Here is a 144,179-nt window from a genome sequence, read left to right on the forward strand (position 1 = left end):
CCTCCTCACCCTACCCGTGAGTGGTGGGGGACAAGGCCTACTCCCAGGCTCCCAACTTTGTCTCCTTCCAATTCCTGCCTGTGTTCTCCAACATGTCCGCCCCACGGGTGCCTGCAGGCGACACGCTGTGCTTCGGCCTGCTGGGGAGTCGTGGTCACTACGCTCGGGCAGGGAGACGGATACTCTGCTCCGGTGAGCCCCATGCAGTGCCCTCTACTCTGGAGGCAGAGGTGGATATGAGAGATTCTAGAGTGAAGAAGAGCGAGAAGGGAGAATGAGGGGGACAGTGGGAGAGAAGATGAGAGAGCACTGTCTGGTGTGGTGGAGAGATTTGAACTACTGCGAGAGCATTGTGGGTAATGGTGAGGGGGAGGCCTCTGTGTAGATGGCTATGCTGTGTTACACAGGAAGTCCGGAACTAGCCATACTGTTGTTTTTTCTCCCTGGTCTGTCAATACAGGGATCATAATGTAAATCTTTTAAAATGTTATATTAGGCTTTAGGCTGCTCTCATTATCACCTTGGCGAATTTGAGGTATTTTTATGAATGAACCGGAGGCTGTGTGCTTAATACAATGTTTCTTTGGGCTATGGAATTAGTAGCTTTAGTGTTACAGGCAGAGCACCACCTCAGGTGTAATGCATACTATAAATGAGAGGTCATTAGTATTGAGTTTCCATACTTAAGTGATATTTGTCTATATTTGTTTTGTATGCGTTTGTTTTTTGTAAGGCATGTGTGATATGAGGTCCTCTTCAAACTATATGTTTTGTAACTTGTTTTTGCAATTTCTAAATGTTTATCATTTTGCTTAATTGGATATTCTCTGAAGTTGTAGGAATACGTTCATATAATAAAAATCTATCCATTTAACAATTAGTCCCTGTAAAGCTTCACTGTGCATGAAAAAACACTAATATCGTTGGCCAGGGCGACTTGGCTGAGACACTCGTCCCACTCACCAGGCTATTGGAGCTGTGTCTTAGCCAGCTGATTGCGGAGTGTTCAATTAAATCGTTCCACCATTCCATCACACTGCAAATGATAGGAGCTGGTCCTGGTCTTCTTAACACCCAGCAACGGTCTCCAGACACTATCTAAAGATCATTCAAATGACAATATTATCAAAACGTAAATCGTTTTCTAAATGTAGTCTATCCAGTGCACCTGGTCCTTACAGGGAGAGTACACTACCTATCCATCTGCCCATGTATGCACTGGAAGGCAGACAAACAGGATCTATCAATCCAGCCATCCATCTGACAATGACCTGTACACACACACTCCAAAATGTCACAGGTCAGTTCTTCAGATGGTCATGAGGCTTATCTGCCTGATGAATAGAACATTTAAATTTTTCTAAAAAATAAGGGTCTTATGCAAGGTTTGCCAAATTCAGTCCCCAGGACCCCAAAGGGGTGCACGTTTTGGTTTTTGCCCTAGCACGACACAGCTGATTCAAATAATCAACTGATTATCAAGCTTTGATGATTTGTATCAGCTGTGTACCGTTAGGGCAAAAACCAAAACGTGCACGCCCTGGGGTCCCAAGGACCGAGCTGGGGAAACGCTGAACTAGCGGTTAGTGTAGGGCCAGTAAGTTTGCTGGTTCAAATCCCAGAGCAGACTAGGTGGGAGAAGAAAAATAGTCAATGTGCCCTTGAGCAAAGCACTTTGCCATAATTGCCCCTGTAAGTCAGTCTGGATAAGAGCATCTGCTAAAAGAATAAATCAAATAGAAATATAAGACTTACTGGGTCCGGTTGAGCACATGAAAGGTTGAACCCCATGCAAACAGCACGGCAGTGTGTTCCCTACAGATAGGTAATTCACTACTCGTGGCCCGAGAGGACCTCTGGCATGAGTACTCATCCTGAACGTAAGTTAAACTACCGTGGATGGCAGTGCCTAGCACAGCCTGGCATCGTCGCCAACCAGGCTACCCTAAAAAGGCGTGGCAACGAAGTGAATTTAGAGGTATGGCAACATGAGTATGTACAGCAAGGCACACAGAGTAGGATGTCATGCAGATTGTGGAGCTGGAGAGAAAAAGTTGACTGAAGTTGCAATCACTGGGTATGCTTCAGAATGTACTAAAATCAACAAGACCCTGCAAATTTATGTCTATGTGTCAATACAGGCTACTTGTGTCCCTAGACTAGATTAACTTTGTGCAGAGGGCTGGAATGAACATGAGACCCTCCTGGCTTGGACCCTAAACTGAGGGGGTAGGTGAGTAAGTGTAGATAATCAAAAAGCTGTCCCAAGTGGGTTTTGAGGCTTTGCCTGGCGCTACAACCTCCATCCTCCCAGTGTCCCAACACCTCTCTCAATAGACATTATGCTGGTACTGGTCACTCTATTCACAGTGGACAACAGTATAAAAACCTGCAGTCTTTATTAACAAATTGTCCAACTTCATCTGTACAGAACAAAAACCTAAACCAGGGAAATACGTTATTCGGTTACATCTCAAGTACATGGCATAATCAGAGATGAAAGCAAAGGACCTCCGTAAATTTAAACACATATTACAAAACATTTTTATCATCATCTTAAATCATGTTATAGTCATTGTTAAAGTTATCATTTCATTTTGACTTGATGAAAGCTTTTGACAGACAGAAATAACAGTAAGCAACAGTAGAACGACTCAACAGTATTTAATGCAGTCTGGATAGCACAAGAGAGGAGTGCTTGTAAAAAAAAAAAAAAAAGCCATGAGATCTCTTCTAGGCGTCTGTCCCAAGTTGGGGTATAACCGCTTTGAGGGGTGCATTTACATTTACATTTAGGTCATTTAGCAGACGCTCTTATCCAGAGCGACTTACAAATTGGTGCTTTCAAGGGTGCACATACACACCTTTGCTCAGTTTGAAGGGGTGTTAGGAGTGGGCCAGGGGCCTGTGGTATATTTATACACACACACTATGTACATACATGAAGGATCCCTATCTTACACACACACACACACACACACACTTTATGTACATACATGAAGGAACACTATCTGGGATTGTCAGAGTAGGCACGCATTGACCAATCTACCTTTTGGAGCATGACAGCAGAGTCCATTTTACAAGTCAAATGATCAACTGTTTTTACAAGCAAGGAAGGAAGGAAGGAAGGACTCACACCAATTCAAGAACAAGGCAATGACATAGTAGCAATAGGAGAAAAACTACTAAAATCCCATTTACATGGCATGACAGTTTGTTTTGCGAAAACGATTGTTGAATCATCATGAAAATGCCTTTGAACTCTTCTCGTTGAGAGGACTTTCCTCTGACTGGATTGGTTAAAGTTTAAGTCCCATCTGAATAAGTACTTTTGAGTAATAACTGAAACAAAAATGGCAGCAGACAGAATTAATTCCCGCACTGAGGAAAGAAGCTCCTGGAGTGACAACACCAAGCCCCCTCCACCACCACCCTCAGCTCCCAGGCTTCACTCAAAGGTGAAAGCCTTTGGCTATACAGGCAATAGAGTACCACAGTATGTGTCATAATACCCATAAAACCTAGTGCTCAAACGGGGAAATGGTTCCAATCGTTTCCCAACCATTCATTTTTTCTATTCAATTTTAGAAACACTGAACATAAGGGCTGTGTTTCATGTAGGCTTACCTTGGCATGACGTTTTGATAACCATGTAAATCGGTCTCCGACAAGGTGGCTTTTAATCAACAGAGTCGGCTCCATTTACTCCGATTAGAAAATGCTCATTAGCATAAAAGTAAACAACATGCAGAACTGCCAAAATGAGGGAAAGGTAAAAAGCTCTGGATTAACTATCCAATGTTAACTAAATGTAGTAATGAACAAATTGGCTACTTTGCTTTAAATGGATCATTCTGTATATTGTCTTGTGCAAGTTTTAAATTGACACAATATCTGTTAGCAAAGGTGTCAGCAGGGATTTGTAGTTTTGCATCATGTCTACTTTTATGCTAATTAGCATTTTCGAATCAGAGTAAATAGAGCCGAATATATTGATAAACGTCACCTTGTCGAATTGAGATTTATATGGTTATCCAAACGTCATGCCAGGGTAAGCCTACATGAAACACAGCCCTTATTTAAGTGTTTCTAAAATCCCCTGTGAAAAACTCATTGAAACCATTTCCCTGTTTGACCACTAGGTTTTATGAGTATTTTGACACCACTGTGGGGCTCTGGAGAAAAGGCAACAAGAGAACATTCAAATCAAAAAAGGACTCAAACTTTGACCATTAGTAAACAAATAAATAAGGCTAGGACCAAACAATATACAGTCCCAGTCAAATGTTTGGACACACCTCATTCAAGGATTTTTATTTATTTTTTACTATTTTCTACATTGTAGAATAATAGTGAAGACATCAAATATGAAATAACACATATGGAATCATGTCGTAACCAAACAGTGTTAAATCAAAATATATTTTATATTTGAGATTCTTCAAAGTAGCCACCATTTGCATTGACTGCTTTGTACACTTGGCATTCTCTCAACCAGCTTCATGAGGTAGTCACCTGGAATGCATTTCAATTAATAGGTGTGCTTTGCGGTCAAATTCCTGCAAAGAAACTACTACTAAAGGACACCAATAAGAAGAGGCTTCCTTGGGCCAAGAAACACGAGTAATGGACATTAGACCAGTGGAAATGTGTCCTTTGGCCTGTACAAATGTGAGATTTTTGGTGCCAAGCACGGTGTCTTTGTGAGATGCAGAGTAGGGGAACGGGTGTGCGGTTCCCACCGTGAAGCATGGAGGAAGTGTGATGGTGCTTCTCTGGTGACACTGTCAGTGATTTATTTAGAATTCAAGGCACACTTAACCAGCATGGCTACCACAGCATTATGCAGTGATACACCATCCATTCTGGTTTGCACTTAGTGGGACTATCATTTGTTTTTCAACAGGACAATTACCAAACACCACCAGGATGTGTAAGGGCTATTTGACCAAGGAAAGTGATGGGAGTGCTGTATCAGATGACCTAGCCTCCACAATCACTCGACCTCAACCCAATTGAGATCATTTGGGATGAGTTGGACCAGAGTGAAGGAAAAGCACCCAACAAGTGCTCAGCATATGTGGGAACTCCTTCAAGACTGTTTGAAAAGCATTTCAGGTGAAGCTGGTTGAGAAAATGCCAAGTGTGTGCAACGCTGTCAAAGCAAAGGGTAGCTATTTGAAGAATCTCAAATATATAATTTGATTTGTTTAACACTTTTTTTTGGTTACTACACTTATTTCATAGTTGATGTCTTAACTATTATTCTACAACGTAGAAAATAGTCAAAATAAAGACAAATCTTTGAATGAGTATGTTTCCAAACGTTTGACTGGTACTGTGCATATATAACTAAAATAACATACAAATGTGCAATGGTTCCAGTATAATTTCAAACAAAAACTTCTCTATAAGCACTTGTCTTTATTTTTGTTTGCATTGTTCTTGACCCCTTCTACCACCATCCTAATGCCGCTAGATACCCTTGGCTTAAATCTGCTACATGGGAAGCTATGGAAATGTTAGTGTTCAAAATTAGACATATCTTCCTGCATCGTCTGTCACCAGTGTTGTGTCCAATCAGACCACCTAGACCCAACTCTCCAACTTTGAAATGCCCATTGTTAACTCTGAGTACCTTGAGAGAAATGTGTGAGACTACTCGCCTGGATGTCCAGCCATCTGGTCAATGCTAACCATTTCTCTACCATACCACCCATTCGGTTAGCATTGGCACTGGAGCCATCTATGATACACTGCCAGGTCTGTCAGTATAATCACAAATTGAGGAATCAATATTATTTATCATCAGTTATAATAAGTGTACAACTGATCTAATATACTGTAGGCTGTGTGACTCCTCTCCTATGCGGCTCAGTCGGTGGAGGACAGTTCACACCTGGCAGTCTCATGGCAAATCAGTGAATGTAATAAACATGGGCAACCTGAAGTCGGGCAACCTGAAGTCGGGCAACCTGAAGTCCAACCCCCCCTCAGGAGAAGAACAACAATGTAATAGAAAAACAGTTAACACTCCCATTTCACACACACTTTCATTCTCACAACCACTCACACTAAAAGCAATGTATCAGTACTGAAATCATTGAAAGCCTCTCGGGAAGAACATAAGTATGGAGACATTTTTTCTGTCTCTCTCACATAACTCTTACTGTTTATTGTGAAGCCACCTCCCCTTCTACCCCACTGACCCCCCCACAGAAAACATCTGTAAAGAAATATTACCTCTAAATGAGATAAAGCAAAAAAAGAAAACCACTGCAAGAGAAACCAAAAGCAGAATCCAGAATATTTGCTCATGCCCCATCGGGCATGCCTAACTGGGCCGCCCGACGGTACAGGTCTGTTAGCGTTAGCTGGTTAGCAGTGGAGCGATGGAGGACAAACAGGTGGCGGCAGCGTCCTTCTAGAAGTCTCCTGTATAACTTCAGAACATCAGTCAGACACTGGAGTGGAGATGGTGGAGGGGTTATGAGTCGGTCTCACAGTCGGGGCATGTCCACTCTCACACCAGTGAAACCAACTATTATAGGGTAGACTGGGTAATGTAATCTAGGCCCGCACCCTACGTGGCCCTCTGACAGCATAGCAATGATGACAGAAGCTCGAATGGCTGGCTCCCCCTAGAAGCCGGTCTCGGGGAGGGATGTGGAGGAGGCAGAAGAGGAGGATAAAAAGGAGATGTTTGTACATAGAGCCAGGCTAAGGTCAGGGCAGCTGGGGCTATGTTGAGGGAGGGCCCTGTCCTGGTTCTGTGGCCCCTCTCTCTACCTGTCCTTCTGCTCCTGCATTAATCGCTTGGTCATGCGGCCACACAGCAGGCCAAACAGGAAGAGAATGCACACGCTCAGGCCAATCATAGCCAGGATGTAGGTCTTGGAGGGTGAGGTCATCACCTGCATGGCCAGGTCCGAGAAGCCTTCGGCCGGGGCCACCTAGGAGGGACATAGGGGGAGGGGAGCAGGTGTGGGTGTCAAAGTATGAAAAAGTAGAGATTGTTCAATGTGATATTGTGCGAGTTGAATCCTAGGCAATAAGAGGGTAGCAGCCACTGATAGCTCAATTCATGACAAAAAACATACACGCATTAAAAAGTGTGGTGGTAATGTTTGGTAGGGTCGCACTTGTTTTGAAGGGACTCAGGTGTGAGTGTTAAGGCAAGCTAGTGACATCTTGTTGGTATGTTTGTGCGTGCGTCTTGTTAACCTTGGCAGCGTAGCTCCACATGTCGATGCGGTCCTGCAGTCTCTTCTTACACTCTGGCTGCAGACGCACCCTCTTGTCCTGCAGAGCCTCCATCAGACAGGACATCTCTGACGAGAAACACAAGCAAAAAGGTAAGGCCATTCAGCACAGAGGAAAAGGCCTTACAGGGGACAGGGATGCATGTACAAATGTGCAGGTGGTGTGTGTGTGTACTACTCACGGCGCCCTCGTCCTGGTGGAATGGCAGCACACTGGTGCTTGATGTCCAGAGCGCAGGCCGTGTGGAGGACAGGGTCCACAAAGATGTCTGCTTTACTCTCCTTCAGAATGTTCAGAACCTCCTGCAGAGAGGTGGGGTGATAAGAGAAATAAAAAGGATGTTTCTCAGACTCTTGGCTCTTACGACGGCTGAACATTGTCAGTTTCTGTTTACGAAGAGGAGAGGGAAGAGAACAGAACCACCCACCTTCTTGCAGCCCTCCACTTTGATCTTGAGGAGGTTGACTTTAAGACACTCCTCTACTTGACCGGTCTGCTCCTGGGCCGCAGCCTCCTCTGGACACAGCCGAGAGATCTGACACGCAGAAGGGTAATGTATAACCACCATTTCTTAACTGTTACAAACATGTGTGTTTGTAATAGTCCTGGGGTGTATTCATTGTGACGATTCTGTAGCGAAATATTTCAACTGTTTCCTCCACACGGAAAACAATTTGCAACAAAACAGTTTTTATTTGGCAAATTTAGGAAGGTCACTCCCTATTTCATTCCGTTTGGTTCTTAAAAACTGTATATGGTTTCCATTGCAAGACAATGAATGCACCCCTGTTTAGACCCAATCACCTCATCAGTGCAGTGAATCTGCAGCTGCGGGTCCAGTCTGTAGTCCAGAGCTGACTCCTGTAGGATCACTCTGATCTGGTCCTCACAGTCTGGAGACAGACGCTGTGGACACACACACGTAAGACAATGGTCTAAGTACACCCACACAGACAAAAACACACACACAAACAGTACGTGTAACCTACCTACCAATCACTCAAACATGGTCGACTATACTGAACAAACATATAAACATGTCAAATGTGGGTCCCATGAGCTGAAATAAAAGATCCCAGAAATGTTCAATACCCACCAAAAGCGTATTGCTCTCAAAAGTTATGCACAAATTGGTTTACATCCCTGTTAGTGAGCAGTTCTCCTTTGCTAAGATAATCTATCCACCTGACAGGTGTGGTATATCAAGAAGACGATTAAACAGCTACACCCTGTGCTGGGGACAAAAGGCCACTAAAATGTGATGTTTCGTCACACAACACAATGACACAGATGTCTGAAGTTGAGGGAGCGTGCAATTGGCATGCTGACTGCAGGAATGTCCACCAGAGCTGTAGATTGACAATTTAATGTTAATTTCTCTACCATAACCTGCCTCTCCAATGTCGTTTTAGAGATATAGGCAGTACATTCACCCGGCCTCACAGCCGCAGACCACATGTAACCACGCCAGCCCAGGACCTCCACATCCTGCTTCTTCACCTGCAGGGTCATCTGAGACCAGCCAGCCAGACAGCAGATGAAACTGAAGAGTATTTCTGTCTGTAATAAAGCCCTTTTGTGGGGGAAAAAACTAATTCTGATTGGCTGAGCTTGGCTCCCCAGTGGGTGGGCCTTGCTCCTAAGTGGTTGGGCCACCAATGGCTGCACCACTGCCCAGTCGGGTGAATTACATATATTAGGGCCTAATGAATTCATTTCAATTGACTGATTTCCTTATATGAACTGTAACGCAATAAAAATAGTTTAAATTGTTGAATTAATATTTCTGGTCTGTATAAGGAGACCCAGTAAACATGTGTAGTCTGACCTGGTCTGCATATTTGAGTTTGAGGCAGGAGACAACCTGTCCCTCCAGCTCACTGTCTCCTGTAGCCTTGTTCAGGATGCTTTGGCAGAATTTAGGGATGTCAGCCTTACACGACTTCCTCAGCACTGGGTTCAACCTGTAGTCTGGACAGAACACAGAAGACGACAGGGTGAACCATAGGGGTTAGTTTTTGGAGACAGGGTGAGAACCATAGGGGTAGGGTAATACAGTAAACACCTCTGTAGTATGTTTGATGGAAGCCATAATCTCTACTCATATTGTGAGCTATAGTGTGTGTGTATATTTAGTATCCACCTGTATTCTGTGTGATCTGTCTCTTTGTGATCATCTGTTTACACTTGGGGTCCATCAGCTCGCTGTTCTTGTTCTGCTTCAGGCACTGCAGCATGTTCTTGGCATCAGCCTCAGTACAGAACCGCTGGCAGAGACAGACAACACTAGGACACTCAGAAACACAGATGAAGGCAGCGTAGCTGGTGAAACGTTGCTCTTCATAATCGATGGAATGTATTGCATCTATGCAGATTAAATACACAGACTGGGAGAGACCAACAGACAACAAGCCAGTCATCATGTCTGTCTGGGACAGTCTTAGTAGCAGCCAGGGACCTCTCCTTCAGAAAATTATAATTACTCTGAAGAGCAACTTCATACGGACACAACGTAATCAGCAATCATGGTTTGACTGAAGCACCTTTGAGCATAGCTACATTGTTGAAAAGTTCCTTACATTCCTTGCTTTGGGTCCTTGTGTTATGCATTCAGTGCTAAAATGACTGAAAAGTACATACCCGAATCATCTGCTTGCAGACCCTCATGAGTTGGAAGTCCAGCTCTGGGTCCATCATCTCTACCTCCTGCAGCTTGAACACCCTGTGGTGACAGCGCTGGGTCAGCTGCCTCTTGTTCTCCTTCAGACATTCTATCACCTAATACAAACGTCACAGTCATCAATAGTTGCCATCATCGTAATAAATAGTTATGAAAAATACTGTGTTTACTAAATGCTTTTTCAAGGCACACAAACAGCTGTCAGTGGGCCTTACCTGGGCATTCCCGAAGGCCACGTTCTGGCACAGCCTCCCGATGTCCTGCTTACAGGAGTCGTAGAGCTCAGGTTCCAGACGGACATCTTCAGACATCTCCAGCTCCTCCACCCTCAGCTGCTTACGACACTTGACAGACACGCGCTGCTCCTTGACGTCCTGAAGAGTGTCGTTCCTCACCGTGGTGCTTAGACAGAGCACTACATCCACCCTAGAGAGACAGCAAGAGAGAACGTTTGGGTCCGTTTAAAGTTTGATTATAGTTTGGTCAACTATGCCCAGGTTCTCTCTCAGGCGAGACTCACTTCTTCTTGATGTTGGGGCAGAGTTTGAGCACATCCTCTTTGCAGGCCATCTTAAACTTGTAGGAGAAACGGAAGTCCTTAATCTGGACCTGAGAGGGAGAAGGGAAACGCAGAGAAATGGGAGTGAAGCAACTGTCAAAGTCGTGGGTTCAAATCTCACATACTATCAAACTGGATGAACTCACTGCACTGTAAGTTGCTTTGGATGAAAGCATTGGTTTAGAGGCATATTGTATGTTTCTCACTTCCATCTATACAATCATTTCAGATCGACACCAGTGTTGAGTTTATTTGGAATTGGGCGACAGACACTCACCAGTTGGAAATGTGTGACTCCCACAGCACACTTGTCGTTCATCTCCTTCTGGTGTTTGTTTTGCACCAGACACTCCATCAGATCCCCCGTGTCGATCTGGTTATCTGCCACCTCCTGGGAGAGAGAAGGGGAGAAATGGTCAGTTAAATCAGCTGATGGATCATTTTACATTCTTGACAGGAGAGATATCCCAGTCATTGTTAGTAGAGTTAAAATGGGGGTGGGTGGTATGAGAAACCCTGAGAGGGCGCTCGGGGCTGTGGTAGAGGTAGGACTCACGTGACAGTGCGACTGGATGACTGGCTCACAGGCTCTCATCAGCAGGGTCTCAATCTGAATGTCCTGGTGGGAAAAGAGAAGAACGCCCTTTTACCATGTGACCAACCATAGTTTACCACAGCCAGTTCTTCTTACAGAGCAGTCAGCAAGTCAGTCAGTCAACCAGTTAGTCAGCGTGTCCCTGGTACTCCCGTCTCTCTCACCTCAGACGCCAGTTCAGTCAGGTTGCCCACCACATCCCTGCACTCTGACACCAGCTCCTCTAGGTGGTCCTGTAGACACTCCAGTTCCTGGAACACCAAAAAAAGTCCATGTCAAACTTTTTACACCCTGGTTGTGCAATTACTGTCCCCCTGATCTAGCCCCAATATGTATAGCCATATTCTATAGTAAAGGACTGTCTGCATCCAGCATTTTAAAGCAAAACCATCACGTCAGCAGTTACAGGCTACAATTCAATTAATGGATGAGATGGCAGACAGCAAGCGGTCTCCTCCAGTACCTGTCCAGACTCAGTCTTCTCACTGCACCACTTCCCCAGGTCAGTCATACAGCGTCTCTGCAGCTCGGGGTCCAGCTTCACATCCAGCGCCCTCTGGTGGAGGATACGCTGCACCTCCACTTTACAGTCCCGGGACAGCTAAAGAATATCAAAAGAACAGAACTCAACACTATTAAAAAAAAACTCAGGATCTGGATCAATCCCATTTCAATCCAGTCAATTGGACATTCAGGAACTTCCTACATTTACTGATTTGAAATGGAATTGAGGCCAACCCTGTTTAGGATGCAGGACAAGAAAACTAGACAGTAGGGGAGATAGGAGCCCCCAAGACAGACCGGTGTCAACACTTATGGAAGGTCCCATCAGAATTATGTGTTTGCTTGTAGTGTACCTTCAGTATATTGAATGGGCAATAACAATAAATAATCTCACTGTTAACTTCACCAATCAACCATTCCAGTCAAATATAAAAAATGTCCCAATGCAGATGTTATTATATCAATATCAAATCATTTCTGGTAAAGACGATTTACTCAGAGAATTTAGCATGATTAGAGATTAGAATGTGATTACAGCCATGGTCAAAAAGTGGTCACTGCTCAATAGAACTCGGACAATGCTCCGTGAGCAGAACTGCGCCAAAGTCCAGTGTCATCTGACAAGCTAACTAGTGCCTGCAGGTTCATGTGGGATAACATGGGCTTTTTATAAATGAAATCCACAGAATAATAAAATGCTAAAAAATTGCGCAGACACAATTCATTTACAAAGCTAACAAACAGAATCAGTATGTACCCTCCCCCATTTTTGTTTAGTTTATTTATGAGTTTTCCCTTTAAAATCACCATAGAAACAGGCCCTCTCAAAGTTGATTGACCAGGGTTTGAGAAATAGAATGCCATGGATCTCGAGAAGAAAATGACAAAGGGTACCAAGTTGATTTTGATTGGTCCAAAGCGTGGAAACGCCTCCAAATGTTACCACCTCACAACGTCGAAATATGGAAGCGATACAACCAAGACCAGTGCAGTCTAAACTAGCAACGTTCACAACAAACAATCTTATTTAAATCAACACTGTACAAGCATATTAATGTTATAATATTGTAGAGAACAATTTAATGATTCACTGTGTGATTCATACTGACATAGGCAAAAACAAAACTAGGTTTAGACACTAATTTAGTAGCACCCTCTTGAATTGGCCCGTATTTCACATCATTCTAGAGCAAGAATTTTGCTAGGACTGTCTGGGAGTGGTTATTGGTAGACCGGTTTGGAACTCTGTTATTGATCTATTAACCAATTTACCGCCTGGTGATGTCACCAGGCAAGCCAAAACTCACGCCAATCAGGCTGATGAGGTCTTGCATAGATTGCATTTTCAACCAGCAACTACCAGGAAATAACACAGATTCCATTTTTTAACACTTTTACAGTGTTCGTTTCTGCAGGAAAACAGAACTTTGCACTGGGCCTTTAAGGTAGTCATTCTCAAGACCATTTCCTGAGTATAGTGATCGTTACATCACATAATCCCACTACTGATACCAATGACACATTCAACATGAAGAGGTGCATGCACTCATACTTTAAGTCGTTGGCTAAATTATTTCATCATCAAAAAAGTAATAGAATTGAAATTCTCCAACAAGTCAAATCTATAATATGCCCTCATTTTGACCAGAATCAACTTCGGGAATCAGAACCTAATCATGATAATCATCACTAACAAAACACTGAACTTACAACGAAAACACGTCTTCCTGTTTCATCCACTGCATTTCCCTTTTAAAAAGGACAACACCATCAGAATGTACCGAGGACAGATGCATTTCTAAAAAAGGTCCTCACTTCAGACAATATTTTGGTTTTCTGTGATAATTTGACATTTAGCTACATCTATATTCATGTTCCTCTACATTAGCCACTGATAGCTACGTTTTGTGCAGCGCACTGCGGTGAAATCAGTCCTACCCGCCGTCCCTGCTCCTCTGTGCGGTAGGCGTGGCGGTACAGACAGGAGAAGATGGCACCAGGTGGCATCATCTCACTTGTCTCGTTCCAGCCGTGGGCGTGGCACAGGCGGGAGGCATCGCCCTGGCACTTCTTATAGAGGATGGGGTCCAGTCTGGCAGACAGTAAGAGGAGTGTGTGTGAGGATTAAGCAAATACATTTATAACATCCTTTTACATCAGAAATTGTCACAAAGTGATTTTACAGTAATCTGGCCTAGACCCAAAAGAACAAGCAAAAGCACAATGTGGGAAACCATACCAGGGCACACTGACCAGGCATACTAAAAACCCTTAATATGGAGTCTGATCAGGCCCCTAATAGGCTTTGAATGTGTGAAGCATGTGGGAGAAAAATTACAAGGCTGTTTAATACTGTTTATGCATCGAAAAGCTATGAGGAGTACTCTCTCATCTGTGTCTGTGGGGCTGAGTTGGGCCTCTGGAGCTTGAGCTGACAATCGAGTTGCAGCCTGACATTCCATAGACAACATGTGGTCGGTGTAACTGAGATAGCCTGGAGGAGTAGAAGAAAACCCCTCATTGTTTCTAATCATCCTGGAATCTGGGAAACTAAACCGGGGTTGGGTTAAAACGGCACCAGGTGCAGATAATCATAAGATGAACCCAAGATGGCCGATCTGCCTGGGGGGGTGGAACCAGCCATGACTAAGCATTCTTAGTGTCAGCTATATGAGAAACAGGATTCCTCTGTAATGGTTAAGCTCTCGGCAACACACTTTAAAGTGTGCGGTCGACCAGCCTCATTATTGCAATAATGAATCAATATTGAATAAAGATGATTGTTTGAAGAAATGACAGTCTCTCACTTGATTAGAATATTCCATGACAAGCATCACCATAAACTAGTAGCATTGCTACTTACTTCCAGTCCCGTGCTATGAAGTACTGCAGTTCCAGCAGCCTGTGTTCACAGTCCTCCACCATCTTCTCAGTGTACAGGTGCTCCATCAGACAAGACAGGATCCTACACAAAAGCACATTGGAGCTTAACAACTCCACAGATATACAAAGTACTACATGCAATTTGACATACAAATGTTCTGCTAGCTTTGTGTAAATCAAGCAGGAGAGAGGAACAATTTGGTGACTCACATGGGGTCTCCGTTGCGGATGTGTTTGCAGGCGGTCTGGATGACAGACTCACAAGCCTCGTTCAGGGCCCGGTCAATACGGTAGTCTGCCCCAGGATCAGCCTCCTGGATCAGGGTCTGGAGCTAAGAGAAAGAACGAGAGACCCAAACCTTCAACAACCACTGTCTGGTAATGGGAGGGTTACACAGCTAGATGACTAGGCAAACTGCACGTGTAGTAAAACTTGACAGTGGTTCTCTTTTCTGTTTGACCTCGGTGGTGGGATGTCCTAAATATAACTCATTTTAAGATTTATATATATATTTTTTTTATTTAAAAAGATTTTTTACAGGCATTTTTTTAAAACTACAATAACATTGAATAAATTAAACAACAAAAAAAAACTGAACACCACCCCCTTCCACCTTACACAGCAGCACCACTCCTGGGGAGAACCCTGTGAACTCACAGCTTTCTGGCAGAGGTTGTCGATGGTGCCCATGTCTCCTCGGCCCACCCTCATGAGGCAGTGCAGGGTGCGTCCCTTGCGGTGGAGGCCGGAGCAGTGGGCCTCGATCTCCCCACGGCAGTGCAGCACGATCTCAGGGCTCAGAGAGAAGTCCTCCATCAACATCCTCCTGTAGTCTAACATCTCCCCCTGACACTCACCGCTCACCGTACGACCTGGAACACACATACGTCAGGAAAAGTCACATAGGAACTACAAGTGGGGCACTAGAAAGGCATTTCATTTCATTAAGTGGAGAGAAAAACCCTCAAAGTAACAGCAGTGTGACACCGTATGAGAGAAAGACTAATACAGATTGACAAAACAGGTTGACAGGGAGAGACACAGATATAGATTAGGAAGAAGAGAGCCAGCCTAACCTCTGTGTACGGCAGACTCCAGACAGAGCAGCAGGTAGGAGAGGCGTGCCTCGCGGGCGCGGGGCATGTTGGTGTCCACGCTGCAGCGGTACTTCCTCAGGTCTGTCTTGCAGGCCTTGGCCAGGGAGTAGCTCACCTTGTAGTCCTGGGTAATCAGCTTCTGACGCGTGGTCAGGGCCTCTCTGCACTGTGGTGGCCAATAAAAACACAGCTCTGGTCACAATCTCCATCTGACTCACTGACTAATAGAATGGAATTACCAGAACAGATATTCCCATTTACATTTAAGTCATTTAGCAGACGCTCTTATCCAGAGCGACTTACAAATTGGTGCGTTCGCCTTAAGACATCCAGTGGAACAGCCACTTTACAATAGTGCATCTAAATCTTTTAAGGGGGGTGAGAAGGATTACTTTATCCTATCCTAGGTATTCCTGAAAGAGGTGGGGTTTCAGGTGTCTCCGGAAGGTGGTGATTGACTCCGCTGTCCTGGCGTCGTGAGGGAGTTTGTTCCACCATTGGGGGCCAGAGCAGCGAACAGTTTTGACTGGGCTGCGCGGGAACTGTACTTCCTCAGTGGTAGGGAGGCGAGCAGGCCAGAGGTGGATGAACGCAGTGCCCTTGTTTGGGTGTAGGGCCTGATCAGAGCCTGGAGGTACTGAGGTGCCGTTCCCCTCACAGCTCCGTAGGCAAGCACCATGGTCTTGTAGCGGATGCGAGCTTCAACTGGAAGCCAGTGGAGAGAGCGGAGGAGCGGGGTGACGTGAGAGAACTTGGGAAGGTTGAACACCAGACGGGCTGCGGCGTTCTGGATGAGTTGTAGGGGTTTAATGGCACAGGCAGGGAGCCCAGCCAACAGCGAGTTGCAGTAATCCAGACGGGAGATGACAAGTGCCTGGATTAGGACCTGCGCCGCTTCCTGTGTGAGGCAGGGTCGTACTCTGCGGATGTTGTAGAGCATGAACCTACAAGAACGGGCCACCGCCTTGATGTTAGTTGAGAACGACAGGGTGTTGTCCAGGATCACGCCAAGGTTCTTAGCGCTCTGGGAGGAGGACACAATGGAGTTGTCAACCGTGATGGCGAGATCATGGAACGGGCAGTCCTTCCCCGGGAGGAAGAGCAGCTCCGTCTTGCCGAGGTTCAGCTTGAGGTGGTGATCCGTCATCCACACTGATATGTCTGCCAGACATGTCACCCATTCAAGGGTGTTCTCTACATTTTAGACAACCATGCTGACAAAATGCCTTGCAATAACAGCATTATTCATATGGACAAATGACAAGTAGCAGAAAATTGATATTATTATTTTGTCGATGACTCCGTTCCAACCAGGCTGAAGAGCAGAACACGTACCTTTTCAGACATGGCCTCCTCAAACTTGTGGTTGAAGAGACACTTGTAGACTCTGCCCTCTCCGGCTGGAGTCTAGATATCAAAGAAAATAGAATTGTGATTCAATGATGAATTCATTTTCACATTCCCAAAGTTAGTGACAAAAACACCTTTGCAAGGAGCTTGGATTCAACTCGAATAAAAGTCTGAATGCATCTGACCCCGAATCTCAAAATGTTGCCTCTAATGAAATGAAAGAGACAAGAAGTGAACAGGAAGAAGGTACTCACATTTTCACAGAAGCGCTCCCGGTCCTCCCGGCAGGAAAAGTAGAGGTATCTATCCAGGTGGAAGTCGTCTGAGGAGAGTTCGGCCACACGCATGATGGCCTTCTTACAGTCAGGCCTGATGGCATGGGCCCCGGGCTGCTCCTCTGCCTCCCTGACCAGACCCTTCTCCAGGCATGCTATCACCTCACCTTGGGAGTGCACGTCCTGAGGGACAGACAGGGTGGCATGGGGACAGTGAGATGGATACGTTCAAGTTGGCTACAGCACTGACGCGTCTCTGTGCGAGGCCAGGAGAAGTGTTAGCGCCCAGAGTTGCATTTTGGATGAAATGTTTTTATCAAATATTTTATTTCAAAGGATTTATTTTAGCAATTTAATAGAACACACAACCACAAAAACAGTCATAGGGGAGGAAATACACTAGTAAATACAGAGAAGTTAAATATTTTAACTTTTTTTGACTGTGAATTATTTTTTATTAATTCAGCATCAGGAGTTATTGCCGTTGTGATGCCCTGACAGCTGGCTTCTGTTTCCTGAAGGCATGGTCATTAATCATCCTGTAGAAAGGAATAATTCAGAGGATGCCAGGATGAAAATATAAATGGTTTAACACTGGGAGTTTCGGGAGCGTGGAAGCTAAATTTGTCATAAATCATGACTGAAGTAGCTAAGTTACTGACTGCAGTGAGCAGTAACTCAGGAGGACTCGTAGCCAGGAAAACCACACTGGAGCTCAGAGCAGCACAGAGGCAGTAACTCAAGCCTGACTACATTATGCCCAAAGCAGGAAACCTCATGTAGTCATAAGCCATGGTGGAACACAAAGTGTCAAATAAAAAGGAAAACCAAACAAATTAGAAACCTGCACAAACAAAATGGGCATATCCTGCGCCTGTCCATGTTTTTTGTTACCTCTAGAGACAGAGACCAATTCATACAAATCTAATTCTATATAAAGCCCTCATGACAAAATACTGATTTAAAAAGTGAGCAAGTGTTCCATCTTTACAGACGTGTAGGCTACTGAGTCGCCAGTGAAATGAGTTGAGAGTAGACAGTAAGAAGAGACAGGTGTGTATGACAGACAAGGTTAGATCTATGCCTATAGATGTGGTCCTCTATAAACTCAGCTGTTAAAGCATGGCCAGGATAGTGGGTTCCATTCCTGGGACCAAATGTATGTAAAGCGTCTGCTAAATAGCATGTACTCTGATATAACACAGAGCAATAACAGACAGGTGAGTGAAGGCCACGAGAGCAGTCACCTTCTCGCCGGTGGATATGCTGCCACAGTGCAGGCTGTTGATGTCCTCGCGACAATTGTCCATGAAGCCACAGATGAGGCGGTAGTCGCTGAACACGATGCTGGTCATCTTGGTGATGTACTGGTTGCACTGGTACTCCGTGATGTTGCCGCGGTGATCCACCAGGCAGGAAACCAGGTAGCCCTTTCCTCTCTCCTCCGCCGCACATTCTTTTATCTGAATGGAAGGAGAGGAAAATGATGGTTAGCATATGTCACAATATATCTTTCTTACACACTTAGTTTGCATGGGCATCAAAGGCCTGTGCACATAGGGGTTAAGCCAAAACCAATCCATGATTAAAGAAATGGAAGAAACTACTATAGGCAGGCCACTTTTTCTGTAATTGAAGCTTTTCCAGTTAAGTGCATGGGTGTGTTAGGCCTACTTCCAAACGGTGTGTTGGTACTAGGTGTTGCTAGGTGCCAGGGACAGTGACAGTAGTAGCATGAGGACAGGACCTAGTAGCGGTAGGTAGCCTGATGGTTAGAGCATTGGGCCAGAAACCAAAAGGTCGCTAGTTCAAATCCCCGAGTCGACAAGATGAACAATCTGTCAATGTGCCCTTGAGCAAGGCACTTAACCCTGGAGCAATTAGGGTTGCCGTTGATAATGGCTGACCCTGGCCGCTCGCCGAGGGTGTCTCAGGGGGAGTTGGGATATGCAAAAAGCTCATTTCATGCATGTGTATAACAAACTTGTAGTGGTTAGAGCGTTGGACTAGTAACCGGAAGGTTGCGAGTTCAAACCCCCGAGCTGACAAGGTACAAATCTGTCGTTCTGCCCCTGAACAGGCAGTTAACCCACTGTTCCCAGGCCGTCATTGAAAATGAGAATTTGTTCTTAACTGACTTGCCTGGTTAAATAAAGGTAAAATTAAAAAATTAAATATGTGAAACAGGACAAATAAGCAGATCTAATCATTATTATTACCTATAGTCAGAGCCATAAAGCTCTGCCAGCTAGCTAGCCAACTTACGTCGGAGATGGTGGTCTTGCACACCTCCACAGCCACAGACTCAAACTTGGGGTCAGTCGTCAGGTTCAGCTTGTAGTTCCACAGGAGCTGGAGAAAGAAGGCATTAAACAAGTCTATTGATAGCTTAGAGAAAAACAGTACAGGTCCACTGTGAGTGACAGCAGGTCAGACCACAAGTGGGGCTAACAACGCTGTATTAAATCGTTATACACATTCAGTTACACAAACTGAAAGGACAGTTTAATGGATGTGAGGGAGGAAGTTCAAAACACTTACATGGTTGCAGTCAGCAGCGATCTCGGTTTCCTGGAGAGAAAAAAAAGGGTCAAACTATGATCCGAACCGTAAAGAGAAGCAGAAACATGCTGGGCAGTGAGCAATTAACAGCACAAGGCCAAACAAACAAACACAGTGATGCAGCACTTCGGTTGTCAGTTGGCGTAGAGAAGAGCTGAACACAACACTTAGCCACCAGTAAAATGACTCAACAACTTGTAGGGCTGTAGAAACATACGAGTGTCACCGGTCAATATCAGTCCCATATGACTTTATACCGTTAGTGGGCCTGTGCTTAATATAGCTACTGTCTTGACTGAGCCCACCTCCTAAATTATCACAAGGCCATTGAGGAGGAGAGGAATGTCTGCATGCCTCTCCTTAGCACCTCTCAGGCCAGGCTGACTGATGTTTGGCCTCTCTATGGGAGCTGAGCCGCAGGAGGCTGACTGTAAGCAATGTAGGCCTGTCCAACAAAGCACCAATCAGCGCATTAGCGATAAAATAACATCTCTACAAAATGGCCTACTACAATCTACAGGAGGGCAGGGCCACATGGCAGCCAAATCTTATGTTAGCATTGGAAATAATATCACCATTTGAATATCATGCATTTTTTTCCAGTCAAAATAAAAAAATACTTTGATTAAACTTTGGAACTGATTTGTAGTGCAAATTGGGAGAGAGGTGCCACTGCTTGCTGCAGTTCGGGGGATGGGCAGAGGTCAGAGTGTGTTTGACGAGCGAGCATACGGACTCTTGCTAACTAAACAAACTTGTAGACGCCATAAATCATCATCATATCTGGTAGTGCCCGTCTAATGCATCAAATCGATGCAAAGAAACTAGCTAAGATAGCCAGCTAGCCAGGCTAATTGAGGCTACTGTATTTTGCTATGCTTCCCGTCCTTATCTACAGCAAATCCATTCAGATTCCACAGCCTACCTGGTGGTTGCTCGTTGTAGTGGACTCCTCATTTAGCTAACTTAATTCCGTAACGTTAATTCCATTTAGCTTTGATTAGAGATCTCCCACTTCACTTGCTACACGTGGAGCCACTTTCTAGTGTCACCTTGATTGGCCGACAATAACACGCGTGAAACCCCTGTAGGCTACCGTAGGTATTTACGGGGCGCAAGTCATGAAAACTACATTCAAATGTTTGTTTTATTGAATTAAGAATGTTGTGAAATATCATTCTGTTTAGCAAAGTCAGTAATATTGATAAAGCCTTTTCCATTGATAAAATAGGCCAGGTTTTTTTTCTTACTCTTTGAAGTATTCGAATGCTAACGTCCGTTTGGATATTCGAATATCCGTGCCCCTCCCTAGTGAGTGAGTACACACACGCCAAGGTCGGGAAACTTACCCGTACATTTCTAGAAATTTGCCACGGGAAGTTAAGCCCGGGAATGTTGCTTAAATTCATTTAAAAACGGTTAGCTTATTAACAGTGAACCTTTTTCTGTGGGATACACAAGGCAATTCTAGGTCTTGTGGCATATTTTGGTTAAACAATCCCCAATTCAATGGAATTGCAACCCTCTGCATGCACAGTGCTTTCTTCCATCACATGTACAGCTGATTCTCAAGATCTTGCACCCTAATGAGATGCTATTGAGCTAAGGACTACATGCTTTCTGATAAGATTTGATCACAATAATGGGTGGGGTGAATATAATTTTACATTTTTTTGTTTAGTAAATAGTAGCCTACAGCAAAGTGTGTTTAAATCATTTCTAACCATTTCTGCTAGTTCGTTTTTGCTACCATGTGGGTTTTAGCTTGCTTAAGCCTGCTAACTGAGTGTTAATTCACTTGTTTCCATACACAAATTATTTAAAAAAAAAAAAAATCATTGATTTATCTTACAAAGGAGTTGTTTAATCTAACTGCTTAATTATTTATCTGTACTTGGAATTGTATTTGTAATTTTTTTGCTAATCTTTACAGGAAAATGCCACGGGCACTATCTGATTGTGTAGAGACATTTCACAACAGAAGGAAAATGTAGTTGGAAAAGCTGTGTACATTTGCAAATACTGTGCCAAATCATATGTGAATAACGCAACAAAGATGCAGAATCATCTGCTCTAAAGTTCCCTCAGAGCTCACAAGCTACCTCTGACAAAAGTGCCTCTACTTCTATTCGAGGTGAAAATTATGATGAATCAGACACCTTATCGATAGCAACAGCTCATGGTCCTCCTGGAATCAAGTTGACTCAATGGAGGAACGTAGTCACAAATGCTGATCAATGTCTTGCTCGTGGGTGCTGCTATGGTGACCAGTGAGCGGAGACAAGGCGGGGCTTTAACTAGCAGAGACTTGTAGATGACCTGGAGCCAGTGGGTTTGGCAACAAGTATGAAGCGAGGGCCAGCCAACGAGAGCGTACAGGTCGCAGTGGTGGGTAGTATATGGGGCTTTGGTGACAAAACGGATGGCACTGTGATAGACTGCATTCAGTTTGTTGAGTAGAGTGTTGGAGGCTATTTTGTAAATGACATCGCCGAAATCGAGGATCGGTGGATGGTCAGTTTTACGAGGGTATGTTTGGCAGCATGAGTGAAGGATGCTTTGTAGCAATATAGGAAGCCAATTCTAGATTTAGTTTTGGATTGGAGATGCTTAATGTGAGTCTGGAAGGAGAGTTTACAGTCTAACCAGACACCTAGGTATTTGTAGTTGTCCACATATTCTAAGTCAGAATGGTCCAGAGTAGGGATGCTGGACGGGCGGGCAGCGATCGGTTGAAGAGCATGCATTTAGTTCTACTTGCATATAAGAGCAGTTGGAGGCCACGGAAGGAGAGTTGTATGGCATTGAAGCACGTCTGGAGGTTAGTTAACACAGTGTCCAAAGCCAGAAGTATACAGAATGGTGTCGTCTGCGTAGAGGTGGATCAGAGAATCACCAGCAGCAAGAGCGACATCATTGATGTATACAGAGAAGAGAGTCGGCCCGAGAATTGAACCCTGTGACACCTCCATAGAGACTGCCAGAGGTCTGGACAACAGGCCCTCCGATTTGACACACTGAACTCTATCAGAGAAGTAGTTGGTGAACCAGGTGAGGCAGTCATTTGAGAAACCAAGGCTGTTGAGTCTGCCGATAAGAATGTGGTGATTGACAGAGTCGAAAGCCTTGGCCAGGTCAATGAATACGGCTGCACAGTGATGGCGGTTATGATATCATTTAGGACCTTGAGCATGGCTGAGGTGCACCCATGACCAGCTCTGAAACCAGATTGCATAGTGCTCGGTTTGTTAACTTAAGGCCTTAGAAAGGCAGGGTAGGATAGACATAGGTCTGTAGCAGTTTGGGTCTAGAGTGTCTCCCCCTTTGAAGAGGGGGGTGACAGCGGAAGCTTTCCAATCTTTGGGAATCTCAGACGATATGAAAGAGAGGTTGAACAAGCTATTAATAGGGGTTGTAATATTTTCAACAGATAATTTTAGAAAGAGAGGGTCCAGATTGTCTTGCCCGGCTGATTTATAGGGGTCCAGATTTTGCAGCTTTTTCAGAACATCAGCTATCTGGATTTGAGTGAAAGAGAAATGGGGGAGGCTTGGGTGAGTTGCTGTGGGGGTTGCAGGGCTGTTGACCGGTGTAGGGGCTATTTGATGCTAATGCAGTACGCCACAGGATGTTTTTGTGTTGGTCAAGGGCAGTCATGCCTGGAGTGAACCAGGGGCTATATCTGTTTCTGGTTCTACTTTTTGAACAGGGCATGCTTATTTAAGATGGTGAGGAAAGCAGTTTTAAAGAATAACCAGGCATCCTCTATTGACGGGATGAGTTCAATATCCTTCCAGGATACCCGGGCAAGGTCGATTAGAAAGGCCTGCTCGCTGAAGTGTGTTTTAGGGAGCTTTTGACAGTGATGAGGGGTGGTCGTTTGACCACAGAGCCATTACAGATGCAGACAATGAGGCAGTGATCGCTGAGATCTTGGTTGAAGACAGCAGAGGTGTATTTGGAGGGCAAGTTGGTTAGGATGATATCTAGGAGGGTGCCCGTGTTTATGGATTTGGGGTTGTACCTGGTAGGGTCAATGCTAATTTGTGTTAGATTGAGGGCATTAAGCATAGATTGTAGGATGGCTGGGGAGTTAAGTATGTCCCAGTTTAGGTCACCTAGCAGCACGAGCTCTGAAGATATGGGGGGGGGGGGGGGCAATCAATTCACATATGGTGTCACAGCTGGCGGCATATGGTGGTTTACAGCAAGTGGCAACGGTGAGAGACTTGTTTCTGGAGAGGTGGATTTAAAAGAAGTTCAAATTGTTTGGGTACAGACCTTGATAGTAAGACAGCCTGCAGGGTTCTATCTCTGCAGTAGATTGCAACTCCGCCCCTTTCGCAGTTCTATCTTGTCGGAAAATGTTATAGTTAGGGATGGAAATGTCAGTTTTTTTGGTGGTCTTCCTATGCTAGGATTCAGACACGGCTAGGACATCCGGGTTGGCAGTGTGCTAAAGCAGTGAATAAAACAAACTTAGGGAGGAGCTAATGTTCTTCTAATGTTAACATGCATGAAACCAAGGCTTTTACGATTACAGAAGTCAACAAATGAGGGCACCTGGGAAATAGGAGTGGAGCTAGGCATTGCAGGGCCTAGATTTACCTCTACATTACCAGAGGAACAGAGGAGGAGTAGGATAAGGGTACGGCTGAAGGCTATAAGAACTGGTCGTCTAGTACGTTTAGAACAGAGAGTGAAAGGAGCAGGTTTCTGGGCAAGATAGAATAGATTCAAGGCATAATGTACAGACAAAGGTAAGGTAGGATGTGAATACAGTGGAGATAAACCTAGGCATTGAGTGACGATGAGAGAAATATTGTCTCTAGAAATATAATTTAAACCAGGTGATGTCACCGCATGTGTGGAAGTTGGAACTAAAGGGTTAGCTAAGGCATACTGAGCAGGGCGAGAGGCTCTACAGTGAAATAAGACAATCATTAACCAGAACAGCAATGGACAAGGCATATTGACATTAGGGAGAGGCATGCGTAGCCGAGTGATCATAGGGGTCCAGTGAGTAGTTAGGCTGGCTAGAGACACAGCTAGCGGGACGGGGCTAGCAAGCTTGCAGAAGGGCCTTAGAGGGACGTCGCGATGGAAGAAGTCTTTTAGCCTCCTCGTGTGGTTACGTCGGCAGACCAGTCATGATAGATTAGTGTTCTGTGTAGTAAAGGGGGTCCAGTCCAATTGGTAGAATGTGTATAGTGGCCCAAGAAATTGGCCGATGGATCTCCTCAGCTAACAGTCCAATATGCTCTAGACAGCTAGCGGGCTGCGGCTAGCAGGCAGGCATTCAGGGGATGTCGCAACGTTGTAGCCAGGTTGAAGCACCCCCTCGGGTAGACTACGTCGCTAGTCCAGTCGTGAAGGATCATTGAGGCTCCGAACCGACAGTAAAAGGGGTCCAGGCCAATATGCAAAATAGGTATTGTAGCCCAGCAGTGGCTGATGGACCTCTTCAGCTAGCCGGGAGATGGGCCTAGCATGGGCTAGCTCCAGGCTAATTGGTGCTTGCTTCGGGACAGAGACGTTAGCCAGGAGTAGCCATTCGGATAGCAGCTAGCTAGCTGCGATGATCCAGGTGAAAATGGTGCAGAGCTTGCGGTAGGAATCCGGGGATATGGAGAGAAAATAAGTCCGGTATGCTCTGGTTTGAATCGCGTCGTGTAAACTGGTGAGAGTTTTCCGAGCTAAAGGTTAGCTGATGACCGCTAGCAGTGGTTAGCTGACTACTAGCTAGTTAGCTGGCTAGCTTCTGTTGGGGTTCCGGTTCAAAAGTAAAGAACAATACTTTAGAAAAAAGCAGATCCACACCACATTGGGTGAGGTGGGTTGCAGGAGAGTATTCTGAAGTTCAGGTTTAGAAAAATAAATAAAAAAGATAGGCAGGGAAAAAAAGATATACATAAGACACGACGAGGACAGAGACATCTGACTGCGATGCCATCTTGGATAGAGTTCTATCCGTTGGGGTGGTGTCGTCATCATGTTTGACTGTCTCCTGGAGGGGAAGGAGTCTCTCCAAGAAATGGTCATAATCACAGTATGCCGATCTGGACAGCCCCATCAAGAGGATCCTCCTGGATTATGTATTTTGGGAGAGAGTGGTAAGCAGCCTGAAACCTATAGCAGTAGCCATTGCACAAATTGAGGGAGACAATGCCATCCTGTCTGATGTTCAGACTCTGCTTGCAGATGTAAGAGAAGAAATCCGTACTGCCCTGCTCACTTTACTGTTGCTCCAAGCAGAGGAAACTGCAGTTCTGAAATACATCAAAAAGTGTGAAGACTTCTGCCTGAAGCCCATACACGCCACAGCGTACATGTTGGACCCCATGTGTGCTGGCAAGAGCATCCTGTCTGGTGCAGAGATCAACAAGGCTTATGGTGTAATCACTACAATGTCTCACCACCTTGGCCTGGATGAGGGCCATGATGCCCAAACCTAAAGTTATAAGCAGCCAGCTAGCTTCATCTGGCTAGTGAGGCTCGACCAGATCGGGTTATGTGTTGTGAAGCAAGCCATAATAAGGATTAGGCACAATAGTGGAATTTGCAGCTTTACTTCTGACCCACTGGGAATGTGATGAAAGAAATAAAAGCTGAAATAAATAATTCTCTCTACTATTATTCTGACATTTCACATTCTTAAAATCAAGTCGTGATCCTAACTGACCTAAGACAGGGTATTTTTACTAGGAATAAATGTCAGGAATCGTGAACAATTGAGGCGTATTTAAACTTCCGACTTCAACTGTATATAAATATGCTACACATTGTGTTGTTAAATAACTCTAAAATTAATCAACTTTATTGATCTTAAAAATGTCCGTTACATGCGTATAGATTTTTACTTTAGAAATGTGTCTGATGGAAGACGTTTTATGATGTCATCTTTAAAAAGTTATCCTAAGCCCACTTCAGATACATGAGACAAGACGATTTTACTACATTTACATTTCAGTTATTTAACACACGCTCTTATAGACATAGAGGAGCAATTAGGGTGAAGTGCCTTGCTCAAGGGCACATAGATGATTCACATAGTGGCCTCAGGTATTCGAACCAGCGACCTTTTGGTTACTGGCCCAATGCTCTTAACCGCTAGGTATACTGCAGCGCAGTTTGCTTGATCTGAGTTTTTTGAACATCTCATGTCAGCTGCTGGAATTCCCAAAATGCAATCTTTAGCTAAAGTCTTGCAACAAGAGAGGTCCATTTAGCTAGTTAGAGAACACTGCGCTAACACTCGTTCAGTCAAGCAGCTAGCTAACCTAGCTTGCTTATATTTCTCTGACAAGTCAAAGTGTGCCCTGTCTCTGGTGCATACATATTTCATGATACAATACCCTGATACAAGTGGCAACTTTGTTTCATTAGGTCATTGTAAAGAGGCACTGTTACTGTGGCAACGGTCTGATCTGAATGCCAGGTCTTCAGTCAGTTGATCTCCATCAAAACATTCTAAAATTGGATAGTTTTGTCTTGTTGAGTCTTATGTCGCCTGTTGTATCTGAAATGGACATTAGTCCTATCCTTGATCTCAGAAACCATGAAAGTAGTGCACGCCTGCACAGGTTTTGAGCTTATGTGAATTTGAGAACTGAGCAGTTTAATAAAATTAGCCTACATCAAGCAGAGGGGAAAACTGCTGTGTTGTACAGATTTCCTTGCAGTGTGCAATGAAATATCAATATTTCCCCACGGGTGACGACAATGTTTAGGCCTATTTGCTGTAAACAAAACAGCAGTTGGCAGGATAAATGAAAATCTAGTGTTAGTGGGACAATAGCCTTTTGCAATAAAAACAACACTTGTTATTACCAAATCTAAGACCTTATAATGCATTTTAGCTCTATTGAGACTATGAATAGCCCCCCCCCAAAAAAAAAAAAACTTCAATCCGAGAGAAATTTTCAAAATGCCTCAAATTTACCCTGAGGGGTTTTCTATGACGCAAGCTAGATCTACTTCGGGATTTCAAATCAAATCTTATTGGTCAGATACATATATTTAGCAATGTTATTGTGGATGTATTGTGTGTTCCTAGTTCCAACAGTGCAGTAGTATCTAACAATTCGCAACAATACACACATCTAAAAGTTAAATGGAATTTAGCAATATATAAATATTAGGACGAGCAATGTCAGAGTAGCATTGACTAAAACACAGTAGAAGAGAATACAGTATATACACATGTGAAATGAGTAAAGCAGTATGTAAACATTATTAAAGTGACTAGTGTTCCATTATTAAAGTGACTTGTGATTCCATGTCTGTCTATATAGGGCAGCAGCCGCTAAGGTGCAGGGTTGAGTAACCGGGTGGTAGCCAGCCCTTCCAAAGTTAGCTAGCTTCACATTCTAGTTCAGGCTTTATCCGTACTACGACAGTGGATATCGCTCATCCGCCTGCAGCCAACTCTAGCAGGCTTGTAACTGTGCGTGCATGTCGCACATGGCTAGTCGAATGCCAAACTCTTCTTAGATCCATGGCCAAGTTAGTGCCACATTTTCATTTGTGCCGAAATCAAAAATGAAAAGTTGTTGAAAATTAGGCCTAGGCTTTTAGAAATGTCTCCGTTTCATTGCTTATCTTTAATGCGGTCTTATCACTCCCATCTGTGAAACAGGTTGTTGTCATAGACATAATCCATAGTAGGGTTTTGTAACCTCTAACCCTGGCAATTTGACGATTAAACCCATTGCGTGCAATGGCAGCCAGTCTTAACTTGAATGGGAACTGCCATATGGATTTTACAGTATGTCTATGGTTGATTGCAGCTGTCTGTTTGCCATTCACAAATTTCTGAATCCAATAGTGCAAAAGCAAATGCTGTTATTTCTAAAAATGTGTTGTGATAAGAAATTAGGTATTTTAACATTACATGTTTTATTAATCAAGTGTTTTAATCTGTTGTCTTACTCAAATGAAGGGGATGATCTTTGCAAGGTTAGGCCCATTGATTTCATTGGTCCTCAACTCATGGCTTAGATACTTCATTCAGGGTTAATGGAGTCCTAAATTCGCCTGCTCCAGAGCAGGTTAGTTTTGAAGGATGCATTGCTATAGAAATGTTCCTGGCTGAAAGGTGAGCCACTTTCATGGTACCGGTTACCCTGAGTTGAACTCAGAGTTGACCAAAGTTACCTCGCCAACACCTCAAACTGCGTTCGTGTTATAGGGCTTTGAAGCTGAAGACGTGTTTCAAAATTCCAAACCAGAACTTTCAGAACTAAACGAGTCAATCCACAAAGCCTGAAAGTAAAGCCACACTGCCATGGCCTCCTCCCTACTCTGTGAATGGACCACGTCAACAAAACCTCAACTACCAGGGAGGCTGACAGTGAGAGGAGTAGCCTGGACAGGCAAAATGCTGTGTGCCTCAAAAACAACCCACAGCCAAGAGAGCATGACTCTCCAGCCTCCTCGAACAGGCCACTGAAATAGGCCTCAACATCTGGTGAAAATAAATTAAATAATACATTTCACAATGAAGAGGACTGAGATGAGAGAAACTACCGGTCATTAATATTTGACAAGCTCCTTGAGGCTCAGGTGCTTATACAAATCTACCTTCTGCAAACACCGGATTTGGACTGAACCAATACATGGGATTGAGGAGACGATGAACATGACCTCCTCTGATGTCCAGGATCCGTCAATTCAAATCCCAGCTCTGCAAATGTTGTGAAAATAAGTTCAGTACTCACCAAAATATGGAGTTTTGCAGAGCAACTATCGCCATTACAGTCGTTACGCAAGGCTGTAATACCGTTAAGTTTGCAGAGCTGGCTAATGGGATCCTGGGTGTCAGAGGAGATCTCGTCATATTAATTGTCTCCTCAAAACCAGGTTGTACTGGTTCAGATTAGGATAGAGTCTCACCTCTATCTTTCTGGCCCTAGGCAGGGGTGGTCCCTCAGCACAGATTACTGTAGATATTGCCTTTTCCCAAGCCTATCCATAACCATTGGCTGGAAGCTTAAAAACCGTCACTGAATCTCCTCCTACATCCGCCTATTCTTCCTCTGAACAGGACATTGCTGTAAATGTTGGCTCTGATAGACAGTAAATGCGTTAGACATTATTCCCAACATATCATTAGAGGATCAAGCTAGCCATTGCTAATTTAGCAATGCCAATGGTCGTAGCTTGGCACACCTGTAGATATTAGCAAGGTGACTAGGTAATTAACGTTAAGTGATGAAGACTTCACTTTACTAGTTAACACCGTCCTAAATGGCTGGTAAAAAAAAAAACATGCAGTATTTTCAGTAGTTCTCAACTGATGAAGTTCTCGAAGCATATGGAATAATAAATGACCATACTTTCTTTACATCTTTCTGCACCCAAGTAGCTAGCAGGCTAAAAGTTAGCATCGGATAGCTAACGATAACGTTATAGCTTGAGTAAAGCCCACACCCAAGCTCTGGATACAATATCGCTCACTCCACCATACCTCTTTCCTATCCTGGAGGCACTCAAGCACAGCCAGGTTATTGTTCCAGGAATGTTTTGGACAAAGCCTGGTCAAGTCCTCCCGACAAGCCCCCTCTTCGGCCAGCTTCCAGCCGCTGGTGCGTCTACGAGGTGGCGAGGCCGCGACGACTGGAGAACCTCCATTTACAGCAGCCGGAACTGCGGCTTGATTTTGAGCCTGGATATTAACCCTAACTGCAGTATTGGCGATTACACTGTTCGCAGATTTCTGTCCTCGAATGGGATGCATATACAAAAAGACAGACATCAAAAGCAGAAGAGGAACACGTCTACAAGCCGCCATCTTCGGATAACTAGCTAGCTTGGATTGCTAGCTGCAAATTATGACTACAGTGGGATGGGACGTTTTCGTGCATACGTCGGCGTGTGCGTTGTTGGCAACCTCAAGTCATAGAGCTACATTTTCTAGACTGAACATCTAATTTGGGAACATTGATATGGTCCGACTCGTTAGTTTCTCTGTATCACAATCACCCCTTTAACTTGCAATAAACACAAGTAGATATAGATTTGGACTCTAGACGGCTGCGTTTACACTGGAAACCAAATTCTGATATTGTTCCCACTAATTTATATTTTGACCACAGATCTTTCACGTAAGCTATTTTTCAGCTGATCTGATTGGCCAACAAACCAATTAGTGGAAACAGATCAGAATTGAACTGCCTGTGTAAATTCGCTATCGCAATGGGGAAATCTAGCACTTTTGTTTCTATAATCTGACTTCCGTCTGCTTTCATTTGTTCCTGACATAACCCATGATACTGATATTTAATCTACGAAAATACAAAATCATTGATTACTGATCTTTAAAAGAGCACTATAGACAATGCTCATTGTTGCAGACAATGTTTATTATTTAAAAAATGATTTATGAAAATAGCGAGCTAGCTAACCGTTTGCAGTTAGCAATCTGCAGTATGAATCACACACCAGGATAGGATTGGGCAGTACACTGTATATACACAGTACAACAGGGAAAAAGCCACATGAGGTTTTTTTAATACCATCAAAACAGTTACATGTTTTAATAAATGTGAATATTTTTAAGTACATACCTGCAGTCAATTTGTGCAATGTTAGGAGATTAAGAACATTGCATTCTTCATCTCACCAGTCACATTACTATGAAGTTCACAGTACCCAGTCACGTGTTTGTTTACAAGCACACAATGAGACCAGAGCCTTGAGTGTCACTCACTGTTGTGCAGCATGATGATGTACTTACATATGGAACTCACAACTAAATATCTTATGACTATTAAGTCAGTCTGTTTTGTGTGTGTAGCATTTTTAGTTACTTGTATAGTTTAGGTCAGAAACTGTACAAAATGTTCACAATACGGTTGTTAGTATTTTCTATGGTATTTTACGTGTACTTGTTAGCATTGCTAACCTTTGTATTACAGCGCATCAGTGGGGTTTGAAAATAGCGCCCCTTGTGTTCAGTGTCAGTATTACAAACTATCCTGGAATGGCACATGGTCAGTATAAAGTTAAGACAATCTGGATATCACCCCAACCAACATCAGAATGAACAATAACCAATTATTTATATTTTATTACATTTGAAATAGTATAAACATTTGGTATAAAACATACATGTATATATAATTTCCTCTGGATCTAAAATAAGCAAATCAGTTTTAGTACATTAAGATTTTTGAAAAAGCCTGCTGATCAGGCTTGAATCAGAATACAGGAAATGTATGGATCCATCTCAAAGGTTGCGTTTGGACAGGCAGCCCATTTCTGATATTTTCTTCACTAAATGTGTCTTTTGACCAACCAGATCAGCTCTGAAAAAGATATGAAAAGATCTGAAGTGATTGGACTTTTGACCAATTAGTGGAACAAAGATTAGGACCATGTTCAGTTGCCAAACGTTCTTGAACGTTGCAGATAGAAAATGTAATGAAGAGCCGATTGCATTCCTTATTCTACATATCAGAGAGACATGTTTTATCTACATTGCTTTCCTATCTAAATGTTCCAAAACATTCAATCCTGTTGAACGTGCCCCACAATTGGGCTGCCTGTGTGAACACAGCCTAAGACCAGGAGCACATTCAGCAGGATTAAACATTTTGGAACATTCAGATAGAAATAGGCAATGTAGCTCAAACATGCCTCTGATATGTACAGTAAGGACTCACATCGGTTCTATTCATGGAATTTCTATCTGCAACGTTCAAGAACGTTTGGCAACTGAACATGGCCCAGTGAAGAAACACATTGCGAAATTAAAACAAACATCAGCAGCATGGCTGACAAAAACAGATTCATCTTCACATCCAGAGGAAAAGCTACAGAGCAAAACACTGGGTAGTGGTGAGTGGGTAGGAAACCCTAGTCTTGCTGTACTATATCTGTTGTGTCATTTTGGTTCATTTTGATGGGACGTTTTCAATTATCCTCAAATGTAAACATTTAGGACAGTGGTGTATCTGTACTGCCACTCCAGCTATCAGTTTGTTGATAACATTGCAGCAGTGTGATATCTCTCCAGTCCCTCCACTGCAAAGCAAACCCAACAAAGGCTCCTCTGTAGTCTAAGAAAAAGCTGTTTTAAATGGATGCCATTTATACAGTGCAGCAGCTGCGCTACTCATACATGCTCTATGCTGGTGGTGTGTGTTTTCCATAATCTCTCCTTATTCCCACTTGTAGATTTTGAGCATCTTCTCAGTGAGCGAGGCCAGGTAACTGCCCTGATTCACCTCAAACGGGCAGATGTCCAACACTGGGAGGTCAGCAGGCAACTTCTGAATCAGGGATCCACTCCCTGCATCCCACACCTGGAACAAAATTACATGATTAGAATCAACAGATCAATGTGAAGCTCTTGATCAGAGACTCACGTTCTTTGCTTCGCGGAAACATGGCTCACTCGAGAGACGCTAACGGAGTCGGTGCAGCCAGCTGGTTTCTTCACGCTTCGTGCCGACAGACACAAGCATCTTTCTGGTAAGAAGAGGGGCGGGGCGTATGCCTTATGATTTACGAGACGTGGTGTGATCATAACAACATACAGGAACTCAAGTCCTTCACAATCAAATGTCGACCGCATTATCTACCAAGGGAATTCTCTTCAATTATATTCACAGCCGTATATATACATAGTTTGACATTTTTCATCGACCTGTAATATAACCTTTTGAAGTTTCTGTCCGATGTAACGCTGACCAGAATGAGTGTTTGGATATGTATACCAAACGCGCTAACAAAAGAAGGTATTTGGACATAAAGGACATTTTCAAACAAAATAAACATTGATTGTGGACTTGGGATTCCTGGAGTGCTTTCTGATGTAGATCAAAGGTAAGGGAATATTTATCATGTAATTTCTTGTTTATGTTGACGTCAACATGGCGGCTATTGTGACAAATGTTTCTGAGCGCTATCTCAGATTATTGCATGGCTGGCTTATTCCGTAAAGTTTTTTTGAAATTAGACACAGCGGTTGCATTAAGGAGAGGTATATCTATAATTCCATGTGTATAACTTGTATTATCATCTACATTTATGATGAGTATATCTGTTGAATGATGTGGCTATGCAAAATCACTGGATGTTTTTGGAACTAGTGAATGTAACGCGCCAATGTAAACTCATATTTTGATAAATATGAACCGTATCAAACAAAACATACATGTATTGTATAACAAGAAGTCCTATTAGTGTCATCTGATGAAGATCATGAAAGGTTAGTGATTAATTTTGATCTCTTCTGCTTTTTGAAACTCCTCTCTTTGGCTGGGGGAAAAAAATGGCTGTGTTTTTCTGTGGCTATATGTGGTGACCTAACAATCGTTTGTGGTGCTTCTGCTGTAAAGCATATTTGAGATCGGACACTGGTGGGATTAACAACAAGAATAGCTTTACAATGATATGAAATTCATGTATGTTTGAGGAATGTTTTGAGATTTTGATGTTTTGAAAATGGCGCCCTACACTTTGACTGGCTGTTGTCATATCGCTCCCGTTAACGGGATTGCAGTCATAAGAAGTTAACCCTCGCAGACGGCATCCCCAGCGCATGCCCAGACCAGCTGGCTGGTGTGTTTTCGGACATATTCAATCTCTCCTTATCCCAGTCTGCTGTTCCCACATGCTTCAAGAGGGCCACCATTGTTCCTGTTCCCAAGAAAGCTAAGGTAACTGAGCTAAACGACTACCACCCTGTAGCACTCACTTCCGTCATCATGAAGTGCTTTGAGAGACTAGTCAAGGACCATATCACCTCCACCCTACCTGACACCCTAGACCCACTCCAATTTGCTTACCGCCCCAATAGGTCCACAGACGACGCAATCACACTGCACAAGGCCCTAACCCATCTGGACAAGAGGAATACCTATGTGAGAATGCTGTTCATCGACTACAGCTCAGCATTTAACGCCATAGTACCCTCCAAACTCATCATCAAGCTCGAGACCCTGGGTGTCGACCCCGCCCTGTGCAACTGGGTACTGGATGTCCAGATGGGCCGCCCCCAGGTGGCGAGGGTAGGTAACGACACCTCCACCCCGCTGATCCTCAACACTGGGGCCCCACAAGGGTGCGTTCAGAGCCCTCTCCTGTACTCCCTGTTCACCCACGACTGCATGGCCATGCACGCCTCCAACTCAATCATCAAGTTTGCGGACGACACTACAGTGGTAGGCTTGATTACCAACAACGACGAGACGGCCTACAGGGAGGAGGTAACGGCACTCGGAGTGTGGTGTCAGGAAAATAACCTCACACTCAACGTCAACAAAACAAAGGAGATGATTGTGGACTTCAGGAAACAGCAGAGGGAGCACCCCCCTATCCACATCGACGGTACAGTGGTGGAGAAGGTGGAAAGTTATGTTCCTCGGCGTACACATCACGGACAAACTGAATTGGTCCACCCACACAGACAGTGTTGTGAAGAAGGCGCAGTAGCGCCTCTTCAACCTCAATAGGCTGAAGAAATTCGGCTTGTTACCAAAAGCACTCACAAACTTCTACAGATGCACAATCGAGAGAATCCTGTCGGGCTGTATCACCATCTGGTATGGCAACTGCTCCGCCCACAACCGCGAGGCTCTCCAGAGGGTAGTGAGGTCTGCACAACGCATCACCGGGGGCAAACTACCTGCCCTCCAGGACACCTACACCACCCGATGTCACAGGAAGGCCATAAAGACCATCAAGGACAACAACCATCCGAGCCACTGCCTGTTCACCCCGCTATCATCCAGAAGGCGGGGTCAGTACAGGTGCATCAAAGCAGGGACCGAGAGACTGAAAAACAGCTTCTATCTCAAGGCCATCAGACTGTTAAACAGCCACCACTAACATTGAGTGGCTGCTGCCAACATACTGACTCAACTCCAGCCACTTTAATAAGTGAATTGATGGAAATTGATGTAAAAATGTATCACTAGCCACTTTAAACAATGCCACTTAATAAAATGTTTAAATACCCTACATTACTCATCTCATATGTATATACCGTACTCATTTAAACTGCTGCATCTACTGCATCTTGCCATCTTTATGTAATACATGTATCACTAGCCACTTTAAACTATGCCACTTTGTTTACATACTCATCTCATATGTATATACTGTACTCTATACCATTTACTGCATCTTGCCTATGCCGTTCTGTACCATCACTCATTCATATATCTTTATATACATATTCTTTATCCCTTTACACTTGTGTGTATATAAGGTAGTAGTTGTGGAATTGTTAGGTTACTCGTTGGTTATTACTGCACTGTCGGAACTAGAAGCACAAGCATTTTGCTATACTCGCATTAACATCTGCTAACCATGTGTATGTGACCAATAACATCTGCTAACCATGTGTATGTGACCAATAACATCTGCTAACCATGTGTATGTGACCATTAACATCTGCTAACCATGTGTATGTGACCATTAACATCTGTGTATGTGACCATTAACATCAACCATGTGTATGTGACCATTAACATCTGCTAACCATGTGTATGTGACCATTAACATCTGCTAACCATGTGTATGTGACCATTAACATCTGCTAACCATGTGTATGTGACCATTAACATCTGCTAACTATGTGTATGTGACCATTAACATCTGCTAACCATGTGTATGTGACCAATTACATTTGATTTGATGCCGTTTCGTATTTTTCAAACTATCTCCAAACTGCCTCAAATCAGAGTCATATGCCTCTCAGTATTATTGAGTTCTTTCAACTACAAAACAGTTGAACCATTGATTCTTCCCTAATCGCAGCAGTGGGTGAAAGTTTAGGGCTCTATCTGTAATGACTGACACAATGTGCTCCCTGTCTCCACAGCGGACCATGATTTCCTTGACCCTGTTTTCAGTGCTGCATACAGATGTTCACAAAACAATTATTATTGCCAATGCCCACGATTCTGTACACAAGTGATACACAGAATTTAAATCATTGCCAGTCAATGCTCACCATTGTATACGTGTACACACACACACACACACACACACACACCATGGTGGAGTTAGTGGACTCGTCCCCGGCACAGACCAAAGTGGAGCCCTCCCCGGCTGGGCTTCTGAACACAGCGTTCTTGGTGAGCACTTTGCATGAGGAGCCGGCGCTGAAGGTCTGGACAGGGTAGCAGGAACACAAGGGCTCCTGGGCCGCATCCTGCTGTAGAGTCCTGTTCAGCTCCATCAGAACACAACGCAGAGACGGGTTGGAGCGCCCTGGGGTCACATGGGGTCAAACACAGAGACTGTCAGTCAAAATACTGGTGCTAGTGGTCAACACCGACCCCGGTCCTAGAGAGCTACTGGGGAATTCAGGCTTTAGTTCATGCCGAGCTTAGAGATATTAGAATCAATCCTGCAGCCAGAACTACAATGAGAGTGGGCAGATTTCGTGTATCCAACAAAGACTCTGGCAGCAGTATCAAGCAGAATTGTAATCAGACAAAATATTTTATTTTTAACACACATTTTTATCCACAGTTAAGTAAAGTCACTGTGTGTATATATATATATATATATATATATATATATATATATATATATATATATATATATATACTTTTTTAAAAATCACATCAGCTGTGATGGAAACAGGAAGTTTCAGTACAATTTTATAAATGCCAACATATAATTTGTTCATTCGACATGGTGGGATCTTTTTGTGCCGGTAAAATTAATTGTGAGAAATGGCTGTGAAAACACTTATGCGACATATTGATATAATAACCATCATATCAGAGTAAACTTGGAGTAACGCGATGATATGGTGTGTGGTCCTCCCACTACAACTCAGGAAACCATGCAATTTTAGGTTACAGATAATATAAGTTACGATGAACATAACAGGGTGGTGAAAGTGCACGGTGATGAGCTTGATGCTGCTTCCCAATAAATATCCAGGGTCTTATTCTGGTGACATGATGATGATGGCTGCCGTTTGACAAATAAAAATAATCTTGCTCTTTTGTCTATAATAATCTCATCATGTAGTAGGCTATACTCGCAGTGTATCCGCACGCTGTTGGCTAGAGCACGTGCCAAGACCAGAGTGGGCACATTCGCTATATAACGCAAACATTTTTGAAAATGCAATGAAAAATAGTATTTCCTATTTGGAACATGGGAATTAAACTGCAAAAGTTGTACACTACTTCATCACACACAACCTTTTATAACCAACAAAAAAAAATCTCTGGTGCCCATATTGTTTTTATGCATATTTTTGAATATTCACATGTACATCTGTTGCCAATTGGATGGAAACCTAACCACACACAGATTCTGCTAGCACTTCGTGTTCGATTAGCTCCGAGTAGAGAAGAGCTGAACACAGTAAAACGTTATGATGACACACTTTAGCTCCTTCTCTTTACTACAGACAGTGCTTCATTGTCTCTCACCTGGTCTGTAGGTGACCAGACAGTGTCTGCTCTCTGGCTCCACCTGGATGTCTGTGCAGCCTCCTGTCTCCAGGGGCAAAATGTGGGGTCTGTAAGTGGTGCCGTCCACCTGCTCCCAGAAGCAGGCCCCCTCCAGAGAACCTGCGATGAGGCCGCCGCACGGGAACGAGCTGGAGGAGGCGCGAGGCACGTAGGACAGTGAGGCCACGGGACACCTGGGAGGAGCCAGAGGTCATGGTTTGGCCTTGTGTTACACCATGTGAATAACATTTCACACACCATGTACATATAACATTTAACCATCTTTGAGAATGAGTAGCAAAACCCAACAGCTGAAAATAAAATACCAATCTAACTTTTTCTGGTCAGATCCTGTGGTCCTGAGGAAAACCTCTGGGCCCTAGCTACAGTGACTTCAGAAAGTACTCATACCCACTGACTTAATCCACATTCTGTTGTGTTGCAGCCTAAAATATTTTAAATCCATTTTGAATTTTCCCTCACCCATCTACACACAATACCCCATTATGACAAAGTGAAAACATGTTTTTAGATTCTCTCAAATGTATTGAAAATGAAATCCAGAAATCTCATTTACATAAGTATTCACACCCCTGAGTCAACACTGTAGAAGCCCCTTTGGCAGCGATTACAGCTTTCTGAGTCTTTCTGAGTAAGTATCTTGGAGCTTTGCACACCTGGATTGTTGATCATTCCTCGACAACCATTTTCAAGTCGACAGATTTTAAAATCAATTAACTCGACCACTCAGGAACATTCACTGTCTTTTTGATAAGCAACTCCAGTGCGTGTATTTGGCCCTTGTGTTGTAGGTTATTGTCCTGCTGAAACATAAATTCTGGTGGAAAGCAGACATCCAGGTTTTCCTGTAGGACTTTGCCTGTGCTTAGCTCCATTATGTTTCTTTTTTATCCTGAAAAACTCCCCAGTCTTTAACGATTTCAAACATACCCGTAACATGATGCAGCCACCAACATGCTTGAAAATATGGAGAGTGGTACTCGGTAATGTATTGGATTTGCCCCAAAAATAACAATTACAGAATTACTTTAGTGACTTGTTGCAAACATAAGTAATATTTTGGAAAAATGTTATTCTGTACAGGCTTCTTCCTTTTCGCTCTGTCAATTAGGTTAGTGTTGTGGAGTAACTACCACGTTGTTGATCCATCCTCCTTTTCTCCCATCACAGCCATTAAACTCTAATGGTTTTAAAGTCACCATTGGCCTCATGGTGAAATTGCTAAGCAGTTTCCTTCCTCCCTGGCAACAGTTAGGAAGGATACCTGTATCTTTGTATTGAGTTGGTGTATTGATACACCACCCAAAGTGTCATTAATACCATCACCATGCTCATAGGGATAATCGATGTCTGCTATTCCTTTTAACCCATCTACCAAGAGGTTCCCTTCTTAGCAAAGGCATTGGAAAACCTCCGGTCTTTTGAATGTGTAGGGTGCAGAGACGAAGTAGTCAATCAAACACTATTATTGAGTCCACGCAACTTGTGAAGCAAATTTTTACTCCTGAACATATTTAGTCTTGCAATAAAAAAAGGGGTTGAATACTTATTGACTCTAGACATTTCAACTTTTCATTCATTTGTAAAAAATTATTCAAAAACATAATTCCACTTTCACATTATGGGGTGTTGCATGTAGGCTAGTGGCAAAATCTAAATGTAATCCATTTTAAATACAGGCAATACCACAACACAATGTGAAAAAGTCCAAGGGAAGAACACTTTTTGAAGGCACTGTAGGATATATAGATTAGAGGTCGACTGATTAATCGGAATGGCTGAATGGCTGATTAATTAGGGCCGATTTCAAGTTTTCACAACAATCGGAAATCGTTATTTTTGGACGACGATTGTTTTTTACACCTTTATTTAACTATGTAAGTCCGTTAAGAACACATTCTTATTTTCAATGACAACCTAAGAACTGTGGGTTAACTGCCTTGTTCAGGGGCAGAACGACAGATTTTTACCTTGTCAGCTCGGGGGATTCAATCTTGCAACCTTACGGTTAACTAATCCAATGCTCTAACCACCTGCCTCACGAGGAGCCTGCCTGTTACGCGAATGCAGTAAGAAGCCAAGGTAAGTTGCTTGCTAGCATTAAACTTATCTTATAAAAAACAATCAATCATAATCACTAGTTTACTACACATGGTTGATGATATTAGTAGTTTATCTAGCGTGTCCTGTTGCATATAATCGATGCGGGGCGCATTCGCGAAAAAGGACTGTCGTTGCGCCAACGTGTACCTAACCATAAACATCAATGCCTTCCTTAAAATCAATACACAGACGTATGTATTTTTAAACCTGCATATTTAGCGAAAAGAAATCCAGGTTAGCAGGCAATATTAACCAGGTGAAATTGTGTCACTTCTCTTGCTTTCATTGCACGCAGAGTCGGTGTACATGCAACAGTTTGGGCTGCCTAATTTGCCAGAATTTTACGTAATTATGGCATAACATTGAAGGTTGTGAAATGTAACAGGAATGTTGAGACTTATGGATGCCACCCATTAGATAAAATTCGGAAAGGTTCTGTATTTCACTGAAAGAATAAACATCTTGTTTTCAAGATGATAGTTTCCGGATTCAACCATATTAATGACATATGCCGGTATTTCTGTGTGTTATGTTATAATTAAATCTATGATTTGATAGTGCAGTCTGACTGAGCGATGGTAGGCACCAGCAGGCTCGTAAGCATTCATTAGTTAGCTAGTTAGCGGGGTGCGCGCTAATTCTGTTTCAAATGTCACTCGCTCTGAGACGGAGTAGTTGTTCCCCTTGCTCTGCAAGGGCCGTGGATTTTTTGGAGCGATGGGTAACGCTGCTTCGAGGGTGGCTGTTGTCGATGTGTTCCTGATTCGAGCCCAGGTAGGGGCGAGGAGAGGGACGGAAGCTATACTGTTACACTGGCAATACTAAAGTGCCTATAAGAACATCCAATAGTCAAAGGTATATGAAATACAAATCGTATAGAGAGAAATAGTCCTATAATTCCTATAACAACTACAACCTAAATGTTCTTACCTGGGAATATTGAAGACTCATGTTAAAAAGGAACCACCAGCTTTCATATGTTCTGAGCAAGGAACTTAAACGTTAGCTTTCTTACATGGCACGTATCGCACTTTTACTTTCTTCTCCAACACTTTGTTTTTGCATTATTTAAACTAAATTGAACATGTTTCATTATTTATTTGAGGCTTAATATATTTTATTGATGTATTATATTAAGTTAAAGTAAGTGTTCATTCAGTATAGTTGTAATTGTCATTATTACAAATATATATATATAATTTTTAAATTTAAAAAATATTATTATTATTAAATATTTTTAAAAATCGGCCGATTAATCGGTATCGGCTTTTTTTTTGGTTCTCCAATAATCGGTATCGGCGTTGAAAATTCATCGGTCGACCCCTAATATAGATACAGTTGAAGTCAGAAGTTTACATACAACCTTAGCCAAATACATTTAAACTCAGTTTTCCACAATTCCTGACATTTAATCCTAATAAAAAATCCCAGTCTTAGGTCAGTTAGGATCACCACTTGATTTTAAGAATGTGAAATGTTAGAATAATAGTAGAGAATGGTTTATTTCAGCTTTTATTTCTATCATCACATTCCCAGTGGGTCAGAAGTTTACATACACTCATTAAGTATTTGGTAGCATTGCCTTTAAATTGTTTAACTTGGGTCAAACGTTTCAGGTAGCCTTCCACAAGTTGGGTGAATTTTGGCCCATTCCTCCTGACAGAGCTGGTGTAACTAAGTCAGGTTTGTAGGCCTCCTTGCTTGCACACACTTTTTCAGTTCAGCCCACAAATTTTCTATAGGATTGAGGTCAGGGCTTTGTGATGGCCACTCCAATACCTTGACTTTGTTGTCCGCTCGCTCCAACACTTCCGGGTTGGAGCGAGCGGTCGCATCCGCACTTCGGTCCGCAGGTAGTATTTCATTACATTTCATTATAGTACAACGGTTTGATTTGTCTAATCTTAGCAATTTCTTCTTAGCTAGCTACATAGCCGTCATTGTATCAAAGATAATTGCGTAATTATCGTATTTCGTCGTCCTAACGTAGTCTACACTGCTATCTGCCCAGCAGCTAGCCAGCTAGCAAACGTCCACCGTCTACCGAATAGCAGCACTGTAGAAACTATTACACTCAACTGAACGACTTGATTAGTGTAGTGTTAGCTAGCTACATAGTTGTCTTTGCTGTCTTCGTATCCAAGATAATTGTGTAGTTTAGAGTGTGTAGTTTTAGAGTGATTATCTTAATTTACCGAGGTTAGCTAGCCAGCTATTAGTCGTCCTTAACGTAGGAGACACTGCTAGCTAGCCAACAGCTAGCCAACGTCTACCAAATAGAACTTCCGCACTCAACAACCCGGTCGCATTCCGCTTCGCTCCACAGGTAGTATCACATTTTCATTTCATTTCATTACAGTACAACGGTTTGATTTGTTTGATCGTAGCAAGCTACATAGCTAGCTACATAGCCGTCTTTGTATCAAAGATAATTGTGTAGTCTAGAGTGATTTTCTAGGTTAGCTAGCCAGCTATTGTCGTTCTTTTAACGCAACGTAACGTAATCAACACTGCTAGCTAGCCAGCTAGCCCCGAATAGCAGCACTGTAGAAACTATTACACTCAACGGAACGACTTGATTAGTGTAGTGTCAACAACGCAGCCACTGCCAGCTAGCCTACAAAGTCAACAACGCAGCCACTGCCAGCTAGCCTACTTCAGCAGTACTGTATCATTTTAATCATTTTAGTCAATAAGATTCTTGCTACGTAAGCTTAACTTTCTGAACATTCGAGACGTGTAGTCCACTTGTCATTCCAATCTCCTTTGCATTAGCGTAGCCTCTTCTGTAGCCTGTCAACTATGTGTCTGTCTATCCCTGTTCTCTCCTCTCTGCACAGACCATACAAACGCTCCACACCGCGTGGCCGCGGCCACCCTAATCTGGTGGTCCCAGCGCGCACGACCCACGTGGAGTTCCAGGTCTCCGGTAGCCTCTGGAACTGCCGATCTGCGGCCAACAAGGCAGAGTTCATCTCAGCCTATGCCTCCCTCCAGTCCCTCGACTTCTTGGCACTGACGGAAACATGGATTACCACAGATAACACTGCTACTCCTACTGCTCTCTCTTCGTCCGCCCACGTGTTCTCGCACACCCCGAGAGCTTCTGGTCAGCGGGGTGGTGGCACCGGGATCCTCATCTCTCCCAAGTGGTCATTCTCTCTTTCTCCCCTTACCCATCTGTCTATCGCCTCCTTTGAATTCCATGCTGTCACAGTTACCAGCCCTTTCAAGCTTAACATCCTTATCATTTATCGCCCTGCAGGTTCCCTCGGAGAGTTCATCAATGAGCTTGATGCCTTGATAAGCTCCTTTCCTGAGGACGGCTCACCTCTCACAGTTCTGGGCAACTTTAACCTCCCCACGTCTACCTTTGACTCATTCCTCTCTGCCTCCTTCTTTCCACTCCTCTCCTCTTTTGACCTCACCCTCTCACCTTCCCCCCTACTCACAAGGCAGGCAATACGCCGACCTCATCTTTACTAGATGCTGTTCTTCCACTAACCTCATTGCAACTCCCCTCCAAGTCTCCGACCACTACCTTGTATCCTTTTCCCTCTCGCTCTCATCCAACACTTCCCACACTGCCCCTACTGGATGGTATCGCGCCGTCCCAACCTTCGCTCTCTCTCCCCCGCTACTCTCTCCTCTTCCATCCTATCATCTCTTCCCTCTGCTCAAACCTTCTCCAACCTATCTCCTGATTCTGCCTCCTCAACCCTCCTCTCCTCCCTTTCTGCATCCTTTGACTCTCTATGTCCCCTATCCTCCAGGCCGGCTCGGTCCTCCCCTCCCGCTCCGTGGCTCGACGACTCATTGCGAGCTCACAGAACAGGGCTCCGGGCAGCCGAGCGGAAATGGAGGAAAACTCGCCTCCCTGCGGACCTGGCATCCTTTCACTCCCTCCTCTCTACATTTTTCTCTTCTGTCTCTGCTGCTAAAGCCACTTTCTACCACTCTAAATTCCAAGCATCTGCCTCTAACCCTAGGAAGCTCTTTGCCACCTTCTCCTCCCTCCTGAATCCTCCTCCCTCCTGAATCCTCCTCCCTCCTGAATCCTCCTCCCTCCTGAATCCTCCTCCCTCCTGAATCCTCCTCCCTCCTGAATCCTCCTCCCCCTCCCCCCCTCCCTCTCTGCAGATGACTTCGTCAACCATTTTGAAAAGAAGGTCGACGACATCCGATCCTCGTTTGCTAAGTCAAACGACACCGCTGGTTCTGCTCACACTGCCCTACCCTGTGCTCTGACCTCTTTCTCCCCTCTCTCCCAGATGACATCTCGCGTCTTGTGACGGCCGGCCGCCCAACAACCTGCCCGCTTGACCCTATCCCCTCCTCTCTTCTCCAGACCATTTCCGGAGACCTTCTCCCTTACCTCACCTCGCTCATCAACTCATCCCTGACCGCTGGCTACGTCCCTTCCGTCTTCAAGAGTGCGAGAGTTGCACCCCTTCTGAAAAAACCTACACTCGATCCCTCCGATGTCAACAACTACAGACCAGTATCCCTTCTTTCTTTTCTCTCCAAAACTCTTGAACGTGCCGTCCTTGGCCAGCTCTCCCGCTATCTCTCTCAGAATGACCTTCTTGATCCATATCAGTCAGGTTTCAAGACTAGTCATTCAACTGAGACTGCTCTTCTCTGTATCACGGAGGCGCTCCGCACTGCTAAAGCTAACTCTCTCTCCTCTGCTCTCATCCTTCTAGACCTATCGGCTGCCTTCGATACTGTGAACCATCAGATCCTCCTCTCCACCCTCTCCGAGTTGGGCATCTCCGGCGTGGCCCACGCTTGATTGCGTCCTACCTGACAGGTCGCTCCTACCAGGTGGCGTGGCGAGAATCCGTCTCCTCACCACGTGCTCTCACCACTGGTGTCCCCCAGGGCTCTGTTCTAGGCCCTCTCCTATTCTCGCTATACACCAAGTCACTTGGCTCTGTCATAACCTCACATGGTCTCTCCTATCATTGCGATGCAGACGACACACAATTAATCTTCTCCTTTCCCCTTCTGATGACCAGGTGGCGAATCGCATCTCTGCATGTCTGGCAGACATATCAGTGTGGATGACGGATCACCACCTCAAGCTGAACCTCGGCAAGACGGAGCTGCTCTTCCTCCCGGGAAGGACTGCCCGTTCCATGATCTCGCCATCACGGTTGACAACTCCATTGTGTCCTCCTCCCAGAGCGCCAAGAACCTTGGCGTGATCCTGACAACACCCTGTCGTTCTCAAATAACATCAAGGCGGTGGCCCGTTCCTGTAGGTTCATGCTCTACAACATCCGCAGAGTACGACCCTGCCTCACACAGGAAGCGGCGCAGGTCCTAATCCAGGCACTTGTCATCTCCCGTCTGGATTACTGCAACTCGCTGTTGGCTGGGCTCCCTGCCTGTGCCATTAAACCCCTACAACTCATCCAGAACGCCGCAGCCCGTCTGGTGTTCAACCTTCCCAAGTTCTCTCACGTCACCCCGCTCCTCCGCTCTCCACTGGCTTCCAGTTGAAGCTCGCATCCGCTACAAGACCATGGTGCTTGCCTACGGAGCTGTGAGGGGAACGGCACCTCAGTACCTCCAGGCTCTGATCAGGCCCTACACCCAAACAAGGGCACTGCGTTCATCCACCTCTGGCCTGCTCGCCTCCCTACCACTGAGGAAGTACAGTTCCCGCTCAGCCCAGTCAAAACTGTTCGCTGCTCTGGCCCCCCAATGGTGGAACAAACTCCCTCACGACGCCAGGACAGCGGAGTCAATCACCACCTTCCGGAGACACCTGAAACCCCACCTCTTTAAGGAATACCTAGGATAGGATAAAGTAATCCTTCTCACCCCCCTTAAAAGATTTAGATGCACTATTGTAAAGTGGCTGTTCCACTGGATGTCATAAGGTGAATGCACCAATTTGTAAGTCGCTCTGGATAAGAGCGTCTGCTAAATGACTTAAATGTAAATGTAATAAAAGCCATTTTGCCACAACTTTGGAAGTATTCTTGGAGTCATTGTCCATTTGGAAAATCCATTGGCCACCAAGCTTTAACTTTATGACTGATGTTTTGAGATGATGCTTCAATATATCCACATAATGCCATCTATTTTCTGAAGTGCACCAGTCCCTCCTGCAGCAAAGCACCCCCACAACATGAGCGCTGCCACCCCCCTGCTTCACGGTCAGGATGGTGTTCTTCGGCTTGCAAGCATCCCCCTTTTTCCTCCAAACATAATGATGGTCATTATGGCCAAACAGTTCTATTTTTGTTTCATCAGACCAGAGGACATTTCTCCAAAAAGTACGATCTTTGTCCCCATGTGCAGTTGCAAACCGTAGTCTGGCTTTTTTATGGCGGTTTTGGAGCAGTGGCTTCTTCCTTGCTGAGCGGCCTTTCAGGTTATGTCGATATAGGACTTGTTTTACTGTGGATATAGATACTTTTGTACCCGTTTCCTCCAGCATCTTCACAAGGTCCTTTGCTGTTGTTCTGGGATTGATTTGCACTTTCATTACCAAAGTACATTCATCTCTAGGAGACAAAACGCATCTCCTTCCTGAGCGGTATGACGGCTGCGTGGTCCCATGGTGTTTATACTTGCGTACTATTGTTTGTACAGATGAACATGGCACCTTCAGGCGTTTGGAAATTGCTCCTAAAGATTTCCAAGCTGTTTAAAGGCACAGTCAACTTAGTGTATGTAAACTTCTGACCCAAAGAAATTGTGATACAGCGAATTATAAGTGAAATAATCTGTCTGTAAACAATTGTTGGAAAAATTACTTGCATCATGCACAAAGTAGATGTCCTAACCGACTTGCCAAAACTATAGATTGTTAACAAGAAATTTGCGAGCGGTTAAAAAACGAGTTTTAATGTCTCCAACCTAAGTGTATGTAATCTTCTGACTTCAACTGTAGGTGTAGTGGGACAAACTGTGGTTGAGATTAGACTAGCTGACCTATGACCCCTGGTCTGGGTATCAGACTTACCTAGAGCGTAGTGGCTGCAGCTCCTGGACATGTGTGCTGGTGTCTCTGGTATCATACAGCAGCACAGAGCCGTTACTGAGACCAGCGTACACGTAGTTGTTGTTGTCCAGGCACCAGCAACAGCTCCACACTGGCTTACCCGTGTTGTATGTCTGCACCACTGTGTTGGTCATTAGACTGCAGGAGAGAAATAAATAAATACAGTCCTTTAAACCATCAGCGTTTTGTTTTCAATCTAGGTCTGACTGATTCTTGTAATCAAAGAATGTTCTACCTTAACAAGTGCAATGTTCTTCTCCATCAGAGCCAACACCATTCTGAAATAAACTGTCCTGATAAATCTCTCTGCTTGGACACTGACTGACTGTCTCTTGTGGTTACCTGGTGAGTTTGATGGTGTTGTCCAGGGCAGCAGAGAGCAGGAGGCTGTCAGCTTGTCTGTTGAATGCCAGGCCTCTGATCTGTTTAACATGGATGGGAACATACTGGCATGCCTTCAGATTCACCGTACTCACCTTCTTCACACCATAGCCTGGCAGGTAGACACAGAGAGAGGAAGAGAGAGACAGAGAGGGAGGGAGAGAAATGATTCCAAGAAATGTCTTTCATGTCTTACAAAACTCAGAAATGCTTCTTGGGAGGTGGAAAATATTTCAGACAGTTGAAAATATGCCCTCTGATATTTTCTAATCTATGCAAAAATTCACAGTTATTCCGTACTGAAAGCATATCAAAGCTGAGCAAAGGTCTTACCGGGCACCAGTGTGGTGTGTGGGGAGGGATGGGAGGCCAGCAGGCAGCTGAGGGGTTCACAGTAGGACAGCACCCTGCAGCCCCCCGCCTGGGACACTAGCACGGCCTTGGAGAAGACGTAGTGGCCCCCCTGGGTGCTGTCCTGTCTCTGTGAGAGCCCAGAGAGAGAGGCCCCTGAGTTCTTAGAAGGCCTACAGCCAGGCTGAGCCATCAGCGTCTTCAACTCCTGGGAGAGAAGGTAGAGAGTGATCCAACTGTTCAATGGAAGTCTGTGTTCAAGCATACCAGATGTGATCAACAAAACCTTGAAAAATCAAGATATGATTAATATCAAATGATTACAGCATGTTGTTCTAATCTACCTGATAAACGGATGGGGGAGAGAAAGGGGGAGGGGGAATTACAGATAAATCAATGACAACATCAAAAGGAACAAAGTACCTGTATCTGCTTGCGTAGTTTCCCACATTCGTCTGTCATCACCTGCAGTTGTAGCCGGCACTGGGCTGACTCTAGTTCAGCATTCCTACGCATTGACTGCTCCTGCTCCAATGACCTGCACATATAACAAAGCAAAACATTCAGACTCACTGGCTGTGTCCGAATACCCATACCAGTGTACTACATCCTTAAACGGCATAATATGCACTCATCGTGGTATACTCATCGTCGTATAGTAAAAAGTATGTAGTACGCCAAGGTCACAATGCAGTAGCGGCTCCTGACTGGTTGAGATGGTGGGGCGGGGCTGAGTGCGGGTGGATTTCTCCCAATTCAACAGACACGCATCGCATTAACCAGGCTGACAATAGCTCATTTGCAACATGATTAATTCTCTAAGCTCTGAATAAAAAAGGAATGGAGTTACAGGCCTACTCAGGCTGGTTATAGGCAAACTATCACATTAGACCCACAGTGCACTTGGGAAGTATTCACACCCCTTAACGTAACAAAATGTGGGAAAAGTTACAACCTTAATCTAAAATGTATTGAATTATTTGTTTTCCTCATCAATCTACACACAATATCCCATAAAGCAAAAATAATTAAAGTACCTTTACATAAGAATTTAGAACCTTTGCTATGAGACTCGAAATTGAGCTCAGGTCCATCATGTTTCCATTGATCATCCTTGAGATGTTTCTACAACTTTGCAAAATTCAATTGATTGGACATGATTTGGAAAGTCACACCTGTCTAAGATCCCACAGTTGACAGTGCATGTCAGAGCAAAAACCAAGCAATGAAATTGTCCGTAGAGCGCGGAGACAGGAGTGTGTCGAGGCACAGATCCGGGGAACAGCACCAAAAAAATGTCTGCAGCATTGAAGGTCCCGAAGGACACAATGGCCTCCATCATTCTTAAATGGAAGAAGTTTGGAACCACCGAGACTCTTCCCAGAGCTGTCCGCCCGGCCAAACTGTGCAATCGGTGGAGAAGGGCCTTTGTCATGGAGGTGACCAAGTACCCGATGGTCACTGAAAGAGCTCCAGAGGGGGAGAACCTTCCAGAAGGACAACTATCTCTGCAGCACTCCACCACAGTCAGGCCTTTATGGTAGAGTTGCCAGACAGAAGTTACTCCTCAGTAAAAAGCACGACAGCCCGCTTGGAGTTGGCCAAAATGCACCTAAAGACTCAGACCACAAGAAACAAGATTATCTGGTCTGATGAAACAAAGATTGAACTCTTTGGCCTGAATGCCAAGCATCACATCTGGAGGAAACTGGGCACCATCCCTAAAGTGAAGCATGGTGGTGGCAGCATCATGCTGTGGGGATGAACGGAGAAAAGAAAGATGAACGGAGAAAAGTACAGAGAGATCCTTGATGAAAACCTGCTCCAGAGCACTCTGGACCTCAGACTGGGGCGAAGGTTCAACTTCCAACAGGATAACAACCCTAAGCACACAGCCAAGACAACGCAGGAGTGTCTTCAGGACAAGTCTCCGAATGTCCTTGAGTGGCCCGGCCAGAGCATGGACTTGAACCCGGTCAAACATTTCTGCAGAAAATAGCTGTGTAGCGACGACAATTTGGTTCCATTTCAACATATTTATTACTGAAACAAAAGTGCTGCAACATACAGTACCAGTCAAACGTTGACATCTACTCATTACAGGGTTTTTCTTTATTTGTACTATTTCCTACATTTTAGAATAACAACGAAGACATCAAAACTATGAAATAACACATGGAATCATGTAGTAACCAAAAAAAAAAAAAAAGTGTTAAACAAATCAAAATACACTTTATATTTGTGATTCTTCAAGTTAGCCACCCTTTGCTTTGATGACAGCTTTGCACACTTGGCATTCTCTCAACCAGCTTCACCTGTAATGCTTTTCCAATAGTCTTGAAAGACTCCATCACTCTCCTTCTTGGTCAAATAGCCTGGAGGTGTGTTGGGTCATTGACCGGTTGGGGAAAAAACTGATAGTGGGAGTAAGCGCAAACCAGATGGGATGGAGTATCGATGCTGAATGCTGTGGTAGCCATGCTGGTTAAGCGTGCCTTGAATTCTAAATAAAATCCACAGACAGTGTCACCAGCAAAGCACCCCCACACCATCACACCTCATCCTCCATGCTTATCGGTGGGAGCCACACATGCGGAGATCAAACGTTCACCTACTGTGTGTCTCACAAAGACACGGTGGTTGGAACCAAGAATCTCAAATTTGGACTAATCAGACCAAAGGACAGATTTCCACCGGTCTAATGTCCATTGCTCGTGTTTCTTGGCCCAAGCAAGTCTCTTCTTATTGGTGTCCTTTAGAAGTGGTTTCTTTGCAGCAATTTGACCATGAAGGCCTGATTCACAGTCTCCTGTGAACAGTTGATGTTAAGATGTGTCTGTTGCTTGAACTCCGTGATGCATTTATTTGGGCTGTAACTAATGAACGTATCCTCTGCAGCAGAGATTACTCTGGGTCTTCCTTTCCTGTGGTGGTCCTCGTGAGAGCCAGTTTCCTCATAGCACTTGAAGAAACTTTCAAAGTTGTTGAAATTTTCCAGATTGACTGACCTTCATGTCTTAAAAGTAATGGACTGTTGTTTCTCTTTGCTTATTTGAGCTGTTCTTGACATAGCCCTATTTGGTAAAATACCAAATCCAGATTATCTTCTGTATAGCACCCCTACCTTGTCACAACTGATTAGCTGAAACGCATTAAGAAGTTAAGAAATTCTACAAATGTAATTTTAACATGGCACACCTGTTAATTAAAATGCATTCCAGGTGACTACCTCATGAAGCTGGTTGAGAGAATGCCAAGCATGTGCAAAGCTGTCATCAAGGCAAAGGGTGGCTACTTGAAGAATCACAAATATAAAATATATTTTGATTAGTTTAACAATTTTTTGTTTACTACATGATTCCATGTGTTATTTCATACGGTGTCTTCACTATTATTCTACAATGTTGAAAATAATAAAAAATAAAGCAAAACCCTGGAATGAGTAGGTGTCCAAACTTTTGAATGATACTGTATATATATATATATTAAAACAAATAACCTAAATGTTCAAATCAAAAGGCTATTGCATAGAAAACATGGACAGTCGGGTGAATCTCAAATTCAGAACCGCTGGACAGGAACATAAACTAAAGCACTGATCATTGGCAGTGAGATCAGAATGACTGCTATGGTTTGATCCATAAATTAAATAGGTAGCCTACGAAACTAAAACAATCCATACGTTCAAATCAAAAGGCCTGACTAACATGACATCAGTAACGTCAGTAATATCCTGAGTTCCTAGTGCCAACACATTCACAAATCAAAAGATGTTTAGTATTTAGTTTAAAAGCTCTGACGAATGCCAAGAGAACAAGAAACACGTCAATGCAAAAACACAAATCCCGCCCACCTCTCCCATGCATTGTGGAAAAGTGTGCATCACTCTCTCAACCGCTCCCTACACACAGCAGTGAATAAGGTCAAATCAAGAGGAGCTCAGCTACCTTACCTCTTCATATTCTCCTGCTCTGTGTTGTCCAAAGCCCTCAGCTTGCGTGCATACAGGAGGACGATATCAGAGCGCTTGGCCTTCTTGTTGCACTGCAGACATGCACAGAGCAGTAAAGGTCATTATAGGGACTAGACATAATCTGAGGGAATGTTTTCTTATCAATAAATTACATCATTGTCTGTATGGTAAGTCAATGGAACTGTATTTTAGCTGTTTGTGGCAGTATTTTCTCAGATTGAAGTAATTCAGAGGGCATTTATTGGGTTTCAAATTATTGCTTGACTGCTTGAGGAAATTCCATCTCCAGCACAGAGTCAATTTGGTACCAGTCATTACAGTGGAACAAGGAGCTTTTTGTCACCTAGGAGGGACTGCAAATACTGAGTACAGGACCTTCCTGAGCAACTCCACTCCTCTTCCCCCAGACATGCCGAGGCTGACAGACAGACATGCACACTGACCTGGGGACACTTGGCTCCCTGGCCCTGGCCCTTCACCCAGCGGCTAATGCAGGTGTAGCCGAAGAGATGTCCGCAGCGCAGGGTGGCCAGTCGGTGCTCCCCTGACGTGGTCCAGGGCTCAAAGCAGATAGAGCAGGTCTCCCCCTCCCCCTCATCCCCTTGGGACGACCGAAGAGCCGCACCACTGGTGGCCACTGGGGCTGTTACACTCTTGAAAGGGGACCGAGAGAGCATGCCGATGGTACTACAGAAACTGCACTAGCTAGCTAATCATGGAAATATTATTCCCCTCCAAGATTCTAGGCCTATCACTGGCAATGAATGTGGTCTTACCTCAGGATTCACTTGATTTCCAGTCTCTGTCCTCACAGCCTCTGTGGTTGCATTAGAATCTATACACAGGATAGACATGGTTAGATTTAACTCCTCATAGGTGACAGTCTAAAATGGCAATGCGTGGAACAGACTTGAGCTCGAGGTTGGTTTACCTGAAGGATTTGGGCCTTGCAGTGGCGTGGCTGCCACAGGAGGGTTCATTCCAGGGCTGGAGGGAACAGCAGGTTCGTCAGGGTTGTGAGGGTCTACTGGCCCTGTGGGGTCTGCCTCATCCTCCGACTCGCTCGACTCTGTGGTATTGCCAGAGTCAGGGTTGGCTGCAGGGACTCGCAGCAGGAAATCTAGGAAGCGGCTAGCAGAGAGAGAGGTCTGGGTGGGGTAGAGCGCCCTGACGCCTGGCCTTTTATCATACACAGACAATACAGGAACAATAAATGAGTTGGTGAAATAGGTACTCAATGAAGTACACAATGTCTCCGGTACAGTTTAGAGGGAGTGACTCCAGTCCAACCATAACTACCTGGCTCTCCGCTGCCTCCGGACTGCTGCTGTAGTGACCCTGTGCAAAATATGACCCTCCATTCTGATCCTGGGCCCAACTTGACCCTCCACTCTGATTCGGTTCTGACTGAACGCCCAGGTGGTCGGGAGCCGTGGTGGGTCTAGGGGAGCCGCGTCTACCTCGTCCTCAACCTCAGTTTCGCTGCCAGAGTCAGGGATGACGATAGGGGGCTCTACATTGCCTGCCATAGCATCTGGTTCTGGTTCCCTCCTGGGGACCCCCAGCTGCAAGTCCACCTCCATCGCCTCCATTTGAAAAGCACTACGTAAAATATATTGTTATTATTATCCTGAATTTATCAAATAGAAACTTGTTTTTGTTGTAAAAGGTTTTCCATTGGGAATAAACGGTTTCTGTTGCAGAAAAAAATACAAATAAACGGTTTGTAACAGAATCTGCGTAATGAGTACAATACACCCATGTAGGGCACGCAATGCTGCCTGGAGCCACATAGCTAGGGTGACAACAAAAATCAGGTTATGTACAATGCCTTCAGAAAATATTCACCCCTTTGACTTTTCCCACATTTTGTTGAGTTACAGCCTCAATTTAAAACGTAGTTAATTGTGATTGTGTCACTTATCTACACACAACACATAATATGGCAAAGTGGAAATGTGTTTTTTGAAACCTAAAAATTGAAAAGCTGAAATGTCAAGTCACTAAATATTCAACCCTTATGTTATGGCAAGCCTAAATAGGTTCAGGGGTAAAAATGTGCTTAACAAGTCGCATAATAAATTGCATGGACTCTGCTCCATGCGTTCTCCGAAACACGACCCTGCCAAGCAGCACTGCTTATTGACACACTGCTCGCTCAACCCGGAAGCCAGCCATACCAATGTGTCAGAGGAAACTCTGTACAGCTAGTGACCGAAGTCAGCAGGCATGCACCTGGCCCGCCACAAGGATTACTCCACAATAGTAACCTAATTGACAGTGAAAAGAAGGGAGCCTGTACAGAACACAAATATTCCAAAACATGCATACTGTTTGCAATACAGGACTAAAGTAATAATGCAAAAAATGTGGCAAAGAAATTGTACTTTTTGCACCAAATACAAAGCATTATGTTTGGGAAATTTCAACACAAAAACATCACCGAGTATCACTCTTCATATTTTCAAGCATGGTGGTAGCTGCATCATGTTATGGGTAAGCTAGTCATGGCAAAGGCATAACAATAAACTGAATAGAGTTAAGTCTACAAAATTCATAGAGGAAAACTTGGTTCAGTTTGCATTCCACCAGAAACTGTGAGACAAATTCACCTTTCAGCAGGACAATAACCTAAAACACAAGGCCAAATATTCACTGGAGTGGAGTTGCTTACCAAGAAAACATTGAATGTTCCTGAGTGGCCTAGTTACAGTTTTGACTTAAGTCGGCTTGAAAATCTATGGCAAGACTTAAAAATGGCTGTTTTTAGCAATAATCAACAACCAATTTAACAGAGCTTTAAGGATCGTTTAAATAAATGGGCAAATATTGTACAATCCAGGTGTACAAAGTTCTTAGAGACTGAGCCAGAAAGAATCACAACTGTAATCGCTGCAAAAGGTGATTCCAATGTGTATTGACTCAGGGGGTTGAACATTAATCTAATCAATATAGTGTTTATTTCAATTTGTATATATTTTTATATTTTTTCCTACCACGTTGAATAAGAATTGTGTGTAGATCGTTAAACATTTTTTTTTGTTTACAAAATCCATTTGAACAAAAGGGCTGTGAATACTTTCTGAAAGCACTGTAACTTGCATGCAACGCTAACTAGTTAACTAAATTGCCACGCAACGTTACTTGAAAAATGGTTAACACAAGCTAAATTGGATGGACAATCTAACGTTACGTTCGTGATAAGACCAGTTATGTAAACGATAATATATTAGGTAGCTATGTAAGGTAAATGTTAGGTGACCATTGGTACAGTTAATAGGTAGCCAGTTAGCAAGATAACAATGATAGCTAGTTATCTAGCCAGCTGCTAGGAAGTGCAAAACATGAAGCGGGATTTTGGAACTAGCAGTCACCGTAACGTTACATTGAGACGGAAACCGAAGGCCGCTCTGCTAAGTAGCTAACTACTGTAATTACTTGAAACCGTAAACATCACCATTAGCTAGCTAGTTACATTACCGATGTGGATATTTCGTGAGTCTCGAATGTGATCAATGAAAAAGTACGGAGTTTTCATATATAGCTAGTGGCTACCCTTTGGAAATAACCTCCTTGCTAATAAACTAGCTATAGCTAGCTCCACTCAGACCAGTCTGCTGCTTGCCGGGCAGTGTAAATTAGCAGCTCGCCTCTTCCTACCTTGGAAATTCGCGTTTTACCAAAACGATCCTTGACAGTGTCAAACTTCGTGAGTTACCATGACAAGCTAAATTGTTAAACTACATTACTCTTAAAGCATGATATTTGATGTAACTATAATCCGTTGCTATCTCCGTCGTCATTTGGAAGGCTCGAATATCCCCGCCAGTCTTCAATGGCCCGCCCCATAATGTTTCAACGCCACCATTGGTGCGGCGCCAGACTACTAAATATTATGCTAATGAATACTGTCCTGAATACTGTAAATTGTCACTCACAAACAAATCGCTTCATTATTAAATATTTTATTTTCAAAGCTTTGAACCATAGTAGCAAACATTTGATGGTGTTTCTTTAATAGTTTGTCAAATCAATTGCATATCATTTCACAGTTTCAATCAAAGTTATTCCTGACTAATGATGTAAGAATGCACTAGGCTTAAATGACATCACAGGCACTTGATCAACCGTCTGTTGGTGTGGTGTTGTTCATCCCATGATGAATTTGGGGCGGTCAGTTGATGTCTTTAAACTGGAGCTGAAACTGGAACTGTTCTTGTTAATCCTCTTCTCCAGCCTAGTTTCTGCGAACTCTGGAGAGGAAACTCTGTTAGTCCTCCTCTAACTGCTCCACCACTTTGCGGAGCCTGTCCACCAACACTGTGAAACAGACAGACTTGATTACACAATCTGTCCTGGGTATTATAACACCTCTTAATGATGATGATCAGAATGGAAATAAGAAACAATGATAACAGGACAAATAGGAATCAATATGGAACAGGTGAAATAATTGTTTGTAGGCCTACAGTAGGTCATAATGTCTAGGCCTATTAGTTGTGTGTGTTGAAGGTATTACCTCCTGCCGTTGGCCTGTGGAAGCTGTCATAGGAGCGACAGGCGTTGATCAGCTCTCCCAACTGTTTTGGGGAGTCTTCAGGAAGAGGTTCAGTATATTTGTCTTTACTCACCCTCTTTAACACCTCTTCTGGTAAGCAGTCTGATCAGAAGACGAGAGAAAACAAATGGAATGACAGATGTCTAAATATGACAGAGTAACCATATGCTTATAGAGAGAGAGAAAACCAAACCATGTTATTTTCAGATGTATCATTGGCATTGCTGTTAGTAGAAAGGCTGTGTTTAATAAACACTAACAGAGTTGACACACACCTCTGAAGGGAATCTCGCGGGTTGCAATCTCCCACAGGACAATGCCAAAACTGCAATGGACACAATTCAAACAGAGTGAACTTGCAGTAGACCGAGGGCCTACATTAGACTAAAAAGTACCATTTCAACATAAAAAATGTAATGGGTTTGTGATTTTACATTAATTTACAATATCTGAGTGTGTGATGGAAAGCTGACCTGTACATCTCACAGGCTTTGTTGTAGGGGTTGTTGATATTCTCAAGCTGCTCCGGGGAGCTGTAGCATAAGGAGCTGCAGCATAAGGAGCAGCTCTTCCGGTCCTTAGACTTCTTCAACGAAGTCTCTGTTTTCACCAGCTCCAAACCTCCTAGCTGACCACACAACAATTACATTGAGGTGGAGTACTTCGCCTATCACTTTGTAGTGCCAAACACACATGGATGTGTAGTGGAATGCATTAAACCTCATACCTTCACTCTGTACCCGGTATCTACTAGGAACTTTCTGCTGTTGATGCATCCGTGCACTTGAAACTTCTTCTCAGACTGGTGTAATCTACAGTGAAAGAGGGATTAGCTTGTCATGCCAGGGTAGCTCAGTGTGATTAGGATACGCTTTCTTGTTCTGTGAACTTTGGTGAGCGAGCAAGGCACAGGGCACAGATACAGAGTACCCATTATTTTAGTGAAGGGGAAACACCAGACCATACTGTATATTATTGGTGGGTAGAAGTTAATAGGTGGATCATAAGATGCATGAATAGCATCCAACATTCCTCTTTTGAATTTAGCCAAATTGTACCCAGTGACATTTGGCTGTGGCAGGGGTGCGACCATCAGAGGTGTGACTTTATTAGCCAGCTTTTGGTGTCGCTTTCCGCAGCGCTGGAGGAACCCTTTCATGTCCGCCAACATTTCATGTTGAAGGTGTCTGTACTGGTTGCGACAGAGCCTTATTCAACATAAAAGTATGATAGGCCAATTCCTTAGTTCAAATTGTATAAATATAACACATTTATGGCAACGATATGGCAGAGATGGTGCTTCATGTGCAATAGGTGTACTGTCTGGTCTACGTGTGTAAGGCACAGGGTAAAGAGTGGTTTACTGTACCTGTAAAGGCCTTGTGCTGCATCCAGACTCATGCGGGCCTTTCTGTCCCAGGGCAGCTTACTTTGGGAATCCAGCACCTCTCTTAGACTGCCCTTCTCACAAAACTCCATCACAATAAGGTAGTTTGGATTGGGACCTGCAGGACAACAAGGGTAGAGAAAAGGATGATTAAATGCAACAAGGGCACATCATCATCACATTTTGATATCATATCCTGCAATCACATGGTGATTATATCCCATCTCCTATTTGTTCAGCAACTATTTCACATACTGTAAAACAAATAAGAGTAGCCCACTCACCGCCCTCTTGCTGGACACAGATCCCAAACATTCGCAGGATGTTTGGCGACTCAAAGCGCTTCATAGTCTCCACCTCCTTTTTGAAGATGCTTCTCAGCTGACTGGGTGGGACAAACATTACCGATTAGACAAATAGATGTTTAGAACTGAAGTTTACACTAAAATAATTCTGAGATGTCTTGTATGCTACGCTACATACCTTGGGCTTGTGCTCCTTGGGTAGGTGTATCTTTTGATGGCTACTGTGAATTTGTTATACTCTCCTTTGTACAAAACTGAGTTGTCATTTTTTAATATGGGCTCTTTGGGCATGTCATAGGTCAGCTCCTCTGGTTTGATCTCTCTGATGTCTTGAATTAAAATGCTGGGCTTCTGTACTGTCAATGGATAACACACAACAAAGCCAATAAGATAAAGTCACACAGGCACTTAGGAACATAACAGATCAATTACACAGATAACTCAAGGTATCACAGAACAACACACAGTGTTGTAAAATACAGTGTGGATGGAGGGTGCTTGCCTGGTGCAGGATGCAAAACTGTGCTGTGTTTTGGGATCTGATTTGAATGACACATTGTTTACCATCCCATGCACATCATTTTAATCTGTGCAGAGTGCCGTCAATATAGTTTGTGTGAGTGGAACAATAGTGCTTGTAGTATCAAACAAAAACGTAGAAAGGTGTAAACCACACAGGAACAAATGAGCAAACAGACTCTCAGCTCCTTTTTATCACCTGGTGCTAGTTGGGAAATGTGAGATTAATGAACACAGAAGTTGCTCAGAATCCAAATGAAATAGTAGTTACCAAATGCAGTATGATGTTTGAATGTGATCAATTGGCCACAACTAAGGACAAAACATTTTTTAGTTACATTAAATTAGACATTTATCTATATAGGCTTACTCACAGGTTTCCAACATTGCTTTGATGTCTTTCACATCCTTTTTGGTGGAGTCCATTTTCTCATGCATTGTGTCCAATCTTTCCTTGTTGCCCTCCGCCAGAGACTGTAGCACTGTGGGTTATATTGGCACCGATATGACATTTGTCTGATACTGATATTAGATATTTTCCTTGCCAAAAACAACTGATACCGATAACCAATATTATAAATTTTAGCTGCCTTTTAAGCATTCTAGTACAGTTAAATAGTTAACACACACACACACACAGCAGTCTAAGGCACTGCATCTCAGTGCAAGAGGCGTCACTACGGTCCCTGGTTCAAATCCAGGCTGTATCACATCCGGACGTGATTGGGAGTTCGATAGGGCAGCGCACAATTGGCCCCGTGTTGTCCGGGCCATAAAGGTTACACACACACTGACCAAATAGATATTTTGTTGGCATTTATGTATGTCCCCATTACCAGTAAATCATAATATAAACCGATTTCTTTCACTAACTTGCTGTGCTGTTTCGTTGTTAATTTATTCAGTCGTTTCATTCTCAATCAGGATTTCTATGGAACGCCGTTTAGGTCTTTGGGTGTCAAATAAGATACACGTCAAATAACACAACATAATCTGTTTCAGTAGCTATAGTTTGCTAGCTAACTATATAGTTATGTGTCATCATCTAAAATAACTCTAATTTATAAAAACGTTCTTATTTGATTAATGGTGTTCGGACCCATCTGTGGTTCGCCTTCAAAATAAAAGTGTGGTATAATTCTACTATTTGTATTCATTTGCATCACTGTGAATTACATACTTTTATGTAATGAAGCTAGCTGGCTGCTTATAACGTTAGGTTTAGGCAACAGGGTTTAATAGCTGGCTAGCTATTTATTTGCATGAACTTAAATTCAATAGCTAATACTTACTCACAAGGATTCCTAAATCATTGCTTAGAATAATGAAAATGACTGCAGTTTCTACAGGTAATTGTTTTCAGGCTGTTTGTATTGGTGCTAGCTAGGTAACGTTAGCATGCTAAAGCTAGCTACCCCAGCAGTTGCGGTCGAACAAATGATGCTTTATTACCAAAGCGGTATTGTAAACACATCGTTCGTGGCCGGTGTTTACTTGTTTGCTGACTTTTGTACAGCTTTGACATTGCTACTGTATCTTTTTTTGACAGGCAAAGACTCAAACGGCGTTCCATCAGAAAAAATTGCGCACTTAGTAGTGTTAACCAGTGCTCGCCCAGTCGGCGAAAGCCAACATCACCCACCACAGAGAACGGTTGATTGTCAAGGGCAATGAATTCCATTCCATTTGAGTTGTCTCGCTGAAATGTTGTTTTGTTGACTGCTCAATCCACACAGCAGACATGGTGGGCTAGTTTAGGAATGCTGTGTTGCACGTATAGCGCAACATTTTATGTGGCGTCATTACGTCATGTACCTTCGTTAAATAGGCATGTGCGCCATCGGGTTTGCACATCTGGCGTTAAACTAGACGTCGGCTAATACCGATGTTGGCATTTCTAGCTTTTTAAAAATATTTTTTTTTATCGTCCGATAACGATATGTTCACCGATATATCGTGCATCTCTAATTGGCACAATGTCACCTGCCTGAAATTGCCCCACCCCACACACGGTGTACTCGGGTGTCTCACATTTTTGCAGCTCCAGACAATCAATCTCTCTGTCTTCCTCATCCTCTCTCCATCGTGTCGCCTCTTGAAACACCTGCTGTAGCTTCTGTCTCTGGTCCACCTGCAGGGCAAGCGAGAGCACCTGAGCTGCATCGTTCAAGCGCTCATTCAAACTTTCAAAATCATCTCCCTGGTCGTAGGCCTTCAGGATGCGCTTCAGGTAGCTGGCACTGGCATATTTCTTAACCACATCCTGGGCAGATTCTAAGGTGAATTTGAGCTCACTCAGGCCGTTCTCCACATGGGCAGGGTATTCCCCCAGCCCCTTCATCTTTACCGCCCTCACCAGCTCTTCCAAGGCTTTTACGCGCATACCCAAACGCTGACATCGCTTCTTGTTGGCTTTCACTTCACCACATAGAGAGTAGAGCTTCTCCGCTATGCCCAAGATGGGATCTATGATGTCCATGGCTGGAGAAAGAAGAAATAGTTTTAAGAAATGCATTCGACAAGGTTTTCCAAAAACATAGCTCTGAGAAAGTCTATCTACCAAAGCTTATATACAGTACAGTATACTAACTTGTTGACAGAGCACAAACCTTGTTCAACAATTTATGTTGAACCCATCCCATAGCAGCCTTACAAGTTCTGGCGACATCTCTCCCACTACAAATCAGTTAGACATTTTATGTGCAGATTGTATGTATGTAGGCATTGTTACCACCTGAGGGCATTGATGATATCAGCTGAAACAGTACATCAGGTCCTTAGGGGTGTATTCATTCCGTAAACCGTTTCCCATATAAAAAACAAACGGAACAAACTGGGAGTGACCTACCTGAAATTGTTCAATAGAAACTCATTTGCGTTTTCTGTTTGTAGTAAACAGTTTGTTGCAAAACATTTAGCAACAGATTAAATGTTTGGCAACAGAATCAGCGTAAGAATACAGCACAGGTCTTTTCTTGACCATAACCACTTATTTCCCAGAAGCTATTTTGGCACTGAGTAATGTCAGATAATGTCTTTTGAAAGCTAGTCAGGAAGAGGAACGGAAACTTACTTAACCCTGATACACATCTGATGTGAGGTACTAATGAGCTGTTTGAGTTCTTGTGATAGCTGAGGGAAGTTTATTTTGCCTTAATTTCAAAAAGAAATGATCACCAGTCATGACAAACAATAAGGGCTGGTTTCCCAGACCCTGTTTAAGCTCTGGAATAAAATGTACTTTAAAGTGAGAAAATTGCTGTTGATGGCATGGATATGATGTGGCTACCTCTTGGGGAAAAAAAGTGTTTTAGATGCATGCCAGCAAACCCACTACACAACACTAAACAATACATTCATTTCACGATAACGCTGACAAACGGTGTCCACAAACTGTTAGGGCCTACATAAAGCTGTCCCAACACCTTATCACTGCTACACCTGGCTATCAGCGGAGCCTTGTCTGACAGCGAAACAGTTCATTCAGCCTCATTTACTGCCTTTTAAAAAACATGGCTGACTTGCTTAAACAAATGTGGTTTCTAGTGACAATTGAGATGTACAAACTATGGAATAAGTGGATGAATAGTGGATAAGAGACAATCTGTAATTTCAACGAAGACAATGAGCGAGCTAGGACGGACGTAGTCAATATAACTATTTGTTCAGCACTTTTAAAATGTACAGCGACAGAATTCAAAACGTGGGCATTTCTTACATTATTCTGCCTGTCCACCAAGTCAGAACCGTAGGATAAATATAGGGGGCATATAAGTAGACAACGAAAGCTCTTACAATATTTGACAATTACATTTCTCTAAAACTCACCTTGTGAGTCCAAAATCAGCAGTCCCATCAAAGCTGCTGTAGATATAACGTGATTTGACGAAATGTTATCTGTGACCAATGACCTCTGGCATTCTCTGGATATATGGTGATTTCAAGACAACTGGGAACTCTTGAAAAAAATAAGGCTGAATCATGAAGACGTCAGGTCAAGGCTCTCGAAAGAGGCCCGAGTTCCCGAGTTGGATGACCGTTCAAACATATTTTCCCAGTCGGAGCTCATTTTTTCCCCCCAGAGTTCCCAGTTGTCTCGAACTCACTGAAATCAGATTTCCCAGTTCTGAGTTTCAAGTTGTTTTGAGCGCGGAAAAAGTCATATTGGATTGACACCATGGCCCAGTCACGGACCAGGATGTCTTGCTCCCAGGCAGACTAAATAACTTTTTTGCCCGCTTTGAGGACAATACAGTGCCACTGACACGGCCTGCAACGAAAACATGCGGTCTCTCCTTCACTGCAGCCGAGGTGAGTAAGACATTTAAACGTGTTAACCCTCGCAAGGCTGCAGGCCCAGACGGCATCCCCAGCCGCGCCCTCAGAGCATGCGCAGACCAGCTGGCCGGTGTGTTTACGGACATATTCAATCAATCCCTATACCAGTCTGCTGTTCCCACATGCTTCAAGAGGGCCACCATTGTTCCTGTTCCCAAGAAAGCTAAGGTAACTGAGCTAAACGACTACCGCCCCGTAGCACTCACTTCCGTCATCATGAAGTGCTTTGAGAGACTAGTCAAGGACCATATCACCTCCACCCTACCTGACACCCTAGACCCACTCCAATTTGCTTACCGCCCAAATAGGTCCACAGATGATGCAATCTCAACCACACTGCACACTGCCCTAACCCACCTGGACAAGAGGAATACCTATGTGAGAATGCTGTTCATCAACTACAGCTCGGCATTCAACACCATAGTACCCTCCAAGCTCGTCATCAAGCTCGAGACCCTGGGTCTCGACCCGCCCTGTGCAACTGGGTACTGGACTTCCTGACGGGCCGCCCCCAGGTGGTGAGGGTAGGCAATAACATCTCCTCCCCGCTGATCCTCAACACGGGGCCCCACAAGGGTGCGTTCTGAGCCCTCTCCTGTACTCCCTGTTCACCCACGACTGCGTGGCCACGCACGCCTCCAACTCAATCATCAAGTTTGCGGACGACACAACAGTGGTAGGCTTGATTACCAACAACGACGAGACGGCCTACAGGGAGGAGGTGAGGGCCCTCGGAGTGTGGTGTCAGGAAAATAACCTCACACTCAACGTCAACAAAACTAAGGAGATGATTGTGGACTTCAGGAAACAGCAGAGGGAACACCCCTATCCACATCGATGGAACAGTAGTGGAGAGGGTAGCAAGTTTTAAGTTCCTCGGCATACACATCACAGACAAACTGAATTGGTCCACTCACACTGACAGCGTCGTGAAGAAGGCGCAGCAGCGCCTCTTCAACCTCAGGAGGCTGAAGAAATTCGGCTTGTCACCAAAAGCACTCACAAACTTCTACAGATGCACAATCGAGAGCATCCTGGCGGGCTGTATCAATGCCTGGTACGGCAACTGCTCCGCCCTCAACCGTAAGGCTCTCCAGAGGGTAGTGAGGTCTGCACAACGCATCACCGGGGGCAAACTACCTGCCCTCCAGGACACCTACACCACCCGATGTTACAGGAAGGCCATAAAGATCATCAAGGACATCAACCACCCGAACCACTGCCTGTTCACCCCGCTATCATCCAGAAGGCGAGGTCAGTACAGGTGCATCAAAGCTGGGACCGAGAGACTGAAAAACAGCTTCTATCTCAAGGCCATCAGACTGTTAAACAGCCACCACTAACATTGAGTGGCTGTTGCCAACACACTGTCATTGACACTGACCCAACTCCAGCCACTTTAATAATGGGAATTGATGGGAAATGATGTAAATATATCACTAGCCACTTTAAACAATGCTACCTTATATAATGCTACTTACCCTACATTATTCATCTCATATGCATACGTATATACTGTACTCTACATCATCGACTGCATCCTTATGTAATACATGTATCACTAGCCACTTTAACTATGCCACCTTGTTTACTTTGTCTACATACTCATCTCATATGTATATACTGTACTCGATACCATCTACTGTATGCTGCTCTGTACCATCACTCATTCATATATCCTTATGTACATATTCTTTATCCCCTTACACTGTGTATAAGACAGTAGTTTTGGAATTGTTAGTTAGATTACTTGTTGGTTATCACTGCATTGTCGGAACTAGAAGCACAAGCATTTCGCTACACTCGCATTAACATCTGCTAACCATGTGTATGTGACAAATAAAATTTGATTTGATTTGATGTTGAATGTTTATCCTTTTAAGATTGGAAAAGAGACCCTTGAACCCAGACTCGGGACCACACACCCACTCCACTGAATTTGAGTTCTACCCTTAGGTTTGGTGGTGACAGTGTCCCCATGAGTGACAGAACACTGAGCCAATCACAACACAACTAGAGAACATTACTAACGCTCTGTATTTTCCGTTGGCTGCCCTACCATCACAGAAAACACTGAGCTTGGCTGGAATACCTGCCTTTTAGAGCTGCCTTACTCAAGAAGGCAAAAAATAGACCAAGTTTTTATGCTAATTTTTCACACAAAAATACTGTTTACAAACTTAAATCTGGCACCTATTAATGCAAAAGTAACATGCAAAACAGGCACCCCCACAAAAAAAACGGTGGGTCGCCACGGAGTTAAACTGCAGTATAACAGCAGATATTCTGCAATTACTGCATCCAAAATACCAGTTACTGCAGTTTCAAAACTGCAATCTTTTTTTTGTAAGGGCTGTGATATAGTCGTTTCAACATATCAGATGGTAGCCTACAATGCCATAGAAAGTAATAGGCTACTTGATAGCTAACAGATGCAAACGTATCATTCTCCACATTTAATGTCAGTTTCATTGAGGACTTTTCCCCATTACAGAAGCACGTGAGGGAGTTCCATAACTTCCATTTAAAATGTCCACTCGCGCAGCCCCCAAGAACTGAGCATGCGTAAAACACTAAGATATTGTGAAGCATCAGCTCTAGTGTAAATGTTTAATTGGAAAACGGTTGGAAAAAAACTACTGTCGGCATAATGACAATCTAAATAACCTACATATAACTGTTAAAAAGATGTCTCCTCTCACTCACGTGACTAAGCCAATAGTGGACTCGTTTTTCGCAAAATAGTATGCAGGATCATCTGGATACGTATGCAACAAGAGTTCGTTTTCAAAGTAGCCCAATTAGCAGAAAACTGCAGACATGGCAACCCTGCTTTGACTAGCCCTTTAGTCAGGGAATCAGGGCGTCACCATGGAAACAAGATTGTATGGCAGAAAGACTTGCTTCAAGCTAATGTAACACCTCTTAAGTATGCCCTTACCTTTTATTTTATCTATTATTTAACTAGGCAAGTCAGTTAAGAAAAAATCTTATTTACAATGACATTCTACCCAGGCCAAACCCTAACAACACTGGGCCACCCTATGGGACTCCCAATCACATCCGGTTGTGGAATCGAACCAGGGTCTGTAGTGACACCTCAAGCACTGAGATGCAGTGCTGTAGACCGCTGTGCCACTCTATGCAACGCCTTTAAAGAATTCACCTAGGTAAAGAGAAATTATTCCATACCAGACTCCATTAGATCAAAAATTCTGAACCAACTATATTAATTTGGGAACATGTCGAAAATAATTAAACATTCGTGGCAATTTATCTAGCTTGCTGTTGTTAACTCATTTGTCCTGGGATATAAACATTGGGTTGTTATTTTACCTGAAAGGCACAAGGTCCTCTACTCCAACAATTAATCCACAGATAAAAGGGTGGATTTCTAGTAATCTAGTAATCTCTCCTCCTTCAGGCTTCTTCTTCTTTGAACTTTATATGGTGGTTGGCAACCAACTTTAAGGTGCATTACCACTACAGACTGGAGTGTGGACCTCAGTTTATCTTTCAATCGCCCATGTGGGTATATGCTCCAAAAAACCACTGAGGAGATGGGAGAGGCGGGACTTGCAGCTCGTCACGCGCCTGGCTATGCACGCACTCGTTGCAAGCAGTGTGGTGCAATGATTGAATAACAAGTATGTGCACATTTATTTTGCAACACTCGCGTGTGGTCAGCATGTTACCATATTTTCAACTTCTACTCTTACTTCACTAAATTCCTAAAGAAAAAAAAACAGTAAAAAGTACCCTAAAGTACTGACACTCAAAAGTACTTCTTATATTTTTACAGGAAAATGGTCCAATTCTCGCACTTATCAAGAGAACATCCCTTGCCATCCCTACTGCCTCTGATCTGGCCTAATCACTAAACACAAAAGCTTTGTTTTTAAATTATGTTGGAGTGTGCCCCTGGCTATCTAAATATGAATTTGAGATTATTTATACTTTTACCTGTACTTTTGATACTTAAGTATATTTGAGCAATTCCATTTACATTTGATACTTAAGTATATTTAAAACAAAATACCTCTACACTTTTACTTAAGTATGACAATTGAGTACTTTTTCCACCACTGAACAGATCCCCCATATCACTAGTAGTGATATTGTCACATCTGTTGATTGGTTGCATTATCAATTGTTCCACACTTGGAACATCAACTGTTCAATGACAATCAGCAGTTTTTGCATTAGACAGGAAACAGACACACTCTAGTAAGAATTTATGAAGAATGGTTTGAGCAAAAAGTATTGTTCTCAACAGCAGGATGTAGGCTGTAAGACAAATCTCACGCATCACCAGCACTTGTTATTGTTCTCTGTTCAACTTCAAACCTATTGTAAGTTTGAAATGAAACATACCCTGAAAGGCTGTTGTTGTCAATGCTGAGACTTCACTGACATCTGAAACTCAATGTGATCTCCTTTCAGTTTCAGATGTCAGTGAAGTCTCAGTACCAACAAAACAACAGTCTCTCAAGGTTTCATTTGAAACGTACAATGTATGGAAGCCCATTCCCACCACCAAAAAAAACATTACAATGTCAATACTATCTCAACATTGCAAGATACTAACTTGAAATTGTGAGATACTAACTTGAAATTTCTAGAGAGTAGAACATATATATATGCTTCTTCATTTGTAGCATTATGTGGCAATTTCCATCTATCCACGTTGCAGTGATCAGCACAGCACAAACTACTGGCCAGATGGCATTTGCCCCAACACTTTTGATTCAATTGAATAAAAAATATTGACACTGTAGCATTGAAAATAGGGACAAAGTACTGTTGTTTAGACTGATTTGCCTCATGATTTGTTAACTCATGCACAATTAACAGGGTGTGTTAGTCTGATCTGCTGTAGCCTACTGATAACAACCACAGCTGCAGGTAGCCTAGAGAAGCCTATGCACTCTTGATTTCCTCTAGCCAGGGGAAACAAAGCGGTAATGTTATGTATTTGTAGTCTAAAATATGCCTATTTATACATGTATGTGTTAAGAGAAAATATGAATGTGATCAAATTCAGGTTTATATTTAAACTTTGGCTGGCTAGGCTACCTAGACTTTATCAATTCCAAATTATTGGTTTGAATTAATTAAATATGTGAAATTGAATTAAACAATAATGTATGTTTATGCTAATTTTATGTACAATATTCAATTATGTTTGCATATGATAACAATAGCCTAATATATTTCATATGCCATAAACTATTGTTTTTTAACAGTTTCACTCAATTCATTCTAATTAACTTAATCATTATGACACACCCCTCACTATTGTTATTGGTTGCACTAATTGCACTGTTTGTCTACTTAATCTTGTTCAAGTATTCATGGTGTTATCCTGAAGAAGGCACAGTGATGCCGAAACGTTGGTGATGTACCCAATAAATTACTGGGAGTTTATATATGGAGTGTGCAAATCGTTTTATTTTTGATAGTTTATTGAATTAATCAATCAACACAAAGGTGATGACATACTGTGTGATTAACCTTTACATTACAGATGCAAAGTCCTACACAATGCAACCCTGCACAAAGCAAGTTCAGTTCTATTATCCAATCGCAGTTGTCTAGTTTTTTTTAAACAATATGACCTGCTTCGAAAACATCTAGTCCCATCATAGCCCATATAAAACTGTTTAACAGCTGATTTATTTCTATGTCATACCCTACAACTAGGGTCTGAAGTTTTACCTGTTTAGGTAGCCTACCAGATCTGGAACCACCAGTCTGGGACCTGTGGTGCACCCCTGAAATCACCACACACTGTTACAAATGTAGAAACATTTCCTATAAGTATGGTCTACTATCTCAAAATTTCGATTTAGTAACTACTTTTTTTTTTAGATAGTATCGTGACATTTCTTTGATAGTATCTACATTTTTTCCCATGGAGGGATTGGGCTTCCATACCCTTTGTGTACACCTACACCACTACTACGCACAGTAGAGCTGTGCACTTCCCGTGATTATTTCCGTTCAGGTCTACTTATCTCATTTCTTTCTTAGCAATAGTAATAGCATGTTATATGTTCTTAAATGCATGCCTATGCCTATGCCTTCTTACTCAATCAAGAGACACCAAATTACCCAATTGTTGAATAAATAAATACATTTGCCCAATCAAAAGTTATGAAATCTGCCTAAAATGGCGCTGAGTGTGCAGTGGAAAGATGATGCTGCCTTTGCAACATCCACGAGAAGCTTGGCATTAATTTGATCCAATTGAGATCGGCTGAAAAAAATGTACAGAGCGGAACTAAAAGTACTATTCGCTATAATGCAGTGGCATCATACACGCGTTGTACATTTATTTGGTCCTGTCATGTTTTGCTTCCGTGTGGGAACAACGCTCTTGTGCCTTCATTGGTTAGGATTTACATGTTGACATTTCTGTGTGAAATGGGGAAAAATACTGAACCGTCGGTAGCTATATAGTTGGTAAAATAAAAATTACAATTAAAAAACTTGCAGCTAGCTAGCTACACTAGAACATGTCTATGTACGTTTGCGTTTGATGGCATGCTTTTTTTGATTTAGTAAGTAGCTAGGTAGCTAGCTAGCTAACAAAATGTTAACCAGGCTTGGAGTTTTTGGTTATATGAACATTGTCAAAACACTTTGCACTAGTACAAATAGGTACCTTCAAGGCTTCGCCTCAGATAATGATATAAAGAAATTTATTATAGAAAACACTGAGATAGTAAGAAAGCATAATTTGACCCCAGAAATCCATTTGAGACTGTTCACCCCAAATTGTCGGTTTTGGCATGCAAGACCAGAACTGTGGCCTTTCTCTGACCCATTCTGGGCAATATACTGGCCAGGGGGACAAGCACTCGCCAGGTATGTTATTGTTTTAAATACACTATTGTAAATTAATTACCACTAATAAGCCCATAATATAACCCAACACCTCTCTAGGTATCTATTGAGTAACCCTGGAGTGTCACAGGGCAAGAGAGTGTTAGATCTGGGGTGCGGCTGTGGAGCCTCTGCTATAGCTGCCAAGTTCTGCGGTGCTTCTCATGTAGTAGCCAATGACATCGACCCTGGTAAGACAACACTTTTGTACATTTCACTGATTGATTCTATCCTTGGGGTATGAAGACCTCTGTCCTGATTCTCCCTCGTTCCAGTTGCAGCCATCGCGACCCAGCTGAACTGTGAGCTGAATGGCCTGAACCCCCTCCCTTGTGATACGGAGAATGTGATTAGTTCAGAGCCCGAGGAATATGACCTCATCCTCCTGGGAGACATGTTCTATGAGGAGGCATTGGCGGACAGCCTTCACAGCTGGTTAAACTGCTGCATCCAGACCCACGGGACACAGGTCCTGATAGGAGACCCGGGGAGGGCCCAGTTTGAAGGACACGGCATCAGGAGGCTCCTGCGTCAGGAGGCTCAGTTTGAACTGCCTAAAGCTGTCAGAGAGGAGAACTATGGACTGACCTGCAGCACTGTATGGCGCTACCTGCCTGAACTCTGACAGACATCTTTCACAAACCCATATTTGTATGTGCTTTAGAGCACTCCTTCAACTGTTGTTGTTTGTGACACTTGACATATGATTGTGGAATTGCTATCAGCAAGTGCCTGGCATTGACTCAATTAAAACGTGTCAATCTTCTTTGCCATGAAGTCAAATGTACTGTTGTTAAACAAACACCTCTTTTGACATCTCAAACCTAAGCATATCTCTTTTATTCAAAACCCAGCAATAATGCCCCAGTAGTATGGGGTGTTGTCTCAACAACAAAGTTGTACACAGATCTATGATTTGAAAATGACAAGTAACAAATGTAAAACAGTACATATTTCAAATGCAATCAATCACATCTGTGTTAACAATAAAGCATGTAAACTTACACTGCAGTCAGACTGCAATCCAATGACCTAACAGTAGGGGGCATCCACACTCCTATCATTCATGACATGTCCTGATTTAGCCACTACCTCCTGACCCTGAGTTGGCTCTATAAAAATTATACTCCATATTTATTCATCTGGCAGATAAACACGCCCTTTTTAAATAATTCATAGTCAAATATAGATTAAACCCTTGGTTTTGTTTGGAATTATTTGAGCTCATTCAGAGGAGAAATCAGGCTTGGGCCAAAGCAAGGAAACTGACTCTGTAGTGGACTGGCAATCCTTCAGACAATTGAGGAACAGATGTACTATCTCGTTTAAGAAAGCTAAATCAAGCTACTTTTTAAGCTCTTATTTTGGAAAACAGAAAATGCACTGAAGCGTACAAATTCCTCTTCCTCCCTGCCTTATCAAGTTCTGCCTGACTGGCATCATAACTGAGAAGAATATGATAAGTGATGCTTTTAATCATAATTTTATCTCGGCATGCTTTTTATTTGAGAGAAACGGTGGTATAGTTGACCCTGGTCAGTCAATCATCTGCTCTTCCCTCTGCCAGACTCTAGCTGACTCGACAGTTAATCTGTCAACTTCTAGGGAATCTTTGTTTTAATTTCAACAATTTACTATCTGTTATGTGCTAGATGCCTTGCTTAAGATTGATGTAAAATAAATCCTCTGGCGCTGATATGCTTGATCCATTTTTGCTGCAGCTCTCTGCCTCTGATTGCTGAATCATTAACCTGGTACTATCCCAAGGGTTTGTAAGGTGGTCCATGTACGCCCCTTCACAAAGGTTATGACCCATATGACCTAGATAATTATCGGCCTTCTTGCCTAGCTAAAATATTAGAATCTTTGATTAATTCTCAGCTACCATCTTTCTTATCTTTGAAATGTATTCTAAATGTACAGTGAATTTGGAAGGTATTCAGATCCCTTCCCCTTTTCCACATTTGGTTGCGTTACAGCCTTATTCTAAAATGTATTAAATAAATGTTCTCACATCAATCTACACACAATACCCCATAATGAAAAAGTGAAACAGATTTTATTTTTTGGGGCAAAATTTTAAAAAAGTACTTTAATTACATAAGTATTCAGACCCTTTGCGATGAGACTTGAAATTGAGCTCAGGGGCATCATGTTTCCATCAGCATACCTTCTGTAATGAAGGTCATGTATGCATTGGTACATCTTATCTTCTTTGTTTTACATAAGAAGTACAAAGGCAAAGAAGACCATACCTTCCTGAGAAGAGCCTTTACCTAACATACATGCAATGAACCTACTACTATGTGAAGGGCCCAAACAGATAGAGAGAGAAGCATGTTTTTTCCATGTTACACATATAGTTAAACAGGCAGTTCGCATCCCAGTGTACCTGAACAGACTTGGCTCCAACATATTATTTATTTCCAAATGTAAGATTGTATCACTACTTTCGTGCTTACATATTTACAACAGGAGAAGAGAGTAACAATTTCTAAATCAAGGACAGGGTGCTGCGTGCATACAACCAGGTTACAGCAAGGACATCTCAAATGAAGTACAGTAAAAAGAATGTCCGTGCATTTACAACAAAAAAAATCGTTAGAGAATAAATAAATATGAAATGTTTTTCTGGTATAAATTGCAAACATTGACAGAGAATAGAACACTGAGTAGCACATCCAACTAACTATAGAGGTTTGATCTTGAACCACTGTTATTGATGATAATCACACTACAAAGCTAAGATTTACTGAGACCGGTGTTTTTTTCTTTAGCGGACTGTAAAAAACAACCATAAGCTTAGTTCAGTCACTTCGGTCCCAGAAGCTTTTAAGGAGTTTGTGTGTGTTCTTTCCATCCCTCCTCCTGCCATCCTCTTCAGTGCTCCCTTGGAGTAAGTACAAGTTGCTCCTAATGCCTTGATCCAGGGTCAGATAATCTAATGGGTAGGTTTCCCTCAGTACACTGTCCATGATACCTGTTGGAACTTATCTGGGCCTAAAAGGTTATGCAGGGCCTCTTGATCTGAAAGACAAAGGAGGTTAAGGTTTTAGCTGTTGTTGGGTTTTGAGAATGTGAAATATACTTATTCATTTCACTGATGGACTGCTAAGATTTAGAGGGTCTACACCAGACGTTAAGGGTTATAAGAGGAAGGTACATAGTGTGTGCAAGTAAGCTTGGAATGTGTTGAGTGCAGGGAAGCAATTACATGTGGCAGGCATTGATAAGAGGAGATGGGTGGAGATTTTAGAAACTAACAATGTCAATGTGGGAGAGAGTGTAATGCATAACGTTTACATTATGTCAGGATATGTTATTGTTAGCCATCAGAGATCCTCTGGCAGGAGAAGAGAGACAGATTGGTATCAATAACCATGACAGCCTTGAGTTAGGGAGGAGTGAGCACTTTGGGGTAGAGGTCAGGTCAGATGAAGTGAGGAAGAACAGATATCACTAAGGTTCTGTCTAGCAACAGAGATGCATTGCCTGTTCATTTGTGGAGGAGGAGACTCAGCCTCGGAGAAAGGGTTAAATATCAGTGCTTGTGTGAAATGTCGGTTGTCTGAATTACAGCTGTATCGACCCTTTGGGAAGAATTAAACTTGGTTAAGCTTCTCTGGTGTCTGCGAGGTTCTAATTTTCAGAGTAAATAACTAATACTATACAGTTGAAAATTTACCACACTTGTCTTTTGAATACCAATTTATAAAACACACATACAGGTCTGGACTGGGCTAGTGAAACAGATGGTGCTGCTAACAGTATATTTTCCTCCACTGTCCCAGTCCCCATACCAGGCTCTCTGCTCGCAGACACACGTGACCGCCCTCAACCTACCAACTGTTTGAGCTATCAAAAGATCTAATTGGATAACTCCATCGGCAACATTTCTAATCAGCTGTGGAGTGAGCTTACGGTACATTCTTAATGCTGTTATAGTAGACGACTTATACTTTGAGCTAAAGGCTCACCAGTGATGAGAGGACATCCATCGAAGGTAAAGATCCGGACGTTGGGGCAGTTTGTAAGGACAGCCTTCACGGCCTTGCCTGTCAGGTTACGACATCGGGCCAACTGGAGTTCCTACAACACATCCAATCACATAGTTTATAGATCCCTGTCTGCCTAGACATAATACTCTGCCTCCAAAATAACATGGGAAAATGTCACACTTGGAAGTCTTTGTATAAAAACAAAGAAGACTTGAATCAAGGTTGGATGTTATCTTTCCAAGTGTGCTTAGATACTAAGTTGCTGCCATAGCCATCACCTTGAAGAACTTGTGCCCATAGCTACTTTTTTGCACACTTATACTATACTAGGGGTATTAATTTATCATTTTAAGTTTGAAACAAACAAGATCTACACAACAACAAAAGCATAAAGGGACAGAGTTTATTGTCCTCTATGAGGAAATGATTTTCATATGCACATTTGTTGGTCTTCTTACCTTCAAACTATTAGAGCACGGTGCAGTAGCCAGCCCAATGACACCCTCATCTGTAACCTAAAACAAAGCACATATGATCTTATTTTTGCTGAGGTGATTGACAACTAAATACTTACAAGCAATAAGCAGTGTACATTAGCTACATCAGAAGTTTGGTACTTCTAATGTGCGTTGTGGTGGAAAAACCTCTCAGTTAGATCTCAATATACAAAAGCTTTATTACGAGCATCCATGCAAGGGAAAAAACTATTACAATCGCTCTTTGTTCATGCAGACATTTATAGAAAAAATGGGGAGTGGTGTGTGTGTGGGGGGTCATATGTCACTTGGATGAGTCAGTTACTTCTACTTATCACTAGATAACAGTCCCAGAGGTAGCAGACAAATCATACCAAGGACACACAACCTCAGTTAACAGAAACCACAAAAGATTGTTTCACAAAAAGTTATAACATGGCAGTTTAGAAACAGTTATAAAACAGACTGATTAAGTCAAAAGAGCTACTTGAAACCATGCAATTGAGCAATCTTACAGATACTAAGAGGAACAGGATGACCTGTTCCATATTCAGACCATATAAGATGACAAATTAAATGTTCCTCTTCCAAAGCGTCAAAGTACCAATCTGGTAATGCTGCGTTCCAGAGGGATAAACCATAAATTCCTGTTATACTAAGATAATCTAAATCTTAGGAATAGGAGGAACGCAGCCTTCAAAGTATTCAGTCCTAAACTCAGGGTTTAAGTTTATTTAGAGAGATATGTCATCCAAGCTGTGCGTGAATACGTAATAAGCATCTCACTCACTTAATTGAATTACCTGGGTTCCCGAGAGATTGAGGCTATGGAGAAGCCTGCAGTTTCCTGCCAGTGCCAGCAGGGCGGCGTCTCCCACAGCAGAGCAGCCCCAGAGGGAGAGGACCTCCAGCGAACTGCAGCCGTGGGCCAGCGCCAGGACCCCTTCATCGGTCACTGCAGCACACTCGGTCAGATCCACGACCTGCAGGCCTGGGCAGGAGGCCGCCAGGGTCCTCACACCTACAGAGAACCGACCAATCAACATGTTAGTTGCGTAGAGCAATGTAATTGTATTAGATCACATCATATGTCATATTGTGTTGTAATAATATTTACTTTGTGGGTGCTTATATTTGACCAGTTTCACACATGTACAAGTCTGTATTATATGCATGTGTGAATTGGAAATGTGTTTTTTGCATATCCCAACTCCCCCTGAGACAACCTCAGGAACCCCACTGTTCCTAGGCTGTCATTGAAAATAAGAATTTGTTCTTAACTGACTTGCCTGGTTAAATAAAGGTTAAATTTAAAAAAATTAAATAAAAAGAGTGGGGTCACAGCAAGGGTCAGCCATTATCAAAGGCAATGTATTGTATTATGATGTTCATTACATTGTAAAGTACTGTATTGTAAACAAAGAGATGGCCCAGATGGGTTTTTCTTTAACACCGAAAATGTTCCATTTGGTAGGCAGGTACCATCTGAGGTGATGCTGGGTTGGCCTCGCAGAAGGATCGTCCGGAGCTGCGGACAGCGGATCTGTTGCAGGGCGGAGTCAGACACTCTGCAGTTCACCATGTCCAGCTTGTGTGTCCCAAGATGCATCAGCTGAGGACAAACACAGTAGGAAGTGTGCAGGAGTTGGTTCTATCCCAGTAGTAACACAGAATGAATAACATGACCTTGATTAGAATCATGTGTGTTAGTGCTGGCCAAACCAGAGAGGAAGAGAGAGGCCCAACTCAGGGGAAAATCTGTCTCCTTCCAACAGGTAGTCTTTTTTTTGTTTCGCCCACCAAGCAAGAAGATTTTGTATGGAGGTCAATAAGAGTGTGTTGAATTTGGTCATCAATTTTTGGGGGGGTTTATTTGCAACGTGAGGTGGATTTTATCAAATAGAAGTTTTGTAATGCTTAAGTTGTTACAAATGTACTGATAAGTAGGACACGTGACATCCCGGCAACTCTGAGAAAAAAATAATAATATTGGAGTTGTCTCAGGGTATCTATGCATATTCATGGTATGAGGCTAGTAGCATAGCGCATCTCTCCATTGAATTACAAGCAGTTCACCTCAATGACCCTCATTGAATATTCAAAATAGGATTACTATATTGAATTGTATCCACCAAGCCAAAAATAATAATAGGTGGGAGCTAGACAGCTTGTGTCGTGGAAATATTTGCTCAATCATATTTCTCAGATACCGGAACTTGTGAATACAAATAGACTTTATTACAAAGTAACAAGCCAAGCTGGTCCACGATCAACCAACTTTCCAGCCTCGGCACACACTTTCTATACAGTTTTCATCCTTACGTCACACACATAGTAACTCCTCTTTATGTTAATGACTCATCCCCTCTGGCATTTAGCCACCATTATCTTTTTGCCTTGCACTCACTTCAGCTTGGTTTCCATTTTCTTATTAGCAGACATTAGGGCATAGATTCTGTTGGTGGCGCAACCATAGTAAAGATACAAAAATAAACAGACATGCACACTCCTAATGCATGTGCATGTCTAATGGTGCTTAAGTAATGCAAACCTATGCTCATAATGCATGTCTAATGAACCTCATTGGACTAGGTAATGGCTCCCATTAGCCTAATGACCTAGACACACATATAGAATGCAATGATTCTGCTTACTACTCTAAGATGTATAATGTGCACACATGTACTGGAAAATTCTCAATACCTGCTGTGCCGCTTTGTGGCTGACTCCCATTGTTAGGGTTGAGAGATGTATCTTGTCAGTATATCCATAATCCTTGGCTAAACACATGCTCTAGCTCAATTGAGGGCGCTGCTGGTGGATGATATATGTACTGCTAGGCTGGAACAAAAACCTGCACACAGTCAGAACTGAGTGTCCACTGTGGTTCCAAAACAGGAATTCTCCAGAACCACAGTGGACAACCGTATTTCATATAACACACAGCTAATACCTGGCTGATGTTTAGGTCGGTCACCGTGCCCTGTGATGACATGATTCGTAGCAGCGTGTCTTTTATGCCCGCAGGTAAAGCCATGAAGTTACTGAGGTATCTGTCCGCATAGATTGCGACATATACGGCGCTTCTGCAAGAACGGAAATGTACATCAATGAACATGTAGCTATCTAATTAGTAGGTGACGTTAGTTACCCTAGACACCTAGCAAGCTAGCTAGACGAATTGTTACAAATCACATTTCATAAACGCTCAAAAAACTAACATTTCTGTAACCTGTCAGAGCTACCCACTCACATATTCAAAAGCGAATCCATTGCCAAAATGCCACTCCTGTGTCTGGGCAAGTGGGCATGGAGAAGCTAACCTCCTAAAGCTAGCTCCCTGACAGGTGATCCAAACACAGATAAAACAATGAGCCAGATATCTCACCAGATGTATAAATGTGAAGCATCCGGTTAGAGTTTCCACTCACTACCAAATTTGGTGACGACAGGAAGCCCAGTGGTCGGCTGTGGGAAAAGATGGAGAAAGATTTTGGCCGAAATTCAGCAAATATTTTCATCGATGAAACATGATCTCCATACAGGTTTCTGTTTCCAAAATTATAATCTGTAACACAGAGTGGACTGCGTTTTTGACAAATTGTAAAAAAAATATATATATTTATATATATTTTTTTTAAGCGTTGTTTAGAAGGAGTGCAAGGGCGAATTGAATGGTTGCAGCCTCTTCACAGAATAGGCGACCTTCTCATCAATGCGCAATGTCGAACAATCCCAGTCAGTCACTTTTCACCCGGGGCAAACTACACCTACCCGGGAGAAAAAGTGTATTTTATGCCTTTTATGTATTTTTAAATTATTTTAAAGGTTTTATTGTAATCATATTACAGATACTTTTGGACAAAAAAAATACTTTTAGCCAGCGGAAAATAGAAGTATTGCGCCGTGATTGGCTCAGTATTCTGTCACTCATCGGGACACCACCACATCGCTAAATGGAAGTCCTTAGTAAGGGTAGATAACCAACATTTCAGCCCTTTGTGTCCTGACACTGCCATAGCTATATTACAAGTGCCCTTCCAAGAAGGCTCAAGGTCATTGGCCACAGATAAAATGACCTCAAATCACGTTATAGTCATCATCATCATGAATCAAGTCCGCAATCTACTGGCAAATTATTTTTAATCCTTGTCATATGAAGAGAAATGATGAAGAGAAATTATAGATCGGTACTCATCGGCCATTGGACATAAAGATTACACAAGTTGGAAATCGCAAATTCAACAATGAGTCGTTTGGAAGGAATCATTGGCTAACTGCAAGCATTTCAAAGCAATCACCAAGCCTTGCTTTTCATTGGAGTGGCTGTGTGTTTTTTTTTTTCCCGTTTCCCTCCATAAATTCAGAGAATGCCAGACATTGATGACAAAATGTGCCCACAAAGGACTGTCGCGCCAGCCACCTTCCTGTTTAAACAAAGTCAGTCCAAAAAAGTCTTGCATGCCCCATAAATTATGTAATATGCAAGGGAGATATGTATACTGTAGCTAAGAAAGTAATACCAAGTGTATGTTGTGTAGTAAGCTGTTAGTTGCTCATGTGCCTCACCCTAATCATTTGGTCTATGTTCACCAACGCGGTATTGTAAACACATAATTTGTGACAGGTGTGTGCTTGTTTGACAGTGCTACTGATAGTTGTGGTGGCGCTTGGCTTGCATGTGAAAATTCAGTACACACAACATTCTATAATAGAATAGTGTTATTTGACGTGTCAAATTTAAGCTTATTTAACGTCAAATAGTCTTATGATATGTATCTTTTTTGACATGCAAAGACCCAAAACGGTGTACAATGTGCCTCATCCTAATAATTTTGTATATTTTCACCTCTTAATTTCACCTACTGTTCTAACTTGGTGGTGCACATGTAGCCTATAACCTGTTTTAGAGAAATGTAATCATCAAATATCGTAAGAGCTTTCATTGTCTGTGTGAGCTTTCACCAGTCGTGTGTGGGCGGCCTCTGGTCTCTCTGCCCGAGGTGGAGCTGACAAAGAGAGAACGGAATACGAGCTGGCACGGACAGAGGGACGCACCACATTTAACATTTAAGTCATTTAGCAGACGCTCTTATCCAGAGCGACTTACAAATTGGTGCATTCACCTTATGACCTCCAGTGGAACAGTAGTGCATCTAAATCTTTTCAGGGGGAGGGGGGGTGAGAGGGATTACTTTATCCTATCCTAGGTATTCCTTAGAGGTGGGGTTTCAGGTGTCTCCGGAAGGTGGTGATTGACTCCGCTGTCCTGGCGTCGTGAGGGAGTTTGTTCCACCATTGGGGGGCCAGAGCAGCGAACAGTTTTGACTGGGCTGAGCGGGAACTGTACTTCCTCAGTGGTAGGGAGGCGAGCAGGCCAGAGGTGGATGAACGCAGTGCCCTTGTTTGGGTGTAGGGCCTGATCAGAGCCTGGAGGTACTGAGGTGCCGTTCCCCTCACAGCTCCGTAGGCAAGCACCATGGTCTTGTAGCGGATGCGAGCTTCAACTGGAAGCCAGTGGAGGGAGCGGAGGAGCGGGGTGACGTGAGAGAACTTGGGAAGGTTGAACACCAGACGGGCTGCGGCGTTCTGGATGAGTTGTAGGGGTTTAATGGCACAGGCAGGGAGCCCAGCCAACAGCGAGTTGCAGTAATCCAGACGGGAGATGACAAGTGCCTGGATTAGGACCTGCGCCGCTTCCTGTGTGAGGCAGGGTCGTACTCTGCGGATGTTGTAGAGCATGAACCTACAGGAACGGGCCACCGCCTTGATGTTAGTTGAGAACGACAGGGTGTTGTCCAGGATCACGCCAAGGTTCTTAGCGCTCTGGGAGGAGGACACAGTGGAGTTGTCAACCGTGATGGCGAGATCATGGAACGGGCAGTCCTTCCCGGGAGGAAGAGCAGCTCCGTCTTGCCGAGGTTCAGCTTGAGGTGGTGATCCGTCATCCACACGGATATGTCTGCCAGACATGCAGAGATGCGATTCGCCACCTGGTCATCAGAAGGGGGAAAGGAGAAGATTAATTGTGTGTCGTCTGCATAGCAATGATAGGAGAGACCATGTGAGGTTATGACAGAGCCAAGTGACTTGGTGTATAGCGAGAATAGGAGAGGGCCTAGAACAGAGCCCTGGGGACACCAGTGGTGAGAGCACGTGGTGTGGAGACGGTTCTCGCCACGCCACCTGGTAGGAGCGACCTGTCAGGTAGGACGCAATCCAAGCGTGGGCCGCGCCGGAGATGCCCAACTCGGAGAGGGTGGAGAGGAGGATCTGATGGTTCACAGTATCGAAGGCAGCCGATAGGTCTAGAAGGATGAGAGCAGAGGAGAGAGAGTTAGCTTTAGCAGTGCGGAGCGCCTCCGTGATACAGAGAAGAGCAGTCTCAGTTGAATGACTAGTCTTGAAACCTGACTGATTTGGATCAAGAAGGTCATTCTGAGAGAGATAGCGGGAGAGCTGGCCAAGGACGGCACGTTCAAGAGTTTTGGAGAGAAAAGAAAGAAGGGATACTGGTCTGTAGTTGTTGACATCGGAGGGATCGAGTGTAGGTTTTTTCAGAAGGGGTGCAACTCTCGCTCTCTTGAAGACGGAAGGGACGTAGCCAGCGGTCAGGGATGAGTTGATGAGCGAGGTGAGGTAAGGGAGAAGGTCTCCGGAAATGGTCTGGAGAAGAGAGGAGGGGATAGGGTCAAGCGGGCAGGTTGTTGGGCGGCCGGCCGTCACAAGACGCGAGATTTCATCTGGAGAGAGGGGAGAAAGAGGTCAGAGCACAGGGTAGGGCAGTGTGAGCAGAACCAGCGGTGTCGTTTGACTTAGCAAACGAGGATCGGATGTCGTCGACCTTCTTTTCAAAATGGTTGACGAAGTCATCTGCAGAGAGGGAGGAGGGGGAGGGGGAGGAGGATTCAGGAGGGAGGAGAAGGTTGCAAAGAGCTTCCTAGGGTTAGAGGCAGATGCTTGGAATTTAGAGTGGTAGAAAGTGGCTTTAGCAGCAGAGAGAGAGAGGAAAATGTAGAGAGGAGGGAGTGAAAGGATGTCAGGTCCGCAGGGAGGCGAGTTTTCCTCCATTTCCGCTCGGCTGCCCGGAGCCTGTTCTGTGAGCTCGCAATGAGTCGTCGAGCCACGGAGCGGGAGGGGAGGACCGAGCCGGCCTGGAGGATAGGGGACATAGAGAGTCAAAGGATGCAGAAAGGGAGGAGAGGAGGGTTGAGGAGGCAGAATCAGGAGATAGGTTGGAGAAGGTTTGAGCAGAGGGAAGAGATGATAGGATGGAAGAGGAGAGAGTAGCGGGGAGAGAGAGCGAAGGTTGGGACGGCGCGATACCATCCGAGTAGGGGCAGTGTGGGAAGTGTTGGATGAGAGCGAGAGGGAAAAGGATACAAGGTAGTGGTCGGAGACTTGGAGGGGAGTTGCAGCGAGGTTAGTGGAAGAACAGCATCTAGTAAAGATGAGGTCGAGCGTATTTCCTGCCTTGTGAGTAGGGGGGAAGGTGAGAGGGTGAGGTCAAAGAGGAGAGGAGTGGAAAGAAGGAGGCAGAGAGGAATGAGTCAAGGTAGGCGTGGGGAGGTTAAAGTCGCCCAGAACTGTGAGAGGTGAGCCGTCCTCAGGAAAGGAGCTTATCAAGGCATCAAGCTCATTGATGAACTCTCCGAGGGAACCTGGAGGGCGATAAATGATAAGGATGTTAAGCTTGAAAGGGCTGGTAACTGTGACAGCATGGAATTCAAAGGAGGCGATAGACAGATGGGTAAGGGGAGAAAGAGAGAATGACCACTTGGGAGAGATGAGGATCCCGGTGCCACCACCCCGCTGACCAGAAGCTCTCGGGGTGTGCGAGAACACGTGGGCAGACGAAGAGAGAGCAGTAGGAGTAGCAGTGTTGTCTGTGGTGATCCATGTTTCCGTCAGTGCCAAGAAGTCGAGGGACTGGAGGGAGACATAGGCGGAGATGAACTCTGCCTTGTTGGCCGCAGATCGGCAGTTCCAGAGGCTACCGGAGACCTGGAACTCCACGTGGGTCGTGCGCGCTGGGACCACCAGATTAGGGTGGCCGCGGCCACGCGGTGTGGAGCGTTTGTATGGTCTGTGCAGAGAGGAGAGAACAGGGATAGACAGACACATAGTTGACAGGCTACACAAGAGGCTACGCTAATGCAAAGGAGATAGATTGGAATGACAAGTGGACTACACGTCACGAGTGTTCAGAAAGTTAAGCTTACGTAGCAAGAATCTTATTGACTAAAATTATTAAAATGATACAGTACTGCTGAAGTAGGCTAGCTGGCAGAGGCTGCGTTGTTGACTATGTAGGCTAGCTGGCATTGGCTGCGTTGTTGACACTACACTAATCAAGTCGTTCCGTTGAGTGTAATAGTTTCTACTGTGTTGCTATTCGGGGCTAGCTGGCTAGCTAGCAGTGTTGATTACGTTACGTTGCGTTAAAAGAACGACAATAGCTGGCTAGCTAACCTAGGAAATCGCTCTAGACTACACAATTATCTTTGATACAAAGACGGCTATGTAGCTAGCTATGTAGCTAGCTACGATCAAACAAATCAAGCCGTTGTACTGTAATGAAATGAAATGAAAAATGTGATACTACCTGTGGAGCGAAGCGAAATGCGACCGGATTGTTGAGTGCAGAAGTTCTGTTCGGTAGACGTTGGCTAGCTGTTGGCTAGCTAGCAGAGTCTCCTATGTTAAGGACGACATAAAACTACACACTCTAAACTACACAATTATCTTGGGTACGAAGACAGCAAAGACAACTATGTAGCTAGCTAACACTACACTAATCAAGTCGTTCAGTTGAGTGTAATAGTTGTGCTGCTAATCGGTAGACGGTGGACTAGCTAACGGTGGACGTTAGCTAGCTGGCTAGCTGCAGGGCAGTGTAGACTGCGTTAGGACGACGAAATACGATAATTACGCAATTATCTATGATACAAAGACGGCTATGTAGCTAGCTAAGAAGAAATTGCTAAGATTAGACAAATCAAACCGTTGTACTATAATGAAATGTAATGAAATGTAATACTACCTGCGGACCGAGTGCAGATGCGACCGCTCGCTCCAACCCGGCAGGAATGTTCTGGAGGGGACAATCCTCAGGAACTCAGGAACTATGAGGATATTCTGGCCATCCTGGTCAGATTGAGACAGTTCTGCTGCCACCCTGACCTATTGGGCAACACCACTGAAGAGTTATAAGTGCGTCTGATAGAGAGGCTGAGGCTAGTGCTGGACACTGGCTTTGATGAGGAGTGTGCTAGTCTGGACTGTCCATCTGCCAGTAATCACACACTGTGCAACGGTATACTGCAGACTCTGCATCGCAGAGGTCATTACGTACCGAGCAGGAGCAGACTCGGTGCCCTCTGTGCAGAGGCCAGATCAAGGCCAGGGAGCTGGTGGAGTTTCCTCAGGAGGAGGAGGAGAACAACCTCTCAGAGAACTGGAGGAGCAGCTCCAAGGTGGAGGCTCTAATGCAGGGTCCTCAACCTTGTACCTGGAGAGCTACAGTCCTGTAGGTTTTCACTCCAACCCTAATCTAGCGCACCTGATTCTAAATGTATGTATGCATGTGTGTGTGTGTGTGTGTGTGTCACCTGGCTAACAGGTGACTCACAGGCCCGCCGGACTGGCCTGGTTATGTTATTACCGGTAGGTTGATGATAGTTGAAGTATCACGAGCTGTCCATCGGTGATAAGTCAAGTAGCACTATCATGCCCTCTTAAGGAAGGCACTCTCCTTATATACTCTTTTCGGGGCCAGGTCGGCTTTAGCGCTGAGTCATATTCTAACCTTGTGGCGAGCTATTTCTGTAAAGGGTCAGTTTGACAAGTTACTGTGAAACATTACTAATGACAGATGCATCCTCTATCCCCAACTCTTGCATCAGTTTAACCCATTCAACTTCTACTGCTAGTCTAGCTCTTCCTCTTTCCTTCGATGGCCCGCTCTCTCCCCCTTCCGGGTACGGTGCCCGAATGCAAGCCATCTCTTTAGGCCAGCTCTACGGCCCCCACTCAAGATGCGGAACCGGTGGTGATGGTGTGTGCTGATCCAGTGAAGGGGGTTCCTCAGAACCCCTTATTGTGCTACCGTATCAGTACATACGTACATACATACACACATATATATACACTGCTCAAAAAAATAAAGGGAACACTTAAACACAATGTAACTCCAAGTCAATCACACCTCTGTGAAGTCAAACTGTCCACTTAGGAAGCAACACTGATTGACAATAAATTTCACATGCTGTTGTGCAAATGGAATAGACAACAGGTGGAAATTATAGGCATTTAGCAAGACACCCCCAATAAAGGAGTGGTTCTGCAGGTGGGGACCACAGACCACTTCTCAGTTCCTATGCTTCCTGGCTGATGTTTTGGTCACTTTTGAATGCTGGCGGTGCTTTCACTCTAGTGGTAGCATGAGACGGAGTCTACAACCCACACAAGTGGCTCAGGTAGTGCAGCTCATCCAGGATGGCACATCAATGCGAGATGTGGCAAGAAGGTTTGCTGTGTCTGTCAGCGTAGTGTCCAGAGCATGGAGGCGCTACCAGGAGACAGGCCAGTACATCAGGAGACGTGGAGGAGGCCGTAGGAGGGCAACAACCCAGCAGCAGGACCGCTACCTCCACCTTTGTGCAAGGAGGAGCACTGCCAGAGCCCTGAAAAATGACCTCCAGCAGGCCACAAATGTGCATGTGTCTGCTCAAACGGTCAGAAACAGACGCCATGAGGGTGGCTTCTTTGGGGGTCCGCACAGCCCTCCATGTGCTCGCCAGAGGTAGCCTGACTGCCATTAGGTACCGAGATGAGATCCTCAGACCCCTTGTAAGACCATATGCTGGTGTGGTTGGCCCTGGGTTCCTCCTAATGCAATACAATGCTAGATCTTATGTGGCTGGAGTGTGTCAGCAGTTCCTGTAAGAGGAAGGAATTGATGTTATGGACTCGCCCGCCCGTTCCCCAGACCTGAATCCAATTGAGCACATCTGGGACATCATGTCTCGCTCCATCCACCAACGCCACGTTGCACCACAGACTGTCCAGGGGTTGGTGGATGCTTTAGTCCAGGTCTGGGAGGAGATACCTCAGGAGACCATCCGCCACCTCATCAGGAGCATGCCCAGGCATTGTAGGGAGGTCATACAGGCATGTGGAGGCCACACACACTACTGAGCCTCATTTTGACTTGTTTTAAGGACATTACATCAAAGTTGGATCAGCCTGTAGTGTGGTTTTCCACTTTAATTTTGAGTGTGACTCCAAATCCAGACCTCCATGGGTTGATAAATTTGATTTCCATTGATCATTTTTGTGTGATTTTGTTGTCAGCATATTCAACTATGTAAAGAAAAAGTATTTAATAAGAATATTTCATTCATTCAGATCTAGGATGTGTTATTTTAGTGTTCCCTTTATTTTTTTGAGCAGTGTGTATGTGTGTATATATATATATATATATATGACTAAGTATATAAAACATTGAGAACACCTGCTCTTTCCCTGACAAAGACTAGGTGAATCCAGGTGAAAGCTGTGATCCCTTATTGATGTCACTTCAATCAGTGTAGATGAAAAGGTGTAGATAGGTTAAATAATGATTTTTAAACCTAGAGACAATTGAGACATGGCTTGTGTATGTGTGCCATTCAGAGGGTGAATGGGCAGCTGCTAGACAAAATCTATAAGTGCCTTTAAATGGGGTATGGTACTAGATGCCAGGTGCACCGGTTTGTGTCAATAACTGCAACGACGCTGGGGTTTTCACGCTCAACAGTTTTCAGTGTGTATGAAGAATGGTCCACCACCCAAAGGACATCCAACCTACTTGACACAACTGTGGAAAGCATTGGAGTCAACATGGGCCAGCATCCCTATGCAACGCTTTTGACATCTTGTGGAGTCCATGCCCTGATGAATTGAGGCTGTTCTGAGGGCAGAATTGGGTGCAACTTAATATTACGAAGGTGTTATTCATGTTTTGTACTCATTGTATATCACATTGCTCATGGTCTTCCCCTACACACTGCGGTTTAGTTGTTTCACTGACAGGGGGTTGAAGGAGTGCTTATATCTGTTTAGATTACACTGAGGAACCCTGTTGCATCTGACTGAGGAGAGAAGCTGAAACTCTGGGTGGAGTACATGGGAGGGGTCTGACATTTATTCTCTTGTCCTGTCTCAGGATTGTTGGTTCAAAGACCTCACCCATCACCTTCATGGCTGTCTGGACCAGGCGATTGATTTTAAGGTAACTAAGAAGTTGCCAAACCAGGCTGAAATGCCATAGAATAGAATGCTCTCTATGACAGCCTGGTAGAGTAGGAGTGTGCATGACCTTCTGTTTAACTCCAAAAACCCTGAAACTCTGCAGAAAATAAAGGCGCGTTGGACCCTAGAACATTTTTAAGTGTACCTGAGTAATGTGCACAGGTTCTCCAGATGTTGCAGGATTAGATTAACTTTGCTGATGTTAAAAAGAAAAATGCTTTTGCAACCTCCAAGCAATAAGGAATTGAGACCAAAAGCTCAAGAGAAGTTTCAAGTGTTTATTACCAAGGATACCGTTAGCTGAGAGCATACATTTAGAAAGTTCACAACACATCTTATACTCTTCCCTCCTTTTGGTCACCACCCTCTTGTAGGTGTCACCTCCCCAGCTATACATTTTATAACCCCAATGCTACTTTCTGTTTATCTTATATGCATAGTCACTTTAACCATACCTACATGTACCTCAATAAGCAGTAGCGTAACAATAAGCCTTGCTACTGTTATTTTCAAATGTCTTTTTACTGTTGTTTTATTTCTTTACTTACCTACACACACATACCTTTTTTTCCCCGCACTATTGGTTAGAGCCTGTACGTAAGCATTTCACTGTTGTATTCGGCACAAGTGACAAATAAACTTTGATTTGATTTGAATGAGTTTCCCATCTCTCCCCTGTGGAATGTCCATGGTCCTCTCTTTGTTTAGCTAGATGTCAGAATCACACCCCATCCATCTTAATTGTCCTGGGCCTGACCCTGCTCTCTGATCCTGGGCAATTTCCTCTTATCTGATTAGGTCAACCTTTCAAAATTAGCATGCACAGTTTCATGGCCTAAACTCCATTAATACTCACAGTAATCATTCACTAAACAGGATACAAACAAACTACAGTTTAACTTGAAAGATGTTACATTTTAACAGAATCCATCAGTCCCCAATATTAAACCATAAACATTTCTTGTTGTTTAATATCACTAAGCAATCATTTCAAATGCCTGCTGTCGACTTTCTTCTTCTTCTTTCTTCTCCAGACCTGAGAGTGTGATAGAAACAGACTTGATAGATAGAGAAAATGTGAAAACATTCAACAAAAACAAAAAACACTCATGAGTTAAATTAATCCTAAATTCTACTGATTATCATAAGCTTCCTTGCAGATACATCTATAAACTACATCTCTGAACACAGCTTGAGGAACCAGACTGACACAATCTCCTGCTACCCCTGATCCATATGCCCACTGATATGCTTGTCTGCTAAGATCCACAAAAAGTAGGGCTCTAAATATCCCCATTATGCTTTTCCTCAGTCTTCCATCAAGGGCTATTTCACCTCCTCTTGTGGCAAATCCACATTATAGATGCGTTTCAACAACAAGCTTTTACTATATGGACTTCTAACAATGCCATCAGAGCTACCCCCATAACTGCCAACACTGCCCAAGCTGCATACTCCAAAATCCACATTATTTTATCAATAGTCCAATACCATGCTGTTCCTACAGCACATCCCACAACCTTAAGTCTCTTATGTTATTACTCCCAATGTAACAGCAGTAAGTATTGTTACTGCTTTAACTCTGTCACTGTCAGTAACTTTCGTCACCAGCTTTACCGTTAGATCTATGATTAAGTTTACAAGATATTCTCTGCCTCTTCCCCAGTCCTCTCCTAATGTTTTTCTGACCAGCTTATTTATTGCCTCCTTATGTTGTGCTACAGTAGGGACTGCTGGGTAATAATTACCATTACTTAGATCTGAATCACATCTCTCATCCCATGGCATACCCATACCCCACCCCCCTGTGAAAACCCTATGTGTGACATAGGTTTTAGGGCCTCAAGGTTGTTTTTCCGCAATCCCTCTACAAATTTCTGTTACCGTGACTTGGTCCCAGTTCTCTGGGAGGTATGTCAATTGATTATCTGCCCTTTGACATGGAGGAGAGAGCAGTGGGGTTGAGAGAGTGTCCAGTTGTACATATCTCTGGGTCACATGCTTCCTTATTGTCCCCTGCAACAGATGGGCTGCCACCACTACTGCAAGTGTCACGCCCTGACCGTAGAGATCCTTTTATTCTCTATGGTTGTTTGGTCAGGGTGTGACACGGTTGGGAAAGTCTATGCTTTCTGGTTCTTTGTTTTTGGCCGGGTATGATTCTCAATCAGGGACAGCTGTCTATCGTTGTCTCTGATGGGGAATCATACTTAGGCAGACTTTTTTCCTTTTATCATTTGTGGGTTGTTGTCTTTGTTAGTGGCATGTATAGCCTTACAGAGCTTCACGTTTGTTCTGCTGTTTATTGTTTTGTTGGTGACATTTAAAATAAAGGATTGTACACTTACCACGCTGCACCTTGGTCCGGTCATTTCCTTGACGACGATTGTGACAGCAATATTTTTCTCTGGGAATACAGCTTCTTGTATACATGGGTCTGTGGCAACCCTCTCACAGTGGTGTAAAGAACTTAAGTAAAAAATACTTTAAAGTACTACTTAAGTAGTTTTTTGGGGTGCCTGTACTTTACTTTACTATTTATATTTTGTGCAACTTTTACTTTTACTTCACTACATTCATAAAGAAAATGATGTACTTTTTACTCCATACATTTTCTCTGACACCCAAAAGTACTCGTTACATTTTGAATGCTTAGCAGGACAGGAAAATGGTCCAATTCACGCACTTATCAAGAGAACATCCCTGGTCATCCCTACGGCCTTAAATCTGGCGGACTTACTAAACACAAACACATATTTTAAAAATGATGTCTGAGTGTTGGAGTGTTAGTGTGCCCCTAGCTATCTGTACATTTTAAAAACAAGAAAATGGTGCCGTCTGCTTTACTTAATATAAGGAATTTGAAATTATTTATACTTTTACTTTTGATACTTAAGTATATTTAGAACCAAATACTTTGAAACTTTTTACTTAAGTAGTATTTTACTGGGTGACTTCCACTTTTACTGGGTGACAATTGGATACTTTTCCCACCATTGCCCTTTCAATTGTTGTTCCATCATCAGTAAAATAAAATATTCAAGTATGAAATGATGACACTATTTTTGCGACAGTTATGATCACCCTCCCTCCAAGTTGAGCTTATCCTCATAGTAGTACTTCCACTCTGAACAGACCAATGTCTTTCCCACACTGACCTATTCCCTGTATAACCCTACACAGTGGAGTGGTATCATTCTCTAATGAGTCTATCACCCATTTTCTTAATTTATAGGCGAGGCATCCCTCCGCCTCTGTCACATATATTCCTCTATTTCCTGTCCCAGTAAAGACTATGGCCTTGGTTTTCGGGATACCCTGGAGAGGGCTTACATGTGTTAACCCCACATCCGACACCAACACTCCATAGGAATGTCCTGTACCTCCCCCACTCTGCCACAGACATTGGTGTATATTTGTCTCATGAACTAATGTAAATAAGCCTTCATCTGCCCATATCCCTCGCTTTCCTCATGCCGTTTAACGACAAGGACTATCTGGTCATTGTACTCTCTTCGCATAATATTGTCCAATATTGTCTGATTGCCCCAACAAGCTACTTCTCCCCACTATCCAAAATCTTCCCTGGCCATTTCATTCCTGTTGGTGTTGGGTAATACGGAGTGACAGGTATGTAAAACCTCTTGCTCCGATATAATCCCCTCTCTTTTGTATCTGTAGCTTCACCTGGCTTGAAGTTTTGTCCTCCACTCACACTAACTTGAAGTTTAGTAACTGCTGTTATTTTAACTGGAGTCTATCGCACAATGCCAAGATGAGGGAGGGACGAGAATCTGGTTTCATTCCTCAAACTCTCTGTTCCATTACGTTCTTTCCAAATTTCTGTTTGTAAGAGAACGATCCCCTTATCAGAACATCGTACGTCTAGGACACTAGACCTATTTTCTAATGGAGCCACCCATATCACCATGCCCTTTTAATTAGTTACGCTCATGGCTTCAGCAACTTTTGATGTTACCCTATCCCAATGAACCCGTTTATCTTCATATCGAGCTATCCACTCTATATAAAGTGTTGTTTGATTTTCTCCCCTTGGAGTGGTAGTGATTATAGCAGCCGCCACAAACACTACCCCAACTAAAAATGTCCCTATGCCCCACATTATTGCCCTTTTTACAGTGTGATCTACACTCCTCCTTCTTTTCCATCATCACCTCCTCTATCAAATCCTGCTCTAGCCTCTCCATCCTGCTCTAGCCTCTCCATCTTGCTCGGCCTCTCTATCCTGCTCTAGCCTCTCCATCTTGCTCGGCCTCTCCATCTTGCTCTAGCCTCTCCATCTTGCTAGGCCTCTCCATCCTGCTCTAGCCTCTCCATCCTGCTCTAGCCTCTCCATCTTGCTCGGCCTCTCCATCCTGCTCTAGCCTCTCCATCTTGCTCGGCCTCTCCATCCTGCTCTAGCCTCTCCATCCTGCTCTAGCCTCTCCATCTTGCTCGGCCTCTCCATCCTGCTCTAGCCTCTCCATCTTGCTCGGCCTCTCCCAAGTCAGTAGGTGTTGGTACAGTTTTCACCTGGGACACGTGGATCCAGGTCTTCCTTCCCGACACCTTCACTGCTGTGTCAGTCACTAGTAGGACAGTGTGGGGTCCGGTCCACCTCGGCTGAAAGGGTACCCGGTTGATGGACCTTCAAGTGCACCTCGTCTCCCAGCTGTAGTGAGTGTGCTTTCCAATCCTGGGGGAGTCTACGGTGGGCCTCTTTCACCTGGGAAGATACAGTACTCAATACAAGTGTAAGTTTTTTACAATAGTTTAGCAGTTTGTCTCCCATTCCTTGAAGATCCCATAGCTCCAGCTGAGATACTGGGGCCCCTAGTACCCTCATGGGTCTACCCATGGCTATCTCGAATGGAGACAAGTGAGTCCTAGCATTTGCTGCCGCCCTGGTGGTGATCAGAACTGCGGGTAGATGGTCTACCCATGAGCCTTGCTCCGACAACAATGGTGAGCTTCTCCTTCAACGTTTTATTGCTGTGTTCAAAATCTGCCGCTCCCATAGGCTGATATGGAGTGTGGAAGGATTGTTTCATCTTTAAAGCCTTACACACGGCCTATACCACCACTGAGGTCAAATTAGTCCCTCTGTCTGAATCTACAGATTGAGGCAGTGGTTAGAGAGGGGAGCAGAGGTGACGTCGGAAGCCACTCCTGGTAGAGTTAAATGGCCGTGGTTAGAGAGGGGAGCAGAGGTGACGTCGGAAGGCCTGTGGCGTCATAAAAAGGAGGGTCAGCTGGTGATTCCACCCGTCTGGGAATGATATCCTTCAATAGGGCCTTCGCCACATTCCCTGCAGTGGCCGCAGTCGTCGGGAATGCCTCTACCCACTTTGTGAATGTGTCAACACACACCAGTGCCTATTTCTTTCCCTGGCTTACCGATACTGGCCCTATGAAATGTATTTGCCAGTTGCAAAATGGCCCTTCAGGAAGAGGAATATGTTTGTGTGGTGTAGGTACTGTGGGCGCTGCATTACATTGACTACATACAACACACCTCCTTGTGAAATCCTTAAACACTGCTCGAGCTTTGGGCACCCACAAGGTCTGTTTGAATTTATGCATCATGTTGGAAGGGCCATCATGAGTTATCCCATGATATAGCTCTGCTAGTGTCCCTAAGACAGCTGGTGGAATCACCAGCTGACCCTCCTTTTTATGACGCCACAGGCCTTCCGACGTCACCTCTGCTCCCCTCTCTAACCACTGCCATTTAACTCTACCAGGAGTGGCTTCCGACGTCACCTCTGCTCCCCTCTCTAACCACTGCCATTTAACTCTACCAGGAGTGGCTTCCGACGTCACCTCTGCTCCCCTCTCTAACCACTGCCATTTAACTCTACCAGGAGTGGCTTCCGACGTCACCTCTGCTCCCCTCTCTAACCACTGCCATTTAACTCTACCAGGAGTGGCTTCCGACGTCACCTCTGCTCCCTCTCTAACCACTGCCATTTAACTCTACCAGGAGTGGCTTCCGACGTCACCTCTGCTCCCTCTCTAACCACTGCCATTTAACTCTACCAGGAGTGGCTCTGCTCCCCTCTCTAACCACTGCCATTTAACTCTACCAGGAGTGGCTTCCGACGTCACCTCTGCTCCCCTCTCTAACCACTGCCATTTAACTCTACCAGGAGTGGCTTCCTGCATTTCCAGCAACTCTCTCTGTCCCCCACCATTGTACATGGTTGTCCCGCACAAACGGCATGTTTTTGTGTGATGACTGCATTACAATGTCTATCCTTATGTACAAACATCTCAAACTCTCTATTTACGTCTGGAATTCCCTGTGATGGAGAATGCATCTTCACACTGGTGTCCACTCTACCGGGTCATGTCCCCTACCATCAAAGCATTTAATGGTGTAGCCATTCATGAGAATGACGGTATAAAACTGTAGACATAACCGAATAGTCCCTGTGTTTTCTTAACCCCTCTAATTGTTGTTGGAATTGGCAGTCGTTGGATTGCGTCTTTTCGGCCAATCATCAGTTTTCTTGCATTGAGAGAAAGCGCAATTTGTGCCTTTTCATGGGACGCCTTCAGACCAACTTTTGTTAGGTTTCTCAAGAGGATGTCAAGATCCTCTTCATGGGCTTTCTGAGAATCTGAACGTAATAGCATGGCCTTTTCTGCCGTGTTGTTAGATGGGGTAAATTTGCTTCACCAGCTTATCTTTTATGGTTATAAGGGGCAGATGGCCTCAGCCTTTGATCTTCCCCCCTAGGGCTGTCTTGTGTCCATTTGGGACTCCTACATTTAAAACAACCCATTTCTTTACCCCTGCCAGGTTTTCCAGATTTATAGTTTCACTCCCTCTTCCTGCTGGCCTGCCAGTTTGCCTTACATTTAGACCCCCCTCAGAACGAGAATAGACTGACGAGTTTAAGAAGAAACTTTGTTTCTGGCCATTTTGAGCCTGTAATCCAACCCACAAATGCTGATGCTCCACATACTCAACTAGTCTAAAGAAGGACAGTTTTATTGCTTCTTTAATCAGGACAACATTTTACATTTACATTTAAGTCATTTAGCAGACGCTCTTATCCAGAGCGACTTACAAATTGGTGCATTCACCTTATGACATCCAGTGGAACAGCCACTTTACAATAGTGCATCTAGGTCTTTTAAGGGGGGGGGTGAGAAGGATTACTTTATCCTATCCTAGGTATTCCTTAAAGAGGTGGGGTTTCAGGTGTCTCCGGAAGGTGGTGATTGACTCCGCTGTCCTGGCGTCGTGAGGGAGTTTGTTCCACCATTGGGGGGCCAGAGCAGCGAACAGTTTTGACTGGGCTGAGCGGGAACTGTACTTCCTCAGTGGTAGGGAGGCGAGCAGGCCAGAGGTGGATGAACGCAGTGCCCTTGTTTGGGTGTAGGGCCTGATCAGAGCCTGGAGGTACTGAGGTGCCGTTCCCCTCACAGCTCCGTAGGCAAGCACCATGGTCTTGTAGCGGATGCGAGCTTCAACTGGAAGCCAGTGGAGAGAGCGGAGGAGCGGGGTGACGTGAGAGAACTTGGGAAGGTTGAACACCAGACGGGCTGCGGCGTTCTGGATGAGTTGTAGGGGTTTAATGGCACAGGCAGGGAGCCCAGCCAACAGCGAGTTGCAGTAATCCAGACGGGAGATGACAAGTGCCTGGATTAGGACCTGCGCCGCTTCCTGTGTGAGGCAGGGTCGTACTCTGCGGATGTTGTAGAGCATGAACCTACAGGAACGGGCCACCGCCTGATGTTATTTGAGAACGACAGGGTGTTGTCCAGGATCACGCCAAGGTTCTTAGCGCTCTGGGACGAGGACACAATGGAGTTGTCAACCGTGATGGCGAGATCATGGAACGGGCAGTCCTTCCCGGGAGGAAGAGCAGCTCCGTCTTGCCGAGGTTCAGCTTGAGGTGATGATCCATCATCCACACTGATATGTCTGCCAGACATGCAGAGATGCGATTCGCCACCTGGTCATGCAGGGGGAAAGGAGAAGATTAATTGTGTGTCGAGACCATGTAGGAGAGACCATGAGGTTATGACAGAGCCAAGTGACTTGGTGTATAGCGAGAATAGGAGAGGGCCTAGAACAGAGCCCTGGGGACACCAGTGGTGAGAGCACGTGGTGAGGAGACGGATTCTCGCCACGCCACCTGGTAGGAGCGACCTGTCAGGTAGGACGCAATCCAAGCGTGGGCCGCGCCGGAGATGCCCAACTCGGAGAGGGTGGAGAGGAGGATCTGATGGTTCACAGTATCGAAGGCAGCCGATAGGTCTAGAAGGATGAGAGCAGAGGAGAGAGAGTTAGCTTTAGCAGTGCGGAGCGCCTCCGTGATACAGAGAAGAGCAGTCTCAGTTGAATGACTAGTCTTGAAACCTGACTGATTTGGATCAAGAAGGTCATTCTGAGAGAGATAGCGGGAGAGCTGGCCAAGGACGGCACGTTCAAGAGTTTTGGAGAGAAAAGAAAGAAGGGATACTGGTCTGTAGTTGTTGACATCGGAGGGATCGAGTGTAGGTTTTTTTCAGAAGGGGTGCAACTCTCGCTCTCTTGAAGACGGGAGGGACGTAGCCAGCGGTCAGGGATGAGTTGATGAGCGAGGTGAGGTAAGGGAGAAGGTCACCGGAGATGGTCTGGAGAAGAGAGGAGGGGATAGGGTCAAGCGGGCAGGTTGTTGGGCGGCCGGCCGTCACAAGACGCGAGATGTCATCTGGAGAGAGAGGGGGAGAAAGAGGTCAGAGCACAGGGTAGGGCAGTGTGAGCAGAACCAGCGGTGTCGTTTGACTTAGCAAACGAGGATCGGATGTCGTCGACCTTCTTTTCAAAATGGTTGACGAAGTCATTTGCAGAGAGGGAGGAGGGGGGGAGGGGGAGGAGGATTCAAGAGGGAGGAGAAGGTGGCAAAGAGCTTCCTAGGGTTAGAGGCAGATGCTTGGAATTTAGAGTGGTAGAAAGTGGCTTTAGCAGCAGAGACAGAGGAGGAAAATGTAGAGAGGAGGGAGTGAAAGGATGCCAGGTCCGCAGGGAGGCGAGTTTTTTCCTCCATTTCCGCTCGGCTGCTCGGAGCCAACAGTTTTCAGCTTTGCTAACATAATTGCAAAAGGGTTTTCTAATGATCAATTATCCTTTTAAAATAATAAACTTGGATTGGCTAACACTACATGCCAATACAATAGTCATTTACAACATTAACAATGTCTACATATGTATTTCTGATCAATTTGATGTTATTTTATGGACAAAAAAATTTGCTTTTCTTTCAAAAACAAGGACATTTCTAAGTGACCACAAACCTTTGAATGGAAGTGTATATTCACCTGTAGATACTTGCATCAAATACAGCTCTAACCCATGAAAAACAGCACACAGTCATTGTTTTCACTGACATTAAGTACAAGTCTCCAGTCCAGTATTCCCTTCCTTTGAACCCTGTCTTTGCACCAAACACGGGGCAGCAGGTAGCCTAGTGGTTAGAGCGTTGGACTAGTAAAGGTTGCAAGATCAAATCCCTGAGCTGACAAGGTAAATATTTGTCATTCTACCCCTGAACAAGGCAGTTAGCATTGTTCCTAGGCCGTCATTGGAAATAACTTGCCTAGTTAAAATCTTCTTTTTTTTTTTTAAACAACCGCACATTTATTCTCTGATAGGGATGTACCCCTACCTGAATCGATCACCTAATATGACCCTCCTGCATTGAACAACCCTCAAACAACAGCACATTATGGTGAGACTCTGTAAAGTGAATTTCCACCCCAGACCATACAACCCGACTGTAATGCCCTCACCCGAGCACCTAGGCCCCCACCCGGAGACCCTCTATAGACCTGTGCCGGGTATGTCCTAGTCACAGTCCTTCCCCGAAATTCAAAACTACTACCTATAGTCTGCACCCTTATGATGACCAGACTCTATTTCGGGGTACCCCTCCCACCAACAATGGTTTCACATAAACTCATTGAAACTTCACTCCTACAGATACTTTTGTTTAGCAACTTCAACAAACAAAAATGGGGCACAGGAGGTATTGGTAAGAAACTAGCTTACCTTTTTTATAATTATTTTACCAGGTAAGTTGACTGAGAACACATTCTCATTTACAGCAACAACCTGGGGAATAGTTACAGGGGAGAGGAGGGGGATGAATGAGCCAATTGTAAGCTGGGGATGATTAGGTGACCGTGATAGTAATTTAGCCAGGACACCAGTGTTAACACCCCTTCTCTTACGATAAGTGCCATGAGATCTTTAGTGACCACAGAGCGTCAGGACACCCATTTAACATCCCATCCAAGTGTCACTACCCTGGGGTATTGTGATATTTTTTTAGACCCATAGGAAAGAGTGCCTCCTACTGGCCCTCCAACACCACTTCCAGCAGCATCTGGTCTCCCGTCTAGGGACCGACCAAGACCAACCCTGCTTACCTTCAGAAGCAAGCCAGCAGTGGGATGCAAGGTGGTATGCTGTTCATCCCACGCCAATTGTTAAAACGGAGGATTGTTTCGTCAGTGCCACGTTTGTATTTGTAAGCAACTGAAATGGGTCCAACAGTGTGCTAAGTCCAGCTGAAGCGTACACACCATGATCTCTTCAATACACTTCATTATAATGGAGGTCTCTACAGTCTTTATTTTCTTTGGGAGAAAGCTTTTGGGGAAGAGGGGTGATGAATGTACAGACCTCTGAAAGACAGGGACCCAGGCTTGTGTAAGTTCCTCTGCACAAAGCAGAGACGCCATCAGGACCTGTCGCCAGTTTACTTAAAGACTCGTGTGGCCTCTCTAGGGTTCAATTCTAACTTGGTGTCACGGCCGTCAATAACAACGGTGTTGAGCATGTTAACACACTTGGCAGAGAAGTAATGTCAGTCAAACTTGATGTAGAAGTCATTAAGTTCATTTGCCATTGTCTGTTGTGTACAGGGGTTTTCTGATGTGAGGCATGCTCTAGTTAACCCTTGACCTTGAATACACTTCATTCTAAGCTGGTTTGCTGCCTAATTTGACAAGATTAATTATATTTAGCCAAACACTATTTTATTGTCATCATCTGATGATAGCCAAATAGATGCCATGAGTTATAATAATCAAACATAGATTTATTGGTAAATGAAAAAACGGTAGGCTGTTTGCTGCCCAATTACATAAGAGTAATTATAATGAGCTTTATTCACAAAACACCATTTTATTGTCATCATCAGATGACAGCCCGAACAGACGTCATAATGAAGTATAGGCCTAATAATAAACATTTACTGGTAATAAATAAAACATCTGGTAGACTATTAACCGACGTGAAAATTATTTTTATTTTCACAAGTGAGGTGTTGTGTGTTTTGTTAACATTCAAGTGAGATACATTCAGCTTTGGTGGAATTTAGCAAATTCTCCCTCCTCTTGTCCCCTGCTTTACAAGTACCAAGAAACCTGCCAGCCTCCCATCTCCCAGCCCCTTGAGTCCAAAGCCAAGAGAGAAGGTCCATGCCAGCCTCATGCCCCCCAGCCAGGCAGCCACTCAGCCACAGAAGCCAACCACAGAGCTGCACAGAAGAGTCTTGAGAGTTCTTTTGTGGGTGTCATTAATAGAGAACCCAAAGACCTAAGATAACAGGTTTTATATGACAGATGAGACCTACCAATATTATTTTTGTTGCATGTGTCCTACAGTATGATTCTCTATTAATACAGTGGCTTTGAGCTCTCCCAGTTTTGTTTCACACGGTCGGGAACTGACCAATAAAAACGTGTTAAAAGAAAAACAACACACTCAATCAAAACCGTCTAACCAATTACAGAGCTCTGGTGTAACGCCTATCACTGTTGAGCCTCCCACTTCTGTTGACACACCCCACGTAAGCAGCAAATATATTTATAACTAACCCAAGATAGGTCATCAGTGTCATTTACAGTGGGAGCAAATTAAGCATAGTAGGTGGAACAAGCAAGGAGGTGAGCAAAGCCAAGCATGAGCTAATGAGAAACTATTGGCGCATTGTAGCATGTGTTGTGTCAAGTCTATAAAACTTAGTGTACTGTAACAGATTCTAGTTTTGGGAACAGAAACTTTTTATTGAGATCAGACTTTTCATCAATGAGGAAATTTGCAGAATGTCAGCCCAGTTTTACCTAGTCACATTACTTTTGACTGGACTTTCTCTCACTACCATTTTTGGTGGTGATAAAACGTTCAAAATGGATGCTTCAGCTTTCTTTATAGCCCCTGTGACGTGTCTGGGTTACCCCTTCTGTCTGTGAATGCATTTATCCATACTTGGCCAGCTGCCACTTCTTCTTCGGTGGGGTTTAACGGTGGTTGGCATCACCACCACCTACTGTACTGGAGTGCAGGCCAGAGACAGGGAGGAACTAAATCCTACCTGCCAGCACCGTTTCTCTTAAAAGAATATTAGATATTTGAGACTGTATCTAATGATGTTCTACTCAGTATGCTCTTTAAACTCAATTCCTGTTGCCCATTCTCCCTCATACTGGATCTGTGGTGGATACTTGAATCAGTAATGAAAAGAGACAAGCTCCATCACCAATCAGGATAAGAACTTTATTAAAAACGTATCGATAAGGGAGCTGGTCACACCACCCACAAAGTGAATGGAGTGAGAGCCCACTGAGTAGACTGAGCCTCTGAGTTATATACGACCTCAGAGATGACATACAATGGTTCCAAACACTAACCCCACACATCCTGTGCCGGACCTTGGCCCCAAATACAAAGAACTTGTTGTTTTGTTCAGTACTAAGAATTTAAAAGGACATTTGTAGTTACTTAGTCTCTACCCTGCTAAAAAGAGAACAAGTGGAAAGAACAATCTCCCCCAAGTCCCAAGGAGGGGGTGACTGACGCACAGACATTGTGGAGACAAGTGATTGGTTCCCCATTACTCACGCCATCTTTTTACATGGTTTGCAATAGGTAAAGACACATTCATGCATGGAAACAATGTTCCCTTCTGACCTCCTTTGCCCTATTTTCTTTCTGATGTTCTACACAGCAACAGGGACATGTGATAGACAATTCTGACTTCTCCCCTCTCAGGGCCCCAGGTGACTGAGGCCCATATGAGGGAGGAAGTGCAGTCATCAACACCAGAGTCTGAAGGGAGACATATCAACAGTAATTAAAACATATTTAGCAAATGAGACCTTAATTATGTTACTTAGCTACTTCTGATTCCCCCCCCCACAGATCTGTCTCCCTCTTTCCCTCACTGCCCACACTGTATCCGTACATGTTCCACTGTCTCTGTTTCCTGGCAGTAATCATACCGTCCTGTTGGATGGTTTCCTATCACATTTAATGTCTTATTCAACCGGCTGTGTCCCATCCTTAGTCTTGTTAAGATGACCTCTCTTCTGTCTCTTCCTGCCGTCCTCCCCTCCCCAACTTGTCTCTGTACTTGGAATAGATGCCTGCCCTTGGTGTCTCTGTTCCACTGCTTCTGCCATCTCTGCACCATCGTCCAAAGCAGAGAGGGAGTGCCCTTCTCAAATGGAACAGTAATCTGTGCCACTCAGTCATGTTGTCAACAAGGCAGCATGGTGCGGAAACATACAGTGCATACAGTGCATTCGGAAAGTATTCAGACCCATTGACTTTTTACACATTTTGTAACGTTACAGCCTTATTCTAAAATTGTTTTTTTTTTAAATTCTGCCTCATCAATCTACACACAATACCCCATAACGACCATGCAAAAAAGTTTTTTTAGAATGTTTGCAAATGTATGTGTATATATATATATATATAATGAATCGTCACATTTACATAAGTATTTAAACACTTTACTCAGTACTATGTTGAAGCACCTTTGGCAGCAATTACAGCCTCTAGTTTTCTTGGGCATGACCCTACAAGCTTGGCACACCTGTATTTGGGGAGTTTCTCCCATTCTTCTCTTCAGATGCTCTCAAGCTGTCAGGATGGATTTGGAGCATCGCTGCACAGCTATTTTCAGGTCTCTCCAGATATGTTTGATTGGGTTCAAGTCCGGGCTCTGGCTGGGCCACTCAAAGACATTTAGAGACTCCTGTGATGTCTTGGCTGTGTGCTTAGGGTTGTTGTCCTGTTGGAAGGGGAACCTTCGCACCAGTCTGAGGTCCTGAGCACTCTGGAGTAGGTTTTCATTAAGAATCTCTCTGTACTTTGCTACATTCATCTTTCCCTTGTTCCTGACTAGTCTCCCAATCCATGCCACTGAAAAACATCCCCACAGCATGATGCTGCCACAAACATGCTTCACTGTAGGGATGGTGCCAGGTTTCCTCCAGACGTGACTCTTGGCATTCAGGCTAAAGAGTTCAATCATGGTTTCATCTGACCAGAGAATCTTGTTTCTCATGGTCTGAGTCTTTTGGGTGAATTCTGGCAAACTCCAAGTGGGCTGTCATGTGCCTTTTACTGAGGAGGGGTTCCGCCTGGTCAATCTACCATAAAGGCCTGATTGGTGAGGTGCTGCAAAGATGGTTGTTCTTCTGGAAGGTTGTCCCATCTCCACAGAGGAATTCTGGAGCTCTGTCAGAGTGACCATCGGGTTCCTGAACACCACCCTGACTAAGGCCCTTCTTCCCCGACTGCTCAGTTTGGCCGGGCGGCCAGCTCTAGGAAGAGTCTTGGTGTTTCCAAACTTCTTCCATTTAAGAATGATGGAGGCCACTGTGTTCTTGGGGACCTTCAATGCTGCAGAAATGTTTTGGTAACCTTCGCCAGATCTGTGCCTCGACACAATCCTGTCTTGTAGTTTTACGAATAATTCCTTCGACCTCATGGCTGGGGTTTGCTCTGACATGCACTGTCAACTGTGGGACCTTATACAGACAGGTGTGTGCCTTTCCAAATCATGTCCAATCAATTGAATTTACCACAGGTGGATTCCAATCAAGTTGTAGAAACATCTCAAGGATGATCAATGGAAACAGGATGCACCCCCACATACACTGAACAAAAATTTAAATGCAACATGTAAAGTGTTGGTTTCATGAGCTGAAATAAAAGATTCCCAAAATGTTCCATGTGCACAAAAAGTTTATTTCTTTCAACTTTTGTGCATACATTTGTTTACATCCCTGTTAGTGAGTGTCTCTACTTTGCCAAGATAATCCATCCACCTGACAGGTGTGGCATATCAAGAAGCTGACTAAAATGCATGATCATTGCACAGGTGCACCTTGTGCTGTGGAATGGGCAGTTTTGTCACTCAACACAATGCCACAAATATCTCAAGTTGAGGGAGCATGCAATTGGCATGATGACTGCAGGAATGTCCACCAGAGCTGTTGCTAGAGAATTGAATGTTCATCTCTATACCATATGCCGCCTCCAACAATGTTGTAGAGAATTTGACAGTACATCTAACCGGCCTCACAACCGCAGACCAGGTGTAACCACGCTAGCGACGGACCTCCACATCAGGCTTTTTCACCTGCCGGACCAGCCACCCAGACAGCTGATGAAACTGTGGGTTTGCACAACAGAAACATTTCTGCACAAACTGTCAGAAACCGTCTCAGAGAAGCTCATCTGTGTGCTCGTCGTTCTTACCAGGGTCTTGACCTGACTGCAGTTTGGCTTCATAACCGACTAAAGTGGGCAAATACTCACCTTTGATGGCCAGTGGCATGCAGGAGAAGTGTGCTCTTCAAGGATGAATCCCGGTTTCAACTGTACCGGGAAGATGGCAGACAGCATTTATGGCGTTGTGTGGGCTAGCGGTTTGCTGATGTCAACGTTGTGACCAGAGTGCCCCATGGTGGCGTGAGGTTATGTTATGTGCAGGCATGGGCTACAGACAATGAACACAATTGCATTTTATCTATGGCAATTTGAATGCACAGAGAAACCGTGACGAGACCCTGAGGCCTATTCTGGGGCCATTCATCACGCCGCCATCACCTCATGTTTCAGCATGAAAATGCACGGCCCCATGTCTCAAGGATCTGTACACAATTCCTGGAAGCTGAACATGTCCCAGTTATTCCATGGCCTGTATACTCACCAGACATGTCACCCATTGAGCATGTTTGGGATGCTCTGGATCGACGTTTACGACAGGGTGTTCCAATTCCTGTCAATATCCAGCAATTTTGCACAGCCACTGAAGAGTTGGACAACATTCCACAGGCCACAATCAACAGCCTGATCAACTCTGCGCTGCATGAGGCAAATAGTGCATGAGGCAAATAGTGGTCACACCAGATACTGACTGGTTTTCTGATCCATGCCCCTACCATTCTTTTAAGGTATCTGTGACCAACAGATACATATCTGTATTCCCAGCCATGTGAAATCCATAAATTAGGGCCTAATTTATTTCAGTTGACTGATTCCCTTGTATGAACTGTAACTCTGAAATTGTTGCATATAGCATTTATATTTTTGTTCAGTAGAGTTTGAGTGTCATGTGGGCGTGCTGCTGCTTTGTCGCATGATGAGGGGACTCAATCGGCGCATTTGCAGCGCATAAACTCAAGTATGGGTTGCTGCAGCCTAATATGGCTCAGAGTATTGACAAGATGGTCGAGTGACCAAACATTTCTTCAAAGATAGAAGGCAGGCCGGAGGGGGTAAGATCAGGTGGGACCATTCTAGTCAATGAGAGGGCAAATACGTGTGTGAACAACAGGCAGAACTAAGTAGTTTTTCTCAAAGTTGCCGGAATGACAAGTGCATTCACTTATATTAGTACATTTGTAACACTTTTACCATTACGAAACTTCTATTAGATCAAAAAAGCCTGACATAATTCGACATAGACCTCTATGAAAGAAATTCCCACTTGGTCCACTCATAGTGATACTGCTTTCTTAACGAAGTGGGAATTGGGAATTTAGTTGTTGTGAAGTCATAATTAATTACCAGATAGAGCTGCTGTCTGTCTTCCGAATGAACTCTTAAAGCTCTGAAGATCTTTTATATCAATAGCAGTCAATTATTCAGTCTCATCTGAACGTCGTAAATTTCTTCACGAACCCTGGCTAACAAGTTGAATCAACAATACAAATATTGGCTTAATTATTTATTTACGAAATACCTAAATAATCACACAGAATTACTGTACACATTATGGATCATACATCGATTACTAATCATGTCATAAAAGAAAAAATCCCTTGGGGACGAAACTGATATGACAGCTGGTTACACAAAAAAAGGGGGTTGAGTTTGAATGAAAGAGCAGGAGGACTGAGGGACAAAGGGGATTGGGTCTCTATCGGACCTTGTGAAGCTATGCTACCGTAAATACAGAATCTTATGCATTCTAATAACTTCCTATTCGGAAAAGGAAAATGCAAGATATATATAGAGTTAAAGTCGGAAGTTTACATACACCTTAGCCAATCACATTTAAACTAACTTTTTCACAATTTACTGACATTTAATCCTAGTAAAAATTCCCTGTCTAGGTCAGTAAATTTCGCTATGTAGAGTGGATATTTAACCATACGCAACCACAGCTCATGCTGGGTTTGCTTAGTCTGACGTGAATTGGGTCACGGGGGCTTTTATACTGGGGAAGACAAGGGCGTGTTTCATCCCTTTCCAATGTCTGTTCACTTGGGTGTGGTCACTGAGTGAGCGTAGTTTACTGATGAAAACAATTCTCTCATTTAGAAGGCTAAAATTAACATTGAATCTTTTCACAAATAGTTTCATATTTAAACATTTAAATTGTACAACAATTCCATGTGAATCTGATAACTAGAATGTGTAGACTTTCCAAGATACAATTTATGTTGTCCTGTCATCAGTAATAATGTCCCAGGCAACAACTGATCAGACATCATATTCTCTAAGTACCAACGGATACTTTCAACTGGTTGGATTCCAGAAATATTGTTCCATTCCCAACCTTTTGATGTTACTGTATTGCAAAGTCTCTCTCTGTCGTAACAAACGATTTTCAAAAGTGGAGAGAAGGGGGAAAGGTATTTATGGGGGGGGGGGGTCATAAACCAGTGGAGAGAAGAGAGGGAAAGGGGATTTTATGACCCTCACCCAACAGGGCAAAGTCATGACAGATGCATTGGCTAATGGCCAACAAGATAAACCATAAACTAAAAGGACAGGTATCATGCGTGTAAACAAATTATAATGTAGCCATTATCCAATGGCTGTGAATGCATCCAACTGGTATTTACGACTTCACAACTGGTAAATTACCAACTCCCACTTGGTTACGAACGCATCATTAATGGAAGTGAGAATTTATGTATGACTGAGAAAAATCCACTCGAACGGCCCTCCAACTGGTAATTAGTAGTGGGAAATGTGCCTTTCATCCTGAGCTCCCACTTCTCCCACATGCTGACCTCTGACGAGACTTACTAAGTAAAGGACGTCGATAACAGAATTTTTGGCAGTTAAATACAACAGCAAATCATTATTTATATAAAGCAATCTATTAATATGTTTTTAAAACACTATAATTTGTTTACAAACATAACAGCTGTGCTTTCAGTTTATGGTTGACACAGCTTATTGGCAATTAGCATATTGGCATTCAAAGCACCTGAATGCATCCAAGTGGTATTAACAACTTCAGAAATGGTAATTACCACCTTTCCACTTGGTTATGAATGTAGTATAATCCTCTCGTTTTGCTTCTTTCTCTCTGGTATAGGCGAGTGGGCGTATGTATGGAAAGAAAAACGGCTAATTGGACAGATTTGTTGCCACTCAAGACCGTTTTGCGTGGCTGATTGGGCTGCGTGGCGAGTTGATAAAGGTTACTACAAGCTCCACTCCTTTGATATATGTGTGTGCGTGCATGTGGGTGTAGTGAGATTTCTGCAGTAGCGGACACCTTTTAGTAAACACTTACATAGGTAAGTATTTTATTTTTGTCTTTTCATTTTGTTGCCTTGCCTTGCTAGTAGTAGCTAGTGATAGGAGGTTTGGCTCCTTTAACTGATTCTGATATTTTTGACTTGTTCCTCAGACCATCCAGTGCATGGACATCTTGTGCCAGTGTGATCCGTGTTCAAGCACCCTGTTGTGGAGACTACAGCACATCAAGCCTGTGGGCGGACAGGTCAGTATCTCATCAAATATGATACAACATCGTGTAAAACATTTCATTTTTTGATCAATCAAAATGTTGACTTTTTGTTCCCTTTTCCCCAAGTTTTCTACATGAGACGTGACATGCAGAACATCAGGCGCACCTCACGAGAAGCAGTGCATGATCAACACCACCCTCAATCTACTTGAACTGATGTAACTCGCTCTCACTCTGGGGGTAAGACATAGTTTAAACATCACAGAAAGAAATTCCCACTGTGCCCATGATAAAATGCATTCGTTGTTCACTTGTTCTTCAACAATGTCAGGTACAGGCAGTGATGACTGGGGCCTTCAGCAAGTTGGACACAGGAGGTAAAAAATAGTTTGAACATCACAGATATAAATTCCCACTGTGTCAATGATAAATTTAACTACATTACTTTATTTGGCTGCTTTGAGCAAAACTTGTATGTAATATAACCTATTCTGGGAGCCAAATGTGTGTGTATGAACTATGTGGAATATTTTTTAACCATTGGCTCCCCTAAAAATATGTACTGACAAGAGGAGCAATATGAATCTGTCAGAGGTCGTCACAGTGATGGGGATGGTGATGGAGACTTTGGTGGTCCACACAACGAAGAAACAGGTGTTCTTTCCAGTGATGTGGAGCTGCACTTGGACCTGGTGCCAGTAAGGATGGTCTTCACGGAGGCTGTGAGACACTCCCTCTTTGATATAGAGATCCTTTGACTTCCCTGTCTCTTCAATGGTCAGGTTCCTTGCACCATAGCGACACTTCACCACTGCTGTGATGCCCACCAGACCATCCGGTGAGCCACCCAGGGTCCCAGACCCCGTGACCCAAATCCCTGACATTTTGAATGCCTTGATTCCCCCAGCTGTGCCCTGGACACCATATGTGAACTGATTGTCCCCATCTATCTTCAGAGCTCGTGCTGCTAGGTGTCCTAAACTGGGACTCATAGATATCATCCTAACCAACGTGCCCTCAAAATACACGTCTGCTGTCTTCAACCAAGATCTCAGCGATCACTGCCTCATTGCCTGCATCCGTAATGGGTCTGCGGCCAAACGACCACCCCTGATCACTGTCAAACGCTCCCTAAAACACACTTCAGCGTGCAGGCCTTTCTAATCGACTTGGCCCGGGTATCCTGGAAGGATATTGACCTCATCCCGTCAGTAGAGGATGCCTGGTTATTCTTTAAAAGTGCTTTCCTCACCATCGTAAATAAGCATGTGTAACTGATGTGAAATGGCTAGCTAGTTAGGGGTGGTGCGCGCTAATAGCGTTTCAATCAGTGACGTCACTCGCTTTGAGACCTTGAAGTAGTGGTTCCCCTTGCTCTGCAAGTGCAGCGGCTTTTGTTGAGTGATGGGTAGCGATGCTTCGTGGGTGACTGTTGTTGATGTGTGCAGAGGGTCCCTGGTTCGAGCCCAGGTTGGGGTGAGGAGAGAGACGGAAGCTATACTGTTACATTGATGCTGTTGACCTGGATCACTGGTTGCTGCGGAAAAATAGGAGGTCAAAACAGGGGTGAGTGTAACCGATGTCAAATGGCTAGCTAGTTAGCGGTGGTGCACGCTAATAGCGTTTCAATTGGTGACGTCACTCGCTTTGAGACCTTGAAGTAGTGGTTCCCCTTGCTCTGCAAGGGCCGTGGCTTTTGTGGAGCGATGGGTAACGATGCTTCGAGGGTGACTGTTGTCTGTGTGTAGAGGGTCCCTGGTTCAGGCCCAGGAGGATGGAAGCTATACTGTTACACATGCCCCATTCAAAAAAAAATAGAACCAGGAACAGATATAGCCCTTGGTTCACTCCAGACCTGACTGCCCTTGACCAGCACAAAAACATCCTGTGTTTTTGCATTAGCATTGAATAGCCCCAGTGATATGCAACTTGTCAGGGAAGTTAGGAACCAATATACACAGGCAGTTAGGAAAGCTAAGGCTAGCTTTTTCAAACAGAAATTGCACTGAGGTTAGGAAACAATGTCACCACCGATAAATCCACAATAATTGAGAATTTCAATAAGCATTTTTCTACGGCTGGCCATGCTTTCCACCTGGCTACCCCTACCCCAGGCAACAGCCCTGCACCCCCTACAGCAAATTGCTCAAGCCTCCGTCATTTCTCCTTCACCCAAATCCAGACAGCTGATGTTCTGAAATAGCTGAAAAATCTGTACCCCTAAAAATCATCCGGGCTAGACAATCTGGACCCTCTCTTTCTAAAATGATCTGCCGAAATTGTTGCAACCCCTATTACTAGCCTGTTCAACCTCTCTTTTGTATCGTCTGAGATTCCCAAAGATTGTAAAACTGCCGCGGTCATCCCCCTCTTCAAAGGGGGTGACACTAGACCCAAACTGCTACAGACCTATATCTATCCTACACTGCCTTTCTAAGGTCTTCGATGACCTTGATATCATAACCGTCATCGATAAGAGACAATACTGTGCAGTGTCGTGGAATATTGCCTCAGAAATATAACACTCTTACAAGAACTTGTGAATTCAATATAGACTTTAATACAAAGTAGCAAAGCAGTGCTGGTCCGCGGAACAACCAACCTCCCCGAGTACGGGCTCTGCTTTTATACACATACAGCATATGGGTACATCCCATATGTGAATGAAGTTACTCCCCTCAGTCCTTCTGCCACCATTATCTTTTAGTCTGAGTTCTTTGCTTGTTCACGCCCAATAACGCCCATGTCTGCTTCCGGTTAGATTATAATGGTGGCGGGACCCCTTTATGTCATACAAAATAATACATTTATTGCATGCTTATGTTTCACCTGTCGGTCATTTTGCTACTATCCTCCTTCCTGTGTCCTTCTGACATTAGTATGTCCAGCTGTCATAAATGTACTTATGGTCTTGGCTAATGTACTCATTTTCGTTTAGCTTAATGTAATCTTTGGCATGTTACCCTACTCAGAAATAGCAAATGTATTGGGTGTCACCTTCTCCTCCTCTGGCCAATGTACTTATGTCCTTGCTACTTCAGCCTAGCAGCTGCACCTATTTATATTACATGAGTTCCCACAGCAGCCGTATTCATCGACCTGGCCAAGGCTTTCGACTCTGTCAATCACCACATTCTTATCGGCACTCAACAGCCTTGGTTTCTCAAATGACTGCCTCGCCTGGTTCACCAACTACTTCTCTGATAGAGTTCAGTGTTTCAAATCGGAGGGCCTGTTGTCCGGACCACTGGCAGTCTCTATGGGGGGCCACAGGGTTCAATTCTCGGGCCGACTCTCTTCTCTGTATACATCAATGATGTTGCTCTTACTGCTGGTGATTCTCTGATCCACCTCTACGCAGACGACACGATTCTGTATACTTCTTGCCCTTATTTGGACACTGTGTTAACTAACCTCCAGACGAGCTTCAATGCCATACAACTCTCCTTCCGTGGCCTCCAACTGCTCTTAAATGCAAGTAAAACTAAATGCATGCTCTTCAACCGATCGTGGCCCGACCGCACCTGCCCGCCCGTCCAGCATCACTACTCTGTTCTGACTTGGAATATGTGGACAACTACAAACACCTAGGTGTCTGGTTAGACTGTAAACTCTCCTTCCAGACTCACATTAAGCATCTCCAATCCAAAATTAAATCTAGAATCATCTTCCTATTTTACAACAAAGCCTCCTTCACTCATGCTGCCAAACATACCCTTGTAAAACTAACCATCCTACCGATCCTCGATTTTGGCCATGTCATTTACAAAATAGCCTCCAACACTCTACTCAACAAACTGGATGCAGTCTATCAAAGTGCCATCCATTTTGTCACCAAAGCCCCATATACTGCGACCTGTACACTCTCGTTGACTGGCCCTCGCTTCATACTCGTCGCCAAAACCACTGGCTCCAGGTCATCTACAAGACCCTGCTAGGTAAAGCCCCGCCTTATCTCAGCTCACTGGTCACCATAGCAGCACCCACCTGTAGCACACGCTCCAGCAGGTATATCTCTCTGGTCACCCCCAAAACCAATTCTTTCTTTGGCTGCCTCTCCTTCCAGTTCTCTGCTGCCAATGACTGGAACAAACTACAAAAATCTCTGAAACTGGAAACACTTATCTCCCTCACTAGCTTTTTAAGCACCAGCTGTCAGAGCAGCTCACATATTACTGCACCTGTACATAGCCCATCTATAATTTAGCCCAAACAACTACCTTTCCCCCTACTGTATTTTTTTATTTTGCTCCTTTGCACCTCATTATTTCTATCTCTACCTTGTACATTCTTCCACTGCAAATCTACCATTCCAGTGTTTTACTTGCTATATTGTATTTACTTTGCCACCATGGCCTTTTTTTGTGTTGCCTTTACCTCCCTTCTCACCTCATTTGCTCACATTGAATATATACTTATTTTCTACTGTATTATTGACTGTATGTTTGTTTTACTCCATGTGTAACTCTGTGTTGTTGTATGTGTCGAACTGCTTTGCTTTATCTTGGCCAGGTCGCAATTGTAAATGAGAACTTGTTCTCAACTTGCCTACCTGGTTAAATAAAGGTTAAATAAATAAACACAGCGTTTATCCTGTCAGCGCCTGTCTTTTCCCTGCCTCTCTTCTTCTCATCCTCCTGGTTTTTGACCCTTGCCTGTCCTGACCCTATACCCGCCCACTCTCCCAGTCCCTGATCCTGAGCATGCCTGTCGACCTGTACCTTTGCTCCTACTCTGGATTATCGACCACTGCCTGCCTTGACCTGTCGGTTGTCTGCCTTAACCTGTTGGTTGCCTGCCCCTGTTGTTACAATAAACAATGTGACTTCACACAATCTGCACTTGGGTCTTAACTTGATGCCTGATATAAACTGTAATTTTCATGAAGACAAGTACAGTTTTTCCATAAACTTTTAATTGTTAACTTTGGATTTTATCAATTGACATATCATTCATATAATGGGAAGGATCCTGTAAAACAACTCTGTTGAGGAAAACTTCCTGGAATTAGGCAGAAAATATTTATTAGCAATAACATTTCATTCAAGCAATTGCAGGGAAGTTCACTCTCAGGATATAATGGAGAGGAACTGAATTATTACAGAATCACAGTCTTTATATACTTCATCTACACTGGGCTCCTGAGTGGTGCAGCGGCCTAAGGCACTGCATCTCAGTGCTAGAGGCCTCACTACAGACACCCTGGTTCGAATACAGGCTGTATCACACCCGGCTGTGATTGGGAGTCCCATAGGCCGGGGTGGCACATAATTGGCCCAGCGTCGCCTGGGTTTGGCTGGCGTAGGCCGTCATTGTAATTAAGAATTTGTTCTTAACTGATTTGTCTAGTTGTATAAATAAAAAAAAAACACAAAGAGCTGCTTACCCCTCCTAGGGGGAGGCAAGCTTATATGAGAGACAAGGGGTACTTGTCTCCATCTCCCTAAAGTATAATACAAACAAGAACAGTTTCTAAACAGTTCTCACAGTCTATGTATCTAAGATAGGGGAGTGATAAGATCTTTAGAGCCTAAACAGAACAAGAATTCACCCTGGCTGGCCCTTTGGTGCCCTAAAGATAAGGAGCCAATAACAAATCACTCCTTTGTGTGCTGTGTGAAGAGGGTACTGGACAACTGTGGAAAAGGACCAGTGCTATCAACCATATAGTACTTTTCAACTTAAGCATTTACAAAAAGCATTAGACTGTAACAGAACCATTTTGAATGAATGTACCACTCCGAATAAATAAATACTGTGCCTTTGAAGATTTGTCTCTGGTCATGCAAGTACCATGCAGGCATGCAGGCATTACCATGCAGGCATGTCAAAACAAAGTCAATTCTGAATGTGAATAGATTTTTTGATTCATTCTCATCTTTGACAACATTCTAGAACTGAGTTATCACTCATCGAAGTCTGGTATCCTGGGCAATCTGGTTAATGATTATATAATTGATTTAGTGGTTCTTTCCTTGTAGAATGTTGACAGTTGTATAGAACATATTTTATTGCTAAGATGGTCAAACTTAACTTAATAGCTACACTCACAGATACAGGACAAACGTTATCCCTCATGCTGGCCCTGACCAAAGTGGTAAATTGCCCCTCACCAGAGTTGTGGACTTAAGTCACATGACTCGAGTCATGTGGATGCAGTCTATCACAGTGCCATCCATTTTGTCACCAAAGCCCCATATACCACCCACCACTGCGACCTGTATGATTTCGTTGGATGGCCCTCGCTTCATACTCGTCGCCAAACCCACTGTCTCCAGGTCATCTACAAGTCTCTGCTAGGTAAAGCCCCACCTTATCTCAGCTCACTGGTCACCATAGTAGCACCCACCCGCAGCATGTGCTCCAGCAGGTATATCTCACTGGTCACCCCCAAAGCCAATTCTTCATTTGGCCGCCTCTCCTTCCAGTTCTCTGCTGCCAATGACTGGAACGAACTGCAAAGATCTCTGAAGCTGGAGACTCTTACCTCCCTCACTAGCTTTAAGCACCAGCTGTCAGGGCAGCTCACATAGCTCATCTGTAAATAACCAATCCAATCTTTCTCATCCCCATACTGTATTTATTAATGTATTTATCTTGCTCCTTTGCACCCCAGTATCTCAACTTGCACATTCATCTTCTGCACATCCTACCATTCCAGTGTTTAATTGCTATACTGTAATTACTTTGCCACCATGGCCTATTTATTGCCTTACCTCTCCTATATTACCTCATTTGCACACACTGTATATAGACTTTTCTACTGTATTATTGACTGTATGTTTGTTTTACTCCATGTGTAACTCTGTGTTGTTGTATGTGTCGAACTGCTATGCTTTATCTTGGCCAGGTCGCAGTTGCAAATGAGAACTTGTTCTCAACTTTTCTACCTGGTTAAATAAAGGTTAAATAAAAATGTAAATAAAGTGTATATTTCCCAAGCTGCTGGAAAGAGAGACAGGTAAGGCTGTGACAGTAATTGAATAACCGTGTAACTGACAGTTATGGCTGAAAACCATAATGAAAATAAAATAGTTTAAATAGGCCTACGTTCAGTTTAGGATTATTCATATTAATTTTTTACTTTATTGTCATGTAGATAAACTTCACCTAATAACGGGAGAGTTTAGTAATGATTATAAGCAAATATTTTGCTAACTTAGTCTGTCTGTTAATAGTTCTACATCTCCTCCTCTTTCCAACTGTCCTTTGATGTTGGACCAGCTGATCTGTTAGATGTACAGAGGTGTAGAGTGCTATAGGCTATGGCAATTCAGTAAAAAAAAATGATGTGTGGACTTTATTTTTATACAACGCATGTTTTCAATGCTTTCTAGTCAATAAATATATCGGTCTTCTTTTAAAAAAGGTTGGATGTGTCTGACCATATATCTATTATTCAACAGCAGTTGACAAGGTTGTTCTGGCTCTGAGGCCTATCATGCGGTAATGTCGTGTCAAATGGACAATGCGCAAATCTTCTCCAAACTGGCATGGTATAATTTGATATGGAATCTTTTCTTAATTTATAGACTTATCAACGCTGATCAGGCCGGGTCCTGGCCGATATGTCGCCCTAGGCAAGACAAAAAAAAATGTCGGCCCTCCTATCCTTGCAAAGTAGAATAATACCCTAGGCTGTGCAGTGTTGGCCTGCAATGTACTTTCATGAATGCCGATGAGGAAGCCTACTGTTTGTAGAAAAGGACATTTCCTGTTAGAAAGCCCATTCTGAAGGTGGCATGAGAGAGATGAGAGAGATGGTGGACTGAAAATGGCAGTGCAGAATGCCTCATGTGAAATCGCAATATTCAATATCTCTAAAACGGACTAAATAGTAGCCCTACACAGATCTATTTACTTGTGGGCAATAACATTCAAGCTGGACAATGAGCACAAAAAACCTATAAGGCTGGGGAAGTTTATTGATAAATATTACGAGCGCAGTCAAGGCCAATACATGTCGGAGAGGAACCAGGGACAAAATGGAGAGCCAAACTCCAAGAGAAAACTACGAGATTGCTTGACAGACACTGATGATTTCTGCTTTTCACCACCTGGTACGGTAAGAGTGGAAACAGACCTGCTAAAATCAATAAATGATCAATTGGGTTTACTGGAACTATTCAGTAAAGAAATAAAGGAGATGAAGGTGAGCCTCTAAATGAGTGACGAAAAAGCTGCGAAAATAGAGAAAGAAACAAACAAGCTATAAGGTACAGTCAATACTATTGAAACAGATGTTAAAGAACTTAAAAAGGAGAATATTGCATTCTGCAATTCTGCAGTGATACACCATCCCATCAGGTAATCACTTAGTGGGTCTTATATTTGTTTTCAACAGGACAACGACACAACACCCCTACAGGCTGCAACACCCCTACAGGCTTGACCAAGAAGCAGAGTGATGGAGTCCTGCATCAAATGACCTGGCCCCCACGATCACCTGACCTCGACCCCATTTATTTGACTAGGCAAGTCAGTTAAGAACAAATTCTTATTTCAGGGATGCAAACTAGCCCTACGTGATTTGTGTAAATCCGATGTGAAAGGTTTGGGCGGGGGGGGGGGGGGGGGGTTTATTTGAGTTCATGGTGTGAAAATTAGCTGGCTAATTCAGACAGCTAACATTAACTAGCTAACGTTACAACATCAGATGAGCTAACGTTAACGTTAGTAACCTAACCAATTCGCTATAGTATTAACTGGTATATGACTCCTTACCATTCAAGTTATAATGCGTTACTTGCTTACCGGACCCTGGCGTGAAATGTTAACTAGCTAACGAACATACTACTAACTGTGAACTAATGTTTTCCCTCTACAGTATGTGGTTAATTTTCAGAATTAGAGAATTAGGTGAAAATGAGGCGTTGCTTGTTAAAGTGCATTCAGCAATCAAGTGTAGCTGGATGCCACTATAGAGATGAAAGGAACAACACACACTTTCCCTCTTTCTCACTTCTTCAATACAGTGGATAAAAGGGGTATGCCAGGTGTACTCTCTGCCTGAAAGATATCATTTATTCCAACCAAGGGTGTCATGCTCTGCTGGCACATTGTAGAACAGATGTCCACAGGCAGAAAGTGTACAATTGTAATTCCCATGGTAAAGAACATTTAGCCGCTCGATAGCACCCATACCTGCCGATCTATGAATTACGTCTCTGTAATTGTAATGATTTGGGATGAATTTGACCGGAGAGGAAAGGAAAAGCAGCCAACAAGTGCTCAACATATGTGGGAACTCCTTCAAGACTATTGGAAAATAATTCCAGGTGAAGCCGGTTGAGAGAATACCAAGAGTGTGCAAAGCAAAGGGTGGCTACTTTAAATAATTTACATTTACATTTAAGTCATTTAGCAGACGCTCTTATCTCAAATACAAAAGATATTTTAATTTGTAGAACACTTTTTTGGTTACTACATGATTTCATATGTGTTATTTCATAGTTTTGATGTGTTCACTATTATTCTACAATGTAGAAAATAGTAAAAAATAAAGAAAAACCCTTGAATGAGTAGGTGTGTCCAAACTGGTACTGTATATACACTACCGTTCAAAAGTTTGGGGTCACATAGAGATTTCCTTGTTTTTTAAAGAAAGGCACATTTTTTGTTCATTTTAATTTTACCCCTTTTTCGTGGTATTACAGGCTCGGGAGAGACGATGTCCACAGATGTCCACAGGCAGAAAGTGTACAATTGTAATAATGTGCAGTGTAGCCCAAAGATTTTGCTTATGTTGTGTTGAACTTGACAGTAACACTTGTGTGTGAGTGAGGGGGGATTATTAAAAAGTTGACTCAGTGAACATTATTTTTGCACGCATGTAGCCTTGTGCACTTGACTGATGTCTACTGTTGTGGCCACTATAGAGCGGAAATAGAATGCATGTTTGTTTCATTCTATTTCAACTTTAAGCTGTTTTTTTCCCAAGTGCAATATTTAGATGTTTGTGTGTGGTCACACATGTTCTATTATAAAGGCTGTCATGGCTAACTGCAATATTAGTGTATTGTTTTTTCTCAAGACTTGTCATTTGCAGTAAAGTCTAGGCAACAAATAACATTGGGTTGCTTTCTTGAATTTTTTTAGCTGTGAGTTAGGTTCACATGAACCAATTTTTATTTTACACACAGACTGATCATGTAGATCATATTATTTGTTATTTAATTAGTTAAAACCTGCATTTCCCCCTAGCAGAGATTTTTAGCATGTTTCAGTGCAAAAAAAAGTGTCACCTTTTTGGGCCATCACCAGTTTTTATCCGTTATTTACAATGATGGCCTACCAGAAGGCAAAAGGCCTCCTGCGGGGATGGGGGCTGGGAATTTTTTTTAAAATATAGGACAAAACACACATCACAACAAGAGAGACACCAGAACACTATATAAAGAGAGACCTAAGACAACAACATAGCATGGCAGCAACACAACAGCACCACAACATTGTAGCAGCACAACATGGTAGCAGCACAAAACACGGTACAAACATTATTGGGCACAGATAACAGCACAAAGGGCAAGAAGGTAGAGACAACAATACATCACGCGAAGCAGCCACAACTGTCAGTAAGAATGTCCATGATTGAGTCTTTGAATGAAGAGATGGAGATAAAACGGTCCAGTTTGAGTGTTTTTTGCAGCTTGTTCCAGTCACTAGCTGCACTGAACTGAAAAGAGGAGCGACCCAGGAATATGTTTGCTTTGGGGACCTTTAACAGAATGTGACTGGCAGAGCGGGTGTTGAATGTGGATGATGAGGGCTGCAGTTGGCATCTCAGATAGGGGGGAGTGAGGCCTAAGAGGGTTTTTATAAATAAGCATCAACCAGTGTGTCTTGTGATGAGTATACAGAGATGACCAGTTTACCGAAGAGCATAGAGTGCAGTGATGTATAAGTAGCATTGGTGGCAAATCTGATGGCCGAATGGTAAAGAACATTTAGCCGCTCGATAGCACCCATACCTGCCGATCTATGAATTACGTCTCTGTAATTGTAATGATTTGGGATGAATTTGACCGCAGAGGAAAGGAAAAGCAGCCAACAAGTGCTCAACATATGTGGGAACTCCTTCAAGACTATTGGAAAATAATTCCAGGTGAAGCTGGTTGAGAGAATACCAAGAGTGTGCAAAGCAAAGGGTGGCTACTTTGAATAATCTCAAATACAAAAGATATTTTAATTTGTAGAACACTTTTTTGGTTACTACATGATTTCATATGTGTTATTTCATAGTTTTGATGTGTTCACTATTATTCTACAATGTAGAAAATAGTAAAAAATAAAGAAAAACCCTTGAATGAGTAGGTACTGTATATACACTACCGTTCAAAAGTTTGGGGTCACATAGAGATTTCCTTGTTTTTTAAAGAAAGGCACATTTTTTGTTCATTTTAATTTTACCCCTTTTTCGTGGTATTACAGGCTCGGGAGAGACGAAGGTTGAAAGTCATGCGTCCTCCGATACACAACCCAACCAGCCGTACTGCTTCTTAACACAGCGCGCATCCAACCCGGAAGCCAGCCGCACCAATGTGTCGGAGGGTACACCGTGCACCTGGCAACCTTGGTTAGCGCGACGCTAGGCCAATTATGCGTCACCCCACAGACCTCCCGGTCGCGGCCGGTTACGACAGAGCCTGGGCGCGAACCCAGGGACCCTAATGGCCCTTAACCACTGCGCCACCCGGGGCAATGTAGACATTGTAAATGACTATTGTAGCTGGAAACAGCTGATTTTTAATGGAATATATGCATAGGCGTACAGATGCCCATTATCAGCTCCCATCACTCCTGTGTTCCAATGGCACGTTGTGTTAGCTAATCCAAGTTTATCAGTTTAAAATACTAATTTATCATTAGAGAACCCTTTTGCAATTATGTTAGTACAGCTGAAAACTGTTGTGCTAATTAAAAAAGCAATAAAACTGGCCATCTTTAGACTCGTTGAGTATCTGGAGCATCAGCACAAACGATTACAGGCTCAAAATGGCCAAAAACAAAGCACTTTCTTCTGAAACTCGTCAGTCTATTCTTGTTCTGAGAAATGAAGGCTATTCCATGCGAGAAATTGCCAAGAGACTGATATCGTACAATGCTGTGTACTACTTCCTTCACCGAGAAGTGCAAACTGAAGTTGCTTACCAAGACGACATTGAATGTTCCTAAGTGGCCTAGCTAACAGTTTTGACTTAAGTCAGCTTGAAAATCTATGGCAAGACTTGAAAATGGCTATCTAGCAATGATCAACAACCAACTTGACAGTTGTAATAATTATTTTAAAGAATAATGTGAAAATATTGTGCAATCCTGGTGTGGAAATCTCTTAGACTTACCTGTAAAGACTCAGCTGTAATCACTGCCAAAGGTGATTCTAACATGTATTCACTCTGGGGGTTGAATACTTATGTAATCAAGATACACTGAGTGCACAAAACATTAAAGACACCTTCGTAATATTGAGTTGCACCCTCCACTTTTGCCCTCAGAACTGCCTCAATTCATCGGGGAATGGACTCTACAAATTGTCGAAAGCATTCCACAGGGATGCTGGCCCATGTTGACTCCAATGCCTTCCCACACTTGTGTCAAGTTTGCTGGTTGTCCTTTGGTTGGTGAACCAATCTTGATACACGCGGGAAACTGTTGAGCGTGAAAAACCCAGCAATGTTGCAGTTCTTGCATAAACTGGTGTGCCTGCCATCTACTACCATACCCCATTCAAAGGCACTTAAATATTTTGTCTTACCCATTCACCCTCTGAATGGCACATATACACAATCCATGTCTCAATTGTCTCCTTTAACCAGTCTCCTCTCCTTCATATTCACTGATTGAAGTGGATTTAACAAGTGACATCAATAGGGGACCATAACTTTCACCTGGATTTACCTGGTCATGTCATGGAAAGACCAGGTGTTCCTAATGTTTTGTACACTCAGTGTAGATAGCATGCAATATTAAATCAAATGGTGACTTTGGATAAAGTCAATTTCATGTGCCTTGGCTTTCATGCCAACAAAGTAAAAAACCTAATGAATCTTTCCATGTGCTCAATATGTTTTTGTTGATGAATAGGCATCAGCACCAGTTCACTCATGTTATTATCCATTTAATCTCACATGACATCATTCACGACACAATGGGTCCAATTATCTGTTATTTTCTATTTTTTTATTACATTTTTCCAAAATTACAAACAGTCATGGTAAAGCCTACACCATAGGAACAAATAAATGGGCTATACAAAACAATGCCAAATAGTAATAAAATAAATATTTGATATGTAAAATGTGTTATACAGTATTATCAGGTCTGTATTCTTGCATGCATCGAGTCTGTCTGCCATACGAACAGTGTAGCAGGGCTGTAACCGTGTGGGTTGTGTAAATCCATTTGTTTCCCCATCCAGTCTGATCTGTAGTGAAGTAATGAGGAGTGATCTGTAGCTGAGATGCAAACTGAATAATTGCATTGAGAATATGCCATCTGGGAGTATTCCATTAGAGCTGTGTGTTTCTGCTGTTTCCGTCTGCTGTCTAGTACATGGGTGTACTGTATTCTGTTGCTTGGTCTGTGGCAGGAAGCAGCTGTGATTGATTTGTTCTGCAGGGGAGGCAACAGCAGCGTTGGGGGAGTGGATACTCTGAAGATTTGATAGTAAATGGAGCAGACTGAAGCTGGGATGTTTAAGGATAATGAATAGTAATGATTGTTAGGTGATACAAGTCTGTTCTGTCAGGGCTGATGCTAGTGACCTCTAGCCCAGTTACAACAAACCTACTTATGTGTCTTTACTACCACAGGACAAAAGGAACAGCTCACACAATGTTGAAGAGAGTCAATTTGGCCTGCATTATAAGGCCAGCTGACTGCCCTTATGCACACACACAGGACACACAGAAAACAGTGAACATTAACGTCAGAAGCGAGAGAAGGGGATAAATGAAGAAAGATACTAGATTGAAGCAGAATTGTTATAAAATAAAATGTTAAAATGTTGAAATTGACTTGTCTAGTTAAATAAAAGGCTAAATAAATATATTGACTTGTGATTGAGTAATATAATGTAGTTAACCATAATGAGTCATCGGTTCAGCCATAGCCGCTGGAAGATGTTTGGGGGTGATGCAGAATTGTAATTATTTTGCATGCACTACAGACAGGTATCTGTCTGATAATGCAAGACTAGTAAAGGCCTAGTGCACTACTTTTGTGAGAAAGAAAAAAAAGTTTAAAAAAAATGTATTCTGATTTTTCAGGGGGTGATGCAGCACCCCTATAGGGTTCAGCCAGAGATGGACATTTCTGGAGTAAAGGGACCTACGCCTGGAATTGATTGTGATAAATTATTGGTTAATGTCCGGATAAGGTTGAATCTAGACCCCAGCCAGGTAAGATAATCTTCTCCTTTCCCCCTTCTGATGACCAGGTGGCGAATCGCATCTCTGCATGTCTGGCAGACATATCAGTGTGGATGACGGATCACCACCTCAAGCTGAACCTCGGCAAGACGGAGCTGCTCTTCCTCCCGGGGAAGGACTGCCCGTTCCATGATCTCGCCATCACGGTTGACAACTCCATTGTGTCCTCCTCCCAGAGCGCCAAGAACCTTGGCGTGATCCTGGACAACACCCTGTCGTTCTCAAATAACATCAAGGCGGTGGCCCGTTCCTGTAGGTTCATGCTCTACAACATCCGCAGAGTACGACCCTGCCTCACACAGGAAGCGGCGCAGGTCCTAATCCAGGCACTTGTCATCTCCCGTCTGGATTACTGCAACTCGCTGTTGGCTGGGCTCCCTGCCTGTGCCATTATACCCCTACAACTCATCCAGAACGCCGCAGCCCGTCTGGTGTTCAACCTTCCCAAGTTCTCTCACGTCACCCCGCTCCTCCGCTCTCTCCACTGGCTTCCAGTTGAAGCTCGCATCCGCTACAAGACCATGGTGCTTGCCTACGGAGCTGTGAGGGGAACGGCACCTCACCCCCCCCCCTTAAAAGATTTAGATGCACTATTGTAAAGTGGCTGTTCCACTGGATGTCTTAAGGCACATATGTCAGAGTCAAGGCCCGCGGGCCACATCCGGCCCGCAAGAAGGTTTTTTACGGCCCCTGGGATGATCTTGATTTATTATTAGAACCGGCCCGCAGCAAGCCGGCAGCCCGCAGATCTTTTACACGCACCAATACTACATTTCCCACAATGCAAAGGTGACGCACCGAGCAGTAGGCTGCTTCGTTTCAATATTTATTGGCACAGCAGTCGTCAGCATCACAGTAAAATTAACTTTCAGATACCCATCAAAAATGGCAAAACGGAAGGTGGATACTGAGAACCGGGGGTTTCAAACAAGGTGGGAGTCGGAGTATATGTTCACGAAGGTAGCTGGAAAACCTGTGTGTCTTCTGTGTGGAGAAAGTGTGGCGGTACTGAAAGAGTATAATCTGAGACGACATTATGAAACGAAACACGCGGACAAAAACAAGAATATGGACATGGAACAAAGGCTACAAAAGGCAGAGGAATTAAAACGAGGCCTCAAATCTCGACAGGCTCTGTTCAAAAAGCCAAATCACAAGGCCAGGCTGCTGTCAAGGCCAGTTTTATTTTGGCAGAAGAGATCGCTAAATCAGCCCGGCCATTTACGGAGGGGGATTTCATCAAAAACTGCATGATTAAAGTTTGTGACGAAGTTTGCCCAGAAAAAGGCAACTCTTTTTAAATGTGAGTCTGAGCAGAAACACCATTGCCGAGAGAGTAGACCAGTTGTCCATCAATCTAAAAGAGCAGCTTGTGAAAAAGGGAAAAGATTTTATTGCATATTCCTTGGCTGTGGATGAGAGCACCGACATTTCTGACATTGCCCAGTTGTCAATTTTCATCCGCGGAGTGGACTCCAACCTAAGCGTGACAGAGGAGTTTTTGGCTTTACGTCCTATGCATGGCACAACTACGGGGCATGATTTGTATGAAGAGGTGTCAAGATGTGTAAATGAGATGGAGCTGCCTTGGGAAAACTCGTGGGTTTGACAACCGACGGAGCACCTGCGATGTGGACACAGGAGCGGACTGGTGGCGAAGATACGGGAAAAGATGCAAGAGGAAAACGCGACAGGTGAGCTGACAGCTTATCATTGTATCATACACCAGGAAGCGTTGTGCGGTAAAGCCTTGAAAATGGAGCATGTAATGAGCATCATCACGCGCACAGTTAACTTTATCAGAGCCAAAGGTTTGAATCACCGCCAGTTCAAGGCATTTCTGACGGAGTTAGAAACGGAGCATGGTGATTTGCCTTATCACACAGAGGTGCGATGGCTAAGCCAGGGAAAGGTGCTTCAAAGATGTTTCGAGCTTCGTGAGGAGATTTGTCTGTTCTTGGACAGCAAAGGGAAAGACACAACACAACTCCGAGACGAAATGTTTCTGTGTGAAATGGCTTTTCTGTGTGACATTACGAGTCATCTGAATGCAATAAACTTGCAGCTGCAGGGTCGGGATCGTGTCATCTCTGATATGTACAGTACAGTGAAGGCATTTAAAACCAAACTGACTCTGTGGGAGACGCAGATGCGGAAAGAAAATTTGAGCCACTTTCCCAGCTGCCAGACCATGAAAGAGAAGCTCTCTACCAGTGCGTTCCCCGAGCACACAGTTGGCTGATAAAATAGGTATGCTTGCCGCTGACTTTCGACGCCGATTTGCTGACTTTGAAGCACAAAAAAGCAGGTTGGAACTGCTCGGTAACCCATTTGCTGTTGACGTGGAAAGCTCACCACCAAACCTCCAAATGGAGTTGATTGACCTCCAATGCAATGATGCACTGAGGGCAAAATATGCGGCAGTGGGTGCTGCGGAGTTCGCCCGTTTCCTCCCGGCACAATGCCCCAGCTGCGCATCCAGGCTGCTCAAACGTTGTCTATGTTTGGCAGCACATACCTGTGTGAACAACTGTTTTCTTTGATGAACCTGAACAAAACATCACACAGAAGTCGACTTACTGCTGAACACCTCCACTCAATTCTGAGGATTTCTTCAGCTCAGAGCCTTACCCGAACATTGATGAACTTGTGGAAAAGATGGGACACCACCAAGTATCACCCTCAACCTCAAACAAGTGAACATTACTGTGCAATCACATATTTAGAGTTTTTACTCAGTTCAAGTTTAAAAGTTAAAATTTAATATTTGTTTTCACTGCATGTTACTTCTCCTTAAACAAAGTGTTGTTTTTGATTAATAGATTTTTGCACTTTATTTTTTGTATTTCAATCCAATTATATTTTAAAAATATTTCAGTTGAGTGGATGATAGAAAATTGCTATTATTGTTTTTTCTTTGAAGTAAATTTAGCCCACTTTTGCTAAAATAGAAAATATAGTCTACTGATGGTGCCTTGAATACCGGTTTCTTTCATTTAATGTTCATGTTATGGGGATATTTATATAAAGGAAATTTGTCTTTTGTGTCTGTTGAAAATTAAAGATTACTGACAGAGCCATAAGAAAATATTGCTTTATTTATCTGATCATATTGTAATATATTTGTTAGGTTTTCAGTAGGTTCAATTAGGTTCACTAGACTATATGCGTCATTTAAAAATTTTTCAATGAACATTCGAACAGTCCGGCCCTCGTCTTGTAGCTGATTTTTTTATTTGGCCCTCCGTCCATTTGACTTTGACACCCCTGTCTTAAGGTGAACGCACCAATCTGTAAGTCGCTCTGGATAAGAGCGTCTGCTAAATGACTTAAATGTAAATGTAATAATCCTTAGTACACAAAGTGGAAGCCCTTACCGAAGAGTGAGTAGGTTGAAAGAGGCAGCGTAGCTAGAGTATTAGACTTGGAGAATTGCTCACCACACTGTAAAGGCCCATATAGACTTGGTTGAGTTCAGTCCCTAGCTGAGACTAACCTATCTGTAGTTAAGGATCACACACATCGCGCCGAATGTGAATCTCCTGTTCGTCTAGCGATCATTTAGCGCGCTGTTAACGTGCGACTGACATTTTTGTGCGATTGTAAAAGATTTTATCTCCATTTTGAAAGTCAATTTTTCTTCTTCACGATTGGCTGATCCCTTCTGATGACCCAGTTGGACATGATGCCAACAGGGTAACCAGGAGGGATCAGCCAATGAAGTTGGAAGTCCGATCCAGTTGACTACTGTAAGGAAGTGCTATTTCTTATGCAAATGACCAGCCTACTGCTATTACATTGCTATAACTGAGACAACGTATTTTCACAGTAAAACATGTTAGGTCCCATACAGGATAGCTCCCACACCCACACACACAGCACACACACATTACACACGAATGAATGAGCCCGTATACGTTGTACCAGATATCTTTACTCTGAATAAACTGTCGCTTGTCATACAATTGACCACCTTGTCCGAATCGATCCTTGACCGACTCGCCCTATCTACATATCCCATCATCAACACTACATTAAAATAGTGGAAGCTCTCTGGTACGGATACAGGTATTCTGTGTGTGTGTGTGTGTGTGTTTCTTTTCTCTCCTTCTCCCCTCCTCACAGGTGGCAATCATCATTCCCCAATCAGTCAACATGCAGTCATCAATCAGAAGACTCACCTCCTTTTCTCTTTCCCTTGGTTTAAAAACCCAATCAGTTGTTTTCTCAGGAGCTCGATCTCTCTGTCAATATCTCTGTCATACAATCTCTCGGTAGTCCTCTTGTTTGTTTTAGCATCTCCAAATCACTTTGTCCCCGCCTGTGAGTATTGTTTGTGTTATGGTGTTTGATGGTGGGAAAAGGGGGAACCAAGACAAGTTGCCCATGGGCATACACTACCCGTAGGACTACTTTGTGTAAGAACACTAGGTAGAACTGGCCGGACCACCCACTGTATTTTTGGTTAGTTAGTTAGCTGTATAGTAGTAGGCTAGTCTAGCTTAGGGGTGTTTATGGATATTTGTTTCTTTCCTTGGGTCCAGCCCCCCCCCCTTTACCGTGTGTTTGCAAATAAACCCTGAGTGTTTGACGGTAGATATTGTCTGTGGTTATTTCGTTCTCACCATTACTTTGTCACTATTACACCTTGCATGAGTTATGTTACGGGTCTCGATATCACCCCCACCACCCCCCTAGACTGCCAGGCAAAAGGGAATCGTAACACTCTCAATGGCACTGCCCATTGGACACTATTGGCCTCTATCATTCTCCATGATTTGCACTCGGTTTGTAAGTACTCTTGGCAGGCAAATGCTATCAAGTACCTCAGCCACCCGAGCCAAGCCCTGTTCACCCAGCTACTATCGAGAAGGTGAAGACGTTACTGACGCATCAAAGCTGAGACCAAGAGACTGATAAACAGCTTCAATCTCCAGGCCATCAGACTGTCATCACTAGCTGGCCTTCGCTTCGTACCCTGCCCTGAACCTTAGAGACTGCTGCCCTATGTACTGGTCAATTTAATGTTTACATACTTGTCGAAACTACCACTAAGGACTCCAAGTCTAAGTTGAATGAACAGATATTTATTGATGTTGTGTAATATTGACTCAGAAATGCTACACCTTTTACTGGAACTTTTGAATTCAATTTAGACTTTATTACAAAGTAGCAAAGTCGTGCAATTCCATGGAACAACCACCTTTCTCAGCACGGAGCTTTGTTTTTCTAGCATTACATCCTTACATAACGCATATGGGTACTCCCCATATGTAAATGAAATAACTCCCCTTGTCCGTCCGCCACCATTATCTTTTAGTCCCAGCTCTTGCTTGTTCACGCCCATTAACACCCACATCTGCTTCGTGTTAAATTATAATGGTGGCAGGACCCTTTATGTAATACAATAAATGTATTTTTTTGTATACATATGTTTCACGTATTGGTCATTTTGTTACCATCCTGTCTCCATGTTCACCTGACATTAGTATGTCCAGATGTGACAAATGTAGTTATGGGCATTTGCTAATGTAGTCATGTACATTAGCTAATGTAATCATTGGCATGGGTTTTGCCCAATCAGCATATGCACTAGATGACATCATTTCTACATTTAGCCAATGTAATTATTGACATGATCTCTTCTCAGAAATAGCAAATGCAATTAGTGGCATCGAATTATCTCCCACAATATCGGCCGGAGAGGTTACAACAAACAATACTTCGAGCACAAGTCTGTTAGAAGCTCTGATGGGGTGCCTCCCCTTCAGCACTCTTTATACTCATGCACAAACTAGGCGTCTGCTCTTAGGGTGCAATAAACTGATCATGACCTTGTACACAGCTTCTAGGCGTTGGGCAAAAGTACAAATGGGTTCCATTCTTTCTGCTCTTCTATCAGTTCCCTCCCTGAGAGCAAAGTCACAAAACATCCTAACCGTTAGGAAACAACACACTACATATCACACATTTGCAGATACAAGACACAAATGTCCACTACATACTGTTCTACCCAATCTATGTACAAGTTGAAGTCGGAAGTTTACATGCACTTAGGTTGGAGTCATTAAAAATTGTTTTTCAACCACTCCACAAATTTAAGGGTTAACAAACTATAGTTTTGGCAAGTCGGTTAGGGCATCTACTTTGTGCATGACACAAGTCATTTTTCCAACAATTATTTACAGATTATTTCACTTATAATTCAATGTCAGAAGTTTACATACACCAAGTTGACTGTGCCTTTAAACAGCTTGGAAAATTCCAGAAAATGTCATGGCTTTAGAAGATTCTGATAATTGACATCATTTGATGTGTACCTGTGGATGTATTTCAAGGCCTACCTTCAAACTCAGTGCCTTGTTGCTTGACATCAGGGGAAAATCAAAAGAAATCAGCCAAGACCAAGACATTTTTTTCCAAATGCCTGAAGGTACCACGTTCATCTGTACAAACAATAGTATGCAAGTATAAACACCGTGGGACCACGCAGCCGCGTTCTGTCTCCTAGAGATGAATGTACCTTGGTGCGAAAAGTGCAAATCAATTCCAGAACAACAGCAAAGAATCTTGTGAAAATGCTGGAGGAAACAGGTACCAAAGTATCTATAGCCACAGTAAAACAGGTCCTATATATACATAACCTGAAAGACCGCTCAGCAAGGAAGAAGCCACTGCTCCAAAACCACTATAAAAAAAAGACAGACTACGGTTTGCAACTGCACATGGGGACAAAGATCCTACTTTTTGGAGAAATGTCCTCTGGTCTGATGAAACAAAAATAGAACTGTTTGGCCATAATGACCGTTATGTTTGGAGGAAAAGGGGGGATGCTTGCAAGCCGAAGAACACCAGTCCAACCGTGAAGCATGGGGGTGGCAGCATCATGTTGTGGGGGTGCTTTGCTGCAGGAGGGACTGGTGCACTTTACAAAATAGATGGCGTCATGAGAAAGGGATATATTGAAGCAACATCTCAAGGCATCAGTCAGGAAGTTAAAGCTTGGGTCGCAAATGGGTCTTCCAAATGGGCAATGACCCCAAGCATACTTCCAAAGTTGTTAAAATGGCTTAAGGACAACAAAGTCAAGGTATTGGAGTGGCCATCAAAGCCCTGACCTCAATCCTATAGAACATTTGTGGGCAGAATTGAAAAAGTGTGCGTGAGTAAGGAGGCCTACAAACCTGACACCAGCTCTGTCAGGAGGAATGGGCCAAAATTCACCCAACTTATTGTGGGAAGCTTGTGGAAGGCTACTCGAAACATTTGACCCAAGTTAAACAATTTAAAGGCAATGCTACCAAATACTAATTGAGTTTATGTAAACTTCTGACCCACTGGGAATGTGATGAAAGAAATAGAAGCTGAAATAAACAAGTCTCTACTATTATTTCACATTCATAAAATAAAGTGGTGATCCTAACTGACCTAAAACAGGGAATTTTTACTTGGATTAAATGTCAGGAATTGTGAAAAACTGAGGTTAAATGTATTTGGCTAAGGTGTATGTAAACTTCCGACTTCAACTGTATATAGTGTATTCTGGCTAATGCTATATAAACTACTGCTGTACACACGTTCTATTCATATACTGTGTATACACAACATTCACATACATATACTGTATATTTATATTCCAGACTCTGACCTTGCTCTTCTGATAAATCTTAATCCAAAAGTTAAAAAACAAGAGATTTGTGTGTTATTTTATTGCTAGATGTTGCTGCATTGTTGGAGCTAGAACACAGAGCTAGAGTGTTCTGCACATTCTGCAACGACCTCCACATTCTGAGTGTCTGAACAAAGGTGGAGGTAAACAAAAGTGGTTTGAAAGAGGCCATCAAAAAAATTCAAAGGGTTTTGTGTGAGAACAACTTTTGTTTGGAATCCAGAACAACTCTGGGAGCCTAACCAATTGACACCCAAGTGTCACAGACTAGTGCTAATTGCTCTGGATTAGCATTCACACCTAACCAATAGACACATCTGGCTCTGGCAACAGAATCTACCCAGCCTGCAAGTACACTCTAAAGTCAACAAGAATATCCAAGTGAAGGATGCTCTAGAGATAGATATCAATGCAAGTATGTAAAATATTTATTTAGAAACAAATAACAAAATAAATCAACATAAAGAAATAACACTAGGTACAAAAAAAAAAAAGTTTACAAAAAAAATATATACATCAATGCACCAGGTTACTAATAACTCACGTTCCCTGACAGGGCTGATTTTGTCTGCCACACGCTCAGTTGTCTGTCACAAATGTGAATCTATAACTACGAAGAAGTATAAAAGTTTAATACTAAAATACAGAACCAGAATACAAAAAGGTCTAACTACTGCAATGCAACATTGTTTAAGCTGTCTCAGTATCTTGAACCATACAGTCCTGTTCATCCGGTGTCAACAAAAGGAATCGGTTTGAATTCCAGCAAAATAACTATTGAGAATGAAACTATTGATAAGATATGAGAATGTAGAAGGTAAGAAGTGAAATTATGTAGCCTACAAATTCAAATAAACTGCAGTACATTTTGCATAGTCCAAATTCTGTGATCCATGCAAACAATAAACATGAGGTTTGCATAAAATATTGTTAACCCCAAACTTTTTTTAAAAGTCTGAAATGACAGTGACAAGAAAATAGCCATCCAATTGGCCACAAAACTTCATTTAATGTTTTTTAATGACAAAGTCTTGCAATGTTGACTGTCAGGCCTGAGGTAGAGGAGGATACTGTCAGATATATTGGCTCAGTCATTTAAGAATATAAACAATAACTACGATAAAAAATACCCATATTATGAACTGCCCAACCTTACCACAATAAGGTCCAATTCTGCATTCGAAAATAACAATTTTGTTATGAAAAAGGTTATCATAAACAAAACAAAATGAAATTGTACACAGACTATATTTCCATGGGAAACAAGTTACAAGAATCAGATTGTCAGTCCTCACTCCACTCCTCCATTCCTTAACTGGAGGCAATACAAACTAGTCTTGGGATAGCCGCTTGAATTTCCTCTGAAAGTCCTGGAAGGCAGTGGAGGAAGACTTGGGGATTTTAGTGGGCGAAGAGGTGAGAGGACAATATCTCTTCTGAGGGCCAGCAGACCATAAACCTACTGGGAGTGTAATAGTTCATTTGTTACAATAAATAAAACAAACAAAAAAACACCTCACATTTGACAGAAAGGAATAAATAGAGATCGGGAACTGCATAGATACACTACCGTTCAAAAGTTGGGGGTCACTTATAAATGTCCTTGTTTTTGAAAGAAAAGCACATTGAGCATTAAAATAACATCAAATTGATCCGAAATACAGTGTAGACATTGTTAATGTTGTAAATGACTATTGTAGCTGGAAACTGATTTTCAATGGATTATTTACATAGGTGTACAGAGGCCCATTATGTGCAACCATCACGCACGCCTGTGTTCCAATGGCACATTGTGTTAGCTAATCCAAGTTTATCATTTAAAAAAGGCTAATTGATCATTAGAAAACCCTTTTGCAATTATGTTAGTACAGCTGAAAACTGTTGTGCTGATTAAAGATGCAATTAAACTGGCCATCTTTAGACTAGTAGAGTATCTGGAGCATCAGCATTTGTGGGTTCGATTACAGGCTCAAAATGGCCAGAAACAAAGCATTTTCTTCGGAAACTCGTCAATCTATTCTTGTTCTGAGAAATCAAGGCTATTCCATGCGAGAAATTGACAAGAACTGAAGATCTGGAACAAGGCTGTGTACTCCCTTCACCGAGAAGCCCAAACTGGCTCTAACCAGAATAGAAAGAGGAGTGGGTGGCCAGGTGCACAACTGAGCAAGTGGACAAGAACATTAGAGTGTCTAGCTTGAGAAAAAGACGCCTCACAAGTCGTCAACTGGCAGCTTCATTAAATAATACCCACAAAACACCTGTCTCAAAGTCAACAGTGAAGAGGTGACTCCTGGATGCTGGCCTTCTAGGCAGAGTTCCTCTGTCCAATGTCTGTGTTCTTTTGCCCATCTTAATCTTTTATTGGCCAGTCTGAGGTATGTTTTTTAAATTTGCAACTCTGCCTAGAAGGCCAGCATCCCGGGATTGCTTCTTCACGGTTGACGTTGAGACTGGTGTTTTGCGGGTACTATTTAACTTCTTGGTGACAGGAGGGCAGTATTGAGTAGCTTGGATGAATAAGGTGCACAGAGAAAACTGCCTGCTACTCATTCCCAGATGCTAATATAGTAGTATTGAATAGAAATATAATATTAGTAGTATTGGATAGAAAACACTGAAGTTTCTAAAACTGTTTGAATCATGTCTGTGAGTATAACATAACTTATTTAGCAGGCGAAACCCAGAGGAAAAACCATTCAGATTTGTTTTTGATTTCAATGGATTTTCATTGGGAATCCAGATTTATAAGGGACCTTCTTGCAGTTCCTATCGCTTCCACTGGATGTCAACAGTATTTAGAAATTGGTTGAGGTTATTATTTTGTGTAATGAAGAAGTACGGCCATCTTGAACGAGGATCACTTGAAGAGTACTGTTAGATAGGAGGCGCGTGACCAGAAAGCTAGCTACAGTTTGTTTTACTCCGGTATTGAACACAGATCATCCTGTCTTCAATTTTATTGATTATTTACGTAAAAAAATACCTAAAGTTGTATTACAAAAGTAGTTTGAAATGTTTTGGCAAAGTTTACAGGTAACTTTTGAGATATTTTGTAGTCACGTTGCGCAAGTTGGAACCTGTGTTTTTCTGGATCAAACGCGCCAAATAAATTGACATTTTGGAGTTAATGGAACAAAAGGACCATTTGTGATGTTTATGGGACATTTTGTATTTTTTGAAATTTATTTGACCTTTATTTGACTAGGCAAGTCAGTTAAGAACAAATTCTTATTTTCAATGACGGCCTAGGAACAGTGGGTTAACTGCCTGTTCAGGGGCAGAACGACAGATTTGTACCTTGTCAGCTCGGGATTTGAACTTGCAACCTTCCGGTTACTAGTCCAACGCTCTAACCACTAGGCTACCCTGCCGCCCCAAATATTGGAGTGCCAACAAAAAAAGCTTGTCAAAGGTAAGGCATGAATTACATTTTTATTTCTGTGTCTTGTGTCGTGCCTGCAGGGTTGAAATATGGTTTCTCTCTTGTTTACGGAAGTGCTATCCTCAGATAATAGCATCGTTTGCTTTCGCCGAAAAGCCTTTTTGAAATCTGACATGTTGGCTGGATTCACAACAAGTGTAGCTTTAATTTGCTCTCTTGCATGTGTGATTTAATGAAAGTTAAATTTTTATAGTAATTTATCTGAATTTGGCGCTCTGCATTTTCCCTGGCTTTTGGCCATGTGGGATGCCATCCCACATATCCCAGAGAGGTTAAATCAGCACAACAGTTTTCATTTGTGCTAACATAATTGCAAATGGGTTTTCTAATGATCAATTAGCTAATACAAGTTTATCAGGTTAAAAGGCTAACAAAACGTGCCATTGGAACACAGGAGTGATGGTTGCAGATAATGGGCCTCTGTACGCCTATGTAGATATTCCGTTAAAAATCAGCCGTTTCCAGCTACAATAGTAATACAATAGTAATTTACAACATTAACAATGTCTACACTGTATTTCTGATCAATTTTATGATATTTTAAAATACACATTTTTTTGTGCTTTTCTTTGAAAAACAAGGACATTTCTAAGTGATCCCAAACTTTTGAACGGTAGTGTACAAAAAACACTTTCCTTACAAAAGACATGCAATGTAGGAAGCCATAATACATACATTTTCAACATGTGGTTGGATAGAGCATGCTATTACCTTGGGATTTCCGGACTATTGTTTTAGTACTCTCAGTCGTCGCAGCAACAGCACCAGCACCAGCCATTTCTTATGGGGAAAAAGTGTTTCAATGTGAAAAGGGTAGGTATAAATGTCTAATTACAGGTAATCGTAATTGGAGTAACCATAATTGGAGTAAGACTAGGGCTGGGCGATATGGCCAACATCTCATATAACAATTTTGTTCACATTTGACGATATGACAGCATTTTATGTTTTTGAATAATACAAGTTCTAAATATTCAGGAGCCTAGGGTGGCAACACATACATTATGTGATTTCAATGTGGACTTTCTAGATTCTGATTGAACAGTATAAAACAACTTCAACCAAAAAAGAATGTTCTGCATTTCCTGCACTTTTTGTATCATTTTCACACTGTCCCGTAGGGCTGCATGATAGATAAGGGAGGAAAAAAAAATCTAGGCCTACAGTAGTTTATTGGCGAAGTGTTGAAATCGTGGAAGTATAATGATTATTGTAATTCAAATAGTTGGAATATAGAGGGCATCACTTTGAATACATTGTTATTTGACATGACAACAAATTAATAAGCCAGGGAGGAATTATTTTGACCGGATAGGAACGTGTTGTTCAGTGTTTCCTAGGGGACCCTATACAACGTTGTGTGTATTCTCTTACATCATGTAGCTAGGTCGAAATCATGCTTCGCCTAAAGATGGGTTAGCTGACGTCACGAAAAAGATCTGCACGCTTCAAATGGGACAGAAGTCTGAATTGTTGTGATTCTGGATAGCCAGATATCTACCAACAATACAAGAAACTGTCATGTGGGGAATCGTAAAGGACTTGTTTTGACTGATTTCATGTCAATGCTAATATGGCAAAATCACTAGCTAGCTAACCAACAACTGTAACAATGTATTTGAGAGACAAGTGCTCATTGAGCAAATTTATTTGTTTTCAATAAACATTGAAGAAATATAGTTTACATGTCAACAACTAAACAAATGTTTTACTCCACAGTTACGCATGCATCGGTTGTGTTGCTAAACAATCAGCCTGTCTATTCCTCTCTGATTTAGAAACATCCTGCATCAGCAATGGTATCAATCAGGCTGCATTATTGGCTAGCTACGTTTGCGCCGACTGATTACATTTGGATAACTAGTTGGCGATTAGCATTAGTGGCGAACATGATTTATTTTAGCCCCAAAGTGCCAAGAAAAGGCAAACTAGATGTTTGCAGACTAAGATACACAAACTAGTAGTGTAATTACAGAATACTTAGAAAGCAGCATCGAGGAGAGGGACGACTTGCAAGAAGCAAACGGAGTAAAAAAAAGACATTTCACACGCCAGAGTTGCATACATTTAACAAACCAAACACTGAAATATAGTTTTAGAAGGTAAAGTTAAAACCCAAACTGGTCCTTGCATCAATACCGGGACCCAGTCAAATATGCTATACCACCCAGCCCTAAGTAAGACAGAGCAAGGATATTTGTTTTGGTACTCCTTACCCTTCATTGAACCAGTCTGTGTCCGAGTGTCCATGGGTTCTTGTCCATCTTTGAAGTTGAACGACTCTGGCAGCACACTGAACCTCAGAACACTGTTCTCCTCAAGAGGCAAAAGGGCAGGGCTCCTGATCTTAATTGTACTTTTTTCCACGGTAACAGGTTTGCTGGATGGCACTGCCTTGATCCTAGATTTCTTCAGTCTGAGTTTCAGGCCATTTAAGATTCTCTCTCTTTCAAAGTGCCGCATAGTCTGCTTGACCCTTTGGGTTCTTTCTGGTGTGGCTCGTCTTTCAGAGGATAATGCACTACCATCTGTGTTGGTCGAGGTAACAGTATTTTTGGCAACTTCAGCACAATCAATCTTCGGAGCAAAGCCTCTTCTGTTTCGTAGTCTTGGTCTGCCCCTGGACTTTGTCTTCTTTGTTGGCACAAAACTGTTCTCCCACTCGTTGAAGAGCCGTTGTCTGACTGGGCTTTCCACTGGCGGGCTGGTCTCGGAGGGCTCTATCCTCCAGGACTTGACATTCACACTGAGGGTTAAAGGAGGTGCTGGAGCTTTGTCTGCAAAAGGTCTAGGTCGAGAAGAATTATGGTCCTTGCGTTGGCCAGTTACTACAGTCCCATTTGTCCTCTGGGGCGAGGAACCAAACAAGGCCAGACTTACTGTTGTGACCCTTGAAATCTTGGTCCCAATTCCAGGTTCTGCTGGCTTCTGGAGATTGCGACCGTTTGAAGGTCGGTCTTCTTCTAAAGTCTTAGAAGCATTTGTATTGGGGGACTCGAAATCGTCATCTGTGTCATTCAAGTTGACCTCAGGAACAAGTTGAATGAAGGGACCCAAACCTTGCCTTATTTTCCTTCGCTTTCTTGGGACAGAATGAGGACCTTCAACACATCTCTTGTGTCCAACCCCTTTTTGTTTAACCTTCCAGCTACAATTTAATTTAGGCGATAGATGCTTGTGACATCTTTGTGCCAAGGAGAGTGATGTTAGAAAACTGATTTTCTCTGCTGGTTGGCGTAGCAGATTAGAAGTAGGAATGGTAACTGTAGGAATGGCTTCACTACCCCAAAGGTTCCTTTCTTCCAAAGAGACACTAGGTGCTTGTACACATTCCATTTGTTTCTGGAGTGGACCTGGTAGTTGCTGCTTTGGCTGTACATTGTCCGACACTAGCTCAGACATTGGGGTGGATAATTTGAGAAAGTCTTCATAGCTCGAGAAGACATCTTCAATTTCAACTTCAACAATGTTTGGGCACTTGCTGGGCAGGCACAGTGATGGGGGTTTTGACAATGGCAAGCTCTTCGCCCCATTAGTGTATGGGCGATCAGTCTCAGATTCACTATCAGACAAGAAAATAGTTTGGCATTCAATGCCTGTAGATTTCCCTGGTTGGGGATTCCCATTTTTACCAGGATTCCCTTCCCTCTTTCTTTCTGCTGTGCCATTTGATTTCCATAAATCCAGGCTTTCCCTTTGTTCTGTATTTGTTGTGCTCGGTTCAACAGCCAAAGTTCCCTCGACAAACATCTTTGCATTCACAGTGGCCTTTGTCAAACCCAATTCAGTCTTGTACTGGCATTTGCAGGACACAGAATTGGTGGACCCACTGAACACTGCCTTCCAACGTGCGAGACAACAGTAATCTTCAGATTGGACATCCACTTCATATTTTACAGTCGTCAACTTTACATCTACTCTCTCAGATGATTTATCCTCCACAGAGTAATCTTTCAACTCATTCAGCTCCACATCCACTGGCAATTTCAACTGGTCTTCTCCCACTTTGTCTTGCAGTAGCTGGCCATTGAAAAACCGCATAGCCTCTTCTGGTGTCAGCACGTTGATCTCCAGGGAGGAAAATGGGTCACATAAAATGGTGTTTTCACTTTCTTTCTTAACTGGTGAGAGGGTGTGTGTAGAGCTGTGTGCCAAACTTGACCCTTGAATTTCTTTAGGATCAGATTCAGAGGGTGCTGGTCTCTCTGTCTGAATCACCTCAGTCTGCATGTCACTGGCAGAGTCTTCATTTTCTACAGAATTTTCATTTTCGGTACAATTCCGTTTTGGTTGTTCATCTCCTCTTCGAAAAGTCTGTTGGTGATATATTAGTGACGAAGGGAATCCAAACTCCCTGTCTATGTCATCAAGCTGCTTATTGGTGTTCAGCCATGAGGACTCTTGACCCGGGACCACGGGGTAAACAGAATCATGTTTAAGAATGACACACTTCTCTTCAACTTGAGCCCAGTTTTTGCTCCTGACTTGTGAAAATATGACAGACTGTGATGACATATCTTTGCCACACACAGATCTAACCTCTCGCATTATATTCTGGAAGATACCAGATCTTACAGAATCTATAAGCTTCTGCCCATCTCCATCCCAATAGAGGCTTAGTAGCTTGCTTTCAACCAGTGTCTCAGAGCATTTTGGATGTTGCACAGTGTCTACCAACTCCTTCAATTTACCAAGTCTCCATTTGATTACAGGAACTGAGGACAATTCAAAAATGTCCTCATCTGAAACTAGTTTTTCATTTGTTTCCTCACTCAATTGGTTAACATGCACACGAGTGGTCATTTCTGTGCCAGCTAACTCTTTTCTCTGAGTGGCTTGACATTTCAAATTAGATAATGGTTGAGAATCCACTTTCTCTACATGTAAGCAGTTCGATAGTGACGGTTCAGACTCAAAATATGAATATGTCTTGGCCAGTTCAACAACTGAAGTTTCTGAATCCTGAGTCACTGTTCTTCCAGCACCCAATTCTAATGTAGCTTCTGGTCTGACCTTGGGGACCTTTTGTCCAAATTCATTTGTCAAATAAGCAGATACCGTAAGGGTTGTTTGGGCTTGTGATGGACTCTGGTCACAAGATTCTTTCCCAGGGTTGCTCACATTTTCACCACTAGTTGAGAACGACATACCTTGGGTAGTCAAGGGCATTCTATCAGCCACGTTGAGAGATGTGTTTGTCTGCATACACTGCGATAGTGGTTGTACAACGGCGATGGCCTTCTGCACCGTAGGAACAGAGGGGGCATTACTTGCAGATGATCCTTGCCGTACCAGAGCACTTTCATTAGGTTTATCTCCTATCAAAATAACCTTTTCTGCTCTAAATCCATTTCCACTTTTGTCCTCTGTTACCGTTACGTAATAGCCCTGTCTTATAGGGTATGACGGTGGCACAGACTCACAGTTTTGCTGGCCTGAAAACTGCATACCATGGTTTAGCACAGATGAAGATGGTCCAGTGTTGGATATCAGAACACAGGTGTTTTTTGGCTTGTAATGTACGGTATGGGCTGAGCCTTGGTTTGGTATGTATTGCAGAGAATGTGCTCCTGCCCCAACCACGTGTCCCGTCTTGTTCAGCATGGGTCCATGTGAGTGCTGGCCTGGGTATGGTGGAGGAGCGGACTCACGGGTGTGCTCGACTGAAGACTGTATACTATTGTTTGGCACAGATGAAGATGGTCCAGTGTTGGACACCAGAACGTCTGCCTTGTAATGTAGGTTGGATACGCCTTCGATACGGGGCCTAGGATATGGGGCATGGTGTGCATTATTTTTAATGGCCCCTGCCTGACTGTTCATATTTGCACAATTTGACACAAGTCTGTTCTGTTGTGGTGGGTTGGTAAGGCCTGCAGGGCGATATCTTTGAAAATGATTAAGAGAAGGGTTATGCGTAACATTGTATTGAGGATTCTGGCTAATGTTATGCATTGGCATTGACTGCCCCACTGTAGCATTTGGTAGATTGACCTGGTTGTTGCTGTCCGTGAGAGGTTGGAAGGGATACATTTGACTGTGGTTTAATGGGTCAGTTTGGACAGGTGTGCCATGTTGAACCCTGTTCATCTCAGTCCTGTTGTTATTGTTTTGATTTAGAATCAAATACAGTTGTTTATATGCTGTGGGAGACTGTGGAGATGTCCTTGATGGCACACTACTTGTCTCCTGTGCAATTTGCAAAGAGTTTGGTGTTTGTGGATATCCCTGATGAAGAGCTTGAACCGCCATCCTACTTGAATCCTTTCCACTCACTACAGTCCATTGATGATTGACATGATTGGGACTCCTACCCATTGCAAGAGCAGCAGAGGTACCACTGGAGGTCCCCTCTTGTCTGCCAAGTACCAGCTGCTGACTGCCACTTGCTGGTCTTTGGAGATAAATACAATTTGTATTCAGTGATGCATTAATATCAGAGGGGCAGTGAATGGTTGCACCCTGACCATCCTGTACCAACCTCTGTGAATTGTTACCATTAACACCCAAAGACCTATGTCCCTGCTGGAAAGTGGTTTGAAAAGCATTGTTAACCCTTCCAGGCAGGGTGTGATGGTATCCACTTTGTGATGTAACACTAGTTGATTGTGCAGCTGCATTGTTAGTCAAGAGTGATGTCAAAAGGGGACTTGTGGCCATTAGGGTCTGCTCTTTTGTGGGTGCCTGTTGATTCTGGGTCTGTCCACTCAAGTAACCTACACTGGTTACTTGACTGCTGTGTGGTAAGCATTCACCACCTTGAGTATATGGGACCACTGGTCCGACTTCCCTACCTAGTGTATACGCCACCGATGGTCTGACCATCCCATATTGATGAGAAGAGGTGCTCGGATTCCCACTCAGCTGACCACTGGTGACTTGAGGACTTGAGGATTGTCCAGTGACTGATCGATCCGGTCCACTTTGGGGCCAGGTAGTCTGCATTCTCCTTGGCTTCTCAGTCTCGCCTTCTGCCATGTGGTATGGCAGAACGTAACCATTTCTGAAATGAAAAACCAGGATTAGCCCAACAAAACGCACAGTAACAAATATAGCTCGAATCCAATAGTAAAAATGTAGGGTACGGCAATCTGGTGCCAGAAAGCCATCATATTCTTTGAAAGCATAGAAGTGATCGGTAGGCTAGCTGCTATTTTTTCGCCACTAATCTAAACGGAGGTGGGTCGCTCGACTGGAGACACCCAAGATGTGGGCACATTGCATCAGCACTACACCCATGACTTAGGGTAAGCAACAGATCAACTCATACACACATCCGAGGTTGAGGGGTCTGGAACGGTACATTGGTTTACTCCCCGTGAGAATGCACTGATGGGAACTGAAGACAAAAATCAGCAGATGTACTCAAGGTAAAGGAGGAGACTTGAGTCCAGTAGAAGTACAAGCGGTCACGTCAAGATAAAACGGCTACTATAAATTGAACCCTCTCTCGAACTCAAGGTTATACATTGACTTAATTAATGATACATTCATCACTACATTCTCATGACTATGTCATGTCTCTCATAAAACATGAGTTTGTCACAGGAGATGGATTTATCACAGAGCTTATTTTCTTTATTTACGGTACATTTTCAATCTGTGCTGTATTGTTTCCTATGACTTGCGCACCTTTTTATTGTATCAATTAGCTCATTAGTATGTGTTAGGTTGTTGGAGCTTGTGTGCGTTATTTTAGCAAAAAGTGTAAGTACAGAAAGTGTCGGTTTCAGGTCAGACAATATTAGTTCTGTAAATTAAGATGAACCTCTTGGGAAAAAAAACGTTGCCGTTTTAAACAGGATATTTTGTCAGGAAAAGATGCTAGAATATGCATATAATTGATATATGCATATAATATAATCGACTCAGTGGGTTTTGTCCAACATGTCTCCGGACCTACTCACTGCCACAGTCATACTCTGGACCTAGTTTTGTCCCGTGGAATAAATGTTGTGGATCTTAATGTTTGTCCTCATAATCCTGGACTATCGGTCCACCATTTTATTACGTTTGCAATCGCAACAAATAATCTGCTCAGACCCCAACCAAAAATCAAAGGCTGTGCTATAAATTCTCAAGCAACCCAAAAATTCCTAGATGAACTTCCAGACTCCCTCCGCCTACCCAAGGACGGCAGAGCGTGGTGCCTTGTGTTACAAGGTTCATGGAAGTGGAAGACACTGAGCCGGGGCAAGGAGACAAAAGGAAGAGGCACATGGTCAAGTTGGGGTGGCAGTTGTATACTGCCCAAGACCCAAAGACCAAATTGGACTGTGTATATTCCTGCCATATGCTGGTGGACAGGAAGGCAGTTCCTGGAGAGGGAAGGGGTAGAAATGAAACTGCCCCTCCTGAGCCACAAGGGAAACTGAAAAATGTATAAAACCTTTTAAAAAGAAAAACAACCACTGACATGCAAGACCCTGGAGAGGGTACATCAAGGCAAAGGGACACAGGCCATACTAGGTCCCCCATCTATAAAGAATAAGAAACTAATGTACTCCTACTCTGTCTCCACAGGGAAACATGAGGCTGGGGGAATATAGAACCAGGCATAGGGAGTGTAAGGTAAGGTCTTTCTTTCCACCATAATCATAGTGCCAAGCTCTATAGTATTTGGATTAACCCTAGGGGTTATTCATGAGCAACAAGAAAGAGAAGTATTAAAAAGGCATAGAAATAGAACAAGATGCCAGAGTAGCATCCTCACGTATAGAGCCTTTACCAAAAGATGGGGAATACCAATACAGTGCACCCCAATAAATAGGACAGATTGTCCGGGATATCCATCGGTAAAATTAAAACAAAAATGGAATAATACCAACTGGAACGATAATAGCAATCTAGTGGTACTATGGAAATTAATAACTAACAACACCCTGCAAGGATGGCTAGTAAACATAACCCAAGGAGCAGTGTTAGTTAACTTAGAGATAGGGGGCAGCGTTTCTACTTTTTGATAAATAGCGTGCACAATTTCAACTTCCTGCTACTCATGCCAGGAATATATTATATGCATATGATTAGTAGGTGTGGATAGAAAACACTCTGAAGTTTCTAAAACTGGTTCAGTCATGTCTGTGACTATAACAGACCTTATGTAACAGGCAAAACCCCAAGGAAAAACTGTTCAGAATAAAAACATGCTTTTCCCTCTGACAGTTCCCTCAGTTGTCTTTGCCAAGGGAAATTAGATAGCGCCCATTTTACAGTTCCAACGACTTCCACAGGATGTCACCAGTCTTTGGAATTGGGTTGAAGTTAATCATTGGTGAAACGAAGAAGAGGCACTTCCTGGAACAACGTTACACTTTTGATAGTTACGCAAGAGGGAAAAGGAGCATGTTTTGTTTACTTTCTCTATCGAATACAGTTTGCCCAGTCTACAATTTGATCGATTATTAACGTTTAAAAATACCTAAAGTTGTATTACAAAAGTAGTTTGAAATATTTTGGCAAAGTTTATAGGCAACTTTTGAAATGTTTTGGAGTGACGTTGTGTTTTGGAAAGCAGTTTTTTTCCAGATCAAACCTGCTTTATAAATGGACATTTTGGGTAGACATGGACGGAATTAAGGACCAATTGTGATGTTTATGGGACATATTGGAGTGCCAACAAAGAAGCTCGTCAAAGGTAATGCATGTTTTATATTTTATTTCAGCGTTTTGTGTAGCGCTGGCTACGTTAATTATTTTGTTTACAACTCATTCAGGTGGTTCAGGGGGGGTGCATGCTATCAGATAATAGCTTCTCATGCTTTCACCGAAAAGCATTTTTAAAATCTGACATGTTGGCTGGATTCACAACGAGTGTAGCTTTAATTGAGTACCCTGCATGTGTGATTTAATGAAAGTTTGAGTTTTATCGCGTTTTATTTGAATTTGGCGCTATGCATTTCCCGAGGCTATTGGCCACTTGAGACGCTAGCGTCTCACTATCCCTAATTAATCAAACCTGTGAAAATGGCCAATATAAGGGCAACTGGGAGATTGTTACGTTGCTACTGACATTACATTTATCTACGATCAAACTACTCATGGTCAGCCATGGACGGGGGTGGAGTGCCACAGCCCTAAGACCACAATGAACACCACGACCTGGCCTCCGACATCAAAAACTCTGTCTATTACCATGACAGCCTAGAGCCCAGCTGCCTCGGAATATAACACGAGCAGTATGACTAATTTAACCACACCAACTGCAAGCACGACCGTAACCACAAGTGCTTCAGGAAACAGTAGCACAGGAAACAGGCCTAGTGTGAATACCTCAACTGACACATCAGCTGAGGCACAAAAACAAACACAGGAAATCACAGAGACATTAAACGTGTTAAAGGCAGCGGGACCAAAGCAAAATATAGAATACGAAGAAATATGAACCATAGGGCACGGAACTCCTCAGACTAAATGGTTAACAGATGTAGTACTGTATTTGCACCCAGGTAATGCCTCCTCATGGGACAACAGAATATTAGGAGGGAGCAATGGCATTACTTTACCGTATGCGAAAAACAGAACAACTACCCAGGATTCATTAGCGGCCCTATGGATAGATTCCACAGAATGGAGTATGGAGTGTGGGGATATGACATCCCCCACTCCACAAGAGCCGGAGAAAAACCAATAAAATATTCTACCACAGGGTGGGTATGTCTTACTACCCATAATAGTTCAAACCCGGGAATGGCCTACCCTAGGTCAACCCCATGGACCACTCTAGACCTTCGAAGTTTGCAGGAAAATTATCAACCTAGTCTAGAGATGGTGCAGGAAATGTGTGCTGAAGCTCCCCTATGGAACTGGGGACAAGAACCAAACAATATGTTCCATAGGAAAAAAGGAAAAACAGCACAACATTATTATGACCAATGGGTTAAACCCCCCGCGAATAAGACAGAAGCCTGGGCGAGATATCATTGTATTTCAGCCCATGGTGATCTAAAAGAGTCAGGGATCCCCCACTTTCATAGATGGTCAGGGGGGCATTATCCCTCACCCGGAATGTTGGGAGTAGCTCCAGCATTGTTGGAATTATTATGAATAAACAATATCCCCATTTTAAATAGAATTGTAACTATTCCTGATTAACAATATGAGTTCATAAGAAGGGATTGTGTGACACGGACAAGGAGTAATTAAAGTTAATGAACACCATTCCAACTAGGAAGAAACTAATGGGTTGGGGACTGTGTAAACACAAGGTCGTTAACCTCGCGTTGAACCTACAGAAACTTAGCTCTGGGTTTTTTAGATAAAACAGTGAGTGCATTCCTAAGTTCTCTGTTAATTAGACCTGTCAGCTCAGTGGTGATCGATAATGTTGAGGGGGCAAAAGTTACCTGGGAGTGTGTTAGTAAGTTAGAATGAACTTTTCACCTCACTTTGTCCCGGTCGAGAGGAGGGGATTCTGTTAAAGCAGCGAAATGACGTCATGATCTGTATATAAACTGTTGTTCGTGGTTAAGTGGCAGCGCACTCCGAGAATAAATTCTGTTACCTATTATTAAAAGACTGGTCTGCGTCTATTTTATGCAAACAAGAATCTTACACATTCTCATAAAATAGATTAAGGGTTTTCAATTAATGAAAGCACATTGGCATAATTAAATTACGTTAACAAGCATTCGCAGAAAGAAATGAGGAAGCGAACCAACGACTGATAGATTGGGCAAACACGAGGGGTGCGTGCCCCTCTAGAAAGTTAGTTGGGGGAGCCATTAAGAGGGAAATTAGAATGGAACATGTGCATCAGTTTGGGTACAGTTTCCCACCCATAGGCAAAGTGAACGAGGATTCGTTCATTTAGATGTATGGTGTAACCCTACAAAAATGGAATATCACTGAATCAGACTTCTCTTTCACTGTTACTCTTAGCAGGGGGAAAACACAGGAGAGAAGGAGCCCATCCTCTGTTTACCTCATGTGCATTTGCGTCATTCTGATTGGTCAAGAGTATTATTCATTTATTGGAACTTCGACTATCCATATAGCCGAAAAAAATCTCATATTATTCAAAATAGTAAAATAATGTCAAATGCCCATCCCTAGTTATCACTATGATAGGCTAGTAGCATCAATCATAATTCATTGTTTTCCATCAGTCAGTGAGTGTGGTTACATGCACACAATAGTGCGATTATTGTGGCTAGTCAGATTAATATAATAGTTTGATTAAAACTTTTACATGCTTTGCAAGAAGATGTCCCTTATAATTCTGTTTACAATGCAGAAAATTGGCAATCAAAATAAATGTTCTATCAGAGCTTAAATGTTATTTTTGGGAAGCACATTTGAATTAGAACATATAAAGCTTGTATGTGAAAACTACTTCAAAGACGCATACATTCAGTTGTTCCAAACACACTTCAATCACGCTAGAGGGAGGCTCGCTCGGCTGGTGCTAGCACATGCGCAGATCAAATACACCACTGGAACGCAGATTAAGGTCTTTACATTGGGGATGCAAATGTCTGTCAATTTTGCTGCAGACTAACTGACCCTCATTAACCTGTCAATAAACGGTAACGTTTTTTCCTAACAGTAAAATGACGTGACCAACAGAAAAATACTATGAAAGAGGTGTATATAATGACGAGATGCTTATGTTTCCGCCATAACGATGGGAGTTGTCCCAAGGCAGGAAGGTAGGCGACAAGTTTATGCCCAAATTCAGCCCATAGAATCACATTGGACTTTTGGTGAGAGTGAAACCTCTGTCTCTTCCTCTGATACTATGCATGCATACAAAGGCTGGAAACATGGAACAATAGCAAAGCAGTGTAAAGGCTAAATCGCCTATTAGTG

The 144,179-nt window shown here is 43.3% G+C and overlaps 4 protein-coding genes and 1 long non-coding RNA gene across 7 annotated transcripts; 1 reads left to right on the forward strand and 4 right to left on the reverse strand.

Annotated features, from left to right (window-relative positions):
• Positions 1-5,992: 5,992 nt before the first annotated feature.
• LOC115144817 (Golgi apparatus protein 1-like) lies at positions 5,993-30,624 on the reverse strand. Of its 2 annotated transcripts, XM_029685897.2 has the most exons (26): positions 30,238-30,624; positions 19,749-19,778; positions 19,473-19,559; positions 18,455-18,670; positions 17,187-17,390; positions 16,918-16,989; positions 15,562-15,748; positions 15,143-15,357; positions 14,695-14,816; positions 14,465-14,566; positions 13,540-13,693; positions 13,312-13,350; positions 11,561-11,698; positions 11,262-11,348; positions 11,059-11,121; positions 10,780-10,893; positions 10,464-10,552; positions 10,159-10,369; positions 9,904-10,041; positions 9,407-9,530; positions 9,092-9,234; positions 8,068-8,169; positions 7,691-7,798; positions 7,445-7,565; positions 7,225-7,331; positions 5,993-6,953 (listed from the first exon to the last, which is right to left on the reverse strand). In XM_029685897.2, exons 1-26 carry the CDS (start codon positions 30,559-30,561, stop codon positions 6,786-6,788), a joined length of 3,465 nt encoding a protein of 1,154 aa, XP_029541757.1. In that variant the 5' UTR covers positions 30,562-30,624; the 3' UTR covers positions 5,993-6,785. The 2 variants fall into 2 exon arrangements, with proteins under 2 accessions (XP_029541757.1, XP_029541758.1); XM_029685898.2 differs by lacking the exon at positions 13,312-13,350.
• A 633-nt stretch (positions 30,625-31,257) lies between these two features.
• Positions 31,258-55,898, reverse strand: LOC115144819 (E3 ubiquitin-protein ligase rfwd3.S-like). Of its 2 annotated transcripts, none has more exons than XM_029685900.2 (13): positions 55,711-55,898; positions 53,350-53,652; positions 52,982-53,181; positions 52,827-52,885; positions 52,494-52,703; positions 52,030-52,121; positions 48,501-48,615; positions 48,060-48,285; positions 47,688-47,838; positions 47,307-47,483; positions 38,180-38,394; positions 36,778-36,995; positions 31,258-33,076 (listed from the first exon to the last, which is right to left on the reverse strand). In XM_029685900.2, the coding sequence occupies exons 2-13, from the start codon at positions 53,640-53,642 to the stop codon at positions 32,933-32,935; spliced, it is 2,100 nt and encodes a 699-aa protein (XP_029541760.2). In that variant the 5' UTR covers positions 53,643-53,652; positions 55,711-55,898; the 3' UTR covers positions 31,258-32,932. The 2 variants fall into 2 exon arrangements, with proteins under 2 accessions (XP_029541760.2, XP_029541759.2); XM_029685899.2 differs by having other exon boundaries at positions 52,982-53,229.
• A 101-nt stretch (positions 55,899-55,999) lies between these two features.
• Positions 56,000-77,880, reverse strand: amn1 (antagonist of mitotic exit network 1 homolog (S. cerevisiae)). Its single transcript, XM_065003026.1, has 16 exons — positions 77,773-77,880; positions 77,473-77,605; positions 76,002-76,131; positions 75,323-75,540; positions 74,502-74,558; positions 74,023-74,134; positions 60,851-61,300; positions 59,194-59,301; positions 58,479-58,656; positions 58,280-58,380; positions 57,978-58,113; positions 57,336-57,420; positions 57,082-57,236; positions 56,884-56,933; positions 56,570-56,710; positions 56,000-56,370 (listed from the first exon to the last, which is right to left on the reverse strand). Exons 1-16 carry the CDS (start codon positions 77,790-77,792, stop codon positions 56,321-56,323), a joined length of 2,124 nt encoding a protein of 707 aa, XP_064859098.1. The 5' UTR covers positions 77,793-77,880; the 3' UTR covers positions 56,000-56,320.
• On the forward strand, positions 69,367-71,741 carry etfbkmt (electron transfer flavoprotein subunit beta lysine methyltransferase). Its single transcript, XM_065003025.1, has 3 exons — positions 69,367-70,027; positions 70,106-70,236; positions 70,321-71,741. Exons 1-3 carry the CDS (start codon positions 69,753-69,755, stop codon positions 70,668-70,670), a joined length of 756 nt encoding a protein of 251 aa, XP_064859097.1. The 5' UTR covers positions 69,367-69,752; the 3' UTR covers positions 70,671-71,741.
• A 50,450-nt stretch (positions 77,881-128,330) lies between the features above and the next one.
• Positions 128,331-138,157, reverse strand: LOC115144822 (uncharacterized). The gene is made up of 3 exons (XR_010459411.1): positions 133,586-138,157; positions 132,081-132,149; positions 128,331-129,386 (listed from the first exon to the last, which is right to left on the reverse strand). It is a non-coding gene; the product is annotated as an uncharacterized LOC115144822 (long non-coding RNA).
• Between the last annotated feature and the right edge of the window lie 6,022 nt (positions 138,158-144,179).

Source organism: Oncorhynchus nerka, linkage group LG17, assembly GCF_034236695.1.
Source record: "Oncorhynchus nerka isolate Pitt River linkage group LG17, Oner_Uvic_2.0, whole genome shotgun sequence".
Taxonomy (NCBI): Eukaryota; Metazoa; Chordata; class Actinopteri; order Salmoniformes; family Salmonidae; genus Oncorhynchus; species Oncorhynchus nerka.

Excerpts from the sequence above, each read along its gene's own strand:
- LOC115144819 (XM_029685899.2), bottom strand. The coding sequence starts at position 53,642 with ATGGAGGCGATGGAGGTGGACTTGCAGCTGGGGGTCCCCAGGAGGGAA. Across the intron at positions 48,616-52,029 it reads GAGCAGGAGAATATGAAGAG|GTCATTGGAGCAGGAGCAGT; the intron begins GTAAGGTAGCTG and ends TTATATGTGCAG. Across the intron at positions 47,484-47,687 it reads AACACCATCAAACTCACCAG|TCTAATGACCAACACAGTGG; the intron begins GTAACCACAAGA and ends TCTCTCCTGCAG.
- amn1 (XM_065003026.1), bottom strand. The coding sequence starts at position 77,792 with ATGGATTCGCTTTTGAATAT. Across the intron at positions 57,421-57,977 it reads GCAGCACAAGGCCTTTACAG|ATTACACCAGTCTGAGAAGA; the intron begins GTACAGTAAACC and ends CTTTCACTGTAG. Across the intron at positions 56,371-56,569 it reads CCACAGGCCAACGGCAGGAG|TGTTGGTGGACAGGCTCCGC; the intron begins GTAATACCTTCA and ends TCTGTTTCACAG.
- etfbkmt (XM_065003025.1), top strand. The coding sequence starts at position 69,753 with ATGTTAACCAGGCTTGGAGTTTTTGGTTATATGAACATTGTCAAAACA. Across the intron at positions 70,028-70,105 it reads GGGGGACAAGCACTCGCCAG|GTATCTATTGAGTAACCCTG; the intron begins GTATGTTATTGT and ends ACACCTCTCTAG. Across the intron at positions 70,237-70,320 it reads AGCCAATGACATCGACCCTG|TTGCAGCCATCGCGACCCAG; the intron begins GTAAGACAACAC and ends CCCTCGTTCCAG.
- LOC115144817 (XM_029685897.2), bottom strand. The coding sequence starts at position 30,561 with ATGGCGGCTTGTAGACGTGTTCCTCTTCTGCTTTTGATGTCTGTCTTT. Across the intron at positions 19,560-19,748 it reads TCGCTGCTGACTGCAACCAT|CTCCTGTGGAACTACAAGCT; the intron begins GTAAGTGTTTTG and ends TTCTTTCTCCAG. Across the intron at positions 9,531-9,903 it reads TCTGCAAGCAGATGATTCGG|CGGTTCTGTACTGAGGCTGA; the intron begins GTATGTACTTTT and ends TGTCTCTGCCAG.